Below are 138668 nucleotides of genomic sequence, written 5' to 3'. Positions count from 1 at the left end.
AGATTCGGTTTCGTATCTGGAAGAAGAAGAAGAAGAAGAACAACAAGTGAAAGCAAAGGGTTTTAAATGTTCTTTCTTCTTCTTCTTCAATAAGTTTTTTGGATTGTTTCTCAAGTAGGACTGGTAGGTCCTCTTGCTTAACCATATTGACTTTGATATTTACCCAAAATTTAAATAAATAAATTAAGACGTGGACGCTTTTTTCATGTTTGTTGAAATTAGATAAGTTGTGAATTTGAAACTTCTAATTGTGAGTGTTGATGTAATTAAGCAGGAGACATTAGTTTTGCAATAAAAAGTCTGTATTTTTAAGGAAAAAGATTAGAGATTATACTTGATCGGTTATTGCTTTCTGAGAAATTTAATGTTTTTTTTTGTATATACATAAGCCTTGTGGATAAACATTCATAATCTTTGTTTGTTGAAATGTTTCAGCACTTGAAGAAGACTGTTTCATGTGCCAATGTTCTGACTTTGGCTTACCAAAGCCTTGGAGTGATCTATGGTGATCTAAGCACATCGCCTCTCTATGTCTACAAAACCACTTTCTCCGGGAAACTAAGTCTCCATGAAGACGATGAAGAGATCTTTGGAGTGTTCTCTTTCATCTTCTGGACCTTCACACTCATTGCTCTTTTCAAATACGTTTTCATTGTCCTATCAGCAGATGACAATGGAGAAGGTGGGACATTTGCGTTGTACTCGCTTCTCTGCAGGTATGCGAAGCTAAGAGTGTTACCAAACCATCAAGAAATGGATGAGAAGCTGTCAACATATGCAACGGGAAGCCCTGGAGAGACAAGGCAGAGCGCAGCGGTTAAGTCATTCTTTGAGAAGCACCCTAAGTCTCAAAAGGGTCTGTTGATATTTGTGCTTTTAGGGACGTGTATGGCCATTGGTGATAGTGTCCTCACTCCAACAATCTCATGTTCATTCATTTAACCCTTAACTCAAGATTCTTCTTCTTTAGATTCAGTTTATCAAATTCTAAACACAGTTTGTTTGTTGCAGTTCTTTCAGCTGTTTCTGGAGTCAAGCTCAAGATTCCACAACTTCACGAGAGTATGTCTGAATCTGTTTGCTTACTTTCACTACATACATATATATATCAAAAGCTTATCTCTTCTTTTAAATTGCAGATTATGTTGTGATCATCTCTTGTATCATCTTGGTGGCGATATTCTCAGTGCAGCGTTTTGGTACTCATAGAGTGGCTTTCATTTTTGCTCCAATCTCCACTGCTTGGCTTCTCTCAATCAGCAGCATTGGAGTCTACAACACTATCAAATGGAACCCTCATATAGTCTCTGCGCTTTCGCCGGTTTACATGTATAAGTTCCTCAGAAACACCGGTGTAGAAGGGTGGGTTTCACTTGGAGGTGTTGTTCTCTCAATCACTGGTAAAGTTACTGAAACCAAATATCATTTAATCATTATCAATAACATCATCAAAGATTATGTTCTTGATTCTTCTACTGTGTTTATTCTCCTTAGGTGTTGAGACTATGTTTGCTGACTTAGGCCACTTCTCTTCCCTATCCATCAAGGTAAAAGCATTTTAACTCTATAAGATAGGCTTTCAAATGAAAAGAGTCCTCTTCTGAGCGTAAAACTGAAAGCAGGTGGCTTTCTCGTTCTTTGTATACCCTTGTTTGATTCTTGCATACATGGGTGAAGCTGCGTTTCTATCTAAACACCATGAAGACATTCAGAGAAGCTTCTACAAGGCAATACCAGGTACACAACTTCTTCAACGGTTTTAGCAAGTGTGGGATCTTTTATTCATAACTACAAGTTTATGTTTTGCAGAGCCAGTGTTCTGGCCAGTGTTCATCATAGCTACATTTGCAGCTGTGATTGGAAGCCAAGCTGTCATCTCCGCAACGTTCTCAATCATAAGCCAATGCTGTGCTCTTGACTGCTTCCCTCGCGTCAAGATCATTCACACTTCAAGCAAAATCCACGGACAGATCTACATTCCTGAAGTTAACTGGATGTTAATGTGTCTTTGCTTGGCTGTCACGGTAGGGTTAAGAGACACTAACATGATCGGCCACGCATACGGTAAATAAAAACCATCATCATTAACATAAACATAAACGTTTTAGATTATAATAATCTCTTTTTGCTTTCCCCTGCAGGACTTGCTGTGACGTCTGTGATGCTTGTGACCACATGTCTGATGAGCTTAGTGATGACTATCGTCTGGAAGCAGAGAACCATCACAGTTCTCGCTTTCTTGATCTCTTTCGGCTCCGTAGAGCTTCTCTACTTCTCCTCATGCGTCTACAAGATACCCGAAGGCGGCTGGATCCCTATCCTCCTCTCCTTGACATTCATGTCCGTCATGTACATCTGGAACTACGGAACTACAAAGAAACACGAGTTCGACGTTGAGAACAAGGTGTCAATAGACCGGATCGTCGCGTTAGGACCTAGTATAGGGATGGTGAGAGTGCCCGGGATAGGACTTGTCTACACCAATTTAGTGACCGGAGTCCCAGCTGTCTTCGGACATTTCGTCACCAACTTGCCCGCCTTTCACCGGGTGCTTGTCTTTGTATGCGTTAAGTCAGTTCAGGTTCCATACGTTGGAGAAGAAGAGAGGTTTGTGATAAGCAGAGTTGGTCCTAAAGAGTATGGGATGTTTAGGAGCGTGGTTAGGTATGGGTACAGAGATGTTCCGAGGGAGATGTATGACTTCGAAAGCCGGTAGTCTCTGCTATTGTGGAGTTTGTTGAAACCGAACCGGGAACCGAAGGAGAAGAAGGGTGTGATAGCTTGAGGATGAGGAAGGAAGAGACTTTAGAGATAATGGAGGCGAAAGAGGCAGGAGTAGCGTATATACTGGGACAGTCTTACGCGAAGGCGAAGCAGTCTTCTTCCGTGTTGAAGAAGTTAGCGGTTGATGTTGTGTTTGCGTTCATGAGCACCAACTGCAGAGGAACAGATGTTGTGCTTAATGTTCCTCATACTTCTCTGCTTGAAGTTGGAATGGTTTATTACGTCTAAATGATGTTAAAATAAGATCAGTACAGTACATAGTAAGTAGTATAGTAGAAAGATCTAACTTTGTTTAACATAGAAGTTTAAATGTGTAAATATACATAAAGATGTGGAATAGATTATATTATAAAGTTTTAAACATATTTTATAGAGTCATAACATTTTGGTATGGTCACTTTTGGTATATATAACACGTTTAGTTTTTGCCTCTAAGCCCAGAGAGCAAGAAGTGACATAGAAGCAGAACCCAAGACCAAGGCCACAAAACAAAGCTTCTTCAGCGTGGAACCTGATTCATCGGCCGTAGTCAACATCTTGTTATGGAAGAAATCTAGCGCAATTAGGTCAACTAAAGCCATGTATATTAGAATCCCTGAGGAAAGTGATCCTAATAAACCCTCCATTATCAATGCGTTTGGGTTCTGGTCATCGTAACCGGTCGCTGCGAAAATCATCATCCCAAGTACTATCCCGAGAGGAGTTGTTACTGCGAACATCAAGCACATATAGACCACTGTCCCTGCCTTAAACCCGGCCTGAATAATAATAAAGAAAATAATCAAAACCAACCCATAACATTTGTTTTCTTGGCATAAAAAGAACCATAACTATAGACTGCAGTGGTAAACTATACACTGACTATGTAACTTCTTTTTATTCATTCTAAGATGTCATGAAAAAACAACTATAGTGGGAACGACACATGAGACACACGAATGTTGTGATATTGCAGGGTCACCAAAGGTTCGATACAGAAACCAAAGTGACACATGAATTTCATTCGGTTTGGTTTTATAAAGGTTTGTTTGGGTTCATATATAGTTGTTATGCATGATCGTATATGTTTATATTCTTAGAATCACCTTATTATTTGTCACTATGCCATATAGTACATGATTATGAAGAAATAAAATTTTAAAATATATTTAGAGGTCACATATTCAAAGCTCCTTGAATATACAAGCCTACTACTAACCCATCATATTTTATTCGTTAAATAAACGGGAATGAATACCTCTAGTTTAGAATGTTGACATTATATGAAATGCAATATCTCTAGTTTAGAATGTTGACATCATATGAAATGCTAAAATGTCAACATCTATATATATCTAACAATATACTTCTTCAAGGTTTTTTATTTATTTTTAATTAGTTTAGTACTTATATTTTAGAAGTCAGCAGACTCAGCACTAGCACACATCCGTTCTTCTCTGTATCATTAAATGTTCTCCTAATAATTTCAACTCTAATACAGTATTAGAATTTTGCATTAATTAGTTTAAGAAAGAAAACAAAATGAAGAAAGAAACTGACCTGAGCGATGCAACCACCAAGGCCCAAGCCTTCGAAAATCTGATGAAACGAAAGAGCAGCGATTAAAGGTCTAATGGTACACTGATTCTGCGACATTCCCATGGTCACGCCAATTATAACTGAATGAAATATAATCCCTATCTCAAGCACTTGCGACACTAATCTCTGTTTCATCTTCACAATTTCCTCCTCGTTTCTTTCTTGTATTTCCAAATCAGCCCCAAACTTTCCTTCCTTCATTTCCAAACCCCCAACCGCCTCACCACCAACTGGTATGTACTCCATCCCTCCACCGCCGTGTCCCATATGTTCACTCGCCGTTAAATCAACTAACAACGCCGTGATCACTCCGATCAACGTCACCAGACCGGCGAACGGAAAATCTTTCCACGGATGTCGAGACGACACCTGGCAATCGGCGAGAGACTCGAACGCCTCCGGCAAGACGTGGACTAGCGACGTCGAGAGAATCACGCCGGCGGCGAAACATTTTATGACGAGGACGGCTTTGTCGTAGAGAGGCTTCCCTTGGAAGTAACGAGCGAGAAGAACAGGTCCAGAGATTCCGAGAACGCTTGTGAGGAAGATGACGAGGACGGAGACCAGCTTTAGATGAGCCGCCGCGTCTCCGTCTCTACATGCCGCTGCTCTGATCGCCGCCTCTGTTCCGGTAGCGCAAGAGGCCATGATTATGGAAGTAGACGAAGGCGAGGGAGAGAGAAGGGTTGGAAGTTAGAAGAGGCTAGTGCTCGGACCACGATTGTAATGGTAAGAAGTCTTTTTGTAGGACCCACTTACCACGTCAAAACTGTTATTAAAGAAGGTGCGTTGTTGTGTAAGACTTCCATTTTCCAAATTGGAAAAAACTAAAAAGGAAATAAAATTATCTTTCTTTCTTTCTTTCTTGTTTTTTTTATTGTATATTTTGTATTGCCTTTTGTTTCCATCGTGTTTTCTCTTTTGCTTTCTGGGTAGAAGAAAACGAACTTGGAAACAAAGACGAAGAGGAAAATGACGATGACATTTGAGATTACTTGTAATCTGCACTAAGTTCTAGTTTTGTCATGGGCCTTTAAAAGCTCATTGCGCCTGAGCCTATCGTTTCTGCTTTGGGAAGTTTGATTACGATGTGTTCTTTTTCGTTTCCAGCTCCTATGGGTCTCATCTTCCCAATCAATTAGTTTTAACTTAAAGCCCAATGGGGATCATCAAGTTGTGTGCCCAAAAAAACTATTTGTCAACGCTTTTGGCCCATTACTGGCAGGCAAGTAAAAAACTAAAGTGTGAAAAACTATATATACCCCCTATATATAAATAGAATTTTTTGTTATAGCTCGTAATTTGTATTAATTAAAAAAGTGTTAATACTGAGTTGTCACGTAATTGCTAATTTTGCTTATGTGGAGACTTGAGAATCAATTGATAATTTTGTTAGTCCAAAATTAAATTGCTAAGGAATGTTATATTATATAGTATGTCTACTAGCTTAAGATCCGCGCAATTGTGCGGGATGAATGTTATATATAAAATTAATTTTTTATCTATTATTATTTATTTGTATTCATTTACGTAACATTTATATTATTAAATAAGAGTAAATACATAAATAAAAAAATGCATCGTGTTTATTTATGATACTTTTTGGTATATAAATCAAAATAATCATTTTATTTATTTTATATCGTATATAACTAAATTTCAATGACATAGACATAGAAATATAGTATATTTTTATATAAATATTTATTATTGAGAATTCATACTCATATGATAAACAAAAAAATTCTAATGTGTGATTTTTTGAATGCAAATTTTTAAATTAAAATATTAAGGTTTCAATATTTTCTCAATACAAATTTAGAAATTATCATATTTAAGTATTTTTCTATGTTATATAGTTTAATTTTAAATATATCAATATATAATATGAATGTCTAGTAAATGAGACTCATATTCATGCGATTTATGATCATTTGTATCTTGTTATTACCAAAAAGTTTAAACTATTGATCACAAAATTTTAGTGTGAGACATTTAACGTTTTTAGTAATTTATAGTCATTTTAAAAATTCAAAACGTAACATATAAATTTTTTATTATTATTATTATATGATTAATGTGGTTGTTTAATATCTTTTAATAATAGAAAATTAAACAAAAAATAGCTAAGATACAAAACTTATTATCAAATATTTATATTCATAATCATTGATTGTCATATATACGTTAATCATATTAAGAAATTCCGTACCTTTAATTTAAGGAATGTGCCAGAATATTCTTTTGTATACTATTTATAAATTTAATAGTTCGTTTAATAAAAAGTATAATATAAGTTAAGATGGACCAATCTATTTTCTAAAAATTCTGAATTTCATTCTCATGGTGACATGTGGCTACAAAACAATATTGTAATGTTTTAAATTAATATATACGGGATTATAAGCCATTCATTTAACAATATTGTGATTAATATATATATGACAATTAATAATTTTAACTAATAAAGATTTGCTAACAATATGTATATTTTCTATCATTTTTTAATTATTTATTATTATAATAAATTACACAATTACATTAATCATATAATAAAATATTAGATTTTTTTTTTGTATATGTTGTATTTTGAATTTTTCAAAACGAGTATAAATTACTAAAACTGTTAAAAGTGTCACATAAACTTTTGTGATCAAGGTTTAATTTTTTTTCTATAATAAGGTATAATGATTATAAAATCATATGAATAAATAATTTTATTTTAATAGGTGCGTATGTTAATATATATATTTCATATCGTTTAATTAAACTATATATACATCATATGAAAATACATACTTATATTTTGATATCTACGTTAAACATATATTGAAAAGTTGATATTTTAATTTTGAAATTTTCATTGTTTTTTTAATTATTATAAATTATTGAAGCCACTAAACATTCCACATTAAAAAAAATCATTGGTGTAAAATTTTGTTACATAAATATGCAAATAATCATAAAATCATATGAGTAGAAACCTCATTTAATAAATATCCATATTAAAAGTATACTATATATCTATGTTAATATCATTTAATTTTAATTATATATCATATACGATAGATAAGAGATTGTTTTGATTTATTTATCCTAAAATGATTGCGAATAAACAAGAGCGGTACTTTAATTTATATGTGCACGCCAATTTATTAAATAATATTAACTGATTTCTTAGTTATTTAATATATAATTAATATTTTATTCTCGTAATATACAGAAAAATATATAATAAGTAATAAATATAAAATATATATTCTTCTCAAGGCGCGGATCTTAACCTAAGTATGTATCTCTTTAATAATTTTAAAATTTTAAAATATTTGCTAAATCTCAGGACAAAACAAAATAAAAAAATGAGAATAAACTCAAAATAAATATTTATATCGAGCAATAACCAAAATGAAAAAATGGATAAAAAAATGAAAAACATATTTAGGATTGGTACGTGAACGTAAACTTTTCATAACCATAACTAAATTTTAAATGGCTAAATCATAATATAAAACTGAGCTCTCATAGTTTCATTGTAACCATATAATAGGCCTTAAATTCTTCAGTCCAAATGTTAGGTTCTTATGCGATAAATAATTTTTTGACCTAAAATATTTTTAAAATGAGATGAGCTCATTAGTAAATAAATTATATAATTAACAAAAAAAGTTTTTAAAAAATTATTTAAGGGCCAAAAATATTTATTCGATCAAGAATATAAATTTAATTTTTTCATACGAAATTTCTTAAATAGTTTTCATATAAATTTGCCATGCGCAAGGCGCATATCTTATCCTAGTTAGTTCTTATTGTGAAAAAGGATATTATTGTCTTAAAAACATCCTTATTTACTAAATGCACTTTTCAAATCTTAAGAACATCCCTAGTGGGAAGCTCTCCCCTTAGAGTTCTAAAAATACCGATATGTGTGTGTACATTACATATATGTATTTTTAAAACTCCAAAGAGAAAACTCTCTGTTGGACATGCTCTAAAACATATCATGCATCCCTACATGTCGATCTTGATTACAGAGTTATTCTTTCTAACGACGATGACCACAATTGGTGGGATTCGTTCAATACAACGAATGTGACCTTTTACTAGTTAGCTGAAATTTAAATCACTTCCAAATTCAAGCATATCAAGATAACTTAAGGTTTCATACATGTATTTTTTCAGGCGATCTCATGACCGATGCAGTCACTAAGGTTCAATCCCTTGAAAATCTGAAGAAATGACATAGGAGGATCAAAAGCCTAAAGATATACGAGGTTGATTATGGACCAAAGCTTTGGCAAATCCAGATGTATGTTTAAAGCTGGGTATGTTACTATATGATGTAAAATGGTACGATGGTTAAAAGGGACCACAGCAGTTTTCGCAAATGGTGAAACTTGTTGATGCATGGTCAAAACCACACGGCAGGTACTCCACCCATTTTACTAGACATTACATGTTCTTCGTTGGTGATTGATATATTCACATATATCATCATAGACCATGAAGTTCTTACAATGTAAACACAAGATTGTGCGACTTCTAATACATGATTGACACTGTAAAAACGTGCCCAACCTAATATGTCAAAATATTGTGTAGCATATGTGAATTTTGGTACTTTCGCAGTCCATTCTCGTAATACCTATGTTTTCATCATATATACTTAGTAATGTAAAGATTACACTTTTTATTTGTTCAAGTCCAAAACAGTTTTGATAAATAATTTGATAAATTATGACCCAATTAATTGGTTCGGCTTGCGCAGAAAAATGGGCATGTAAAGTACACTCAGCTTCCTTGTTCGGCAAGATGACATCAACACCTAACTGCTGTCTGTTTTATCCTTCTAGGGTAATCAGATTATGACGATTGATTTGAAGCCTCCCACACCACACAAAAGTGAGCGTGATTAGGTGACTAATATTTCCTCGCCATATAAATATTGATTAATGTCTAGTGGTTGATCGGAATCTCCTTATATTAATGTTATCAAAACCGAAACATTGTATCAGATGGCTAGGTAATAAAATTGACACGTTCCTAACATGTAAAGTACATGATTAAATAAAATGGACTATAAAGTTAGAACTAATTTATAACATAAAAACAAATCGAGATTTCTCCTATGGAAAGATGAAGGAAACTGGTTTGATGTATTTAGGTTAGAAGAGCCAATTATTCAATTACGTCCACAAGTATAGTTGGATAATGATCTGAATGCTTTAAAGAACAGATCAGTGACTCTCAACTCTCAAGTCTTAACACAGTAGCTTAGGTTAAAAAAAACTTTGAACTGACAGGACCTTCTAGCTGTATTAAGCTCGAGTGGTAAAGCACCTGCACGTTTTGTCAAGTCTGCAATTCCGAAAGAGAATAAACCTACTGAGTTTCCATCAGATCGACGTTTAATTGAGGGACATCAGGACATGTAATTCAATATCAATCTCATTGAAATAAATTCTGTTTCAACTACTCTTTTATTTTGTTTTAGCCCCAATAAATTCATAATTTCATTATAAAATATTGATATTTTTGTAGCACTACTTATATTTGTCGTTGTCGTCATGCATATATTTGGATCACTAGAAAATGAAAATTGAAGTGAGTAATTATACTATACTATGAATTAAACACATAGTCCAAATAATAAATTATTGAGTACCCACCGTATCATCAGTGAATTTATACTATGTGAAGTCATAAATGATAATAATGAAGAAAGTAAATAAACTATGAAAAAGTTTACATATAAATTAGAAAAATTTATGTGGAAACAATCTTAAATATCGGGCTACAACAAATTTGAGATAGTGTATAATTGGTTTAGTGGGTTACAACATAACCAAATGAATCATTGACAAAAATTTAAACAATTGATCACAAAATTTACAGTGTGAAACTCTTAACAGTTTTAATAATTTATAATCATTTTTTAAAATTAAAATATAATATATATGAAATATCTATATTTTTATTATCTAGTTAAATGATTTAAATTTTTGAATAATTTAGAGTTTATAAAGTTTATAAATGATATACAAATTGTTATGGTTAGTTTAATGAGAAGTATAGTGTATGTTTAGATGAAGCAATTTATTTCTCTAAAACTCTAATAAATAATTATAGTGATTACACACAACATATGTCACATGTTATAGAATTTCTCAGTTAATATATAATGAGTTCATCATATTCCGATCCAGCCAGTAAGAGTAAATACATAAAAAGGTAAACGTCAATAAAATTGTGGGAGCCATATGAATGTATCACATGGAGTAATTCGACTTATCAGGGAATGAGTTATATCTATCTTTAAATTAAAGGACGGCCCATCAATAAAAATTTGGTTCTAAACCTAATGAAAAGGGAACATAAAGGACCACATAACCGGCACGACCAATCTCCTTCGTATTAATTTCATTTAATATTGAGATATCTACATTACAAAATTTTATGATTACAATCTGATTCAAAACAAAATGTATTCATTAAATAAAATACATATGGAAAATGACTATTCTTTAACTACTTTACAGCTCTCAAACTAGATAATAAGAATGCCAAGGACAACAAATGGTGGCACCTACTTGAGGAAATCTTTTTCAGATTTTATATGGAGAACGATGATTACCTAAACTATCACACCTTTGTTCTCGAATCAAGACAAAAATAATAATTAACTAGGGTCCATTTCTCCCGCGATGTCATGCGCCAAACAAAATGCAGAGAAGAACTCGAACCCCACAAGACGTCTTGGATTCATAGATTAAAGATCTTAACGTTTTGTGAGTTGATGGGGTTTGATTGTGTTTTGTTGATTGATGAGTGTTAATTTTGTATGCTTTCGGCAGTTGGGCATTTGGCGGTTGCCATTCAAGCGCGTTTAGCATCTGATTAAAGACCATAATGTCATGGAGTAGCATCATTAATATTATGTCATTAGTATAATTTACGAGATAGCGAAATAATTTCATATATTTTTCTATTCTGTAAGTTATCAGCCAAACATGCAGCCAATTTTCCTAGCTAGCTTAACTACACATCTCTTGGATCCACAAAGAGACAGCGCGACTTTGAATTCAGGAACATATTGGTAAAGTCATTCAAACTAGTCGTATTCTCTTCACGTTTCAACGGTTTGATGCACCATGTGTCATCATCACACGAAAGCATTTTCCAATGAGGAACACATCTCCTCAGAGAATAATCACTGCCGTTGCTTTCTCCGTCGACCTCTACCACCACGACCTTACACTCCCCACCGTCATCTAAAGCAGCCATGTTACTAACGTGCTCACACAATGCCCTAACGAGTTTCCCACGTAACGGACCTTCCGCGTGCACACCGTAAAGGAAATAGAACCCAAACGGCGTAAACAGATCTGGCAACGCCGTTAAGCCTAAAAACGGCAAGAATCTACCGACAAAGTTGCAAACTTTGGTGAGAATCACAAAGCTCAAAGGAGCTTTGCCAATCCTAAGTTTGAATACTTTGCTACTGTTCCATACACTAAGAATAGCCCAACTTATGATCTTGTCGTTGTTCTTGTAATAAGCTACCCATGTCCCTATACTTAACTTGTTCCGCAAGATTTTGACTATGTCGTCCGGGAAAAAATCTGTCTTTGATACTACGTGTTTCCGGTACCATGACGCAGCTTCTTTCACCTGTCACTTACAGATACAGAATTGATATTAAATGTCCATGGGAGCCTACTCTAGTTTAGTTAACTTTATGCTATACAATTATGTCTGGTGACTGCTTAAGCTCACATTTGAGTGATAATTTTTTTACTATCTTTCCTAAATCTAGAAAATATAAATGTAAACGAGACCATAAACTAATTTTCATGAAGACTATTCCTACAAAAAGGAACCCAATATACAATATAAAACGTTCTAAGTTTTATATGAATGTGGGCTGTAGTTTGAAATATTTCACGTTTCAAAGATTTTATAAACTAATCAATGTGTAGTAAAATCACCTTTAGCTTCCTTATTCCAATATCAGAAGGTAGTTTCAAACCTCTGGGGTTTACCGGATTGACCAGAATTGCCGGGTTTCTGAAGATTACATAGCCAAGTTTTCCGACGAAGAGACCGAGAGAGGCCTCATTGTCCTTTTGGGTGGCCATGTAAGCGTAGTCAGCATTGTGAGACATGAACCATTCCTCAAGCTTTCTCACGAGAATCGAACCAATGCCATGGCGTCGATACGGCGGCATGACTCTGAGAGCAAGAACGTAACCCACATTCACTGACTTATCTTGCAACTTAACTGGCTTTACTGACCCTTGTATGGAACCAACCAGCTTGTTCCTAACTTCTGCCACCTATAAATAATATACATAAATTTGATAAAGTTATATCAATCCAATACTTCACTTATCGTTTTTACTTTTTGTTAACATATATATTGTTGGCACAAATTTTGTTTTAGCATTACTAAAAATTTTTATAAGATATATATTCTCGTTTAAGTTTATATAAAACAAGGAATAACAAAGAGAAGAAGAAGAAAATAAGAGCGATGCAAAGAGAAATTCACCAGCATAATGAAGCGAGGAGTGTTCCGGATTCTGCAAATGGGATCGCCTAATGTGTCTGTGAAGAGAAAAGTTTGGTCGTTACCAATCTCACAACTTTTTTCCACACAATCCATTTCAGTTCTGTCCCTACGATCATTGTAGCATCTGATCACCACCTTTTCATCATCTTCTTTCCACCATTGCCCCACCATTTTCACACTCTCTCCCTCTCTCTATATATATATCGAAAATGAAATGACAAGATCAGGTATACGCAGTTCAAACAAGGAGAAGACCCATCTGACAATCTGATGTTAAATTGCGGGATATTATAGAGGTTGAGAACTTCACATTCAACTTTTATTGGGGGCAACTTCACGTTTATCTAATTAATGTGTCCTTTATATAAGAACTGTGTGGCTATGACTTATCTTTGCTATTAATCGTTTAGTTACCACAAATTACATGCGACCAGAATTATAAGTTTACTAATTAATTCAAACCATATTAAATATCTTGCATAGAAATGGTCATATATTGTTTGACAAGTGGTTAAATGTATTATGCTTGACCAATTCTCTGTAATTGACTAATTGTTTTAAATCTTGGCTTGATAGAAAAAGGAATTAATTTCTTTATATATATACATACCCGTACCATGAAAATTGACGAAGTACATGACTAAAGACATAATATATCTCTGTACAAAATAAGGTTTATTTTTATAAATAGGAAAATATGGAATACGGAATACCTTCTGTAAAACCTACTCTCCGTAGTTCTGTATTTACAAAACTCTTAGCTTATATGATTATATCCTAAACAAAATGGTTTCATGTGCTATGGCGTAGAAATAATAACTCTTCAAATATATAATATATATATTTTTAACTCATTCTTGATTGTTTGTTGTTTTTAAATTAGTTTTTGGTTTTTGTTTTTTGAAAATCCATTTTACACCCAATCAAGATTTTCAAAGAATGGATTTCCTATTCAAATAACTGTTTTTTTAACACAAAAACCAAAAACAAGTTTTCATGGGTTTTTGACTATTTACGTTGGCTTTTGAGTTTTTATTTATTTTTATTATTTTTCCATATTAACCCATAATATAGGAGTTTTCAAAAAAAGTGTTAAAAAAACCCCCATTAATATAGGAAAAGAATAATTTTACTGTTAATGATCAATTATATATCTACGCTAATTGAAACTAATATTGAATATAATAAAATTAGTATATTGTGAACGATATTTTACCTAATAAAAATTGATATTACTTTGTAGATATTAAATAATACGTAAATATTACTGTTAATTAATTTTTGTATTATTTAGAAAAAATAATTTTCATCATTTTACTATTTTATGTTTATAAACTATAAGACTTTATGACCAAAATAATACTTTGTAGATAAAATTTTTAAAAAACTTGTCAATAAAATAAAACTAATAATTTAAACTAGTTTTATGTAAAGTCAAGTCAAGTTTTTAAAAATAATAGACAACTTCTAAAATTAAATAAATTACTAATCAAAACTTAAAAAAAGGAATAAATATACAGAAAATTCAAAATTAAAAAAAAACTCAAAAACCAAAAACCAGAATCTAAAATCACCATTCATGATTTTGAAAAAACTAAAATCTACTGCAAATACAAAAACCAAAAACTAAAAATCAAAATCTAAAAACTAAAATCTAAAAACCAAAAAACAAAAACCAAAATCTAAAAACTAGCAAAAAAATCATCACCCTAGGTATAAAGTAATCATTTGTAACTTTAATATATTTTAATTTTCTAATTTAGTTGTATTTAAATTAGTTTAATTTAGTAAACTAATTTTCATTATATGAAATAATAAATTTTATAATATTTTATATCTTTTTAAGAATAAAATCTAATATATTTTATTTTATTTTATTGGTCTTAGTTAAAAATATTTAACTTATAAAATCAATACTATTAAAACAGAAGGCCCTTTTTTGAGATGCCCTTTAAATTTAAAAGTATTTACAGCCTCATGCCATTGACTATATTTAAACATATGCTTTTAATTAAATTATATATTTACACGATATTCTTTTTCTTCCAACAAACATGCCTCATTTCTCTTTTGTCGTTCAACCGAATCATTTTAGCTGATCGTAACGTCACCAATCCATATTATTTCGCTGTACATAAAAAAAATTGTTATAGTTTCGATTAACGTAACCAATCAATAACCATTTGTTTTTCATTGCTTATAAAGTAGATGGTTGTACGTAGGTTTTATGTATCGAAACTTACACTATCATGGTCTAATAACATATGAGATTCAACGTCTCGAGGTTTTCACATTGACAGGTATTTTATATACCTAAAGCCTGCTATAAATTTTGTCAGTATTCATAATTATGAAACCCTAACGTATATGATCATAACTCATTAAGCCCTAATTCACAAACCCTATACTCCAAATATTAATGTTTTTATTTTATTTTTTACTCCTCATCTATTGAAAAAACAACAAAACTGCAATTATAGATAACTATTAATTAACTTAAAGCTGGGCGTTTAAAAAAAAAAATTATATATTCAAATTTGCTATTATCCAAATTTGTTATAACAATTCAAAATACTGTTCCAGTTATTATTATAGTTGCAAATCTTTTTCAAATCAATAACAAACAATATAAACTAGAAAATTAAAAGTCGTTAACATTAAAATCTAATATACTAGAACAGAAAACTAGGAGCCAATCATTATATATACCAATCTTCCACAAATAATTTTTTGTCAAATAGATAGGAAGTTTCTAAAAAACTGTCGAATATGCTGATTTAGAAAATCTTATTTTCCATAACTTAAACTAACTTGATACTCAAGATATGTAATATTGACAAAATATTAGCTAACTGTATTGAATGAGAATATGCTAAACTATCGTCCTTGACCAATCTTATATATACTGCATTCTAAACCTCAAAGCAATCACGTTGTTTTCAACGAATAATAGCTATAATGTCTTCCAAGCAAAAGATATCATACCTTGATGAGGTTACGCCATGGAAATGGACATGGTTGATCCAAGTCTACACACCTGGAAACCATCCAATGCCGGGTTTGGTGAGAGTTTGGAAATTATATTTGCAGATAAAAAGGTAAATATTATTCATCATCTTGAAAGAGTACGTTTTGTTATTGTAGCAAAAGTATGTTCAGTCAAATCTTATATGGTTTTGTTAATCAATTAAAGTAAAACATATATGCTTTGATATCGATCTGTTTTTTGTGTGTGTATGTTTTGTTTTCATGAAATCATGTAAGTTAACATCTATGTTATTCTTATAATTTCTCTGGTTTTGTTTTTGTTCTTCGTAAACGTTATACAGAACTAGCTATATATGGATCAAGAGAAAGACAAAGATGTTAAATTTGATTTACCTTTACGGATCTGTTGAAGTGCTTTTATGGTAGATCTCCATCTTTTTTTTTTTTTTTTTTTTGATAACTCTGGTATCTGGGCAGCCACATTCCCAACTATCCCTCCGAAAGGGGTCCAGCGCCCCAACGGAAGGGATGTTAAATCCGTTGTGGCCAAGACTCGAACCCGGGTGGCGGGCAGTACAGCTGTACCTCCTTTACCACTAAGCTACGAGCGCTTGGTTGATTTCATCTTTATGCAGGTAAGCCATCAAATCGGACGATTTCACAAGGATATACCTTTGATTGTTTCAGATCGGCTTTGATTTTTCGGATCCATAACATCCAAGCCATCTGACATGGAATTCAAAACAAATCAATAAATTGTTTCAGAAAAATGTGTAGCTTCAACTATCTATGAAGGATGAAGAATGAAGATCAAAAGATTTACCAGGGAAGAGGTTCGCTGAAGAGAATCGAGATTAACAAAAGCGCTATTTTCGAGATTTTTTTTGTTTTTTAAGACAGAAACGTTGTCTGAAACATGTTAGAAAAAAAAAGGTATGTGTTTTACTTTGTTTCTAACGTTTGGGCTTGGACCAACTATGTAATTAGATTTCTTACTACCTTTGCAAAAAAAATTTGATTAAAATTAAAGTCCATTTTTATATTTTTATTGACCATGAAAATCAACACATTAAAATATGACCCATTAAATTTGACCCACTTACAATTACATAGCAAATTAAAAAAAATTGAAATTTTAAACTATCAACATCATGAATGATTTATAATAGAATTGATTACAAATTTTATTTTTGAAACGAAAACATTTATCTGGATCATAATAGTGAATATTTTATTTAATATTAAAAAATTACAGACAATTTAAATTAATAATATAGATCGATCATAATAATTAATATGTAGTTAAAAAAACAAATACATTTTTACTTACAATAGTAATTACCATTAATCTAATAAGATAAAAAATATCATACAATTTTTTTTGTATTGTATTGGTCTACAAATAGTAATTACCATTAATCTAATAAGATAAAAAATATCAAAAATGTCAATATATTAAAAACCTTAAATAATTTAAAATTGAACAATATTTTGAATATTGTATTGTATTGGTCTACAAATTAGCTACATGAGCATTTGGTTCCATTTCCACCTGTCCAAAATTTAGTAATAACAATCTTTATTTTGTTATTTGTGAAAATGTTAGATATACCCCTCCATATTGATTATATACTATTTTATAATGTATTATGTCTTACGGGTCAGTAAATTTCATATAATAAATTCCACGTAGTTTTAATCTAATTCATAGTTATTAAATATATGTATTCATTAGAATATGTTTATTTGGTATATTTGTTGAAATAAATATATTTATCATTTTATCACCCACCTATATCTTACCTAAATACAATAAATTTCATTTTAATTAAATTAATGAAACTTAATAAATCAATAACAACATTTTGAATAAATACCCTCAAGGGTCCCCTCTCTGATAAAAAAATATTCTGATATTGCGTTTTGGTACGGGTTAAAATGATATTCTTAAAATATTATGATCTTGCATTTTGGAACATATTATAAAATTATCTAATAAAATAATCTATTAAATATATGAAATCAGGTGTAACTAATCCCTTTCAATATTGAATTTTGTTGAAATAAAAATCTAACATTTTGGCACAAATTTTAGTTTAAAATTATGATTCTGTGTTTTCACATGTGTTAGAACCCAAAAAATAAATAAGTAAGAACTTAGAAACTAAATATCTATCATCGTTAAACAAAGTTTCAGATTTTCACAAACTTATGGTTGAATATTTCAAATTTTATGGTTATAATAGAATTAGGATATAAAAAATTAAAAAAAAATATTTTGCTTCTAAATTTTTAATATTTAATGTATGGTGCAGGCAAAAGAGCATTCACTACCTAAAATTTAATACACTGCAAAACTATAATTCAAAATAGATATACAAACGTGTGTAAAATATAAGAGTGTATGTTTATTTAGTAAATATATGTGCTTAAAACTATAATTTTACATAAATTTTAATTATTTATAAATCAATATTTAAAAATTTAAAATAAAGTTGACTTTCCAAAATCAATATACAATTAATATTTACAGGTTAATCCATTAAATCTGTAAAATATGTATCAAGTACAAATGTGTTTAACATATACATTTTTCATTTCTATTATGATCTAACAAACGGGTTAATAATTTTATAAAAAAATAATTCCGCGCTTTCAAAGCGCGGGTCAAAATCTAGTATAATTATTAAACCTAAAGACTCCAATTTTAATCACTCAACTAAATTATTTTATCCAATTAAATTTTAAATACATTTCAATAGTTTAGGGGAAATTGCAACAAATACCACATTCATAGTATCACTTTTCATGTTTACACTAATCACTTTTATTCTCACTTTTAATGAAGGTTAAAAGATACTTATACCTTTAAGGTTAACTAATCTAGAGTTAGGGTTTAAAGTTGAGGGTGAGGTAGGCTTTTTGGAATGTGAAATTTAGGATTATTATAAATATATAGATAAATACTTAAAAAATATTTTTAAAAAAATTAAAATAGTTTCAAACATAATTTTTGATTTTCAAAAAGAAATTTGAAAGTAAAATTAAAAATAATTAATAATAATTCAATTTTTTTTTATAAAAAGTGCGAATTTGAAAAAGTAAATTCGAAAACATAAAAAAAAAAATCATTTTCTTTATTTATTTAAACAATGATTTATTATATTTATAGAAAACAAGATTATAATAGTCTTTTGCCGCTTAATAAAAAATATATTTTTGAAAATGTTCCTTTAGTGGTGATAAAGATGAAAAATGATAACATGAAAGTGGTAAACATAAAATTGCCACAAATACCAAATTCATAGTACCAAAATTTCATGTTTCCACTAATCACTTTTATCCTCATTTTTAATGAATGATACCCCTAAGGTTAACTAATCTAGTTTTAGAGTTTAGAGTTGAGGGGTTGGGTAGGGTTTTTGTAATGAAAAATTTAAAATTCTAATAAATATATAAAAAATACTTAAAAATATATATATTATATATTTTTAAATAGTTTCAATCATAACTTTCGATTTTGAAAAAAAAATATAAAAAAAATCAAAAAAAAAAAATTCAATTTTTTTATTTTTTATTTACTATTTATTTAAATAATAATTTATTATATATATAGATAACAAATGTATAAGAGTTTTTTTGCCACATAATGAAGAATGTATTTTTTGAAAATGTTCATCTAGTAGTGGTAAATATGAAAAGTGGTAACATGAAAATGGTAAACATAAATTTTCTCCATAATATAGGAACTTGATTAGGTTTATCCTTATATTGAGTAATAAACTTAAATATAGCTTTATTTATTTAACTATATATTAAAAGTATAAATATTTATATTTGATATGATATAAATATTATTAAAATATCTAAAAATCAAGTCAAAATGTAAATATCTATACTAAATTGATCATATTACAATAATCTTAATATCATGTAATAAATTTTGAAAACAATCTCTTATATATTAAAAGAGAAACATTATAACCTTTTATCTATGACACGTGTCATCACTATAATGACTTTTAGTATAAATAGAGAATTAAGTTGGTCTATCTAAACATATAATATACTTTTTATTAAGCTAAACATAAATTAGTTATTAATGTACAAAAGGATATTTTCATTCTTTCTTTAAATAAAAACTACAGAGTCACATAATATGTTTAAAATTTGTATTGCAATTAATACTTTTGAATAATAAAGATTTGGTAACAATTTTTATATCGTTCACCATTTTTTAATATTATATTATTAAAATAAATTACGCCGTCATATTCACCATATAATAAAAATATAATTTATTTCGTATATGTTAAATTTCGAATTTTAAATTATTCAAAATTACTAATATTTTTATGAGTCTCACATTAAAAATTTGTGATCAATGGTTTAAATTTGTATTATAAAGAGATATAAATGATGATAAAATATGAATAGAAATTCTCATTTAAAATTTATTTATATTAAAAGTATATATATTTTAATATTTTTTAAAGTAAATTATATACCAAATACATAAATATTTTAGTTCTTAAATTTGCATTGAACAAGTATGAAGAACTTAATATTTTAATTTTGAAATATTCTTTAAATTTTTTAATACGAGTTTAAATTACGAAAATTATGAAAAGTCCACATTGAATTTTTTTTCCAGTAGTTTAGGAGTTTGTTATAAAAAATACAAATGATCATATTAAAAGTGTACTATATATATGTGTTATTATCATTTAAATTTAACTATATACCATAGAAAATTAGGTTAATATAATTGTTTTGGTTTATTTATTATAAAAATTTGTAAATAAAAAGAGTCATTATTTTGATTTATATGTTTGGGCCAATTAACTATATATGTAATAGTTATTTTCTTCTCAAATATAAAATATGTATTTATTATTTTATAATATGTAAAATGTAAAATAAATAATAGTTCACGTATAAAGATTTGTATACCGGATGCTCATTCCGCGCATGGCGCAAATCTTAACCTAGTATTATATTATTTATAAAAATGTGGTATTGATACAATATCTTACTGCAATTTTACCATATATAGATGTTTGTCATTAGAAACATTAAAAATATATTAAATACTAATAACATAAATGAATATTTTTTTTATTAGTGTGTTTACTGTATAAGTTTATGATAAATTACCATATATGTATTGTTTTAGTTTGAATTTCTATAATCGAATTTTATGTCATAATTGTGCTAAGCCATGTCATAATTATATATGATCCATGTCATCATTTTTAAAAGAACATATCATCATTTCTTTGTTAGAATGACATGTGGTGAAGAAAACTATGGAATAACTTTGTTTACGTGCCAGAGGAAAATAAATGGGAAACAGACGAGGTGCTTAAATCAAAGCAGTGGAATGAAGGTTTGTGCGTCCTCGATGACGTTCTGTACTACTATGATAGTTTTGAGAACTGTTTAAACAGGTATGATCCAAAGGAGAGGCGCTGGGGAGTGGTTAAAGGTTTGGATGAGTTGTTGGCTGAGATAAGACTCCGATTTTGGACAGATATTGTGCGTTTCGGTCGGAATCTGGCTTTGTATTTTTCTAAAAGAGAAGAAGAACCGAGTAGTGAAACAACACAGAAGATTTGGTGTGCGGAGATTTCGCTTGGAAGACGTCAAGGAGGTGACATTTGGGGTAAAGTTGAGTGGTGCAATCATGTTTTGACTGTTGGGCAGGTTTCCTCTGTGAAATCTATGTGTGTTATGGTTTAATGCATGAACTCTCTCCTTCAGGCTTCAACTTGTGTTTTGTTTTTCTTTTTGTTTTTTTCATATGTTTTCAGCTTGGCGCCAAATGTCTCGATGAGTTTACTTTCCATTAACCAAGTCGTTTCTTGTTCTTCCTTTATGGTTTCTAAAATTTTCTTTCATTGCTATTCAGGAACAATATATTTAAGAAAACTTATATCTTTGCCATGATGTTTAGAGCATCCTGAAGAAACTCAAATTAGGCATCTCAAGTACAAAATATTAATACCCCCATGAAGCTGAATGCGTTCAGCGATAAACGAAAACTCAGGTTTTGACAAGACACATGTTCAGATGATGGGTGACGTGTGGATTTTACCCACACCAGCAATAGTACATGAAAACAAAGAAAAACATTTTAAAGAAACAGAACCGCACACATTTGTCTCTTTCAAAAGAGTTTCATCATCTTCTCCTCCTCTGTTTTTGGTTTATTTGATAAATACTCACCTGAAATAGATGGAGACGAGAGGAATATCGACATCATTGTCATCTTCATCCTCGCAAGCCACCACTACATCAAGATGGCGACGGTAAGGCGGCAGCTCCACTTTAGCGATATCCCGAGCTAGATCCACCACTTTCTTGTCCATCCTCTCCTTGTGCCTCGGGAACATACTGTTGAACAGGAGGCAGCTTCCACAAGAGATGCTGTACGCGTTAAGACCTTTGTCCTCCAGCCACTGCAACACCTCACGCAGTGTCGGGTTTCCTTTTAGAACCCATCTGTCCCAAACGGTCCAAGCCATGTCGCGGTGCTTCACCACCTTTGGCGGAACCGGTTCAGCCATGGAGAAGAGTGGAAGCGCCAGGTTGGCAAATGTGTTTCTGTAGGCTTCCACTTTGTGTCCTCCATCGAGGACCTTGTAGAGCTCGAGGCAGACCAGACCAGTGGCCATGGCTGTTGAGGTCGCAATGGCTGGGATGATTCTCCCTGCAATGAACTTTGCTTTCAGCTTGTCGACTTCAGGTATGCTGTAGTTCCTCGCCCTCATGTTGGCTAGACCCGCTATCACATCCATGTGATAGTTTGTATCATCATCCTACAAACACACATCATGATTCAAAATAACAACACTCCTTGGTTAAGATTCAACCTTTGTTATCAATTAGATTTCATTCAGTGAGAATAGCATCAGAGAATGTTTACCTTTTCGAATTGAATTGGTTTCATCCTGAAATCTGGAGACAAGTAATGCCTACACTTCTCGAGCTTAGCAATGAGGTCGTTGATGACTGCAGCGTCGTCCACCGAAGCAGTGGTTAAAGTGGTGGCTTTCTCATCTGTCACAATCTTTGCATCTTTTCTTGGCTCAAAGTCTGGGACTATCACATTGTCAATAGCTTCAGCTGCTGCCTTTGGGTCTTTAGTCCACTCAGGCACAGGGATCCCAAATGTCTCTGCTCTTAAAATAGCAGTGGCCGTGATGAAATTGAGGAGACTTGGATCAGAAGAGGAGTACTGGAGCGGACGTGGGAATCTTTTAGGAGCAGACCAGAATGGAGCTCCAGTGCTTGTCGCAGCATCTTCAGGAAATGTGTATATCAATTGCTTTACGCGGTTAACAAAGTAATCCTCAAACCTGGTCACGTGAAATAGAAACACATTAATGAGACTCCACAAAGGTCTTCTTACCTCCTGACAACGTTTTTTAAAACTTTTTAATGGTTTCCTACTTATTTTCCGATTAAACAATTCTGAATCCTGAAATGCTGCACGTAAAAGAACTAAATAACCATAGAAGCACAGGTTAAAATCTTTCGTTCTATCATTACCACTATGCTATTCTGAACCTACGTACGACTTGTACTAATTAAGAGTGTGTCAGTACCTGAGTCGAGCCCAGGTTAAACAGTCTTGGAAGTTCTCACACTTCTCCTTGTCAAGGCACTCAACAATCCTCTCCAATGTGTCCCTTGCCTGAGCATCGCCAGCACTCATCATTGAGTTAGTATACTCAACAGGGCTGGAAAGATATGCATTCACTTCAGCGGGAGTCTTCTCAAGCAGACCCTCAAACTCAGAGCGAGCCCAAGTTAAACAGTGATCAATGTTATGTGGAAACGAGTGCACTGTACACATGGGGGCCTGTTTCTCTGGTGGATCCCTTGACGCCCCGTAATTTTCAGTTAGATGTGGAATAACCATCTGCGTGTTACACTTTGCACCAAGAGTCCCAGACTCAAGGAGCGGCTTCTGGAAATACAAGCACCTAGAATCAACATAGAGCCTCGCATTGACATTATCCAGTGCATTGACGACAACAGTTAAGTTCTCCCAGAAGGCATCGTCAAATACATTCTCTGTCTCAGCGCCAACACGGTTTTGTAGCGCCTCAATGTTGAACTTGGGGTTTATAGCTGCAGCAGCGGAAGCAGCAACCGTTGATTTAGCTTGTCCAATGTTCCAGTCACGGAACAGAAATTGACGGCTGAGGTTACTCTTCTCGATTATATCATCATCAGTCACTGTCAGCTTCCCTTGGTCTCCACATGAAACTCCCATCAGAGCCATATTTTTCAAGAACTCGCAGCCAAGAGCACCTGACCCTACTGTGAAAACTTTAGCATCTTCGAGTTTCTGCTGGAACTTGGCCCCAAATACAGATATTTGGGCATCGTACCGGCTATTCCTTGGTGCAACGTCGCTAGAATCCAGAGGTTCAGAGGGGAGTGACTCCACTGAATCGAAGTAGAAAAACTGATAAAGAAAATAAGAAGTTCAACATCAGGTGCCATTAGGAAACTAGAAACAATATGTGGCAAAAAAAGAGCAATGATGCGTATCAGTTAATGTTCCTTTATCATTGGATTTCTATCTCTAGCTTTAAGAAACTACAAGATTCCTAACTATTTTTACACTTTAAACTACTTTTAACATTTTAACATATTATATATGGATGAACGCTTGGATGTAAAACTCATCCAAGCAAGAGAGTGCTTTGATGCTTTTTCGGGTTAGGCAAGGAGAGGAACATAGCTCTCTTGAGATTTGTTTAATTTCTGTTCTTGTAAGGTTTTAATTAAAGAGCTTTGAGTTTTATTTGTCGTACATGAAAAAAGAAATATCACCTGAAAGAGGGGATGGAATTTCCCAGAGCAAGCTTTGACAACCTCCTGTCCAACAATACCGCCAAACATTGCAGCCATCGGATTCAGGACAGCCTTGGCTCCAAAGGCAAAGTGTCTTAGAAGCTTATGGTCGACATTATCCACCTTCAAATCACCCTGCCCCGTATTGATGGATGTGGCAATAGATATAAGCTGCTGAGCGTCCTCTTCCGAGCCAGCAACAGGAAATCTACCAGCTTCAGATGTAAACCGATCAAGCGCCTGGAATGCTAAGTGAAGGAGTGGAGGCCGATCAAACTTAGAGAAATCACTAAACAGAAAATCCCCTGGATCACTAAGAGCTTCCCTCAACGGCTTGAAATTCAGCAACTTTGGCTGTTTCACCTGAGTGACAATACCACCCTTCATATATGTTCCATAGCCTGTAGTGTCCTCTTCAAGGGTGAATGAATATGGCCGTGCACTTTTTATCTTCCTTGGTTTCCCATCATTCAGTTCGGTCATACCCTCAACTTCAGAGAAAACGACAAGATCACCATCTTGAAATTCAAGTCTCTCATCGTCGACACAGGAGATAAACGCCTGGTTCTCATTAGAGATGGAGGCAATGATGCCTGTGTGTGGTTCCTCTCCATCAACATCGAGAACTGCAAATTCAGGCCCAAAATCACAAAAGACGGAGCCAAAAAGACCCCTGACATCAGCCTTGACAAAGGCGATAGGAGGCTGATGGCTGTGGCAATAGTCATTAAACTCAATTGCTTTTTCCAAGCTTATGTCAGAGAAAACAACAACCTGTTTCACAGGAAAGTAGATAAATCAGCGTAAACCAACCAACAAGAACCACCCACACAAAGGTACATACCTATAAGCATAAACAATAGAACCAGACAAAGTCTAAGAAGACAGTAACCATTTCTTTATGTCTTATCAATACAGTTCCAAAATTATCATTACTCAAAATATATCTATCTAGCAACAATCCAGTACACAAAACGATTCAGACCAAATAGAACCAATAGAAAGCAAGTCTACATACCTGGAAACCAGAAAGATACTCTTTGGTTAAGCTTGTGGTCAAGCTAGAGACGACCACAGCATTGTTAAGATCCTGCAACTTGTGAACAGAAGCATCCGCCCTATTCTTGCCAACATCATCCTCAGAGAAAACAAAGTTGCTAGATAAGTCCCATAGCTCTACCACTCTTTCATCATGTAGTGTCACAGACTTCACACCAGCAAGAATTAGATTCTTGGCTGAAACAACCCAAATAATAATATAATTATACAAGAAGTTCCAAGACCACCATCTCAATGATACAATCAAAAGAAAAGCATACCAATCTCAGCGCCAAGGCCGTGCATCCCGGAGATGAGAACGTTTGAAGCAAAGAGACGCCTCATCGTCTCACGCCCGTACACAGCGAGCTGCCTGCTGTGCAAATCTTCATCAATCTCCTGACGGTTCGAATTACCAAAAGCCATGTCGCGCTGCTGCTGTACGACGCTACCGCCGCTGCTACTGCTACCAGAAGCTGCTACGATCGAGGAGTTCTCAGACGCGGAATCAGTGATCTCGATGCGGCGTCTCTTAATCGGCGAAGAGGACGATGCTAAATCGGAACTGGCGATCTCGTTAGCAACAGATGAGGCTTCACTAGCTCGCTTGTGAAGCATAAAGTGGTGGAGGAACCTGAGGAAAACGTAAGAGAACGCCATAGAGATCAAAACGAGAGGAGGTTCAAGCATAGAGAAAAAGAGATTCGTAAGCGATGATGAAAAGTGAAATACCTAAACCCTAATTTCGGAATCGATACTTCGGAGACGGAGAGAAGCGATTCGAAAACGTACCTTTGAGAAAGACAGTGGAGAGAAGATTGGAATCGAAGAGAGAGTGATGAGATCTGATCTTTTTTATTTTTATTGACGAAGGAAAAGGGGTTCGGTTGGATTTGGAATATGGAAATGCCTAAGCGGTGTCGTTTTACGACTAACCTTTGATTTTTCCTTCTTAATTGCGTACTTGTGACGGCAATTTTCTGACCGGGTACGCGGGGTGTTCATTATTTTAATAACCGATCCGGTTCAGGTTGGTCAACTCTTCTGGACCGGTCTAATGAATCCACCCGCAAACGAACCCGAGACGTGGAAATATTAAAAAAGTTATAATAGAAATTCCCTAGAATAATCTTATCACAAAAATAACCCTCAATAAAAAAAAAACCAAAATAAATTTTATTAAAAAATAAAAATAGATTTTTAAGGGTTGCCTTCTTTACACCCCCCCAAACTACCTAAACCCACACCAAACCCCCCTAAACTTATAGGCTCATTAAGAAACCCCCTAAACTAATCTGCTTCATTAGTTTTCTCCCTAAAGTATTTTTCCTGAATTAATTCCACATATCGTATGATTTCAACGTGATTGCGTTTAATTTCATAAAAACGCGATCAGACAAATCACGTTGACCCTAAGACTACCCGATAATCTCCCCACCCAACCATAAGACCCGACTTAAGTTAAAACCCGAATATGAAACTCTCGACATAATTTCGCCCTCAATTCCTCTGAAACTAGGGTTCATACTTCATCTCTATGAAAGAAGCTTAAGGAAGCTTCATAGAGATTGTTTTTTAGTTTAAGATTTGAATCTTTCTTACAACGTAAAAGAGAGCAACGATCTACAATATTTTTTTTTTTATGAACACGATCTAAGGTATTCTATGTAAGTTTTCTCATATGTTTTTTTGCTTTGGATTATTTGTGGTTTGGTGGATGTTTCAGTTCCCTTTTGTTCCAGGACTTATGTCTAAAGCTATAGATTACCGAAGAACTTTAGTTACAAGCTCCAAGAAATTTTTATTCAATGCAAGTGGCAGATGAACCTGGGATGGTCTTGCAGGCTAAAGTTAGAGCGTTACAAGCTGCAACCATGTCAAGAAAAATTCTTCTTCTTTTGTGGCTTTTACTATTGAATTTTTGAGATTGCACATTATTCTGTCCAGAGTTCTATAATCTCAATCGGGCTGTGTTCTGTGTGTTAAAATTTTTTTGTTTCTTACTTATTGCCCATAAAACAAGAGAAAAGAGACAAATGGATCATCTTGTTCTCGTTTGTAAGGAACCACTTTGTTGTAGTGACATAGTTTGTTTTATAAACGTACATTTGTAAACTTGATTATGTTAAACGTAAGCCATCACAGTCATCACAATAACTTGAAGATTATTAGTCTATGTTCGTCTGAGAACAACAAAAGTGTCAAACAACATGTTCACATGTCATCCTCTGGATTCATCGTAGACAACGTCTAATATAATTTTTCGTATAAAGGAAAATATTCAAAGTCAACACAAGGAAAAATGGTTTACTAAAAATTCTCAGAAAACATCATTTATAGGATCACAAAGTTATTAAAATAATCATAAGACACAAAACTAAACAAGAATTATTAAAACTCCCAAAAGTCATCATTCATAGATTTGGTTTGTTATAAGAACACTCATAAGTCACCATCCTTCCTTAGTTTATGCGTGCCTGTGATGGCTGCGCTAAAGCAACGAACTCTGGTTCTGTAACAGTTCCAACATCCTGAAAAATATAACATATGACATAACACAGTAGCATAAGTTATTAAATATTCACTTGACAATATCCAAATCTAGACACTTAAAACATTCACCTGCTCGATTGTTTCTCCTGTCTTCTTTATTTTCTTCTTTGGGTGTATTTTGCAGCCGGCTGCGTTGTGTCCAGCTTCCCCGCATTTAGAACAGTGGATGGTTCGCCCCCCCCCCCCCTTCCTAGTGTTTCTGTTTGCTTCTTCTTCTTTGGCGATTCATGCTTTCCTTTGAATCTTGGAAATTTTTTTTGATGCTTCTTTTTTTTTCGTCTAGGGAGTATAGGCTCCGGAGCTTCGACTATTAACCTGTATGTACCATTCATCCAAAAGCGTGGTCCTCTAACGGTGTTGATAGAGTCATTGTATGTCATCCGCCAGATAGAAGTGGAAAAGAATTCAGAAACATAATTTTCAACATCTAACCCAGCATCTATCATCGCTCCATAAGCATGTTCACATGGAATTCCTGTAATCTGCCACTTCCCACATGTGCAGGTCATCCTTGTCGTGTTTACGTCATATGAACAGCGATAAAGACTAACCTCAAAAACTCCATGAGTACAAGGAGTCGTTATACACTTTTCAGCGTCTTCCTTCTCCGATTCAAGCATCTTAACCACATATTTTGTGAATTTCTCTGCGCGCCTCTCAGATTTCTTATTTCTTTTAGCTATTCTAACCATTGCTTGCCTTCTAATAGTTTCCAACATAGGCACAATTGCCTTGGCTCTTGCTGCAAGAATGGTGGCATTAAATGACTCAGTTGCATTGTTGTCGACATCCTCAGATAAGCTTCCAAGCCTATAATATGCCAACGACCAAGTTTTTGGTTCCTTCTTCATCACGTCGTCATACAAAGACATGTTGTAGTCTTTCAGATTCTGGAGTTCTGCCTTGTACTGTGTCTTATTGTAGGCCCATGCTAGATTCCAAACCATTGGTTTCAGAAAATCCTTGTTCTTATGCTTTTTCTTTAAATTGTCCACAATATGTTTAACACATCGTCTGTGCTCTGCATTAGGTAATTCAGCCTTCACTGCACTGATCAGACCCTGAATCAAATAATAATGGTGGTGTATTAGAGATATTAGCAGATGTAAAATGAGAAAGTCCAGTAATGAGATGCTTACCTTTGAGCCATCAGAAATAAGAACAAATCTGCTCCCATCACCGAGAACTAAATCAGCCTTCAGCCGTTGAACAAACCACAACCAGTTATCCGAGTTTTCTGTTTGTACTACAGCCCAAGCAACCGGATAAATCTGATTATTTGCATCACGACCAACAGCAGTAAGCAATATCCCTTTTACCTCAGATTTTAAAAAAGTTCCATCTAACCCTATGATTGGCCGACAATACCCTCTCCATGAACTTCTAAGTTTCTCAAAACATACGTAAAAGCGATCAAAAACATCCTTACCCGCAGCATTGCGAGACGTATCGAGCACAACAATACTACCTGGGTTTGTCTTCTCGATCTCTCTCACATAACCTCGGAGATGAGCAAATTGGTCTGCATACTCTTTTTCCAGCCATTTCAAAGCAAGCAGTCTTCCTCTCTGGCACTGATTTCTTGATGCAACTAGTTTCCAAATATCCTTAATCTGCTCTTGGATTTTTTCTGGCATCAGACCACTGTCTTCTCTCAGTTTATCCAGAAAAATCCTTGCTATTACAGGACTTTTCAAAAGCTTGCACTTCCCGTTAGGAGTACAACTATGGTACTTGTATCTTGTTTTCACCAACCAACACTGTCGCGGCTTATCATATGAGCAGTAAACCCTCCATTTACATTTACCTCCAATACCACACTTAAAACTAAGCTTTGTCTTATCCCATCTGTTTTGCACAATGTTTCTCGCCTTACTCAAAGCATACTCTAATACAGCCTCTTTGAACTCGAAACCTGAGTAGAAAGTTGTTCCAATAGACAATCTGTCAAAAGACTTGTTTTTCATCCTTCTATCTCTTGCAACAAACTCGTCCTCTTCTTCATCTGAGCTTTCTGGAATTGTCATGCGACCAATGAACTCCTCATCAACAAAATCAGCAACTGATTGCTCAATCTCATGTTCATATCGATCAACAACCTCGTCTTCATCTTCACCATTAACCTCTTTAGCATAGATGTCGTTCGCCACTTTGTCATCTCTGTTTACATCTCCTATTTCCCCATCATGTCTTAGATCATTCTCAGTGTCCCTATACATAAGCAATAAAGAATCATATAATAGAAACAAATAATGGTCTGGTGAGTCAAAGAACGTGATCAATCAAAATAACAATAAATAATCACCTTGCAAGTTGTGAGGCCTCATTCTCCATCTTTAATAAATAGAACCTTCACCTAGTAGCTTTGTCTTTCTCCAATTCGTGACATGTGCTTTACGAGAGTGGCGTAAGGTTGTTTAAGGTGTAAGTGTAAGGTAGGGTTTGTTAGCGTAGGTTTTTTCTATTAACGTATCGGGTCTTTTTGTGTGGATCATGGATCAAAAAAATTATTGGATCGGATAAAGGGTAATCGTTATTTTTTAAACGCTTTTTTAATTTCTAAACGTATGTACTCTTATATAAGAAAAAATGTGTAATTAACTTGAAATAAATAGTTTAGGTGGATATTTGATGAATCATTAAATTTTGTGGGGTTAGGAGAAGAGCTTAAAAGTCTAGGGGGGATTGACTGTGGGTTTAAGTAGTTTGGGGGCGTAGAGAAGTCAACCCGATTTTTAATCATAGATTTAACTAATCTAAATTTAGAGTTTATAGTTTTCTTTTTGAACGATAAAGTTTATAGTCAAGGAATGAGTTTTTAGAAGTAGGGTTTCAAATTTTTAAAAATAAAAAAAATAAATATTGAATTTTTCAAAATAAAAAAGAACTATTTTGATATTTTTTAGAGATATTTTGTAACAAAAACTTAAAAAATGCTATTTGAAAGAATTGCTCATCAATTTTTCTTTTTGGCACCAATAACATTGTGAATGTAACCGCTGACTAGCTCAATTACCGGATTTTCTTACGGGTGTAAAGCCAATATTAAAACCGATATTTGTAACTTAGTTAATATAGGTTAGTGTTATTATTGTGACAAATGTTATCAAGGTACAGAAACAGTAACGTGCATGTCTAGGCTAAGAAAAATATCATATGCTCTACTTTAAATTATATATATAATGATATTGTGAATTCAGTTGTTATTTTGTAAAAATAATGGGTCACAAACACTACTTCCGGTCAAAATGTATCTGCTGGCATTTGTGATACTTTTCATTACGAAACCAATATATCATTTATGTACCGTACCATGATAAGCATAAATATTTCTCTAATTTTATACTCTTTCCGTTTAACTTTATATCTTTCTGTTTCACAAAGATAGACTTTTTAGCGTTTTCATACATATTAAGAAAACACATTGCATCAATATAATAAATGTATCGTTTTCTGTAATTTTCAATTTTCAATATCTTCTAACCAATAATAATTTAATAAAATCAATTAATTTTTTTAAAGTTTATAATTTTTTCATAGAAAACACAAAATATATATCTTTGTTGAACAAAATTATTTTCTAAAACAGCTTTATTTTCGAAACGGAAGGAGTATTTAGTTATTTACATAGTTAAGTTTCTTAGAACAGTTTACTACTTTTGGAGAATAAATGACCAAATTGTGTGCTTGATGTATATATGGATTAGTTGAGACGTTCAGTTGTTTCTTTCATTTCCCATATAAGGGTGGTGGAGTCTAATCAGTTCGTAATGATAAGACAAGTTGGATTCCATTTCAGATGTAAACTAATTATTAAAAAGAAATCTACGGTTCAACAAAACTAGTCAGGTGAACTTTAGGTAGGGACATTAGCCACGTGAATTCAACGTTCCTAAATTTCTACTCTTCTGTCTCTTCTCTTACATAACTCTCTTTCCCACCATCTAGATTCTAAACAAAAAAAAAACTCCACACTCTTTCTCTCTTTCTTTTAAAAACATCTCTAAATAAAAACACTCACAAGAACGTACTAAATAAGTAGTAAAACTCCATGGAACCAGTCACTTATGGGTCATGCAGACCCGACCCAAAACCCTCAACCGCGTCAGCACCACCACCAAGCCGTTACGAGTCACAGAAACGCCGCGACTGGAACACGTTTCTACAATACCTAAGAAACCACAAACCCCCTCTAACGCTAACGCTGTGCAGCGGGGCTCACGTGCTCGAGTTCCTCAAGTACCTAGACCAATTCGGAAAAACCAAAGTCCACGTGACAACATGTTTTTTCTTTGGCCACTCGGACCCAACATCTCCTTGCGCTTGTCCGCACAAACAAGCTTGGGGATCTCTCGACTCTTTGATCGGACGACTTAGAGCCGCTTACGAGGAAAACGGTGGACGGCCGGAAACGAACCCGTTTGCTGCACGCGCTGTTAGGATTTACCTTAGGGAAGTCAAAGGGAGTCAAGCTAAGGCTCGTGGAATTACTTATCAGAAAAAGAGACGGCAGCCTACCGTTACCACTGTCAGACTGGATGTGGTTTAAACGAGTGGAATCGTCTTCGAAGACGGGAGTAATGGAGATTATCCGGCTGCCTCCGGAGCCTTACTTCCATAGGTTTATATAATAATCATACATATTTTGCTTATTTTTCCCCATATACATATGTTGTATAAAATCATCTCTCTTTATTAAGGAAACCTATACTATTTTCACTGTATTAGCAAGAGTTTTTCTTTTTTTTTAGTGTATTTATGAGTCTCTCAAAAATTGAAAAACCTATCTATTTTTGCTAACTAACTAATACTTTTCTATAATTGTTTTATTTATCTTAAAAATAAATGAATCACTGCATAAGTGACATCTAAAAGATGAATTTCTCATATATATATGGGAATCTCTCAAATGTGAACCACTCTACCATTTTTTCTTATTTTTCACTATTTTATTTATTTTAATTGTGAGAAACTATGTGAAAGATCTCTAATGGCCATGCTCTTGTTGATCGTGAAAAGACAATTGTACGGAAATTATTCAGTTGCCTCATTCTAGTATTTTGAAGTTTGTTCCTAATTTATATGGGTCAATTTTGTTATATGAAAAATTACTTACGTCACCGAAGATGAATGAAGGAGATATATCAGTATATGTACAAAAGTTGATGTCTATTTTGGATTTATTTGATTGTTATTTGGTTGAAGAGCAGCTTTCATTGATCACATAACATTTTGATTTTCATCTAACATATTTTGTCTCTATCCCCAAATTAGGTCCCATCATAAATTCTTAAATTAATTTCGTGATAAACTACATATCCTACTATACAAAGTAATTAATTATGATATGGACGATGTTAATATGTCATCATTATATTTTGGGAAAATTGGATTTTTAGAGCAAAAAGATGATAACTAGATCTTTTTAGACTAATATTTATTTTGTGTCGTTTTTGCCTATAATAGCCTTAATATTTTTGAAAATAAATTTAATAAATAGTTTTACAAACAAAAAAAAAATTGAAAAAATAGTAACTATTGATAAAATACATATATGAACTTAGTGGTATTTTTTCAGTTCTAAAAATGTTTAAATCATAATTTTCAGATTCAATTCTAAATAAAGGAGAAATGACATTCTACGAAATAGAAAACAAAATTCACTTTTTTCATTGAATCTACAATGTTTGAAATACGTGATCTACGTAAATAAGAGTATTCTAAAACTATTAAGAATACACATTATGCGCTTAACCTACCGATCAAAAATCTTTAGATATTAAAATCTATACATTAATATAAATCTAAAACAAGTAGAAACCGACTTCTACAAATTTACTGTAAATCTAAAACATGTAGAAATCAAAATCTACACATTACTATAATTCTAAAAACATGTAGAAACTGATTTCTACAAATTAGATGTATTCTACGGATAAGAAACCAGTTTCTAAAATGTAGAAACAAAATATTTGGGAATATTCACTTTCATATTTAAAAAAAAATCGATTAAAAAAACAAAAAAAAACGTGGTAACCTTCTTCTCACGCCGTCTTCTATATTTGATTGATTGTTCACAAAATTTTCACATTATTTCTACCAAATCAGTGTGAAATTGAGTGAGTTAGGGTTTATGAACTTGAGACTTTGATTTCTTCCCCCTTTGTTCGTGAAAGAGATGATAAATTATGGGTTTCATCCCAAAGAAATCAAGTTTAAAGAGTTGAAATCGTGTGTGGTCGGTTCAAATCAAGTGAGAATCAAACCAGATATAACCGAAGAAAACCAGAAAATCAATTTGGAATACATACCTGGGCAGGGGATCGATCGGTCTATAATTTGAGATTGGTCGATCTGTATGAAATCGACTTTTGTCGATCAAGTGAAGTAGACCAGGTCGATCAATATATGCTCCGCGTTTTTTTTCTTCTGCATAATGATCATGATCGATCGATCCGTTCGACCTTGTAATTTTGGATCAATCGATTCCGCTTGATCTAAAAATTATAATTTTAAGGGCATTATTGTCATTTTAAAAATAATTAACCTAATGGAATATAAAGTATATGAGATTAGTCTAAAAAGACATAATTATCATTTTTTTTGCTCTAAAAAACAATTTTCCCTATTTTCATTTACTTTTCTTAGCAACATTTTCGTGTACTTTTTATATGTCTTTTTGTAAGTAATTTTCGAGTGAATTGGTCAAAGTTATGACCACCATTATAACTTAGCTCGAGGTGCTTTGGGATATATCAAAATGCATTTCCAAGTGCTTTCAGAATGAATATATCAAATGCTTTGAAATGGTAGCATTTGATATGATCTAGTGAGATTTTATTCAGATACATATTGTCATCTTCATCGATCCCTTTCTAATTTTGTTAATATATAGGCTTCTATGCATTGCCTATATTTTAAATGTAGTGAATGCTGAGTTATCCAACTGCTCTACATGGTCATATATATGGCATTTGACAATAATGTGAACTAGATTCCGAGCCGCAAATGGTTGTAATACACTCCGAGTCTCGGATGGTGGTTTCTAAGTGCCATCAGGTGTACACGCCCATCGCGTCCAGCCATATCCAACATAGACCGCTGCTTGTGTCTCTCATCTTGGAAGAGTTATCGATAAGACAAATATTGGTTGGACGTGGAGGAACATGTCGACGGAGAACTGATAGTGTGCTTTCTCGCATTGTATCACGCCTTGTACCAGTAGCACTCCACCAAAACATGTTTCAAGATGTCCATTGGTGATCAATTTATACACTGAAAGAGACTTTCATACCTTGCTTTCTAAACTAATGGTCGAGTTTAACAATGTCTTGATCATTTGGAGGACCAGAAAGTAACAGTGTCTTCGAATAACTCGGCCTAGCAGAAAAGCCTATTTCTTGAGTAATCTATGTAACTGGTTAGCTTAAAGGGATAAACTAATATATTCGTGAATGTCATGGAGACAATTCATCCATGGATTTGGAAGACTAACATCAATAACGAGCTATACTTAGCATATTCAAGATCTTTTTCTTACTTATGCACAACTCTAAAAGCAGAGGTTGTCTTGAGATTTTGGAGCTATAAACAATTTATTAAGTTCTACAACCCTTTTTTTTACAAATTTAGAAGCTTATTTCTGTGTTAATTGTTTTCTTTTAATTGTGGGAGATATAGCCTATAGGCCAATATTTCACTTGGCTATGATCAGAACAAACAATAGATTAATCGACAGTAACAATGCATGCGAGTTCGAGGATAAACGTGCAAGTATAACTTAACAATGACAGTGCATGTGCTTGTGCTTGCAGACAAAAAAAAGACTGCCTTCAATACAAACCTAATTCTCAATGGTTAACGAAAGAGTATTTTTTAACATGAATGTCCTAGAAGATCTTAGGTGTGTTGATGAGCACACACTTTATATCTGGTCGGATACAAACTAACAATCTTACCTGATTTCCCTGCAAAAACATATTTGGATCCGTCAAGGATAAACATTACCACACACTACTTTGTATCATTAAGCTTTAACATTAACTAAGACACCAAAAGGGGAACAAGCCTATAGAGTCAACGCCCGTAAGTTTTACCAAAAATGAAACAGGTTTTTTAATACAGAAAACTAATGAAACTCATCAAAGAATTAGAAGAAATAAAAACTGACAAAACCTAGCTAGCCAGATCAATGGAAAAGGCAAAGACCCGTATTAACATAGTAGAAATTAAGTATGTAACCGAAGCTCAACTGAGATGGTATTCAAGAAAATTAGAAGATACAAAAAGCTTTACTGACTAACCTTCTAGCCCCCAAAAAAGTGATAGACCTGACTTGTTCCCCTTTTGCTCACTCTCAGCCATAGAAATCGTCTTGCTATGAGGAAAGAGAGACGAGACTCCATCTTATATCACCCGTCCTTCACATTCAAAAGGGCAAATTTTCCCAATACTTGTTGAGATTATCATATGGCCACAGTTTAAATCACTTTTCCTCTGAACAATGTTGATACATTTTGGTTTAACAATTGGTCTGTAGATGGAGTCTCATGAATTCTATATTATACTTTTTGAAAAAGAATGTTTTAATACTGATCCTACAGAACTTTGAAAAAAAGATCACATGCTATTGAAAGAACAACCTAAGACCTGCTTAATTATTGTACAACACAAATCCGCCAGCTAGCTCTATCACGGTACACTAGAGTGTTGTGTATTGTTAGCCGGTTGTTGAGGAAGACAGTCCAGGGATCCATGTACCTGAATAGTGTGTTTTGAGCGATGTTAACCCGCTAGCAGAACAGAGAAGTGTTGCAGAAAAGATTTTTAAAAAGGCATTGTATTTAGTCCATTATGAATTTGCAACAACTCTCACGAACCTATGTATATAATTATTCCAACTCTTCCTAAGAACTAGCTTGTTGGTAGTGACACATCTCTAGGACAATCAGGGCTTTGGTAACGTCAATCATTACAGACGATTAGACCAATCTCTTTGTTTTCCATTAACTCTAAGAATTCTTATCAGATGATTATGTAAAGCTAATATTTAACAAGAAAGATCTTATAAGTGTACCTGGTGAGAACCATTCGCCTCAGGGTACTGGTGACCTTGGCTTCCATAAATATCATCTGAGTTTCCATAACTTGCCACCAATCCAGGGCCTTACAACAACAAATTCCACAAAGTTAGAAGCTAGCTCTGCAGGTAAAGGTTTCAATCTAAAGGTTCAAACACAAAGATTACTTGGGGTTTGAGCAGCTTCAGCAGCTGCTTTAGCTTTGGTCTCCAAGTCAGCCAACTCTTCCTCAAGTTTCACAATTTCACGGTTCAAGTGATCAATAGTCTTCTCCATACCACGCTCATGGTGAAGATTACCCGCTCGCGTCTTCTTCTCCAGATCAAGAGCAGCTCTGCATCAACCCCCAAACTCATCACTAAGTCCAAAAACAACAAGACGCGATTCAATTCAATTCAATTAAAGTATTCACCTTCCTTTACTAACTTCCTCTCTAAGACTCTCAATCTCCGCCTTAACCTCCACGGCTCGATCCGAATTAGGTTTAGCCTTAGCGATCTCCCCGTTAAGCATCGCCAGCTCCGCCGTTAGCTTCTGCCTATCTTCAGCTAGCCTCTGCACGTCCGACCTAACCTGATCAAGCTCAGCTCCGATTCCGTTAACCACACGAGCCTCCGCCTCCATCCTCAGCGAGTTCTGGTAAACCTCGCGAACCTTCGCTTCGGTATCGGACTTGACGGCCGCGGCGGCTTCGAGCAGCCGAGCGAGCTCACGCTTGGCTAAATTGAGCTGATCCTTGACTCCGAGGTGCGCTAATGCGAGCTTCTGGTTGTCCGTCAGGATGGATTGGATCTCGCGGTGCTGAGCTGCGATTTTCTCCTCGAGGAGGGCGGATCGAGTGCGGTTCATATCGGATTCGGTGAGCTGAGATTCCGATACTCTCAAGGAGGAGGAGGACGGGAGATAACGGTCTCTTCCGGCCATTCTCAACGGCTAGTCTCCGATCTCCGATTGCGGTTGTGCCCTTCTCGCTGGCTAATCGTCTTATCGTTCTACGCTCGTTGCTAAGATAAGCGCTATAATAAACACCTAAAATGCGCACTAAGAATAGCCACGTGTTTGTTTATACAGTTATGTTTATATATGAGAGTCATTTTTTTTCTGGGCTATTGACTTAGCGTTGACTTAAGAGCTGCTTGGCCCATCTTAAGCCAAATTAGAACCGGTAAGGCCCATTTATATAGCGTGAGAGTGAAAGAACACTTGGCAGTGGCACTGGATATCGAGAAAGTAAAAGCATGCTAATCGGTGGAATATTGAAGACTATCTCACGTCTCAACAATAAAATAATGAATTAAAATGAAAATTAATAAAGAGGAGGATAATAGAAATTTTTCGTTTGAAAAACTTTAAACAAAGTTTGAGAAACTCTCAATATCGATTATACCATTAATAAATAAAATATATAAATTAATTAAAATATATTTTATCATTATATTTTTTATCATTATAGTTTTTAATAATAATTGGTTAAAAAATAATAAATAATAATTTATCATTATAGTTTTAAATTAATAATGACTGTATTAATAAGTAATTATAATATGTTTATGTCCGTAAGCGCGGATAAAATACCTAATTATATTAAGATGATACGTCGAAATAGTTTTGTAAAACACTATTCAATGCTAATGTTTTAAGAAAACTGTGGATTTCTCTCTCTTAAATATTCAAATGATATGATGACATAAAAAATTCAAATTATATAACTTGTGTTCATTAAAATTTGTTGCCAAGCGAGAAACGATTGATCATGCTTACATAAGCTTACTGCAATTGACATACTTTGGAACATAGCAGCATGCCCTAATCTTTATGTTTCAGAGTCAGAGCTCTTTTTGGGTTAAAGTTGTAGACACCCAAAGTAATATAGAGATTTACGAAAAAAGAAAATGTGTTCATGTTTTAAGGTACCAAGTCCATAAAAGCAGACTTGGTTCTCAGAGGTATAACATTATAGTATTATACCCTTTAGTTGCTAGTTTACTTTTATTTTCATTGTACTGTTTTCGTTTATAGTACTGATGTTATAATACTTTGATAATATATAGAAATTGTTCTGTTGTATGTTATTGTTTGGTCACCATTATTGTTTTGTATTTAATACTTAACTAGATTATAACCCGCGCGTCCGCGCAGATATTTTCTTTCGTTTTCATATTTTTGAACTTTTTTTTTATATTTTTGAATGTATATACTTTACACACTTACGAACTGAAACTATTTGTTTAGTATGTTTTTAAAACCAACACGATTTTATAGCAGAAATCTATAGTAGTTTTATATATTCTAGTAGTTTATATAAATATTTGTATTGTTAGATTTCATTTGAATAAAAACTATATCAAATATTTATCAATAAACAAATTTGCAAATAAATTTTGTTTTCATAACAATGTGTTATTAATTCTTTTTTCATCCAACGTGATATTAATTTATTATTTACATCATTCGTATTTTACATTTTTAGTTCTTAGTACATATTTGTGCTAATCAAAAGTGGTTAATAATGTATAATTCAAACAAGTGGGCCAAGCTCCAGATAATATAAAACGACTAAGCCTAAATTTGGTACTAAACAGATTAATCCGGGAAAAGAAGAAAATAAACATACATAATGTTTTCCTTTTGAGTTTAATGTATTTTTTCAGTGAATCAAAATTTAGCTTCTTACGTGGTATTAATTTTGCTATAAAGAGATTTTTGAGTTAAGTTACGTAGTATTAATTTTGAGATACACTATAAAGCAAATATTAATTTTGTGTTAGGAAGTTCAACTATTGCTTTCCTTGTGAGTTTTATTGTTTTATTACGACTACTTGAATTTCTCTGTTAGCACTACTTGATTGAATTTCCAAAGTGAAAACCATTTACATATGTGTTTAGTATGCAACAATAAAATCTGATATCTCTTCTTCTTTTTGATCTATGAAGATTTCTATGACCCAGTTGAGGAAGATGAATTTGAACAGGATGTTAAGGTCCATATATTGTTCCCAACTGAATCTCTTCTGGTAAGTTCCCAGCTGTACCTCATATACATTTGAGTTCTTTTGCATGATGCATGAATTTTTTACACCCTAAAAAAACAAAGTAGTATAAGATTCGGCATTACTTGACATACGATATATATATATAATGAAAACATATTTACCTTGGATGAATTTTTACACCCTTGAAAAAAACAAAGAAGCATAAAATTCAGTTTTATTTTTCATACGATTTATGTAATGAAATCATATTTACCTTACAGTTTCGTCTGCAGTGATGAACTCAAGAGAGTAAAAAAAAGTCTAGAACTGAGACCCAGTATATATATAGATGGGTGAAGAGTCTAGGTTAAGAGGGTAGATATGGTGAGTTTAGATACAGCTCGGATATCCTCTGCCTTCAATTTTTTAAAGTTAATAGTATGATGGGAGATGGCGATAGAATAGGCGATCTAGGGTTTCACGCTCTTGATGCCTTCTCACCGATGGGATCCAGGAATTGACGGCGGGGTTGTGTTAGGAAAGAGGAATCATAAAGGGCGGAGTAAAAGAATTTCATTCAGGGGATTTTCTTCAAATCTCCGATGTTGTGGATCGGGTACAGGAAATTGGTTTAAACGGATTTTTTGGAAATCAAGGACATCTGCGAAATGGATCTCGATATTGGCAATTATACCGGTGAATTCGCATGATTACTCAGGTATTATTTTTGATTACTCAAGTATAAGGAATCTAATCTATTATAAAGAAAATGGAGGATTCAATAATGGATTTGATTTGATGGAGATATGGAGATTGGTGATTTGCGGTGGCTTAACAGGGACTGGGGGCTTGGAGTGGTTAACAGGGAAATGGGTTCTCTGGTTGGTCTCATTAAACCAACCACAGAAAACAGAGTTAATCATAGAAACGGACCTTAAGGGGAATCACATTTTGGCTGGAGCTGATGTAAGGAGGCTTATCTGGCACGTCGAGGAGTTCGGCGTTTTTTCTAGAATTGCATCACTGCTGCTCGTTTATCTTAAAAATACAAATTCAAGGAGCCAAGGATCTTTGGAAGGGATATGTGGCGTGGAAAGGAGAGAGAGCTCACGTTTTTTTATTCTAGTTTTGTTAGCAAATGATCGTTGGTGATATTGGGTTGAGTATGTTTATGTTTTCGGGGTATTGGAGTTATAAAGGAGACGCTTTCATTTTTCTTGTGTGTATGTTACCGTTTTATATAGATTGGGGCAAGGAGATGGATGTATTTTTCAGGGTCTTTGTTGGGATATGGGAATCTTTGGATTGGAGGGTACGTAACATATACGTAAGGAATGAAATCTTCTCACCCATGTTGATAGCTCAGAGGGAGGAGTTTTCTTTTCTATTACAAGTAGTTATATTTTCTGCATTCTACGTGAAAAAAGAAAATGGCAAATATGGGTGTTTAAGGCCTCAAACAAAGAACAATAGGAGGTTCATGGAAATAGGGTATCTTTACACCCGTCAATTTGGCTTTTCGTAGCATAGTAAAAAACAATATTTTAAATGAGAGTATTAAGTTGGAATTGTCGAGGAATGGGAAGTAAGTGGACCATAAGCTATTTGAAGGAGAAACGAAGCAAAATTCAGAGTTTGTTCAAAATTTTCAAGCACATATTGGTTATGATAATCTGGTCACAGTGGATCCAGTGGGGAAAAGTAGAGGATTAGCGCTTTTTTATAATAATGATTATCAGGTCAAGGTATTATATTCTAGTAACCGTATGATTGATGTGGAAGCGGAGATCCTTGGCAAAATGGTTTATCTTACTTTTGTATATGGAGATCCAGTTCAAAAGATGCGAGAACAAGTGTGGGAGCGATTAACTAGATATGGACTATCGCGATCCGAGCCCTGGTTCATTATAGGTGACCTTAATGAAATCACTGGTAATCATGAGAAAGATGGAGGATCTATACGGAGCGCGGATTCGTTTATTCCTTTTAATAACATGATAAGAAATAGTGGTTTACTAGAATTTCCTGCTCGGGGAAATAAAATGTCTTGGCAAGGAAGAAGAGGAAAAGGGAAAGGGGCAGTGCTGGTTAAATGTCGATTAGATCGTGCTTTAGCAAATGAAGAGTGGCATACTTTATTCCCATGTTCTTTTACAGAGTATTTACGGATGGTGGCTTCGGATCATCGACCGGTGGTGGCTTATCTAGAAGATAAAATTCCCAGGAGGAAGGGACAATTTCGGTTTGATAAGAGGTGGATTGGACAAGAAGGACTTATGGAATCAATTATAATGGGTTGGCTAGACCATAGCGAAGGAGGTGTAGAAGGGGGAACGGAGAGTATAGTGGCACGCATTAGCAATTGTCGTCATGAAATTGCTAAATGGAGGAAAAATAATCCACTCTATGGAAATGAAAAAATAAATGATTTACAACAAGCACTTGAGGAGGTACAAACAGATAATACTAGGTCTCAGGAGGATATTCTCGAGGTGTCAAGGAAGTTACAAGATGCATATAAGGATGAAGAAGAGTATTGGCACCAGAAAAGTAGGAATATGTGGTATTCCTCTGGGGATCTTAACACGAAGTTTTATCATGCTTTAACCAAGCAACGAAGGGTTCGTAATAGAATTGTTGGGTTACATGATGAGGATGGGACTTGGATTACAGGGGATAAAGGTGTGGAAAAGGTAGCTATTGACTATTTTGACAAATTGTTTACTACCACTTCTCCATCGGATTTCAATATTTTTCTGGCAGAGGTTACACCGGGTATTACTCCCCAGATGAATCAACGGTTGTTGAGATTAGCGACGGAAGAGGAAGTCAAAGAGGCTTTGTTTATGATGCATCCAGAGAAGGCGCCCGGGCCGGATGGCATGACTGCTCTTTTTTTCCAACACTCCTGGCATATTATTAAGAATGATTTGGTAGAGATGGTGAATAATTTTTTGGTTACGGGAAAAATGGATACACGATTAAATATTACTAATATTTGTATGATTCCAAAAACGGAAAGACCCACAAGGATGACGGAATTGCGGCCAATTAGTCTTTGTAATGTAGGATATAAGATTATTTCCAAGGTTTTGTGTCAGCGACTAAAAATCTATCTTCCCTTACTTATATCTGAAACCCAATCGGCTTTCGTGGCAGGAAGGCTGATTTCCGATAATATTCTTATAGCCCAGGAAATGTTCCATGGACTACGAACAAACAAGGCATGTCAGGGAAAGTTTATGGCAATTAAAACGGATATGAGCAAAGCATATGATAGAGTAGAATGGGACTTCATCAAGGCCCTACTACAAAAACTGGGTTTTGACATCCATTGGATTAAATTGATGATGGAATGTATATCGTCGGTTCAATATAGGGTACTTCTTAATGGTCAACCATGTGGACTCATTATTCCACATAGGGGTTTACGTCAAGGGGATCCTTTATCGCCTTATTTATTCATTCTTTGCACTGAGGCCTTAATTGCAAATATAAAAAGGGCAGAGAGGGGGAAACAACTGACGGGAATGAAGGTGGCAAGAGCTTGTCCATCGATATCCCATTTGCTTTTTGCGGACGACAGCCTCTTTTTTTGTAAAGCCAAAAAAGAAGAGTGTCAAACTATTCTTCGGATTTTAAAGGAATATGAGGCAGTTTCGGGGCAGTTAATAAATTTGGAAAAGTCTTCAATTCAATTTGGACATAAGATTGAAGAATCAGTACGACAGGATTTAAGGGATATTTTGAGTATTTAGAATCTTGGAGGAATGGGATCTTATCTTGGTTTGCCAGAAAATATGGGGGGTTCAAAGATCCAAGTGTTTAGCTTTGTTCAGGATCGATTAAATAATAGAGTCAATGGATGGACTTTCAAGTTCTTCACAAAAGGAGGAAAGGAAGTGATCATTAAATCAGTGATTACGGCATTACCAAATCATACGATGTCATGCTATCGTTTACCTAATGCAACTGTGAAAAAACTGACGAGTGCGGTATCACAATTTTGGTGGAGTTCAGGGGGAACCATAAGAGGCATGCATTGGAAATCATGGGACAAAATATGTTTAGATAAGGATGAAGGTGCTCTAGGGTTTAAGGACATCACTGATTTCAACACAGCGATGCTTGGTAAACAGTTATGGCGTCTAATAGAGAAGCCAAACACATTATTCTCTCGAGTTTTCAAAGGTCGGTATTACAGGAATGCTTCACCTCTGGAACCGATTCGTTCATATTCTCCGTCATATGGCTGGCGGAGTATCGTCTCTGCTAGATCTCTGGTAAGCAAAGGACTAATCAAAAGGGTGGGATCAGGTTCTTCCATATCTGTATGGAATGATCCATGGCTCCCAACCACTCGCCCGAGACCAGCAAATAAAAATCAACAGTGGAGTCTTACAGTGGAGTCTCTCATTGACTCTACCTCACGTACTTGGAACTCACAGGCAATTCAGTTATTGGTGGATCCACAGGATGCGAAACTTATAGAAAGTTTACCACTGAGCAGGATTCAGAGGGTAGACAGAGATGGGTGGCACTTCACAAAAAATGGAAAATACACGGTCAAATCGGGTTATCAGGTAGAACGGATTTATCCAGATAGGAAGAGACCACCATTGCTGATTGGCCCCACAGTGAATGTTCTGAAGGCGTTCTGTTGGAAGATAAGGTGTCCACCAAAGTTAAAACATTTTCTATGGCAATTGGTGACAGGATGTATATCAGTAAGGAAGAATTTACAGGCAAGGGGGATTCAAGGGGATCTTTGTTGTGCAAGATGTGGAGCCCATGAGGAATCAATAAATCATGTGTTTTTTGAATGTCCTCCGGTACTCCAGGTCTGGACTCTCTCGAAGATACCATCAAATCCAGATATTTTCCCAACAAGTTCTCTCTTCACAAACATGGATCATCTATTTTGGAGAGTTTTTCCGCAGCTGGAAGATCATCAGTTTGCATGGATACTATGGTACATCTGGAAAGCTAGGAATAATAAAGTCTTCAGTAATTTGGATATGGATCCCATGGATACACTTAAATTAGCGGAAACAGAATCAACAATGTGGGCTGAAGCACAAATATTGAATGAACAGAGGATAATACCACAACAAGTGGATACGACATTGCCGTCAATTCCAGGAAGATGGTGTTTCACAGATGGTTCATGGAAAGAGGGGGACATTTTTTCAGGACAAGGTTGGCTCAGCACCTTAGAAGGATTTGAGGGATTGTTGGGGGCAAGGAATGTGAGGGCTAGTATCTCTCCCCTTCATGCGGAGATGGAAGCGCTTCTTTGGGCAATGGAATGTATGAGGAATTTACGTCAGTTTCAGGTTACGTTTGCAACGGATTGTTCTCAATTGGTGAAGATGGTTTCGGAACCAGATGAATGGCCAGCTTTTGCAAATTACTTGGAGGATGTCAAGACCCTAAAAGAGAGCTTCACCAGATCAGAGATCATCTATGTACCAAGGACGCAAAATACAATGGCGGATAGACTAGCACACAGTGCTAAGAAGCAACCGTCTTTTGTCGTTCACATGGATGCAGATCACCCGGTTTGGTTTACAGAGTCAGTATGAGTCTGTAATAGTTGACGATAAAAAAAAAAAAAAAAAAAAAAAAAGAAGTTAATAGTATGATTGTATCTTTTGAAAATCTCTATAATCAATTTTAGAAATTGTTCAAATTTCTTGCGCAAAATATGGAAACTAATTACAAAAGGCATCATTAATTGATTAACGCTTTTCAAGGAAGATCTTGGGAGGTAATATATTAGAGAATAATAAGATACATGATCTAGCTTGTAGTGTTTACACGTGAGAATAAATTTTAAAACCAGTGGCATGAGATTGTAATTCTTTAGGAAAATTCAGGGCTATTTTAAATTTGTACTTATGTTTTAATAGATTAGATAGTATATCATAAAAAGTATAGAACAACTGAAATGAAATGGTAACTTTTAAAATTGAAAACTATAGTTAAAATTATAAAATAACTAAGATAAGACAAAAATGCTATAGCAAGTTGCTTGTAAAAACCTCTCTCTCTTTCCTCCGTTCTCCATCTAAAATCTTTTACGGCGGTGATGACGAGAGAGGTTCATGATTTTGCCAGTTTCTTCTTCAGTCTAATTCCTGATGATCAGGTTTTGACTCTGGCAAGTGACGGCTTTTTCAGCAACGATTTGGCGGCTTCTTTTTCAGCAAGTGATGGCTCCTTAAGTGTTGCTTTGCTGGTTTTATTTCAAGCATGTGATGGTTTCCACAACACCTCTTCTAACTTTCATCGCTAATCTCCAATGTTTGTTAGTGTTTAGTTATGGTTTTCAGTTTTAATTTTTTAGTCGTCAGTTTATCTCTTGAGCGTTTAAAAGATATGTTCCTATTGACGTTTGTTCTAATCTCGAGCTTCCTATTTCAGTGTGTTCCGGTGGAGTGCTCGATTAGACATCCGACGGTGACCTCCGAGCAGGTTATGTCAACAGCATCTCTGTTCTGAGCTATCTAGTTTTCCTTTGTTTACGGCAAGGTACATGGCTATTTGATGTTACGTGAAGATGAATTTTTCGTCATTTGGGTTTCTTAAATTGGGCTTTATAATGTGTTTTTTTTTATATTTCTATATGGGCCTTATCTGGGTAAGTCTTTTTTTTTTACTTTTTGCTTTTGTATTTTATTGACTGTTTAGTTTTATTAATAAAAAACGAGATGACAACAAAAAAAACTAAGATGAGGCGGTAACTTCTAGAGTCCAAATCTACGGATTAGCACGAAGCCTGGTGTTTCAGATTGCTTCTTTTTTTTTTCTAACAGAATCTCACAACGGACTTTTTAAAGTTAGATAAAAAGGTCATAATTTGGAATTCGACAAAAGCATACTCATTTTCGCTTATTCAACTACTCCATGCTCTCTCCTTTCTTAAAAAAAAAGTGTCTATTTAGCATTTTTTGTTACACGAAAATATTATTTTACATTTCAATCTAACTTATTTATTTTTAGTTCCTTATAATTACAAAATGCATTAATTTTATAGATAAAGTTTATTTAACATATGATTACTTGCCTACATTCTCAGCATCAAGAACTTGGGATCAAGTGCGGGTTAAAAGAGATAAAGTTCTTTGGAGCAAAGTGGTTTGGTTGCCACAAGGCGTTCCAAGGTACGCCTTCATCCTTTGGTTAGCTATCAAGAACAGATTGTCTACAGGGGATAGAATGAGACAGTGGGGGATGGTGCAGGGATGTGTGTTCTGTGGAGAAAGAGACGAGACTAGAGATCATCTTTATTTTTCCTGTCCATATTCATACACAGTTTGGGAAGTGCTTGCACGCCGGCTTGTTGGAAATGGAATCAATCCAGATTGGCAGTGGACCATTACTCGACTGCAGCGTATGACCGATAAGAGATTGGATACCATACTTGCAAGAATGTTATTCCAGAGTACAGTCTATCATGTATGGAGGGAGAGGAATGCTAGGCGCCACCAACAGCCTGGTATGAGTACTGATCAGATGAGAAGAAGGATTGACAAAGCCATGAGAAATAGGATTGTCTCCCTTCGATATAAACCGGACCACAAATACGGAGGACTATTAACGCGATGGTTCGAGGCCACTCTCTAGATCAGATCATTCTTTATTTATCATACCATAGCATAGAGGAAACTTAGTTCAATATTTGTACCTTGTACATAACATTATTTCCCGATGGATCAATAAATTTTAAATTTCATCAAAAAAAAAAAGTTTATTTAACATATTATTGGTTAGACAGATAAAATTTATAAAAATATAAATTCATTTCAATCCTTTTTTTAATATATATATAAAATGTCTGATTAACATCTATATTTGTATTTGCGAAGTAAACTTTCGTAATAGAGCTCTCACATTAAAAGTTAAAATGGTTAAATTCGTACCCTTAATGAAGTTATTATATAACTAAAAAGAATTTAACATTAATAATATTAGATTTCAAAAAAAAAGAAAAATTTATATATTTTTTTTGTTTATATCATAACGTTTATAAAAAATATTATCTTATTATATAAAGCTTGGTTCTTCAAAGTTGCTAATTAACAGGATCACGACACATAGCAATTATATATTTAAGATTGTGACATATGTTAATTTATCTCATAATTAAAAATATATATACTAAGATATTACCCAAAACAAATTTTATTAAAAATATTATTATATAACTTATTTAATAGTAATTTTCCTTTTTTAAATACTAATCAAAAGATAATTGCAAAAGATTATTTGATTATAATTTTCTTTCTAATATTGTGACATGTGTTTAAATATATAATGATTAAAAATATATATATAATAAGATAATACGAACGAATTTTGAAAAAAACTACTTTTAAAAATTATTTAATAGTAAAAAAGATTTTAAAAAATATTTCATCGTAATTTTTTTAGAAATTTTCCTTTTTCAAAATCCTAAAAAATAGATTTGAAAATAATTTATTTAATATAAATTTTCTTTTCTAAACTTTTACTGAAAATATAATTATAAAAGATTATATTGAGCTTGGTTCTTCAAAATTCCTAATTAACATGATTGTGACACCTGGTAGTTACATATTTATACATGTGATATTTGTTAAACTATATCATAATCAAAATATATATACTAAAATAATAAGAACATTTTTTTAAAAATTATTATAAATATTATTTAATAGTCTTATTATTATTAATTTTACTATTATTATTATTATTATTATTATTATTATTATTACAGTTGTTATTACTATATTTTATTATAATGTTTGTTTTAAAAGATACTAAAGATAGAGAATTATAAAATATAAACATTAACTTTTAAGAAAAAAATGTTAAACAAAAACGAATTGTAATATGATTGTGATATGTGCCAATTAAAAAATTAAATTGTGTATGTGTCAATAAAAACTTTCATTATGTGAAAATAACTTATTTTTTTGCTAAAATATTAAATAAAGAGATTTCTAAAAGAATTTTTTTTTCTAATCCAACCAATTAAGATTTTTTTTTCCTTTTCTTTTAAATTGTGACTAGAGATAATTGTAAAATTTTATTTAATAGTAATTTTTACTTCAAACATTTAATGATAAACATGATATTAACAATTATTCAATTAACAAGAAAAATTGTAAAAACGAATTTTGAAAATTGCAACTTTTAAAAATAGTTAATATTAACTGAAAATAGTTATTTGATAGAAATTTGTTCTTTAAATCCTGGACAAAATATAATTGTAAAACATTATGTAATATTAATTTCTTTTTCTAAAAACCTACAAAGTGTAAAAGAATATTTGATAGTTGTTTTCCTTTTTTTTATTAAAAAAATCCTAAACAGAAGAAGTATAGTATTTTTAAGTCCTAACCAAAAGAGAATTGTAATAATGTATTTGATATTATTTTTAAGAGAGTGTTTGATGATGAACATGCTAAAAATTATATAATTAACAAAAGAAGTGTAAAATTAGTATTGATACGATTTGTAAAAATAGAAATTTTGAAAATATTTATTTATAAATAAAAATAATTATTTGATAGCAATATTTTTTCTAAAATTTTTAAAGAGAAGAAAATTGTAATAAGTTATATGACAATAAGTTACCTTTTCTAAAATCTTAAACAAAATTGTAAAAAAGTATTTAATATTATTTTTATTTTTTAATTGAAAATAAAATGAAGATTTATAAAATAGAATGTTTTCCTTTTTTAAAAAATCATAGCAAAATAAAAATTTAAAAACTTATTTAATAAAACATTAAATTACTACATAAGAACATGTATAATATTATCATTAATTCGATTGGTGTATTTAATTTTCATTTCTTTTTACTTTTCATTTATTATTTCTGATTATGTTCAGTTTAAATGTCTATATATAGTATTTTCTCTAATCCTTTGTATAAAGTTTATAGCAACTCATCTATGCACCATAACTATAAAAAAAAAATATTAACGTGAACTTATGTGTAAAATGAGTTTGAGTTATAAAATAAATCTCAAACAACATATGCAAAAAACAATCATAATATTATAATAAAATAATTTTTTTATTTTATACTTTTTATTAAATTAAACATCAAACAAAACCCGTTGCGTTGCAACGGGCTCATATTTTGTTTTAAGATAAAACACAATATATAAGAATTGTATATTAATTAATAAATAAATATTAATTAAGCAAAAATATTTGTATAATAGTATATTCTAAAATATTTCTAATATTTGAGTGTTTTGAAAAATTCAATACAACAATAAGTATATATAGTTTAATGAATTTTTATATCATATATAAATAATTTGATGTTTGATCTTAAACTTTTTGAAAAAATATAATAACTTATCATACTGATTTTTAAATTAATAAAATATAAATTAATAAATATTCGTAATAATATTATGCATGTATATATGGTCAAAACATCTAATTTTTTTATAACAGAAAGAGTATATCAATAAAAAAACCATCATGTATTTTTTATTTCTTTTCCACCTTTTTAAAACATAGACTTTAATAGTTTTACTGAACTCGTCAAACATTGCTTCTTGTCTCCCCATCATTTCCAATGAGATTTCAATTTTTCCTTTAAGAAAAGAGAAATTAAGAAAAACAAAATAGCAAATACCGATGTGGAATCTTCCATGTCATTCGTAAAGCATTTAATGATTATTTTTCTCCGAGGTCCTAAAGATGTCTGTTTTTTCTTTTTTTTTTGTACTCTTTCAAATTTCAATAGGTTTTCTTATGAATGAATATAAAATTACATTAACAAGAACCACTTCCCAATGCGACAGTTCTAATTCTAAAATGTATGCATCCATTAGCACCTAAACTATTTGTTCATCCTCTAGGATAGTACTTATACAGTATAAACTGAGTCCTTTGATTTTGCTAGTATATAAAAGAGATCTCTTTTTAGAATGCAATAAAGCAAGAAAAGGTTATTTAAAAAAAAAATATTGCAAGAAAAGGGGACAAACTCTTCCATTAGTATTGAAGGATTTATGTTCCATAAATTTTGATTAGAAAGAGCTTTTGTAATTTCATGCTGTAAAAATATACTAGAAAAGATTGTTTACCCAATTAGGCTTCTTAGTTTTCCTTTAAATTTCTTCATGTTTACTATATTTAATAAATGTTCAACAGCTATTATATGGCGTTTCTACTGTAAGAACTAAGACTAGTAGTCAAAAACCAAACACTGAAAATTCAAAGAATAAAATAACCCATGGACAACTAATGTTGGCAATCAGATCAAAATTGTGTTATTCAAACTAATTGGAAACTCAATAGAAAAGATCTGTTCAGAGGTTTTGTAGCCTACGTTATGGGCTGGTTGTGTTTTGTTCACTTAATTTGAACTACTTCTAGATTAATTAAATATGTTAGGCAAATCTGTAGGTGCATTCTATTTTGAATAGAAGTTGATATGAGTTTGGAGGGGCAAAGAGACAATTTTTGATAAGTCTGATGGATACATTGACTGTGGGTGTCTAACACATCCAAGTTGATAGATTTTCGTGAATAAATAATACTCATTAATTAACACATACATAAAATATATGAAATCGTAAAATATATATACATATATGAAATCGTTGCTATCAAGCGAATAACTGTGTGGAGATTATTGTTGGCGATGATCACAAACTAGTCAAATGGTTTTTCATGCATGTCCCCGGCATTTTGGGGTTAAAAAACATTCCTTGGATGCACCACAACTGATATTTTATTAAGAATCATAACCACGTTCTAGCATTATGGTTTCTAGGGTTATGGCATGGAGCATGTTTTCTTGGTAGATTATATTTTATTTTAAAACTAAGAATTTTCTTAAATTTTTGGATTAAGTTCACGTACCAGATCAATTTTTGTTGGATATATATATATTTTTGTTAGACATATATATACTTTACCCTTTTGAGGATTTTCTATATGTAACAACTGGAATATTTGGAACTTAGTTCAGGCTGATCATCTTTCTCTTCTTATATATGAAAAAGATAATAAGGCCTGTAAATGAGATAAATGAGATATAGTAAATCTATGAGATTAAAGAGAAGAGTTTCACTTCGAAGACAAGGATTAGAAGCTTGAACTCACGTGGTTTTCACTTAATGTGATGGTCCTAGTTGAAACTTCTCTTGAGGATTTTTTTCAAAAACCCATTTATTTTAATAATCTCTTCAGACATTAATTAGGATTATCTCGTTTTGTGGGTCTTGCATTAATTTCCTTTGGAGTCATGTACTACTCCGTAGTTAGCTTTCAAGATCAATAGTTCGAAAGTCATGGTCGGTCTACAAAGTACAAAGTAATAGACCCAAACGATATTTAAAAGAGGCATTTTTCGCTTACATTTATTATACTAAGAATTGTTTTTTTTTAAGAGGCGTTTTCGTTTAAATTTATCGTATTAAGAATTGTTGTTAGTATTAGGGCCTGACTGGTTCAAACGCAGCGGTTGCGGTTGCGGTTGCGGGCGTTTGCGGATGCGGGTGGTTGCGGTTTTTAGCGGTTTTAAAAGATTTGTACGACTCGTTCTGCGGTTAAAAATTGGTGCGTTTGCGGGATACTTATGACTGGTTAACTACTAGATACAGCAGCGGTTAAATAATAAATTAACAATATTTACATTTTATATAATTATAAAAATATCAAAAATCATAATATTATAATAAATATATAAATTATATTTTCAAAGTTATAGTTTTAAATTTTTAAAAATTATAGAAAATATTTTTATTTTAAAATTTTATAATATTAATTAAAATATCATAGATATATTTTAGTATTTTTATAATTTCATTTTTAAAAATTTATTGAATATTTTTATTTTTTGTATTTATATGGTTTTTAAAAAAAAGAAAAAAAAATTATCCTCCCGCAACCGTCCGCAACCGCAAACGCTAGCTCGAACCAGCTTTTGAATTTAAGAGGTTCGGAGCGGTTTGAAGCGATTTATAGCGGTTTGTATGATTGTTTCGAAACGCTGTCAACCGCTACCAACCGCAAAAGCTGCGTTTGCGGGTGGTAGCGGGGAAACCAATCAAGCTCTTAATATGTAAATAACATTTATAACTTTTGATAAGAGTAGTATTTTAAAGATACTTTAGCAATATTTATGGAACTTTCACTAATAAATTTATGGAGTAAGTGTATAGTAAAACAATAAGAATTTTAAAATAAAAAATTTTGTATTAACAAATTATTTTACTAAATTATGATTGACTGTATCAGATAGTTATAATAAAATTTAATAATATTGCTTTACAATTAAGTTAATGAAATCTTCACCAATTACTAATAAGATAGAATTAGTTTATAAAATTTTAGTAAAATTTTTATTATAAATATATATAATATTATCTAAAAGCATAAAATATATTTTAATTTTTTGTTTAGGACATTCAAAAACATTAGATCGAAACTGTTGACCAAAATATATTTTATTAAAGTAGTGAATAATAATTATACTGTTCTCTAAATATATATTAAATAAATATTTAATTAATAATACGAAGACAAATTAAAAAAAAAATCAAACTTTTTTCAATTTTTTTTTCAAATATATTCTTTTTTAAACTGTTTTTCTTTTAAAAATATGGGAATATCTTCTTAAACAAATTCAGGAAGATGACTTTCCCAAATATAAATACAAATTATATTCAAAAATTCTAATTAAATGTTTATGAATGCAATTCTAAATTTTAGAATTTTGTTTTACAAATTCGTGAACATATCATACATACATATTCAAAAAGGTTTTCTTAAACTGTTTATAAGAAAAAATGTTTCCCAAAAAATCAGGGTTATTTTTGAAAATATATTTTTGATTTTATCGTTTTTGGATTTTTTTTCTATTTATATTTTTATATATTTACTAAATTATTAAATAAATTATAAATGAGGATATAATTGTTATTTATCACTTTCATGAAACCTAATTTGATCATTTTGACTTTTGAGGTTATTTGGAAAAAACAAAACAAAAGCTAAAAGTAAAAAGTATTATTTAGAAGATTTGTCCCTGTTTTTATGTATCGCTTTTAATTTTATCAGATAATTATAATTAGATAAGTGAACCGATATATTTAAAATGAATTAAGGAGCATTTAACAAAAAAAAAATGTGAAATAGATATCAACATTCAACTCTGTCTTATTAGACATTCTTATTGACAAAGATCTTTGTGTTTTTGGTACGTGGATAGGTACTAGTCATATAGCTAGCAAATCGAAGAAAAAGTGCACAAATACTTGTTCTTCTTGGATTCAAAAAAGGTTAGGTCTTTGAATACTGTGTAAAGAAACTACATCTACAATTTTTGGACGTTAATAGGTTATTAATTAGATTGTTCAAAACGATGCTGAAGGTCTGTCTTGTTGCGAGTTCGTATAGATTAAATATTATCCCCATCTCCCATAAAATTAATCACACCTCCAAACTTCACATCCATATTATTAACGATGTCATTTAACTATTTAAGCCCTGTGTGGTGATAGAGTCAAATAATTGCATTTATAATGTCTAAAACAGAACTTTAATTACTTATGGAGTATTGTTTTTATCTTTTAACTTTCCAGTAGTTAAATCAATCTTTATTAACAAGTCGTTAAGGACTTTCAATGTATTTATGTGCAAAAAGTTAGTCTTGATTTCGTGCCAATGGTAAAAGCAAGACCACTTTTTGACTACCATCGTGCAACCACACGCATTCGTTAATGCTATATAGACATTGATCTCCTTTGTCTTGCCAAGAAAAAACATTGGGCATCATTATCTATTATAAACTCTTACTTAAAATACGTTTCGGGATTTAAAAATATTAGCCATTCTAAAAGGACTAACGTATTAAAGTTTATAATGAATTTGCTGGTAACCATTTATAATAAGAAAAATATCATATGATAAAATACTTTTTGTTCCAAAATTACATACAGAGAATTTTATTTTTTTTCAAAATATCATTAACTAAAAATAAAAAATTATTTATATTCGGATTTGAATTTAGTCATTAAGATTTAAAATTTAGTATTACAAACAGGGTGGTGTTAGGTTAAAGTCTTAAAGACCTAGAGTTTGGAGAAATTGTCATTTAAATATTTAGTTAATACTATTTTGAATATCATTCTTTGTATGTTATCGTTATCATATTTTTGTGCTATCTAAGAGATTTGCCTTTTTTGAATATATTATAATTTATTATAAATTTGTTAAAGCCTTTAAATCTTATATACTAAAGAGTGATTCTATTTTCTATCTTCCTCTTCTTGTTTCCAAGATTCAACAAAAAAAATATCTCCAACAATACTGATGGCTTAAATCTGGTGTATAATTTAATTTTTCTTCTGTAAGGAATTTTAATGAATAAAACAGTTGAGGCGTTTAGCATGGTTTTTTGTCTTACTTTGGCTATAGTTAAATAAGACAAAGGTTTATCACCAAAGATGGAGTTTATGAAATTTTATATTTGGTTCTCCGTAATCCGATAAAAACAAATGTTGCTTTTCACGCATCGAAGGCTGTCCTAAGATGCTTCGCAGAGATTCTGTCTTCATGTATTTCTATCTAATCTATTAAAAAAGGAGTACAAAATTAGATTATCCCTTAGTTTTTCACTATATTTACAATAGCATGCCACTGAAGTTATTAATTAACCTATCTTTTAGGATTTTTGTCTTTTCTCTTCAATTAATGTATTTCCAAAATCAAATTCTAACTAAAAAATCATGGTAACAATAATTAATAAACCTAAATTTTAATATTAATTGTCTTTTCTTTTTTTATTATACATATGTGTGTTTGAAAATAATTAATTCCATATATACATTTCATAATTACATACATTATACGGTAATTATTTTACTAATTCCACATATACATAGTAAATAGTATACAAAAATTTTATTATACATAATCATAAAATTGTGATCCATAAAAATAGTTTATACAACAATTTTATTATATATAATCATAAAATTTTGATCCATAAAAATAAAAATACATTTGTGTGACTTTACAGGTCATATTCTAAATAAATAGATGATATAACTAAGGGTTTACATGATAAAATAAAACTACTCAATATAAACTATAGAATTATTGTGTTTAGAAATGTCATATTAAAAATAAATTAAACGGGTAACTTTTAAAATATATATTATCACTTATACAAATAAATATTTATTTATAAAAAAAACTAACACCTGCGCAGGTGCGCGGGTCAAGCTCTAGTATCTTTTGTACAAGGAGAAATAATTATAATTATCCCAAGTTCTTAATTTAATCAGTGTCTTCCCATGAAAAGTCGGGCCTCCCCAACATTACTATTCTCATAATCACTTCACAAAGTTTAATATAGTGCGAGATGAATAATTAATAGTATAAAGAGGAAGTGTTGTGTGAAGGAGAGATTGGTTGAAGTTTTGATGTGAATGTCTTTCAAGCCAACAAACATTCACATTGGAGGCCATTTCTTAAGGAGTCTCGGTCCTCGTTAGGGTTTCACGTCATTCTCACTTAGATAGTGTATTATCCTAACATTAACCACTTCCTCTCTCTTGATTTATTCCATTCTTATATTTATTAATTAATTTCCTAACTAACTTTTCTGTTCGTGTTAGAAAAAGTCAAATATAGGATTTTTTTTTTCAAACCATGAAACACTATATATGGATTATATATATTGTTAATTGTTTTGGTTATGTAGAAGGTGAAGTTTATTTCTTTTCTTTTTTGACTAAAAAGTTTATTTCATTTTAATATTACAAAAATAAATTGTTTTAAAATCGTATCTATGTAAGGATTGTGTTGTATTGGTTCTTTTCATTTTTGATCTAAAATCTCTAACATGTTTTCGTCAGTTGACAAAACATTAGTATTTGTTTCGTTTCAGATCAGTTATACTTATACCTATTTGGACTATGATAGGATATAATTTAAGGTATTGACAATTTTTACTTATGAAATGTACTTCGACATAATACATAGTTTTTTTTTATAAAACAGGAGGATACAGGGTTGCTTGAATAAAAGCCCTTATATTATTACACAATATAGTATATATTTTCTTATAACCCATGGGTTATTGAGACATCTCACCTTCCTCGACTTCTTTTTTAAAAGAGAGAAAATTGAGACATCGAGAAACTATTAAAATATTGACATATTTTTGTAAACGTTACTGAATAAAGAAAGATAGGTTGGTAGTCTACGACTGTCGTGTGTTAAAGAAAAGAAAAGAGTCAAATGACAACGTGGGGATACTTCTCAAACTGCATTGGACGCCAACCTATCACGCGCCTTTGCGGTGCTCACTCCTTTTTCCTATTCACCGTATTGTTCTCACTCAGTACCTATCACTCAGGGTCAAAACGTCATTAAACACGTTTTTTAACGCCATCGGCTATTAACGTGTAATGTGTATGTATTCCTCTTTTACAAAAAAATGTGTATGTATTCCCATCCCGTAGTCCAAATTATGGATGTCGTGAGGAAAAAAAAATACAAAGAATATACAAATTTAAACTCTGCATAAATCAGCATTTAGAATTACAACTAATTGTAGAATGAAATATCACTAGGTTGTAAACCCCAGTTATATCATCAAAGTTACAAGCTAGTTTGAATAAAATTAATATTTACCATAAAACATTATTGCTCTCATCTCGCAATAACTATATATCATCAAAGAGGATGAAAGCTGAAAAATAAAATATCCGTAAAATATGTATGAAGGAGATGAAAATCATTAAAAAGAAAATTCACAGGAATAATGTAAGAAATAACCACAGGGTGGTGGGCTAGTGGTCTTGAGGTAGTTTTCCCGCCAATACGGACCCGACTTCGAAACCCCTGTGGTCACCCGAGCCCTCCCTGCTAATTCCTGGGGTGGAAATTACGTGGCTGATGCGGGTCTTGTGGGATTAGTCGATTGACCTCGGTCGCCGGATTCCCACGGATATCAAAAAAAAAAATGTAAGAAATTGATAATTAATCAAGATACAAAATTTTAAAACATATTTTCTCTCTTTGTTCCCGAAAGTAAGTTTTTCTAAAGTGTTCACGCTTATTAAGAATTCAATAAATGTTTATAATTTAATTTTTTTTTACTTTATTATACACTTTCCAATAAATTTTCACCAATGAAATTTAACCAATTCAAAATATTTTCATTTAATGTTTCTTAAAAGTATAAAAAAATACCTTAAACATATAGAAAATCTATCTTTGTGGAACAAATAAAAAATCTAAAACATCTTAATTTTGGGAACGGAAAAAAATATTATTTATAATACAAGTTAAAAAGGTCATTCCGCGACAACTAGAAAAAATATTGGAGCAATTTTATGGCCACATCCTAAATGGATCCAGCAAAAGATTATATAACAAAGAAACGAAAAAAAAAAGATAAATGAAAAAACAAAAGCAGTATAAATTTGTCGCAAAAGAAAAAAAAAAACTACGGATATAGTTGTTTTCATAATTAAATTTAATAATTGTAACTTCTTATTTAGACACTATTATAAGCTAATATCTTATATATTAAAACAGAAGTCACAACCTTGATTCATGTGTGATTTTTTAAAAAATGGACCTAATGGACCTATTCATAGAAATTCATACTATATTTTAATTCAGACTAATAATAAATATAATTTTTAAAATATTTTAATCATAGTATCTTTTGATATCTTTTCATTTTAAATATAAATATATTTATTTTAAAATTCTAACAAATCTGTTTAAAAAGATTTTTACAAGATCTTCATTTTTGAAATTATATTTAAATATTTTCACTAATTTCAAAATTAGTTTAAAATATTAGTATACATTAATATATTAAGTTATATAAAATGAAAAATAAAAAAAAATCTATAATATTTTAGTTATTATATAATCATAATCAATCATATTAAATGAAAATTATTATATTGAGCTAAATATAATAAAATTGTATTAAAATTATATATTTATATATTTTATTTTCGTAATTATAAAATATTTATGTTCAAAAATAAAATCTAATATGTTGGTAAGATGAGTTAACATTATCAAACTATATAATACATGTATAAAAATTAACATGTATTTCTTTAAAGTTAATAATATAAAATCTTTGTAACTATTTTAATCATAATATATTTTTATTTTAAATATAATATATATTTATATATTATATTTAAAAAATTCTAATAAATCTGTGTAATATTTAAACAATAACTTAAAGTATTTTAAGTTATCGTTTAGAAATGAAAATAAATAAATTATATCCTATTTTATCTACTTTTATAGTCATGATCATGTTAAAATATAATTATTATACTAAAATAAATATGATAAAATTATATTCAATTGATAAATTTATAAATTTTATTTTCATAAATATAAACTATTTATTTAAAATATAATATGATGATAGAACGACTTAAAATTAACAAACTATATAATACATGTCTAAAAATTAACATATCTTACACTTTTATATATACAATAATAAATTATCTAAAATGAATAAGCATAAAAATATTGGTAAAAAGAAATCCAGTTTTGAAATACGGGTCAGAATTTAGCATAAATTAAATACAATTTTTTTTTAAATATATTTTCTCATGAATATATTAATTTGTTTAATAACTAAATGCAAATACAATAAGATAAATATATAATAAGAAGTGGCAAATACATAAGGTTTAAACAATTAATTAATTATAACATGAAAATTATAAAATTATTGTATTTGAAATAGTTATATAAAATTATTGTATTTGAAATAGCTATATAAATATTTAAGTATATGATTAACATTAAAAATATATACCACTTATGTTCTAAAACAATAATTGATGTATAAAAAAGGTGAAAACAAACATCCGTGCGGTTGCACGGGTCAAAATCTAGTCTTATATATTAAAATAGAAGTCATGACTTCTTTTCATGTGTGATTTTTTAAGTTTGGATCATTCCTAGAAAATATTATATTTTACATAAGTTCATTATTATATTATTTAATATCTTTATCTTTTTATTTGAAATACAAATGAATATATTTAAAATGTTCTAACAAAATCTTTTAAAAATCTTCTTAGAATCTTTTTAAATTTACTTTCAAAAATTAGTTAGTTTTAATTTAAATTATCAAAAAATATAATTAGAAATTAAAATTGAATATAGTTTTAGTTTATAAACAAAAATTTAAATAAAATGAAATTAATTAATTTCACAAATACATTTACTAATAATTTTTAAAGATTTTGTTAGAAATAAATATTTATTTTTATTTTTATTTTTTCAAATTTGTTTTCTAATAAAATAAAAATCATGATTTATTTATGAGTGATATTTTTATTTGGACCATCATTTAAATTTTATATTAAATGTATATCACTAATGCTAATATACATAATATTTTTAACTACTTTAATCATAATATCTTTTATTTAAAAAAAAAATTAAAATTCTAACAAATCTCTTGAAAAAGAATATAATAAGATCTTAATTGTCATAAATTGAATATAAATATTTTCAACTAATTTTGTAATTAGTAATGAAATGTTACTAAAAGAATAAAATTATATCCTATTTTATCAATTTTATAATAATATCTATCATTTTAAAATAAAAATGTTATATTGAACAAAATATGATAAAATTATTTTAAATTGATAAGTTAACATATTTTATTTCATAAATATAAAATATTTATGCTAAAAATATAATATGTTGGTAGAACGGATTAATATTAGTAAACTATATAATACATGTATAAAAATTTAACTTATCTTAAACTTTTTAATATACAGTAATTTATTATATAAAGTTGATAAACATTAAAAAATTACTAAAAAAATCTAGCGATTTGAATTACAGATCATGATTAAATAAATTAAATACAAAATTGTTTTCATATATGTTGTTTCATGCATTAAAAAATTTAGTTTAGTAATCAAACGTAAATTCAATAAGACAAATATATAATAAGCAACATATATATATGTGATGATTTTAATTTACAGCATGAAAACTATAAAATTATTATATTTGGCATAATTATACAAACATTTAAATATATGAGTAACATTAAAAATATATAATAATTATGTAAAACAAATATCTATATATATAAATGTGAAAATATATACCCGCACGGTTGTGCGGGTGAAAATCTAGTTTAAAGTTAAAATTAAATGAACACATGTGAACAACCTAGCTCGCTCCCTACAAACCCCTGAAAAACTATTATAAATACACGCCTCTTGGACTATCTCCTTTTAACTCTAAGCTTTCATTTCTTCCTTCTATATTCACAAACTTCAAGAGAACTCGATCCTTAAGCTGTAACGATTCGACTTAATTACTTTGTTAACTAAGACCGGCGTGACCGTGATAAAAGTAGAGATGGGCGGTCCTGGATCATCACCATGTGCTTCGTGTAAGCTTCTTCGACGACGCTGTGCAAAAGATTGCATATTTGCACCTTATTTCCCTCCTGACGATCCTCACAAATTTGCCATTGTTCATAAGGTCTTCGGCGCAAGCAACGTCAGCAAAATGTTGCAGGTTCCATTCGTTCCTATTTGCCAGTAACTATATTATATTTATTATTTTTTCTTCCATGAAAGATTATTCCGTTAGGTTCAAAAAAAAAAAAATTATTCCGTTGAAAGCTTTCAACATTCTTTGCATATGCTTCTTTAATAGTATAGATTTACGTTGAACTGTTTCACGAATTATGCTTAAAAACTATATGAACACATAAGAATTAATAATGGCAATTATATACAAAAATGGTTACATGGTTGGTACAAATTGTTACAGGAGCTACCGGTTCATCAAAGAGCTGACGCGGTGAATAGTCTGGTTTTCGAAGCAAACGCACGAGTTAGAGATCCAGTATATGGCTGCGTAGGAGCAATCTCCTACTTGCAAAATCAAGTCTCACAGCTTCAAATGCAACTAGCAGTAGCTCAGGCCGAGATTCTCTGCATCCAGATGCAACAGGAGCCAAATTTACAGTCTCATCATCAAATACTTGAACTAGACCAAGACGATAAAATTCTCTTGCTACACAACAACATCGATAACTGCAACAACAACAGTAATAACAACTTGGGTTATGCTATGTCTTCCGGGCAGTTCAACTCTAACTTTGCTTCTCCAAGCAGTATAATGCAAATGCAGATGCAAATGCAAGACCCTCTGAAGCAAGAATCTCTTTGGACTTGACTTAAGCTATTATTGTAATATAATCTTGTTGTTTGGATAACTCATAAGTGAAGTCTCGACAAGTTTGCTTCTTTGCTATGTTGAAAAAGAGAAGATGGGAACAAGTTTCGTGTAAGGAAAGAAATAGTACAAGTCAAAAACTTAAATGCATGCATGTGATGGTGATAAGATGTAGTTAGAATAGAAGCTTTGGAATTAGAGATCTGTTTTTATTTTTCCCTCTTAATTTAGTTCACCATTTCTATTTTTCATCCTCACATCGTTTGAACAGTGAAAATTAGATCTATTCCCAAACCCAGTCTAATTTTCTTCACGTCTTCAAGATTTTTTATGATTTGTCATTTTAAGTCTTCAATAAACCAACTACACTACTTTCCCCCCAAAAATGACTCAAAACGTTATAGCGTTCAAATTACGAAAATTTATATGATTTAATAGAGAAGGATATATTTGATGTTTATTTAATAAAATTATTGTGTTAAAAAAAAAATTAATAAAATTATCCTAAAATACAAGCAAATAACTTTTTACTATATATATAGATACTAAATGTAGATTTTCTTTCTACTTGCGACAAAGTGAAGTTGAAATTGAAATCAACATCTTATTCAAAATCAAATCTACATGATTCAACCTTTACAATTTGTTTTGACTTATAGATTTATTCATTCGACCGACCGATTTGATTAATCATAAGCAACACGTCAGAACGTAAAGTCGCCTGTGCTGTTGCTTTTGTACTTAATCATTTTTTAAGCATATGAATTATAATTCATAAATTCGATTAGAAAAGAGGAGGTGGTGGGTTGAATTTGATTATGTTATCTCCATTGCTAGTGTTCATGTGATCAGTAGATGAAGATTTATAATATTGCCTGTCAACACGAAAAAGAGAATCTTATGACTCAAAAAGATTGATCAGTTCCTTCAGAAATTATTATTTATATAATTGTTTTTTTTGGTGAAATATTTATATAATTGTTCTAATGCTCTTAACTTGTTTTTTATGATACCAAGCCAAATAACCACAGGGTGGTGTGCTAGTGGTCTTGAGGTAGTTAACACATCAATATGGATCCGGGTTCGAATACCCCTGTGACCACGGAATGCTTTACGCCCTCCCTAAGTTTAAAGTTATCGCGGCGTTGGTGTCGGGTCCTTGGATAATGGGTATTAGTGCCGGCTGGTTCCGGACCAGGGAGATTAGATGGTTGGCAATCGGAAACAACGTGCAGATTACGGGCCTTTGGGCAAAACGGAAACCACGTGCGGATAACGGGTTCACCTTTGAACCTCCTGTAAAAAAAAAAAAAAAAAAAAAAAAAAGAAGATACCAAGCCAGATAACTTAAAAAGTTTAACAAAAAAAAAAGCCAGATAACTTAGAAGTTTTTTTTTTAACGATGATTTATTATGATCTTACAATTATGATATAGGAAATATTACATAGACGATTCGACAATCGACAATACTACCTGCCTTATGAAGACCTACGCCTAACTGCATCACCTGAGCCGTCCTATGAAGATCCACGCCTGGCCAGATTTACTTGCACCATGTTGAAGATCCATTGCAAGTCTTTCCTCTATAGTCTGCATAATTGTTTAATAAACCGCTTTCTCCGGGATTTGAAACCTGGATTTCCTGTAATCTGCAATAAATTGCATAGTCTGGGATTTGAACCCCAGACCTGGATGTAGAAGCCTTTAAACCTTAACCAATAGGCTACGGTGCTTCCACAATAACTTAGAAGTTAGAACTGTCTTATTCGCATCATCTTATTCGCATCATACATGAATAATAAATACTAGGTAATAACCCGCGCCTTGCGCGGGATGTGATTATTAGTTTCGTTATTTTTAATAAAAAAGACAATAAATCTGTTTAATCTAGATATTAGTTAGGTTTTACGTTTTTTTGTTTTTAATCTTCTAAAATATAACTATTATTTTAAATTAATATTCATTTTAGTTTATTCGGTTAAAACATTTGATTTTTAGGTTTTTTCGGATAAAAACCTAAAATTAATATTATATGTTTATTTTTATATTATGAAGTTTAGATAGTCGTCATGTCGAACCAATAGTTTCATATTATAGTTTTTAAAAAGATAATAGTTTAAGAAAAAGAAAAAAAAAATTATTAAGACAAATCATTTCACTACAATTTGGTCAATAGTGAAAGAAACATTAAGAAAAAATATTTCAACTTTCAAAAAAATTAGATACTTCAGCTGTGGTGAATACTTAGTTATAAGATGCTCACATCAAGGTGCACATGTATATTTATGTAAAAAGTATATAAAAATAGTTGAAAAATATATAAAGATATTGTTAATTAATATTAAATGACATTTTTGTTTAGAATAATACATGAAAGATAAAATTGAAATTTATTTAAAATAAAAAAGACCTTGACATTGGTCATTTTTTCATCAAAAGAAAATAAAATTACATTCGTAAATAGGGGTGGACACATATCAAGTATCTGGATATTTGGAAGCATTTTTGTCGATTCGATTTTAGCCACCTAGATATTCGGTGACTCGGATATCCGAAATGTTTTAGAATTTTAAAGAATATTCCATTTGATTCGTAAATAAAATAAAATTTTAAAAATAATTTAATAATAACATTTTATTACAAAAATAAAACATTATATAACCTTTTAATTCTAGTACCTAATATAATAAATTTATATTGTAAAACTGATATAAAGTATAATATATATAACATATATATATACTACATATATAAATAAAATTACATTCGTAAATAGGGGTGGACACATATCAAGTATCTGGATATTTGGAAGCATTTTTGTCGATTCGATTTTTAGCCACCTAGATATTCGGTGACTCGGATATCCGAAATGTTTTAGAATTTTAAAGAATATTCCATTTGATTCGTAAATAAAATAAAATTTTAAAAATAATTTAATAATAACATTTTATTACAAAAATAAAACATTATATAACCTTTTAATTCTAGTACCTAATATAATAAATTTATATTGTAAAACTGATATAAAGTATAATATATATAACATATATATATAATTCTTTTCATATATGTATATATATGCATATAACATATCGAATTAGATATATGTTCCTAAAAATATTGGTATTAGTGATTTGCTTCTTTTTTGGATATTGTATTTTAGTATTTGATTTGTTTCGTAGAGTTTCAAATATCAAGATTTTTTGGTTCAAATCAAAACGGATAACAAATCGAATCAAAATTTATGAATATTTTGCTCAATTTTATCCGTAAACAATAAAAATAATATATATATAGTTTAGCTTTTGATTCGTTATCTATTTTTATTCGAACCGAAAAATCCAGAGTTTTATTGGAACTATGTATGTGAGTTTTATATTAAAAAAATCACAAAGTACATAGTGTGAACACATTTATGATTATAGTGTGAACGTGTTAGCATATTTATTATCAAATCATTGTGAAACTGCCACGTGTCTATTATAATGTGAATGCATTTATTACAATGCTTTTCTTTTAATATATAAGAGATTTTAATTATTGAGATGATATATATCTTGACATTTTACTCGTAACACCTTTCTTTTTTTCCTATAAGGGAACAAAACTCTTTTTAGTGCGTTTGCCCGTAACCCTTTCTTAGAACGGGGAAAACCCATTTGAGATTTTTAATGTATGATTTGATATTTTTAATGTATGATTTGATATTTTTCTACTAAAAGAAGTTTTTTATAATTTTTATTTATGAGACATTTTTACTGTTTCTTAGTTAAAAGTTAAGAGACATATCTTATATTATACTAAGAATTTCACCCTAAAAACATGCATTAATGTTAATGCTTTTAGAATGCAAATTTATACATTACTCATTACTATTCTCTTAGAACTGCAAATGTATACATTACTCATTAGTACGTTAGATCTAACATCTACTTAATTACACGTAGACGTGCATTTGCTCCATGCACGTGCTAAAACTATAAAAGCAAAAAAAACATTTTACGTGAACTTGTATTTGTTTTGGTAAAACGTAACCTTTTATATTGACCATGTGTTCTCTAATGTTTTCTTAATCTGTCAGAGCTAAGGTACTTAAAAACGAGAAATACTCCAGATGAATGGTTTGATTACAGTGGCAGAAAAAATGTAAGCTTTACATAAATCAAAATTAATTTATGCAGATTTCAACAAACTTTCGGTTGGAGGACTAACTAATTCTGGTTATGTAATTAACTGAAGATATAGTAGTAGAAACCATATTTTATACTTTGCATATGCGATCTTTAAATTTTACATATATATAAGGATGTATAATAAAATAGTGTATTGGACTAATTAATGAGAAATATATTAATTGAAACGAGCTAACGAATGTAGTCGATCGAAGAATTAGATATTGTTGTGAAAAATCTGATTTTGGATCGATCAAATAGATTCCGAAAATAGTTTTTCTCGACACCTGAAAACACACAAAAGCCTCGGCGTTGTTTGTATAATCATGTTTCCTTGGACAAACCACATTAGGAGAAGGATAATATCAACTTTAACTAAAAAGTCTAAAAAGAAAATTAAGAAAATCTAAACCACTTAAAATAAGAAAACCAATTGAAGTAAATGTTAAAAGAAGGATTGAAGTTGCTGTTATGTTGGCGCCGATGACATACATAAGAAAAAATTGATCTGTATGTGTATACACGCGACAAAAAAACATGTTCGACCTTTTTAATCAAGAATTCGGTTGAAAAATAATCGACCGACTTTCCGCAGTCGCGTTTTGTAAATTCATGAGAAAATAGTCAGAAATTTTTCCAAAAATTTCTAAAACATATCTTTATTTATAAATATCTAAAACATACTTTTTTTATACCAAAAAATCATGAGAAAAATAATCAAAAATATTGGTTGAAGGTGGTGAAAATTTTCCAAACATAGCTATACCATATATTATGTTACAAAAAAAAGTGATCACAAGAATAATACAGAAATTTCCTATAAAAATTATTGGTTGATAATTAGATATGTTTTAGAATTTAATCATATAAAATGTGCTAGTGTGTTTTTTTATAAGCAAATGATACCATCTTCCAAATTCTAAATAAAGAACTTGAAAACCAAAAATACTGCAGCAAGTAAAGTATATGACACCATCCGACGAAGATATAATATTTAGGAAGGCCCATTAGTATAGTATTGGGCCTCAAAATATTAAATCAGATATTGCTAGTTTTTATAATTTTTCCAAATCTGTAGACTCTCTTACTTTTTGGGGCCTTCCCTTGTCTGCACTGTATATGTAATAATGACATTCAAAAAAGATCAATCATTGTCACGTTGCCAAAAACTGGCCCACACAAAAAGATCTGTTTGTCTTATCGAAAGAAGCAAATTCCAAGTTTGCAATGACTTCAAAGTGCTCATGTCCAATGACTTAACGAAAACTCTGCTCCCACACGGTCGCATATAAAACTATCATTACCTCCTCGGTGACAGTGACCATAACCTCTCACTTCTCAATTTTCACCCTATGGATCATGCTGAACTTCAACAAGTCGGAGGATCCCGACACCTGGTGGCCATGCCCTGGCCCGGAAGAGGCCACATCAACCCCATGATGAACCTTTGCAAACGCCTCGTCCTCCGAGACCTTAACCTCATCGTCACATTCGTCGTCACCGAAGAATGGCTCGGCTTCATCGGATCAGACCCGAAACCCGACCGGATCCGTTTCTCTACTCTCCCTAATCTCATCCATTCCGAGCTCGTCCGTGCCAACAACTTCAACGGCTTCGTCGACGCCGTCCACACCTTATTAGAGGAGCCATTCGAGCGGCTTCTTGACGGCCTCAACTCTCCTCCTCCGACGGTAATAATCTCCGACACTTACGTTGTATGGGCCGTGCGTGTCGGGGAACAGAGGAATATTCCGGTGGTTTCTTTCTGGACTATGTCGGCCACGATTCTCTCCCTCTTCCTTCACTCCGATCTTCTCATTAGTCACGACCATGCTCTGTTCGAACCATCAGGTAGCAAAGACCTCCTTTTACTCCCGTTCAGATATTTATAAATTTTGGTTCGGATAATCTTTTAAAATTATTTTAAATTTTATTTTTAATTCATATATACTTGAAATTGCTTGATATGGTGGAAACTCAAAAAGATTGATGTTCTAACTGTTATTGAATATAGAAGCAAAAGAAGAGGAGATTGTAGATTACATACCCGGTCTATCTCCGACCAAACTCCGAGATCTTCCGCCACTGTTCAACAGTAACATCCTCCAAGTCTTCAAGAAAAGCAAGTTATGTTTCAATGAGCTTCCCACAGCTAAGTGCCTTCTACCGGTCCTTTGATACCATTCCAAGAACTCTCCGTTGAAAACAAACGTAGCAAACCTGATTACATCAGGTGGCTTGATGGGCAAGCGAAAAGTTCTGTGCTCTACATATCTCAAGGGAGTTTCCTTTCAGTCTCGGAGGCCCAGATGGAGGAGATAGTGGCAGGAGTGAGAGAGAGTGGAGTTCCGTTTCTCTGGGTGGCTCGTGGGGGAGAGTCGAAGATGAAGGAGGCTCTTGAAGGTAGCTCGGGGTTTGTGGTGAGCTGGTGTGATCAGCTGCGTGTGCTGTGCCATGCAGCTCTGGGTGGGTTTTGGACGCATTGCGGGTTTAACTCGACTTTGGAAGGGATGTATTCAGGTGTGCCAATGCTGGCGTTTCCGTTGCATTGGGATCAGATTCTGAATGGGAAGATGATTGTTGAGGAGTGGAGGGTGGGAATGAAGATTGAGAGGAGGAAGAAGACGGAGTTGTTGATAGACAGAGAAGAGATCAAAGAAGTAGTGAAGAGGTTAATGGATAGAGAGAGTGAAGAAGGGAAGGAGATGAGAAGAAGGGCTTGTGACGTCAGTGAGATATGTCGAGGAGCTGTTGCGGAAAAGGGGTCGTCTGATGCTAACATTGACGCTTTCATAAGGGATATTAACAATAGGGGTTTTTGCCAAAACTAACCCACAACTTGATTTTAATTCTAAACATATACCCAAACTTGAATCAAATGCAAAACTAACCTAAAAGCCTAGTGAAATTACAGTTCAGCCCCTTGTGACAAAAAAAAAACAGAAGCCATTTTTACGAATATAGCCCCAGTAAATCGTCTGAGTCGTCTGAGATGTTGGAAGTCGTCTGGACGACTGAAGTGTAAGTCGTCTGGTACCAGTTTATTTTAAAAATAATTTATAAATCTTGTAAAAAAATATTTTGATGCGAAAAAATAAAAATCAAGTAATTATAAACAGTTTTAACTGATATAAATTAAGATATGATAAAATTGATTTGTTTTGAAGATAGATGAGTGGAAGTAGTGAATCATGAAATACTTTGGTTTAGGAGTTTGGCAAACATATGTTGTAGTATTGTATGTATTGTTAGGGTTAGATTTTGGAAAACTAAAATGTTTTTTTCAAAAATTAGTTTTCACCTATATGTGTTTATTTATGTGTATAGTAAACACTTTTCAAGTTTGATTTGGTTTTATGAAGTGTTTAATTAGATAATTAAGTTTAGGGGTTATGTTTAGGGTGTGGACGACTTATATTTCAGTCGTCTGTTGAATAATTTACCATGACGACGTATAATTCAGTCGTCCAGACGACTTACTTGTAAGTCGTCTGGAAAGTCTTCTATTTTAGTTTCCCGCTAAAAATATTTAATTTCCTGCTAAAAATATTAAACTCTTCTGGACGACTTACATGTAAGTCGTCTGTTTTAATTTCTTCACCAGACGACTGAAATGTAAGTCGTCCAGGAAGTCGTCTGAGTCAAAAATATTTAATCTAATTGGATTTTTTGTCTCCCTATATAAAGAAAAATTTACACATTCTCTCTCCTCCTCTCAAATGGCTGCAACAAAAATGTAATGTTCATCATTCTAAAACTCTCCAACCTCTCTCTAATCTCTTTGACTTGAAAACACCAAACTTTATATGAATTTTTCAGTTTTGTCTCATGTATTTCTTATTAATCTATCTCTTTTGCAGGTTTTTAATCAAATGGTACTCATCTTCCACTAATTTAGAGGTAGATCTATTAATTTTAGATATGTATTTTTGTGTGTTCTATAAATGTAGATTTATCTAATCTTCCACTCATTTTCTCTATTTTTAAGTCATTTGAACGTGTTTGAATATGCAGGTTTTTCAGATCTGGATTTGATGTGCAGGTTTTTCAGATCTGGAAGACATCTGGGACGACTTACCTGTTAGTCGTCTGGAAGTCGTCTGGACTTCTTGGAAGTCTTCTGACAAAGTCGTCTGGACTTCCAGGAAGTCGTCTGGACTTCAAGGAAGTCGTCTGGACTTCTAGGAAGTCGTCTGGACTTCTAGAAAGTCGTCTGGACTTCTAGGAAGTCGTCTGGATTTTTCTGAGCGTTTTGGTAAGTTCTTATGTCTGATTTTTCTTCATTTGGTAACTTCTTGTTGTATAAAGTTCTTACTTTTTTCCCAAACTAAAACTCTCCAAACCCACTCTAATCTCTTTGACTTGAAAACACCAAACTTTATATGAATTTTTCAATTTTGTCTCATGTCTTTGTTACTAATCTATTTTTTTTTTGCAGGTTTTTAATTATTTGGTACTCATCTTCCACTAATTTAAAGGTAGATCTATTATTTTTAGATATGTATTTTGTGTGTTCTGTAAAGGTAGATTTATCTTATCTTCCACTCATTTTTTCTGTTTTTAAGCCATTTGAACGTTTTTGAATATGCAGGTTTTTCAGATCTGGATTTAATATGCAGGTTTTTCAGATCTGGAAGACTTCTGGGACGACTTACTTGTTAGTCGTCTGGAAGTCGTCTGGAAGTCGTCTGGAAGTCGTCTGGAAGTCGTCTGGAAGTCGTCTGGAAGTCGTCTGGAAGTCGTCTGGACTTCCTAAAAGTCGTCTGGACTTCCTGTAAAGTCGTCTGGAAGTCGTCTGAACTTCCTAAAAGTCTTCTGGCAAAGTCGTCTGAACTTCCTGGAAGTCGTCTGGACTTCTTAAAAGTTGTCTGGTCTTGTCTACTCAAGTGGAATCCAAGCTTGTCTTTGTAGATGAATGATCTATAATAGTTTTGTTTGTGGTCTGTTTTATGAATTGCATGTATACTCTTTTAGTTGTGAATTTTTTGTAAAATCAGTAATAATGTTTTCCAAGATGTATTAAATGTGCTAACAATGTGTTTACACATTTACAAATCAATGAAATAATAGACTTCAGTAGCCTTTTTCTTATCTTTGGATCTCTCATATGCAATAATAAACTCCAATGGCCTTTTTCTCATCTTAATAAACAAGAATGTTGGTAAGAGATGGAAACAAACAATAGTAACTAGTCAAAGCATATCATATTTTTTATAAGTTTGCATTGAAAAACTTAGTCAAATTTAGTAAAACTAAGGGAGAGAACATATTTTGTAAATATGAGTTTTACATATCTTGAAGTTACTTATCACTCTTAAAAATACAAGTTATTCCAAAACTAACGTAGAAGACTTAAAAACTAGTGGAGAAGACGCGGACGACTTCAATCTAAGTTGTCTAGACGACTAAACTATATGTCGTCTGGTCAACGCAGAGGTTATTTTTGCAATTGACTTTGAAATCTGTTATTTCGGACGACTAAAAGTTAAGTCGTCTACTATTGTTTGGTTAAAAAAAAACTCCAAAAAGCTAGACGACTTACATTTCAGTCGTCAGAGGTTAGTTTTGCATTTGACTGGATTATTTCAGAAGTTTGACTTTTTGGACGACTTACATTTCAGTCGTCTAGTGAAAATTAAAATAATAATATTTTTTAAAAGTAGACGACTTACAGTTAAGTCGTCATAGGTTAGTTTTGCAATTGAAAAAAAAACTTCAAGATTTAATTATATACAGACGACTTATAATTCAGTCGTCCACGAGACGACTGAAATGTAAGTCGTCCAGGATTTACGAGGTTTGACCAGAATCTCGGAAAAAAATCCTGGACGACTTACAATTAAGTCGTCTGGTGGACGACTGAATTATAAGTCGTCTGTGTATAATTAAATCTTGAAGTTTTTTTTTTCAATTGCAAAACTAACCTATGACTACTTAATTGTAAGTCGTTTACTTTTAAAAAAATATTATTATTTTAATTTTCGCCAGACGACTGAAATGTAAGTCGTCTGGGGAAGTCAAACTTCTGAAATTATCCAGTCAAATGCAAAACTAACCTATGACGACTGAAATGTAAGTCGTCTAGGTTCTTTGGAATTTTTTTTGAAACCAAACAATAGTAGACGACTTAACTTTCAGTCGTCTCAGGTTACAGATTTCAAAGTCAATTGCAAAAATAACCTCTGCGTTGACCAGACGACTTCCAGGTAAGTCGTCTACAACCAGATTAAGTCGTCTACAGCCAGACGACTTCCCAAGTAAGTCGTCTGACGAACAGATCTGGAAAAAAACTCGATGTCATACCTTAAATTGGTGAGATAAGTTCCTTAGCATACATAAGGCTTCTCCAAGCACACAGAATCACAAACGGAAGTCACCCACCCATAATCGTTAGCTTCTATGACTCTATGAACCATAAAAATTTTAGAATCAAAATTTGGGTTTTTTTAGCTCATTGTGGAGAGAAAGTGAGAGATATGTTGTGTTTAGTTCACAAGAATGGAAAAAGAAGAAGGGTAAATCGATTTTGGGAGCATTAAGAGCTTCAAATTGGTTGTTCATGGTGGTTGTGGTATTGATGACAATGGCAATCTTGTAATTACTTGAAGATGATGAGGGTGAGAGAGTAAAAATGTCATTTTCGAAAAAAAAGAAAAAAATTGATGGCATTTTCGTAAATTATATGAACTTGTGGGGTGAATTGGACAAAACCAATTTTCAAAAAAAAAGGAGTTTAGTTTTGTGTTTGACTTTAAGTTGTAGGTCAATTTTGCAAAAATCCCTTAACAATACAACTTAAGTCTCAGTGAGATTATCTTCACAAATGGTTAATCAAAATGAATTAAACTAAAGAAAAGAAAAGATGAGTTGTTAAAATTTGTTTAGCAAAAATGTTGGATCTGACTATCTGAGTCTACTACTATATAAAATTTTAAAGTTTGTAAAAGATACGTAAGTTTACTAGATTTTAAATAAGTCATTCCAGAAGATTTTGAAGTCTACCGAATAGAATTTGAAATCTGACAAATAGTATTGGAAATTGGTGTTTTGAAAATCTTGGTATAATATTTCAGTTATTGATATTTTGGATTTATAGCCAATCTCCTCAACTTTTTTTTGTTAATGGTGTTTTGCTTATTTAATTCTTTTTCAGACAATTCAACAACTATTTCAATTGATCAACCTAGAATAAAGAAACTATGTGATCAACCTAGAATCAACGTTAGAAAAATGAAAGGCTGTGTAAAAACTACTATTTGATATAAATCTCTTACATAACAATTCATGAATCCGTCGAATCTACCACAACATGTCAACATTGTTACAAAAAATGCAAACATATATCAAATTATTATCACCGGTGTTCTAAAATACGGTCTAGGCATCCGCCTAGGCGACGTTTAAGCGCTATACGATAACCAACCGTACTGTTTTTATGTTATACAGTGTTTTATGAGGATTTATATAATTCGGGCGAATAATAGCGTTTAGGCAGACATAATGTGGTCTATACAGACGCCAGTCGGATTTTAAGTATTAATATTCAAAAAATAAACTATTAATATTATTATAGTTTATTAATGTTATTATTTATATTACCCTTATATGATTGTAGATAATTAGTATAATTGTTGCAAAAATCATTTTAAATTTATCATCTTCATATATTTAAAATGGCTTTAATTTTTATAATTTAAAAGTATTTATATATGTTAAACTATATACTTATACATAAAAGTGGATTTAAAATATATTTATGTTCAGTTTTTTCAAAAATAATGTATATATGTTAATCTTATACTATATTTCGTGTAAAAGTATATATCCGTATATATCCGGTTAGGCGTCCGTTACGGCTAGGCTAACGCGTAATGCCTACCCCGTTGTAGAACATTGATTATCACAAACACAAGACCGTTAAAATCATATGACAATTATTTATTGATATACTTTGCTGCGTTTTTGTAAACGTTTCTCACACAAATGATTAGCTATACCACTATAGCTACTTACAAGCTCACTAACGTGTTGTCTTCTTGCTCTGTGCCCACCCATTAGTCTCTCAGTAAGCAGAACCACTCACTTCCCGCCCTATGGATCCTATCATACCACAACCGTTCGGAGTCTGCCACGTGGTAGCCATGCCTTGGCCCGGAAGAGGCCACATCAACCCCATGATGAACTTCTGCAAACGCCTCCTCCTCCGAGACCCAACCCTCATCGTCACGTTCGTCGTCACCGAAGAATGGCTCGGCTTCATCGGGTCCGACCCGAAGCCCTACCGTATCCACTTCGCCACTCTCCCAAACCTCATCCCCTCCGAGCTAGTCCGTGCCAACAACTTCACCGGCTTCATCGACGCCATCTACACCAACTTGGAGGAACCCTTCGAGCACTTACTCGACAGCCTCAGCTCCCCGCCTCCCACCGTAATCATCTCCGACACTTTCGTCCTCTGGGCAGTGAGTGTCGGCACACGGAGGAATATTCCGGTAGCTTCTTTCTGGACCGAGTCAGCCGCGATCCTCTCCCTCTTCGTCCACTCCGATCTTCTCGCAGCTCACGGCCATTTTCCGACCGAACCATCAGGTAAAGTTTCAAACACTTTTTTTAAAAATTATATATTTTTAAACTTTATTACTGTTTGAAAAATATATAAAGTTTCAAACTTTATTACTGTTTTATCGATGATTCTTGATTCTTGATTCTTGATCTTGAATATGGATTTTGTTTCTAGAGACGAAAGAAGACGAAGTTGTTGATTACATTCCCGGTTTATCTCCGACGCGACTCCGTGACTTGCCGGAGATCTACCACGGCTTCAGCCACCAAGTGTTCAACAAGTTTAAGCCTTGTTTCGACGAGCTCTCCAAAGCTAAGTATCTTCTCTTCCCTTCTCCTTACGAGCTGGAACCAAAAGCTGTAGACTTTTTCACTTCCAAGTTTGATTTCCCGGTTTACACCACCGGTCCGTTGATACCATTCGAAGAACTCTCTGCTGGAAATGACGTCATCAAACCTGAGTACATTCAATGGCTTGACGGGCAACCAGAAAGCTCTGTGCTTTACATATCTCAGGGGAGTTTTCTTTCGGTTTCGGAAGCTGAGATGGAGGAGACAGTGGGAGGAGTGAGAGAGAGTGGAATCTCTTTCCTTTGGGTGGCACGTGGGGGCGAGTCCAAGCTTAAGGAGGCTCTTGAAGGTAGCCCGGGTGTTGTGGTAAGCTGGTGCGATCAGCTGCGAGTGCTGTCCCACAAAGCTGTAGGCGGGTTTTGGACGCATTGCGGGTTTAACTCGACGTTGGAAGGGATATATTCTGGAGTACCGATGCTGACGTTTCCGTTGTTTTGGGATCAGTTTTTGAATGCTAAGATGATTGTTGAGGATTGGAGGGTGGGGATGGGGATCAAGAGCGATAAGAAGACGGAGTTGGTAAGGAGAGACGACATAAAGGAGTTGGTGAAGAGGTTTATGGATGGAGAGAGTGAAGAAGTGAGAGAGATGAGAAGAAGGGCTTGTGATCTTAGTGAGATATGTCGAGGAGCTGTTGCGGAAAGAGGTTCTTCTGATGTTAATATTGACGCTTTCTTGAAAGATATTACCAAGATCGTGTGAGCTTTATGTTGCATGTTTTAAAATTGTGATCTATGAGTATGTATGAGTTCGTAACGACTCGAACTTTGTCGAGATATGTATTAAATTTGTATGTATCATTTTTTTGGGAAAGACGGTACAGATGACTCTAAAATTTATATCAGTGCCAAGGACTAATTACAGAAACTCTTAAGCTAATCTCAGACCAAACTGAAAACACAACATAGCATATAGCTGACTAGTTGATCTGAATGCTTAGTGGTGATGGGGTTTGAAAGTGTGCAACCAGGGGTGAACATAAAACAAATCCAAAATCGAACCAAGCCTGACCCAAAAGATCCCCCCCCCATCTTGATCGGATTTGGTTCTAGAAATATACTCGAATGGGGTTACAGAAGTAGGTATTTCAGGTATCAGATAATATCTGATTTTAACTGAAATATGAATTAGACCAAAGATTTCAAAGTAAACTAAACTCTTCTTTTTTGTTTTCTGAAACTAGACTCATTAACCATTTTTATGTAACTTTGGTGTTGGATATTTTTGAGTATTTTGGAAAAATTTAAGTAATTTATTACTACATATTTTTGGTTAGTTCGGATATTTTTGGATACTCGTTCTATTTTTTTGGATTACTTTGGATATTAGGTAAACCATTATCTAAGCTGAATCCATAAAAAAAACATAATTGAATTTGATCCAAAAGTTAAAACACACATTAATAGAGCTTACGAGCTTATTACTACCAAAAATTCGGAAACCTCAATCCGAATTTAAATGGTCACCATAGTATTCTTCTGGGAAACTCATCAAGAATAATCAAGCTGAATATAGAGTAAATTAGTCATAACCAAACTCGATCCTATTCAGCTTTTTTTTCTGGTTCGTTCTAGTTTGTGTTTTCAGGTTTGGATAAAATCCCTAACGTACATAACCGACAGAACATGTGCATATCCTTAAAAACACATATAAAAGTGACAAATACAATGTCATAAACTTATAATAAATAATTACAAGAAACCCAAAAAATCTAAAAAGCATGAAGAATTGTATAGCTCTATTAACACCAGACTGAATTTTAGGCCGGATACACCCAGTTTATATTAAAAACACATATAAAAGTGACAAATACAATGTCATAAACTTATAATAAATAATTACAAGAAACCCAAAAAATCTAAAAAGCATGAAGAATTGTATAGCTCTATTAACACCAGACTGAATTTTAGGCCGGATACACCCAGTTTATATCCCTAAAAAAATAATATAATAAACTTCTCAAATAAAAGACAAAATTAATAACCATGTCATTATTTGGTATATTTAGAAAAATCGAAATGATAAAAAATTTAAGAATAAAATAAAAATTCTTCCAGAAATTCTTCAAATGGCAGATATTGAAGGGATTTTATAGTCGGAAGCGCAAATAAATGTCTCCACAACAGTGAAAAAATTACCATATATCAAAAGATAATTTAGATTAATGACAGGACGTAATGCTTTATCGACGGATCCTAGAAAGAAGAGTCGAACTATACAAAACAAGGATGTGCAGAAAAGAAGAAGCAACTGAATCTACGATGAGAACCATGGATATCCATAAAAGTCTATCACATTTACATGCAGAATGTAACATGTTGATTTGGACAATTGAATGCATGAAGATTCTACTACATATTTCGGAAGTGGTGTTTGCAATAGACTGATCTCAATTGATAAAGATGGTGTCTAGAATGACCGGTTTTCACAACGTATATGGAAGAATTCCTATGATGTAAGCGTTTCTTCCTCACCTTTGCAATCCGACATGTTCTAATAGCAAAGAAAACAATAGCTGACAAATTAGCAGGCAGTATTAGAAGTCTGTCATCAGCTATGGTTTATGTCGATTCAATTTCACCGTTTTGGCTATCGAGTTTAAGTTCTTCTTAATTTAGAATAGCTTCTTGTTAAAAAAAATCATATTCTTCAATAAAAATTTATACTTCAAATGAAACTTAACATACAATAATATCAAATATAATATCTCCTATGTTTTCTAAGTACTTTTACTAGTTAATAATAATAAATTACAAAATTGAAAAATTAATCGTATTTATTAGAGTATTATAGATATAAAATTATTGAAAATTGGCAAATATAGAAAATAATACATTAATTATCAAAATTAATATGTTTTTTTAATATATAAAAAATATAAAAATATATCTTTTAGGAAGTTTTTTCTAACCAACTTTTTTTTTAATGGTCGTACAATGTAATAATCTATATATAATAGCAAACTGAATTTTAGGATCTGCTCACATTATAAAAAAAAGGAAGATTTTCTAATAAAACAAATTAAACAAATTAAGACAATATATATACTTTAGGGGAAAAGATGTAAAGCCCAAGTAGAGTTAAACCGCCGCTCTCTTGTCGGAGATTCCAGAGTGAATTGGGAATAATAGCTCTCTCCAACTATCTTGGAACCCTAATTTAACAACCTCTCCCTCCCAAAGAAACATTTCTCTCGCTTCCCACACAATGGCGACAGAAGCCGCCGCCACAACCGCATCTAAATTCCCAAAACCCGACCTCCTTCCCATCCCACAACCACCCGACTTTCATCCAACCGTTCTCATCCCCTCTCAAAACGACAAGCTCCGGTTCTGGCACCTCATGGTCGCCGGTTCGATAGCCGGCTCCGTCGAACACATGGCCATGTTCCCAGTCGACACCATCAAGACCCACATGCAAACCATCCGCTCGTGCCCCATCAAACCCGTCGGCATCACCCAAGCTTTCCGTTCGATCATCAAAACAGAGGGCCCGTCTGCTCTCTACCGAGGCATATGGGCCATGGGGCTCGGCGCGGGCCCGGCCCACGCCGTCTACTTCTCATTCTACGAAGTCTCCAAGAAGTATCTATCCGGCGGGAACCCTAACAACTCTTTAGCTCACGCGGTCTCGGGCGTGTTCGCCACCGTGGCGAGCGACGCCGTGTTTACTCCGATGGATATGGTTAAGCAGAGGCTGCAGATAGGGAAGGGGATGTATGGAGGGGTTTGGGATTGTGTGAAGAGGGTGATGAGGGAGGAAGGGTTTGGTGCTTTTTATGCTTCTTATAGGACGACTGTGCTTATGAATGCTCCGTTTACTGCTGTTCATTTCGCCACGTATGAGGCGGTTAAGAGGGGTTTGAGGGAGATTTCGCCCGAGTTTGTTGGTCGCGGAGAGGAGGAGGAAGGTTTGTTGGTTTATGCTACTGCTGGAGCTGCAGGTGGTGGCTTGGCTGCTGTTTTGACCACGCCGCTTGATGTTGTCAAGACGCAGTTGCAATGTCAGGTAAGATTTGGAATCTAAACAACTGTAACTCTAGTGTAAAAATCGGTCTAGATGCACGCCTAGTCCGCAGATAATTTTTTCAAACGGTCTAGGTGTTTGAAAAGTCGCCTAGATGTCCGCCTAAACAATAATCTTCTATAAGACAACTAACCACCGCCTAACGCTTTTTAGGACATTGCCGAGAAACCAAGGTATAGTTATGCTAGATGATGTGTGCAGTTATGTAGAGGATGTAGCAAGCTTTGTGATTATGAAACTTAATTACTGAGGTAGAAGAAAGATGAAACTATCGGTGACTATAGGATTAAAGAGTATTAGGCTTTGATCATTTGTGGAATAGAATAGTTCTATAAGCGATGTCTATGGTGATGTTTCAGGGGGTGTGCGGTTGTGACCGTTTCAAGAGCAGTTCTATAGGCGAAGTGTTTCGCACGATAATAAAGAAAGACGGGTATAGAGGACTTGCTAGAGGATGGCTACCAAGAATGCTCTTCCATGCTCCAGCTGCTGCCATCTGCTGGTCCACTTATGAAACTGTCAAATCATTCTTTCATGATGTCAATGGCGCAGCAGCTTGAAGACCATACACAAACATGCATCTGGCTTGTATCTGCTTTGCCTAATTCAGGTATACTGATTCTTCATAGCGCTGCTGGTTCTTAGTGTTGACACACTAGCTCGTTAGAGAGATCTCTGTCTGTATACTAGTTTGTTTCCATGCAATAATGTTGTCTGTTTGCTTTGTCGTTAGAAAATTTTGTATTTTTTTATGAGATATACTAAGGGGAATAGATGAGCTATAAAGAGTTTGATTCACAAGGATAAATATTTAATTTCTTTGATAAGATCATCCAACACAATGACAAGTGTCTTTGTACAAAGACTTGTTCAAATCAATAATGAGAAAAGATCAATCACATAAGACTCAAGAGTCCACCACTTGGGCAACGATAACAGTAACATCATCAAGCTTCCCTCCTGCAGAACCAAACATCAACTCAGAAACTGCTCTTTCTGTAATAAATTAATAATGGAACTGTTAAATTTTTATACCTGTAAGCTTCATTCCCAATGCCTTCTTCCAGAGAGGAACATCAAACCCCTGTGTACATGGGAGTCAGAAGGCAAACTGAAAAAATCCATTATTGGGTTTGATTAAAAAACCTACCTTGGCTCTTGCTTCCAATGCATATGGAGACTCAAAGCCTGGATCTCTTGAATGGCTACTCGCCACTTCAGCTAGTAATCTCGCTGTAATAGTTGTACCAAAAACAAATGTCACTTCTAAACTATAGACTATATACCAAGGCAGATAGTTAATTTATATAGAGTGCATACATGATTCTGCCACATCTGTATGTTTGGTCACTATATTAACAATCTCATGATCAAATACGTTATCGAAAAGCCCGTCTGAACCCATCACAATCACGTCTCCTTTCTTTACTTCCATTATGTTAAACTGCTTGAAAGTAAGAAGAAGAGTGTTACAGAGGGACAGTACTAGAACAAATCATGAAGATTGGTACAATTTTGTTTACCGATGCATCCATATAAGTTTGAGCAGAGCCTTCAGAGCTTAGTTGGAAGGGACAGTCAAAATAATGCTCTTGTGGAGTAGTCGAAAATATGATCTGACCTGCAGAATGAATGAGAATGAAATCAAAGTCTATTCCTCCAAGGTTGACCACTGAAACAATCTATAGTGTCTCAGGTTACAGAAGGATAAGAAGAAAAAGAACCTTCTCGGAGAAGCTTAAGTCCACAGTCTCCAACATTGCCTATTTTCAGAACACCAACTTCCTCAAGCATCGCTACAATACTGCTTCACCAATAACCCCCACATCAAGCTATCAAAACATGGCTAAACAACCTTAGAAGAGAATAGCTTGTAATTCAAATCTCACATTGTAGCAGAACCTCTGGAAGTAGTTGCGGTGTGAGCTTTGTCAATGAGGAAACCAGGATCATATCTCACCTGTGTCCAAAGCGTAATCAGAAAACCACAAAACACTCAAAAGATAGATTTAAGACTTTGACAAAACTAACCTCTTCGTCATCAACTAGACGAGAAGCATTAGCCATGAGCTCTTTGGAGAACAAGGAAGGATCAACATCTTGTTCAGCCCAGCTGAGATTAAAAGAGATAAACTTTATCAAAAATCAAGATAAACCCATAAGAACTAAAATCAAATTTTAGCATAAAAGCAAAGAAGTTACCTGGAAACACCATCAGCAACAGCTATGACACCACCTCTGTAGCTACTTACAAAGAGAGCATCTTCCCCACCTTTCTCTATCTATAAAAGGTCGACCACTAAAAGGTCTATTTTCAATCTCTCATAACTCCCTACTAAACACCCAATCTCTTTTCTTTATTACACAACCAAAGAAGAAACACAAGTACCTTATCTGGATGCGGGATGGCGTGAGCTCCTGCCGACAGAGAGAGTCCAGACCTAAAGGAAATTTTCAACATATTGACAAATGGGTTCTCAGTGTTCAGACAAAGTAAGTTCACCTTAACAAGGTTGAGGGAAAGAGAGCAGACCGAAGTGGTTGGAGTTGTGATGGAGCACAGCGACAGAGCAAAGGAACGCGAGTGGAGTTTGATAGATTCGGATGCGAGAGACGAAGCGAAGAGCTTACCTGAGGAGGAACCATCATTCTTGTCATCGGAATCGCCATTTCCTGCAACAAACGTCTTCTTCTTCTCTCTACTCTGTTTCCATCATGTGGCTGTTACTTTGTTAGTTTTGTATAGATTAAATGAACAAATAAAGGATTGTTTTAGAGAAGACAACAAGCACCAGTGGTCTAGTGGTAGAATAGTACCCTGCCACGGTACAGATCCGGGTTCGATTCCCGGCTGGTGCATTAAAAGAGCTGTGATGATATTAGGCTTTAGCGATGGTTGGGTCCATCGCATTCCTCTGATTATTCCAGATGTAATGCCATTTGACTGAGCTCTTGATTTTTTTCTTTTTAAACCTTTTTTGTGATTATATAAAATCAGACTTATTCTCCATGAATTTAGACAATTTTGGTAAAAGAGAGTTTTTGTATTTCACTTTTCCGTGTTGTCAGCTCTCATCACAACTCGGATAGGACATAAAACCCAGTCAGTGTTGTAAACTTGTAATATATTGACATTTTAGTGCTAAAGTAAACTGTGACATGAGCAAATGAGATCTGATCCTTAAAAGCTAAGAATCAATCTTGAAGATTCATTTAGGGGGGTTATTGGAACATGAATTTCTGTGGAATTTGATGATTTTAATAGTTGACAGGATTTTACAAGTTAACTAGATTTAACAAATTTTATCAAATACTTTTATATAGATTTTCATTACTTGTGTATAGAATTCTATTGGTTATTATTAACTTTTAAAGTAAGAAATTAATGGTGATAGAAAAAAAAAAGAAAATGATTTCAATTAAGGCAATTCTTAAACAAATTTTAGAAAAGTTTTTGTCACAAAAAAGTTCTCAAGAAATAAAATGACCAAAAATTTTAATTTCTACTTCTTACATTATAGATATATAAATAATAAAAAATAATAAAAATATTTTTTTATATAATTTCGAAATATATGTTTTAAATTTGAATTTTGTAAAAACAATTTGAATTATAATTTTTGAAATGTTTTTTTTTTAATTCGAAAGTGCTTTTTAAAACAATTTTTACAATTTTTATTTTAAGTTTTTAATATTTGTTTTCTATTTTTTAAGTTATGAATTGTATTATGTTAAAGTTGTGATTTGTATATTATTTCATTCTTCAATTTGAGTTTTTGTATGTGAATGTATTTTATTACATTAATTACAAAAATCTTATGGGTATAGATGATATTCTCAAAATTGAGTACTATGAGTAAAAACAAAGAAAATTTACATCCCAATAACAATAGATTTTAATATAATCTTAAAATCAATGAAAACTAAACTTTTCCAATAACAAAGGATTTTGAGTGAAATTTAAAAATCATCACCCCAATAACAATGGATTCTATTTAGATTTTAACAATTCACGAACCAATAACAATAAGAATCTCAAAATTTAATGATTCCTCTAGAATTTTTTGCCCAATAACAAGTGTCCTTGATCGTCTTTAGAAAGACTTGCCTTCATTAACTGTAGTGTCCTTGCAAAGAATCGAGCGAACCTCCACAATCGATCTCGGAGGCTTCAAGTCTTGCTCTCTCAACGAATCTCCTAGTAGCTTTTGCATCTCTGCTGCAAATGTATCGTCTAGTATCTGCATGTATGCACCATTTATATAGTACAAAAAAAAAGGTAAAGTCTTAAAGTCATGCAATCAAAAGTAGAGGGGGCCTTACAGAGACAGCAACTCTAGAACCCTTGTACCAAGCTCTCTTCTCTTTTTTGTTCTCCAAAAAGCTTAGAACAATCTGTCATGGGCAAGAGAAGAAGAGTCAGCTCTCCCCCAGACAAACAAAACTAAGGAGACAATATTGAAATAGTTACCCATCCCATATGATCCCAGTATCCTCGGGACAATGCGATGAACACATCCGTTGAACAAACGAAATGTAGATGATTCACTGTGTTGGTGAGCTGCTCCTTCAGCTTTTGCATTTTTCTTCTCATGTCCGATTCTCCAACACTTTCTTTAGAGTACTGAAGAATCTTCTTCAACATTGTCTCCTTTTTTAGTTTGCTCTAAAAAAAAAAGAATAGCCAATTACAACATAGACATTTTAATTATGGGACTAGGATCTCAAAATATTCAACAAGATTACACAAAAACATGGAACTCACATTTTTTACGAGTTTTTCGACTATAGCTTGAACGTAACTTCGAAACTTGGCTCTGAGCATCACTGTCACCTCAGAAAGACGATCCCCAGCAGCTGCGTTCCTAGATCCATCAGGAACGCATGAAGACCATGCTTGAAATTGAGCCTCTATATCAGGCCCTAGAACATCAAGCATTCTCTTCACAGAGTTTAGTAGAATGCCGAGCTGCACCACCAGATAAATAAACTTTTCAGCAAAACAAACAAATCTTTCTTAATTTAAGGAAAAAAAATGTTGGAAACTCTCACCTCATCCGGAACTACATATGAAACCGCAGATCTTTTGGTTAGGTATTTGACATACTTGAAGCTTAGCTTTTTTGGAGCTGAGTTTTCTTTCAGAGGTGATAAGACATCTGCATACCGCTTCTCCAGAGCTTCCACAATTGCTATTTCAACATCAGCTATGGCCTATAAAAAACACAATTTATGTTGTAGCTTATAAACATGCAATGGAAAATCTTTTCACAGTTGCCTAAGGCCTCAAAGAACCGCTAAACTTACACTCTCCAGAACGTAAATATATTCCGGCCATCTAGAAATGATAGCTTGATAGTCTTGAATGGTTTCGTTCAGCCTGGTGTACATTTCATCAACAAATGGGGTTGCTGAATGTTGTGTCCCCACTCCGCACCATTTTACCTGATTGAATTGACAAGTTTTGTTAATGGACACAAAGGAGTGAGTCAGTTTCTCAATGATGTGCCATAAGCTGATAACACCAAGAGTATGGAGCAAAAATATATATTTTTTTACTTCTCCACAGTTTGGTTTAGAATTGAAGAAAGGCACACAGAGAAGCCATATGTATACCTTATCAAGTTTGCATGATTCAAGTAAGTAAAGGCGTCTATTTTGAATCCAAGTCATAATATATAGGTGGAACAATTCTTTTGCATCAACACCAGCTTGGATAGGACTGTAAAATAAAAACATCATACCAGTCAAAAACTATGACAACAATTTAAACAAAAAAAAAAATCAAATACTCTATATGACTTACCGGATGTTCCAGCTGGAAAGGTCACGTTGAAAGTCTTCAGTTGCAATCACAAGCTGTTGAACTGCTGGTGAAGGACCAGACGGTGGACAAGCAACAAGGAAGGTTCGAAGTCTGTTGCAGAGATCAGTGCTATATATGGATGCTGACAGGTTTGAAAGGTCAATAAAGCTGCATAAAACAATATAACAAGCATTGGGCAATCAACACCTGCAGGAAGATGCTACAAGACCCTTTCATATCAATTATTTGGAAATAGTTGAACAGAAGACTAGCTGAACATAACTTTTTCACTTGCATACTAACCTGGGAAGTATATTTTGATTGTGGATCTCAATATCAGTATAAATCTCATTCTTTACATTCTTGCAGACCATAATCATTTTATGGTAAGCAGCCCTTGAAGAAGGATCCCAAAAATTGGGATCATTGTTTTTTCTAACAAATTCATCTATCTCACCGATGTGCATTCTAGATCTCTTCTTTGCTGCTACCTATAAAAAGCATTGATGCAAAACAGATGAAGAAAATTTAACCAAGAGTAAAGTAAGGCAATAGAGAGGGTGTACGCTTTACTTGGAAGTAATGACAAAGATTAGTCTTATCCTCTGGAGACAAGACATCATGCAGAAGCATGTACAATTTAACAGCGGGAGCGAGTGCTGGCGCTGGAACTCCTGTTGCAGAACTGACTACATCTTTTATTCCAGAGAAAGAAGACTCCTCAAGAGATTTGTAGTTCTCGAAGACCAGCTTCAGGATCTGCTCGGTTTGGTCCTTGATTCCATTTAGGATCCGATTCTGTTGAAAAAAAAACGGAGATTGATAAGCGGTTGAGAAGAAGAAAAAGCATTTGTATGACGAGACTACTATGCTTCCACACACAAAAAAATCAAGAAAAAATATATCAACAGCAAACAGAAATAACTTGATATTTGATGTTTAAATTTTCAATGTGAACTACAAGAAGTCCACCTCTGTCATTCATCATTGCATGCACAACTATGAATACAATGGTGAATAACATAGAATTATTGCTACTGTGATGCTCAGACTCAGGTATTTATGATCAAAGTATATAAGCTAACTTTGGAGTTAAATCTTATTCTTGGCTTAACTTGAGACAAGATTCACACAAAACCAGAAAAGGGCAAAGAGAAAATAATATATATGATACCTCTTGATGACTCAAGGTGGCCTTGTCATTTCCTTTCATGATGACAGGTGTTAGCAAGTCATGCACCAAATGGAGACAGTCTGAGGTCGGTGTAGCGACATCCATCACATAGGTCAAGTATCTTAAAACAACAAAACAAGATAGAGAAAACGGAGTTATAGTATATCTCTCAAATGATAAAAAAATGAAAGAAGAATAATAGAAAGTGAATACGTGTATACCTGAGCTTGGTGTAGACATCTGAAATCCCATAGTAGGAGGAAAATTCTTCCAAAAGCCATTTCCATGAACCATATAACAACAAGTTTCTTTGCTGGAACCACTGCATTTTCAAGGCCACTTCCAAGACTAGGTCATATGCGTCTGTTTCCGCAACAGAACCACCCTACAGGAAGGTGAGACAAGAAAATCAATTCACCGAAATCTTCTGAGCACTATACAATGAGTTTTATATATATATATGTGTGTTCAGACACATAATCTGAAGAGGATACGCATACTTCAAACAGAGGATATATTTTCAATGAATTTGAGGAACGTTTCATTTAATGAACTTAGAGAGGAGCTGAATGTACGTGTGCATAAGCTCTTACACAACCATAAGCTCCCATCTTGTAATAAATTAATAACCATTATAAAAAAAAAAAATTCTGATTAAAGTTATCTAGTTACTATCAACAAGAGAAGAGGTAGTTGTTGTTACTATCAACAAGCTAAAAGTTGCTTAAAGAAATGGACTGCTGGAGTGTCTCTCAGTCTCCTACAGAGAGATGCCAATTCACTTAGAGGAAGCAAAGAAAAAGAGAGATCATCACAGATACCAAATATAATTAGAGAGAGAGAGGTAGCTAACACACCTTCAAATGGCTATTATCATCAGAACTTGCTGAATAGTCAATATAGAGCTGGAGTTTTCCCACAAGTTGATGTCCTGGCTCACGAAATACAGACCACCAGAGAAGTTTCTCATCCTGTATGCATTCTTCATTTAGAAGCATTAATTTGATAGGTACTAACAAATGAAAAAGGCAAGTAAAAATGACTCACGGAATCTTCAGAAAACTTGGCTAGCTGGACAAGCGCACGCCCAAATTCCTTCCCGTTTGGTTCAAGTATTTCAACAATCAGATCATCTCCATGACTATCAGGAAAGCTGTTGAAATTACATGTACTTTGTGAGACACAGCATATATGGCAAGTTACCCGTAGTGGATTTGGGAGAGGGGAAAGAAAGTCAGATATATACATATATATATATATATAATAAGTACATACAAGACATGCCCTTCATCGGATCCAGGTTGCATGATAATGGGGTCATCTTCAGTTAAGCTTTTCAATCTTAACCTACACGTGTATGTCTCTGAATGACAGAATTAAACGGATTAACCAATATTTATAAAAATTATCACACAAAAAAACATAAAGCAGTGAAATGGCGAAACATGGAACTAATATCTTCCTCACCTCGCCCACACATACTGATATATATAAATATATATATATATATATATGACATATGCTAAGTAAAGTCATACCTTGAGCATCATCATAAGACGTTGAACTATTACGTGGACTTGTGACACCAACTTTCAGGGGACAAGAAACTTGCTTTAAGCACTCTGGTCTGGCATGTACATGTCCCGGGCTTTGACGTGAAACAGAAGAACCATTTGCAGGTACACGAAGATAGTTCTTCCTTAGAGCCCGCCATCCAGAAGATATACGTGTTGAGATATTGGAAAAGTAACCCCGGGATTTCTCAAACTTTTTCAGCGATGGCTTTAAACTTGTTGGAGCATCCAAAACTGTTTCAACACGTCGTACTGCAGAAGAAGATAAAGTTCATTTATGCTTATTGGTTATAGGAGGGCAGCCAAATAAGAGCAGCAGATGGAACGTGGAATAAAAAAATTTACCTTGAACCATCATTTTGCCAGTGTTTTTGTTGGGTTTTGGTGCAACTCCCTCGTGCGGAGCTTGTGAAGATTGATTCACCCGCATTTCCTCCTCCGATCGCAAAAGGAGTTGCGTCAACCTGTATTCAGTTTCAACCCCAAAAAAAAATCTGTTAATAATTACTTTTGAGGCATGTGGATGAAAACATATCATTCGACTTCAGGTTGTATAAAGAAATATAAAATATCTACACGTCAATGATAAACTCACCCGAATGCTTCTCGTAGAAGAGCACATTCGTTTTCCAGAAACATGGGAGCCTCCATGCAACCCTTTGCCCACGCATGAAGGCAAAGTCGCACACATGCATCATAGGAAACCACTGCAAGCCATGTGCCACGAGCACTGTATCAAGGTACATAAAAAATAGGCGGCTCAATCCAACTTTGTTTACAAAACTGATTGAAGATAACGGTGGGGTTTTCTATGTTACCTTGCATGAAAAGTTGGCATCCGAACGAGATCTTGATCAGATGGCCCAAATGACTCAGAAACAGCACTAAGTCTACGGGAATACAAACAAAAACGTTAAAAAATGGTTTAGTAGAATCAGACAGAACTCATTTCACATGAAGAGCTAAAGTAAAAAAGAGAATACCTAGTAGAATGTCCAGTCTTTTTACTTTCTACACAATCGTCTGTCTTGCCTTGTGAAACTTGAACACCTGACCTTGCTGGTTTAATTTCTCCAGATTCCTCTGCTGCCCCGGAAAATGGAGGGATAACTCTTGTGTAAAATTTGTCAGCATCAAACTCCTGCAATATCAACTTAGATCATGATAAGATCAATAAAGAAAACAAAATCACATCATTGTTGTTCCACCATTATACAAGTTAAACAGAACCAACACATGCAGTTCTTCTCTGATGTGACAGACAAGCTCTAAAATATCATATCCACCACCCTGTCCACCACTATATTTTCTTCTAAAATTAAAGGAAGCCTCTACAATAGAAAAATGCCTCAGAATCTCTTTTTTTTTTTTGAGGAGTCATTTTTATTATTACTGCGGAAAAAAATCATCAAATCGTACGAAACCATAGTGGATCCAGAGTCTCCCTAGAGGACCTCACCTCGGAGCAGGTACAATAAGACAAGTTTCTTCCGTGCCTACGACCGACGTTAGTAGACACTCTACTGTTCGCAAGAGAGAAGTCGTCTGAATTTGTATACATGTCATCTTCGGAAGCAGAACCAGTGGCGTCAGCATTGGTCACTATGGCTCTGGTGACCGGTACAGGAGCTGAGGATGGTCCGTTGCCGCCACGGACCTTGGGAGCAGGCGAATTTAATACTCTGCTGGAGATCATGGTGTGAGCTTTGCTCTAAATTGAACAAACGAAGTCTTGCTCTAGAGGAGATCTCTCAGGGAGTCCACAGTTCGCGCAGTGGAGGAGACGAAGGTAGCTTTCATGGAGGAGCGAGGGAGAGAAACGATTGAAATCTGTGCAGTTCAAATTAAACTTTTGTTTGCTTTTTAGTCAAGTCTAACAGCTTCTTTTTAGTTTTATTCTCTAAATATAGAAGTCAAAGTAACCATATTTGATTTCATAAAAATGGAAACTAATAGTTTTATTCTCATTATAATTTTAATTAATTGACTTATTTATATATACTAATATTAAAATTCGAAAATAAAGACTCGAAGGATTGTTTTGCAAAAAATTTCAATTTCTTGTTAAAATCGTTAAAAAAAATTTGAACATGTATTATATCTTCCTGGATTTATAATTTTTCCTAAATTAATGATTGTCTTCATAAACGTTAACTAGATTTATTAAATATGACTTGTATGTATATTTAAAAATTATTCTTAAATATGTCTGACATCTTGTTAAATTTAATTTACATGCATATCTTTATAAATATTTTTTAATATATACATCTTTCAAAAATTTACGAAGATATTTTAAATATGCAGAGTGCTTTTATTAAATGAAGGTATCAAATTTAAGAATGTCTTTCAAAATTTTTAGAAAGATGTTATATATTTCTTGAAATATCATTGTTAATATATGTAATTCTAATTTAGTAAGATATTCGTAAATCTACATTCAAGAATGTCCTCGTAGATACATATTTATGAACAATTTCCCAAATTTTACGAAGATACGATATATATATATATACACATGTATCAAATGTCTTCCTTTTTCGAATTACTTTTTTCAATTTTTGTTTTCCAAAACGAATTTTCTTTTAAAAGAGTTTAAGAATATATTCTTGGATATATATGATATCTTTCTTAATTAAGTTTAGGAAGATTTTTCTAAATATAATATACTTCTAAATTATAAGAAGATATTATACTTATTTATGAAGGTATTTCTAAATCTAAATTAAAAAGATATTATATACATATTCAAAAATATATTCATAAACTCTTTTAAAAGAAAATTCGTTTTCATAAACAGAAACTCAAAGTAATTCAAATTAAAAAAAAAAGTTTTCAAAAAAACATTTCCCAATCTTTAAAAAATGTTTAATTATTTTTAAATATCTGTAGAAAAGGTCTAATTGTTATTTAGTGAGAATTAATTTGGTCACTTTGATTAGTTTGGGAACAATGGTTATCTGAGATTCTGAAGCCACTTCTCTTCTCTACTTTTTAGTTCTTTAATTTACAAAAGTTAGAGAATTCGAATATGGGAAAGGGGTAGAGAAGAAAGGGAATCCAGTTGGTAAGACAACTGAACCGGTGTCGTTTGTGTGCACAAGAAGCTTGGTGGGAGCATAACGGGTAGTGGTGACGTAGGTGGAGAAGCCCTTTTTTTTTTAATTGGCAGTGGAAGTTACAAAAAAATCAACTCTCTTTCACTACCATTAAGAGTTTAAGACTACCAAAACTTTGGTGAAAGCCATTATTTTAAAACGAAAAATGATTGCTCAGCAGTATCTTTATACAAAAAGTGGTTTTCAAAAATGGGAAAAGGAAAAGTAACGTTATATTTTGATGTATGTTGTTATGTTGGCTGCAATCTAGATGGTGGTGGGGACAAATCGACTTGTGTCTTGTTTTTCTACGGAAGATGCTACAAACATGTAAAGTTTCTATATATCACAACTCGAAATGTTACGCTTTTGTTTAGTTTGTTTATGGAGAGAAGCAACGGAAGAACATCTAGAAACGTGTTGAGATCTAAACAAGTGCAGTTCATTTGTTGCCTGATTGATTGATGAACACTCCAATGGTTTCAGTACACATGTGTTTCCTGCTCTTATTGCAATCTTTTTTCTTACACATGTGCTTCCTGCTCTTATGGCAATCTTTTTAAGCTCTGTCTTGTGGCTGTTGACTGATATCACAACTTCGCTCCCCCGAATTTTATCCTCTGTGTTTTTGTACTAGCCGGTGGTGGACCCGGTGGTTCAGCTTAATAGTATTTCAATCGTTGCTGTTACATAGACTAATTTAACAGGCGTGAAATACAACACATTTACTCGTTTAGTCATCCAAGCACCAGTGGTCTAGTGGTAGAATAGTACCCTGCCACGGTACAGACCCGGGTTCGATTACCGGATGGTGCATTTATAGGATGAGCGATGATGAAAATATCTTGAGCTGTGGTGATGAATCTTCGGATGTGTTATAAACCTCGCTTTAACCTGAGCTCATCCTTTCCAGTTATTTTTTTTCAATAATTTTTATATGTTGAAAATACACAATACATTTTTATTTAGTAAAAAAAAACAAATAAAAAGTTTACTAATCTCCATCCGAGTTAATGTGAAGCCAACCCAAAACCCACTGGATACACAATCTTTTTGTTGTCTATGAAGTGAACTTTGCCCTTTCATCAACTGAAACTTAAATAAAGATATCTCAACAGTGCTAAGTGTTACATAAATATTTTGATACAAAACTTTAAATTCCGAAGCAGCAGAGGGATTCTCAACTCAAGCACTTATGTTTTCGACACTGGCGCTTTTGTCTACTCTCTTGAATATCCCTGCAATCACCTGAGTGTTTGAAACACATAAAACACACAAAACTTAGACGATAACGAAGAAGAAACCTCAAGCTATAACTTTAATCACGAAGCTAGAGAAAGAAGAAAACTACCTTCCCAGGTCCCAGTTCATAGCTGCTTTTAAGCCCTTTGGATAAGAGAGTCTTCACCGTTGTCTCCCATTGCACTGGAGATGTCACCTGCGGTTTCAACACCCTTTTAAAGTCTTTTGTTTTTATCACATCAACCTCTACTGAGGATTGATTTTATTTTACCTGGCGTGCAAGTATCTTCTTGATAGTGTCTGGATCCGCATGAGGCTGTGCGTCGACGTTGGAGATCACTGGGATCCTCGGACTTCTGATCTCCGTTGATGCCAATGCAGCTTCTAATCTCGACACTGCTGGCTCCATGAAACTAGTGTGGAAAGCACCTGCAACAGCTAGACGAACCTACACCAGCCAACCACCATGTTTTATTGTAGCCTCATAACATAAGATAATGGAATTAGAGAGACTATACCGTCATGCGGGCCTTGAACGACTTAGCTTTTGCTTCAACAGCCTCGATTCCCTTAAGACCTCCAGATACTGCGTAGTTACCCTGTAAACAGAAAGTGTAATGGAATGTGAAAATGGTTTTATACAAGTGCATAATACAAAAGAATCATGAAGGAGGTATAATTTACCGGACATAAGAAATTAGCGATCTGAACTTTGTCAGCTTCTTCTACTTCTTGATTTGCTGCATCACACAACTGCTGAACTTTTTCAGAGTCCAACCCTATGATACTAACCATGGCACTCTTAGCAGCATCTGCAGCAGCCTGAAAAATGCATTTAAAAATAAAATCAAAACAGCTGTTTGAAGTTCAAATTGTAAAAAATAAGGTTCAACCTAAACTTTGACATAATCAAAGAAGGATATACAAAATGAAGTTTGTAAGATCGTACCTGCATGGCTTCTCCTCTGAGTTTTACAAGCTTTAGCCCATCCTCAAAGCTTGAGATTCAAAAGCAGTAACAGAGAAAAGACGAAAATTGAGTGAATTGTGAAAGTAACATGTTTTTTTTTTATATGCCGCCGTACATTGTCCTGATTTGGGTATCTTAAAGATATGAGGCAGTGTTGTGGGATGAACTAACCTGAAGGCTCCAGCAAATGCGAGAGCAGTGTACTCTCCCAAGCTGAGACCACAAGTGACATCGACGGAGTTAATTATCTGCTCGCCGCCTTCACGGACACGAAGCAACTCAACTGCTGCTAGACTTGTGACATAAATAGCAGGCTGAGAAAAACAATTAAGAGCAGACCATACACATTACATGAACATCATAAATAAAAAAAAGCTACATAAAAGGAGTCAAAAGAAATTTAGGAGAAGATGAACCTGGCTAATGACAGTGGAATCAAGCTTCTCTTTTGGTCCATTAACACAAATGTCAAGAAGATCATACCTGAAAGCCCCCCACCCAAATATTGTTTTATTCAATCATTACTAAATGAACAAAAGGTATCTAAGCAAGCAAAGGGGACATACAGACATACCCTAAGATGTTGTTAGCTTTGGTATACAAGTCTGCAGCTGCGGCAACACTCTGAGCCTCTTTGCCCATCCCTATTGCTTGAGCTCCCTAATATATATTTATTTATTTATTTCAAAAATTCATTCTTTGGTCAGGACTTTGCATTACAATTAGAAACCAGATAAATCTGTAAAGGTGGAGCCTTTCAATGTAGAATAATACATTACCTGACCGGGAAAGAGAAAAGCAGAGGAGGGTTTGTAATCGGCGAAGAGAGAGTCGTTGAGAGTGGTCTGAGATCCAGCGGAGACGTTCGTGGAAACCCTAGATCGGTTGACGGAGAATCCGAGGGAGGAGCCGTTTCGGGACTTGTTGAGAGATACGGAAGGAGGGAGGAGCAAGGAAGAAGAGTAGGAGGTGGCCATCGTGGTGGTGCGCAGGATAAGACAATGAGCTTTCAAACGAGGTGTACGGTGAAGCAGTGAGCGCATTCAGACAGACAAGTTTTGTAGTATCCTTTTTATAAAACAAAAGCCTAAGCGGAGTTAACGAAGATGGGTTAGATGGAGTAAGTTGAGACTTGAGAGAACCCCACCCCACCCAACTGTTTTTCTTTTCTTACATCCGATTTAAAAAAAATGAACAAATAAAAATAATTTTCGTTTTTTTTTTGTTCTGCTGGGGTGATGTTAAATATCCAAGTCATGGAAAGTGATTCCAGGGTATGACACAGATTGCGATGTAAAACTAATGATTGTATCTAATGTTCAATAAGAATATACAAAAGTGTTTGATCATGAAAGATAAGATCGATCATATCAAATCAAGAACATAAAACTCAGCGGCAGGATTGGCTTTGAGCTTTACCGGAGGTTGATAGGAGATGCTTATATCTTAAAGTCAAGCAATTGCATTTGTGATTTCGCCTCTATTAGCAATGATGGAACATGCATTTGTGACTTTTTGATATATGAGAGACATTGTCTCTCACACACTTCATGCTATTGAGCATCAGCTTCGGGGCAAAGATCGATATACTAATTTTTAGCTGAATCGATAAGATCAGATTGTACTATCAGAGTCTGATATAATGTTCTTAGATGTATTTTTAATCTAAAATCAATTAGTGATAAATAAACTGACCAATCTCTATTGTATAATAATACTTAAAATCTCTTCCACCTTTGTATGTGAAAGATTTTATCTCTATTACTGGTGCACATAAAAAAGTAATCATTCTATCTTAAATATGTGTTATTATTTTCCTTCATGTTCTTCTTAAAATTGTGTGTTGTTGCAATCTACAGAGAATTTCATATGAGATTTGGGAAAGTAAGCTAGAAGAGGATGATTATATCAAATTGCAACATAAGCTTTTCATTGATAATCTTTAAATCAGATTATATCATGACACTATATTACGAGGAAAATAACAAGAAAGAGTAGATGGAAACCAAAAGATGAACAAGTTTCAACCACAACACAGATTCAAAGACCCCAAAAGCCTTTCTGATTAAAATAAAAAAAATAAAACTAAATCCCACAAATCCTTATCCAACGGTGGAAGACTTTATTAGCATCTTGGAAGATCCAACGGTGGAGCCTGCACAGATTGCAATTGTCCTCGTCCGTTCTCAACCAAGAAAACCATAGCCAAACCCCATCCCAAATGCGAATCAATGTGACAATGCATAAACCATGCTCCTGCATTATTATAACAAAACTATGTCAAAATTCGTTTTTAATATGGACTAACTCCTTAATTCAAGATTAATAAATTTAATCACCTGGATTGTCAGCAACGAACCGGATTGCAACCCAGCCACCTGGAGGCGTACCAATGGTGTTCCTCTCCGGTGGGTCAAACAGGTTAAACCGAGCCGGGTCAGTTCTTGGGTTAAAATTTCCGAAACCGGACCCAACAACATAGAATTGGTACCCGTGTAAATGCATAGGATGATTCTCAGGCGTGACAATGCTCGTGTCTTGTAACACAATCTGAACATTTGCTTTGTACTTAAGCTTGTACGCTTTAGTTCCCTTCACGGGCTGCCATAGCCCACGGCTAACATTACCGGTGTAATCGAATTGCACCGGTGGAACGGGCGGGAAATCGGTCGTGAAGATACCGGGCATGCCTTGGTAATAAGCCTGCATGATGGAGTTTCTTCGTGGTAGCACGAATGACTGGTTGTTTATGCTGGCTGCGAAGCGAGTCCCGTTAGGACCTTGGCAACGCGGACTGTTGGGGTTGGAGCAGTTGATTAGTCCCAAACCGACGGTGAAAAAGAGGTTCTCGTCGACCTGAAGCGGTACTGGAGCTCGTTTCCAGTATCGCAGACGGTTCGTGAACGCGGTTGCGGTTGCAGTGTCGTTGAACCCAGGAAGAACCGGGAAAACCGGAGCGATCTGACCGCGGCCGCGACCACGTCGAGTTGGAGCGTTGACGTACTCCAAGATAGCGGTTGTGGTTGTGTTGTCGAATGGTGCGTTTGCGCTGTTGTAGGCACGAGCTGCCATGTAGTATCGGCCAGGTCGCTGGTTCGCGGTGAGAAGGACGTTAGTGGTTTGGCCCGGACCGATCATGATGACACTTGTGGTGAATGGTTTTGTATATGCGGAGTCGGTTTCAACCACTGTGAGCTGGTGGTTGGCGACTGAGAAGAAGAGCTCTTGGTTCAATCCAGCGTTGATGACACGGAGCTGGACGGTCTCACCGGGGAAGATCGGGAAACGAACTGTTTCGGACCGAGAACAGCGGTAGAGATCACCTGGTTGGCCGTTGATTGTGTAAGCGTCAGAGACATTAGCTGCTGCTCCTGTAAACTGTGCTTGCCTCAGAACGTCCATTGGGTTTCTATCCCACCATTCCCCTGTTCCCATGATTTACATTTTTAGTTTTGACAAAAGAAAATACAATTTGAAGTGATCCGAAAGTTGTAAGCTCTTACCGAGAAGAATTGGGATGTCGCGTTTGGGCATATGGAATGGATAAGGAGAACCGAGACGAGGGTAAATGATGAGAGCGCCGTAGACGGTGGCTCTTAGCCAGCGGCTATGAGCGTGCCACCAAAGTGTACCTTCTTGGTCTTCGATTGTGAACCTGTAAGTGTAGCTTTGTCCTGGACGGATCGGACATTGTGTTATGTACTCGGGACCATCAGCCCACGGATTACGCAGCTGTCTGATTCCGTGCCTGTCCCAAAAAACAGACCAAAATAGAGTATAAAAACAGAGCAAGAAGAGAACATATGTTTGTTGATATGATCAATTTAACTACCAGTGAATGCTAATGTTGTAACGGGCTTTGTTGATGACGGTGATTGCGAGAGAGTCACCGTTCCTGACCTCGAGCGTTGGACCAGGGAACTGGCCATTCACGGTGATGCTTTCGTGAGTTCTGCACAGCCTCTTCACTGGTTTTGGTTGGATCTAAAGTCATCCACAAAGAGAGAACAGACACGAGATTAAACTTAAATCAAGAACATTAGTTAATGCAAAAAAAAAAAATACAAAGAAGCGAGCCTACCACAAATTCACGGACGTGAAGTTCAGCTGAAGCGAGAAAAGCGAAGTAGGCAAGAAGTGCGATGAAGGCTAGAGAGGAGAACCGTTGGGAAGACTCCATTAAGGCTGTATTGTGAAGCTCTCTGTTGTGTGAGTTTAGAGGAAGGAGAGGAGTAGTATATATACACACTAAGCGGGAAAGATTAGAGCTGAAACAACAGAGTTTTATGTGAATTCGTTAGCATTTTGACAAAATTTTATTATATTTAAACTAAAATTGTACTACTATTAGGTTTAGAGTCAGCAGGAGGGAGAAAATGATATGAAAATTCGCAACGGGTTTAGTTGATTTGGTGCACCCACTGGACTGATTTGTTACTAGGATCATCTAATTCAAAGATTCATTTTAATATGTTTTTTCTTTTATTATATATGACAATGGATTAAGTTGAGAATCGCCATGCAATGTGCAGTTGTCGCTTCGACTCGGTAACAATTTGGGACTACGTAAATGCAAACGAAATATCTATGTTGTCACATATACTACTCCAGTAAGTTTTAGAGTTATTGTTGACTTACATAGCTACTTTATAAACACGGAAATTAATATTGTGGCGGGGGCTAATTAACGACTAATCACTAATCACTAATCAATGTAAATTGGTTCGTCCAAAACCAAAAGAAGTAATTAAGGAAGATATGTAGGTAACGTTCTTCTCACTCTCGTATGTGTCAAACTTTAAATTAAAACACACACAAATATACCGAACTGTGGAGTTGTTTTCATACGTTTGAATGTTCGTTGCAAATTCCATATTTACATCGCAATATTTGTTGCTAGTAATGGTGGGCATTTTTTGCCTATGGAAAATGGATGCAGCACAAATCAAATAGCAAAATAACCAAATTTGCAATTTAATCAACACAACTATATCTTGCCACTTAACTGGCTTGCAAGTCTGTCGTTTTGAATTTGTAAATGATGTGTGTAAAGGAACCAAACCTGGTTTACAATTCCCATATAATAGCTATTCTTTAGTAATCTGTATTGTTAAATTCCATGTAATAAAAAAAAAAAAATTACATGTAATATTTCTGTACATATCATAAAGCTTTTTGACTAACCCTATAAACTGATCCGTGTTTAGTATGAAACTTACCGGCGACTATAGAATAAACCTAATAATTAAGTGACAGATGGAAGATTTGGACGCAAAAGAAAATACCTATTAATAGCACCTAAAATTGACAATAATCAACCAGTGAAACTAATAATGTGAAGATCAAACTAAGAAAGAAGTAGTTCGATGGGAGTTGAAATTTATGGTATGGATTTGGTATACAAAACCATAACTAAATAACTAACCTTCAACGATTTTATTAATTTTAAACAAAACTGTTAGTTGACCTTTTTCAGTCGTTTAACATTCATGATACACCTATGCTTACAGCAGGGCCGTCTAACAGCACGCGCAAATGGAACGGTTGAACAGGGCTCCAAAATATAAAAATAAAAAATTTAAAGATTTTTCAAAATATATAGATAAATTATGGTAAGAAACTTTAAAATTTTAGATATAATGCTAAATTTAGAACTTATAATTTAAAACAAATCCGACAAAATTATTAAATTTTAAAATTACGTGATAAAATGTACGATTAATATTTTTTTTTGAACAGGGTCTAAAATTAATTTGAGACGGCTCCTCGCAGTAAATCGCACCTCTTCTATATTTTATTTATGTTTATAAATAAAAATAAACTAGATGGTTGATCAATGCTTTATGTCTTCCGTTATTGTTTAAAGAAACATAAGATTATGTAGAGTTTTAAAAGACAGCTCAGACATTTAGATGTCATGCTTCATGTTAAAGGACAAGCGTACATATCCAATTGGTTAATTGTTCAACGTTGACTATAATAGTGAGGAGTAACGACAATCAAGCTACTTCATATACTAACTAAAATTAGTTATGTACATTACTTAAAATTAAGAAACTATATAATTATCATTATCGATATTTAAGTAAATCTGCATGTGTATTAGGACAACTTGAAAAATCACTAGCTTAATTAAGGGTGTTATTGGTTCAATAATTTTAATGGATTTGACAATCCAAGCAAAATCTAGTGTTATTGGTTCTATAATTTTAAAATCTGTATTCAAATTCATTGTTATTGGTTTTATGATTTTAAAATAGATTTCAAAATTAGGTGTTATTCAATAGTAATGATTTGATTAAGCATTTGATTTGAATTTGGATTTGAATAGATTTAAAAATGTTTTAGAGAGTAAAATACAAAGAAACAAATATTGTGTTATAGCTTGTTATTTTGAATGGATTTGTCTTATAAATTTTTCTCTAACAAAAAATGTCCAATATCTCACGTATACAACAAAAATTTCAAATAAGCCATAGCACTTTCATCATATCTCACGTATGCAATATTCTATTATAACACCAACTTCCACATTTTTCATTAGAATATGTCATTGTTTCTTTTTTGGTAGGAGTTTATCGTTTCTTTTGAACAAAAAGTTATATTTCCGGATTTTTTTTTATTTTCTATTATTTCTATATTGATTTTCCGTTTTTCATAATACATGTATCATGATTTCTATATAATCTTCATTATACACACAAAATTTTATAAACACACAAACACATAAAACCTAAAACCAAAAGCATCAATGGGAGAATCACATCAAGAAACACAAGACCCATCGCAAGAACAAAAAAAAGGTTCATATATTCAATGGAGTCCTGAAAAAAATAAAACTTTGATCAATTTACTTTTAGATGCTGTTGCTTCGGGTTTGCGTGGCAGTAATTGTACATTCAGCAAATTTACGGTGGAGAGACGAATTCTACCTACTCTCAATCGAATGCATAGATGCAATAAAACCTATCAACACTACTCAAACAGAACGAAGATCATGAAAACAAAATATCTTAACGCGGCTGAACTTCTTCGTTTTAGTTCTGGATTTGGATGGGATCCAACCACAAAAAGGTTTACAGCTTCAAAAGATGTATGGGCTGAATATCTAAAGGTAAAAAAACATAAGGCTGTATTATTATTATTTTTTCATTATGTTAATTTTTTTTTAAATTTTTTTTAGGCACATCCAAAGTTCAAAAAGTTTCGTGATGAAACATTTGATGAATTTGATGATCTCAAACTTATATTTGCAAATCCATTTGATTGATTTTAATAATCCATTATTTTGATTCTGAATTCCGTATGTTTGATTTTGAAATCTATATGTCTGATTTAAGAATCAACGGATTTCTTAAATCCTAGAAGAATTTTCAAATCCATTAAAATCATAGAACCAATAACCCCTACTAACTCACACCCAAATCAGGTAGACCTCTTAACAAATTAGGTTAACAATAAATTGACATATTTGGTAATAATGCGACTATGGGAGTATGGACCAAGGAAGTATGTTTTATCAAGATTATGGGAGTTTTGGGTCTTCACCTTATAATCTGAGTATAAGAATTTATTATTATTATTATTTTTTTGCTATAAGATTTCTGTTAAAATGCATACGGAACTGATCTTTTAGAAATCTTATTTAGAAATAATATTCTGTATAAAAGAGAGTGAATTAAAAAAAAAAGATTGATCCTATTGCATTACCACTAGGTCATCATACATGAACTTTGCTAGCTCTAAGATCGAAACAACGTGTACCGTTAGATCATTTTCGATTATAAGTTTGTTTTACGGACAGTCCATAAAAGATTTTGCACACGAGCTTAAGGGCGTGACTGGTTCAAACGCAGCAGTTGCGGTTGTGGTTGCGGGAATTTGTGGATGCGGACGGTTGCGGTTTCTAGCGGTTTTAAGAGATTTGTACGACTGGTACTGCGGTTAAAAATTGGTGCGTTTGCGGATAACTTATGACTGGTTAACTACCAAATGCGGTAACAGTCAAATAATAAATTAATAATATTTGCATTTAATATAATTATAAAAATATCAAAAATCATCAAATTATAATAAATATAAAATTTATATTTAGAAAGTTATAATTTTAATTTTTGAAAATTTATTGAAATTGTTTTTATTATAAAATTTTATAATATTAATTAAAATATAATGGATATATTTTAATATTTTCATAATTTCAATTTTAAATTTTCTATTAAATATTTTTACTTTTGTATATATATTGTTTTAAATAAAAGAAAAAAGTTCTTACCTTCCCGCAACCGCCCGCAACCGCAAACGCTAGCTGGAGCCAGCTTTTAAATTTATGAGATTCAGAGCGGTTTGAAGCGGTTTAGAACGATTTGAGTGATTGTTGCAAACCGCCGACAACCGCTATCAACCGCAAAAGCTGCGTTTGCGGGTGGTAGTGGCAAAACCAGTCGTCCCCTAAATCTACAGCGACGTGCATTATGGACTGGAGATAATATCTCCAATATCTAAGCTAAAGTCTTTATGTTATCCTGTTAATTTTTTTTTTTTATCCTGTTAATTTGTAGTTATACTATCAGGTTCATTCCCCTTAAACACTATCCTGCCTCGTATTTTGCTTGTAACTACGAAATCTAGTAATCTATAAGTTAATCTTTCCAGAATCTCAATTTCTTTTTTAGTAGTAGAATTCAAAGTAATTCCAGTTCAGATCAGCTTTGATGTTTTTTCTTTTACGAATAATTAAATAATAATTAGCGAACACATGTCGTCGTTATCCTGTATACTCATATTTTCACAAGGAATATAGAATTTATTTCAATAAGAAATTTACAATAGATGTGTTTTGTTTTTAAGTTCAAATATAAAATGTCATGCATGTTCTATCCCTAGTTCCTGTATAGTTAATTTTAACCCCTTATTTATCTCTAGTTCCTGTATAGTTAATTTTAACCCCTTATTTTTTTTTGGATAAAATTGTATTAATCAGTAAATTAATGGAAACCTTTTTTACATAAAAAAAAGAAAGATAAGCAACAATATAATTAGACATTTAGACTAATCGGTTCTCTTGTTAGGATTCATCTAATGACCAATAAGTACAATTATAGTTACCCCAACATGCGGAAGACTTGGTCTAAACAATACCAATGCAGTATATAGTACATGGTTGTGAGTGTTGTCTAATTGAGAGAAAAGACAGACTTGACTCACGCTCCTAAATTAGTTAAGCTTCAATCATAAGTTAGCACCCAAAAAATCTTGTGGCGCATACGAGGCTTATTCATTCATAATTTTATACTAATACTCTAAAATAATTAAACATTACTTTCGTAATTAATCAATTTCAGCGCCGCTCGTACGTAGTCGGTGCCCGTAACCTCCGTGCTACGAAGCTTCCTCATATACCTCCTTACTCCATGAGCGTTAATTATTCTTCGAATGAGTTTATCAAAGTTCGATTTATTCATTTTTTTTTTGTTAAGTTAACGCCTCGAGAATTGTAATTAATATGTAATACTGAAAATGAGAGAATCATGAAATCAGTAGCAAGATTCCTACTCGTACATTTTGGTACATGCATGACTTTTCTACTATTATAAAGTGTGATTCAAATCTTGAATTTTTTTTTGTCTTTCGAGATGAGACATGTGATAAAAGGCTTTCTAATTATACTCCCATTAGAAAACGAGGACAAAGCACTATTTTCCGTAGACTCTTCAAATAATTCGACTTTAATATAGTACTTTTTGAACATTAATGTTATAGTAGTAGCCTAGTAGGTGACAAATAACAACTATAGCTTAATAGTGTTGAATAGAATATTGATTCCGTTCCCGTTCGGATATACATATATATCAAACGGACACTTTTAAGCTTTTAGATTTACTTAGCTCAAACCGTCAAAAGTACTTTGACCTTTAGATTGATAAATTTCATTTGATTCAGAGCTTATCTATAACATCTCTATTATACTAATCTAATATTGTGGACGTAACAATATATCACATAAAAACTCCAAACTTACGATCTAGTTATGATAAAAAAAAAGAAAAGGAAAATCAGTTAATTCTTTACTTTTTTTTTTTGAATTGAATGTTAACTTTAATTCAAAAGAAAAATACTATTCTTTACAACATTGTGTAACATATAATAGAACTTTTCCAATGAACTAAACTCTTAATCTTGCAAAACTTCAAAAAATCTTAAAAATCTTCTCTAGTACTGAACCAGAACCTCATTCCCTCTTCCAATACCTTGTCGCCTTTCCTTTGCAAGATTGTAAATTTGTTCCTCATAGTTTTATCCATTCTTTTAATCAAAACCACAGCTGGACAAGACTCTTCCCCATGTCTTCTCTTGTTCCTCTCACACCAGATTGTATGCACCGCCAGCTGAAACATGTATTTGATAGTGAAAAATTTCACTCTACTCCAGCTTGAATCTCGAATCATTAGCCTTAGCAACCTTCTCCAGTCAGCCGTGTATTGATCTTCCATTACTCCTCTCATTAACACATTCCAGATTAGTTCTGAATATGAACATTCAAAGAATAGGTGCCTCAAAGTCTCCACCGGCTCTTGACATAGTACGCATGCTGCATTAATATTTCCATTCCATTTTTGCATTCTTTCTCCCGTTGAGAGTCCCTCCTTCATTGCAACCCAAGTTATAAACGAATGTCTTGGAGTTGCATGCTTGAACCACACTGCCTTGTACCAATGACACACCGGAGCACTGTCTCTTATGCATAACCAAGTTATTCGAGTTGAAAATCTTCTCTTATACTTCCCCTTTTCATTTCTCCATAAAGAAACATCTTCCTCCTGAACAAAATTCTCTTTATACTTGTCAATTTCATCTTCTAGTCTATTCAACAGAGGAACCAGATGATGCTTTCGTCTGTGACTTCAAATATCAGCCACCACTGCACTTTGGGAAATCCCTAAGTCGATACTTCCTCCCTCTCTTAGTACTTCCTGCAAACAACCTAATGATGACCACCTTTCATACCAGAAGGAAGTCTTTTCTCCATTTTTCACTTCAACTCCATAGAATCTCTTAGCTACTTCTCTGTATTCTAGGACCTTTCTCCGCATCCAAAAACCAGATTGAGTATTTTCTTTCACTAGCCATAAAGAACCCTTCATGATAAGATACGTCTTGACTCAGTTCACCCATAGAGATTGCGAAGATAATATTATCCAGATCAACTTCAAACAGCTCACCAAATTTACCTCTTTCAACGGTCTAACTCCCAAACCTCCTTCACTCTTTAATCTACATACGTCTGTCCAAGCAATTTTTGCTTTCTTTCCATTGAGGTCAGAGAAATCAGTTAATTCACCTTATATTGGAGCATTATATTTTATTTGCAAGTGAGCTATATAGTTTTCCTTTCGATATTGTAACCAGTAGGCGTAACAGATCTTTTAACTAAATTTTCTTCGTTTTCTTTTTCAAGAATGGGTCCGTTCACCATGGTGTATAGTAATGAATTCACTGATGCATTTGTTCAGAGAAAAAATATGAACTCACTGATGCAAGGGTGTTAGTGGATCTAAATACAAATAACATACAACATAATAATTTTAAAAACAAATAGACCAAGAGGAATTGGTCTAGTGGATAATTTTTTTAGATTATCTAATAGGTATTTAAGAAGGTCGCATGGATTCAATTCTCAAACAGAAGGGTCTACTCTTCTAAAGAGAGTTAATTTAAAATTAGTATGAGTCTCGTCTTAAAGGATATACAAATTTTTGGGTCCAAAACCTTTAAACATTCAAAAAACAAAAACAAATTAACATTAATTTATTATGTTATGTTATTATAAATTACTAGAAATATATTTTAAACGACTCTATATAATCAAGCACCCAAATATATTAATACTACCCACATATTAGAATAATGTTTCATTTCGAGAGGTATAATTAAACTGGACTCACTAACTACATATGGTAGCTGCTTTTGAGCCTTTGGCTTATGTGGAATACTCATGATACATCAAGGAATATCGGCGTATAATGTTGTACTAGTCATCTAGATATCAATAGATTTAAAATCCTTATTCTGCAGTTTAGGACAGCCCTTCTTCCTATTTTTAATGATATTTTTCTCACGAAATGCTCGGCTTTAAATTGTTTATTATTCGAAATCATTGACCAAGACGGAAACAAAACCTTAACTGTATTATACACACACAAAAATTCGAAAACAATATTGTCCAAAAATTGATCGTAAATATCGCCGTATGTCAGTTTTCTCATCGCAATGTCACACTGCTAGCTGGACTTGTCCATTGTCTGTCGAAATTTTTCATGAATTACAACAAGAATGTTCAAATCTTTTTTTATGAAAATTTTAATTCTTCTATAGATATGAGAAAGAAGGTACACTCATAATGCAACACTTGGTAATATGTATATATGGCTTCGAACATATTGAGTTGTTTCTACGCGTGGTAAAACTTGGTTGGTAAAGTGTGTATGGTGCAAATTTCGAATCCAACTTGTTTGGAGGGTCAAAAAAAAGTTGCTTTTAGCTTTAGGGAGAAGCTGGGACGGTAAGTAGAATCAGAGCACCGAAGAGATACACAGCCACGGGTTGCTCTGAGGATCTTTCCCTTCTTCTGCTCGTTGCTCGGAGCTATTAATCTTCTCTTCCACCTTCATTTCTGACATTGGAGAGAGAGTGCGTCAAAAATATTGACGGCAGGGAAGAAACAAAATGAATTAGGTTTAAAGTTAATATAGTTTGAGAGTTTACTTCTTTTATTTTCTATTTTTATTTTATATATAAATAATAATGTATTTAGATTTTATATAGATTTAAATCAAGTGGTTTAATTGGATTTTCAATTGGCCTGCCGACCTCTGTTACCTTCTCAGACACCATCCTATTTGAGTTGATGCCCTCAAGCTCAGGTTATATACCAATACGCTTTCCCATCTAATTCAATCATTAAACTATAACTCAAAAGTATGTATATTGTCTCTATTAGTTTAAGGAGCTTTTTCTATATCTAAAATCCTTTTTTTTAACTTCCCAAAAAAATATAACTCAACAGATATTGTTGTACCCAAACAATTCACAAAACCCAATATGAAAAAGAAACATCAAATTAACCTTCCTTTGCTTTAGGATAAACAGGTCTTAAGTTCATTTACATTCTCTTTAGATCCCCTCCTAAATCACCAGAAAGTTCATATTATACGGTAATATTAAAGTTCATATTATATATTCTCTTTTTCTTTTCTTTTTTTTTTAAAGAGAAAAAAATTGAAAAACCAATGTTTTTAAAAATCGGACTGGTAAGTGAACCGAAAATGTTTTGGGTTACGAATTAAAATGGTTTAACCGGGTTCAATTGGGTTCAACCGAATTCAATTGAGTTCAGTCATAAAATAAAAATAGTTATCTTCGGTAACTTATAGAAATATAATTAAGTTTAGTTATTAAAGTTTTTAATAAAAATAATTATGAAGAAATTAAGTATAAACCAAATGAAAATTAAATACAAATTTAATATTTTGACTTTAAATATAACATTAATATTTTGATTTTAAATCTAAATCACCATGAGTTTTGATTTTGAAAAAGATACTAAAAAAGAAGAAGCTTTTGTTTGTATGATTTAAAAAACAAAAATAATTAACTGAATTAATTTCTTATAACAAATATAAAAAAACTGATGACACTGGCAAAAACTAATGGATGTTATACATAGGTTTACATAGGTATACATGTTTTTCTTTTTCCATAAGCCATGTTCGTTTCATTATCGTTGGTTCCAGCGACATCGTTCAAAAATATACAGCAATAAAGACAAAAAACAGAAGCGAAGGTAAAAACAATCGCCGATTGACTGCCGGAGACATAAAAAAACGAGACGCCGTGACGCTGAAATTTTTCGTGTTTGTTTAGTTTGTTGTTAGCTGCCGCAGCGGCTCGAAAACAAGTCATTGATGCGTCACCGGTGTTGTATGTTGCCGTAATTAAAGACTTAATTATCGGACGCTGCCGCTGCGTCCAGCGTTGGTAAAACGAACATGGCATATGAATGAATGAGGGTCCGCAGTTATCTGTTAAGAATTTTTTTTTGTTCAAATCTGTTACGAATTCATTATTGGATAAGCATATGTTGTAACACTTAGTAGTTTGGTGCAAGTCTTTTTGCCAAAGTCTAAATGTCATTTCTGTATGATTAAGTTCCGGAAATAATCATATTACTTAATCAATTAATATTTTCAGTCATTTGTCAAACGATAAAAATTTCGATTAGTTGAGTGGAATAAAAGATATAAAAGTGAACACTAATAGGTGGGCTGCTTAAGTTAATCACCGTTGGGATAAGCTCGAAAGAAAAGGAAACTTGTGTTAGAAGTTATCCACCTAATCCTACCGAGTTATGGAATATAGGAATACTAGTATGTTTAGGAGTTATCAAGATATACTACCTATTAGGATTAGAAATTATAAATCTCTATATAAAGAAGATGCAAGTGTGTTGCATAGCTTATGAGTTTAGAGATTGAACTTAAGTTTTGAGTGAGTTTCTTGAGCATTAATAAAGAGAGTTATTCTTTATACAATCTTTGAATTCTATATTTGGTATCAGAGCTTAGGAAGAGATGAGTAGTGATATCGTTACCACAACCGTGAAACCTAAAGATGGAGCATCATCCTCTATCAAGTGTCCCATGCTGAATGCAACAAACTATACAGTGTGGGCCATTCGAATGAAGATGGCGCTTAAGGTACACAAAGTGTGGGAGGCGATTGATGAAGAAACAACTACAGGAGAGAAAAACGATCTAGCCATTGCGTTATTATTCCAGTCAATTCCGGAGACACTTATCTTACAAGTTGGAGAACTCGATACAGCAAAGAAGGTTTGGGAAGCAATCAGAGCAAGGTACGTTGGTGCGGAAAGAGTAAGAGAATCCCGTCTCCAAACATTGATGAATGAGTTTGATCGTCTCAAGATGAAAGAGACAGAGACAATAGATGACTTTAGCGGCAAACTAGCAGAGATTTCTTCAAAATCAGCGGCTCTAGGAGTAAGCATGGAAGAACCAAAACTTGTTAAAAAGTTTCTGAGTTGTCTTCCACGAAAAAAATATATCCATATTGTAGCTTCACTAGAACAGGTACTGGACCTCAACGACACCAGTTTTGAAGACATTATAGGCCGACTTAAAGTCTATGAAGAGAGGGTACTTGAAGATGAAGAACCGCAAGAAGATACAAGCAAGCTGATGTATTCAAGTTCTGAAACACAACCAACACAACAAAATCGTGATTACAATCAAGGATTTCGGAACAGAGGACGTGGAGGAAGATCGTATTACAGAGGACGTGGTCGAGGACGATATTATGGACCTAGAGATCCATCGCGTGTCACATGTTATCGTTGTGACAAGATAGGTCACTATGCTAGTGATTGCCCTGATCGTTTACTTAAACTACAGGAAACTCAAGAGAACGAAGGAAGTGACACACAAGATGCAGACGAGTTGATGATGCATGAGGTCGTCTACTTAAACGATAAGAACTGTCTCCCGGAGAAATATCATAATAACGGGGATAACAAAGACATGTGGTACCTTGATAATGGAGCCAGCAACCATATGACAGGTGATAGAAGGTATTTCTCGGAGCTTGATACAACTATCACTGGGAAAGTTAAATTTGGAGATGATTCGCGGATTGACATTAAAGGAAAAGGCACCATATCATTCATAGACATGAAAGGAGAAGCAAGAAAGATGACAGACGTATACTTCATACCTAACCTGAAGAGCAATATCATTAGCCTAGGGCAAGCAACCGAGGCTGGCTGTGATATACGGTTAAGAGATGAATACCTAACTATGCATGACCGTGATGGGAAACTTCTTGTTGAAGCAAATAGAGCTAAGAATCGCTTGTACAAAGTACGAATGGGTCTTAAGACGTCCACCAAACTACACCTAACAGAGACAAGTGAATCAACTCGTTGGCATGCTAGACTGGGGCACGTGAATCACACAACAATGAAAGCTATGGTAAGAAGAGAACTCGTTACAGGTATACCAAGCATTCATGTTTTAAAGGAAATCTGTTCATCGTGCTTACTTGGAAAGCAAGCAAGACATGCGTTCCCACAAGCAACGAGTTATAGAGCAACAAGAAGGCTCGAACTCTTGCACGGCGACTTATGTGGACCAATAACACCAAACACATTCAGTGGGAACCGGTATGTCTTTGTTGTCATCGACGATCATTCTAGATACATGTGGACTATGTTGCTTAAAAACAAAAATGATGCATTCGAGAAGTTCAAAAAGCTAAAAGGTGTAGTAGAGCAAGAAACAGAGGAGAAGATCATAACTTTCAGGACAGATAGAGGTGGAGAATTTGTGTCATCAGAGTTCAGGTATTTCTGTGAAACCTCAGGTATTAAAAGACACCTCACAGCCCCATATACTCCACAGCAAAATGGAGTTGTGGAACGTAGGAACAGAACTTTAATGGAGATGGCACGAAGCATATTAAAACACATGCACATGCCGAATTGCTTCTGGGGTGAGGCTGTGCGACATGCAACATACCTGATCAATAGAATAGCTACACGCTCCCTAGATAACAAGACACCATATGAGGTTTATCGTGGAAGGAAACCAAAATTTTCCCACTTACGGATCTTTGGGTGTATTGGCTATGCAAAAACAGAGAAAGCTGGACTTAAGAAGTTGGATGATCGCTCTCGCATGTTAGTTCACTTGGGTACTGAACCAGGCTCCAAAGCTTACCGTATGCTAAACCCTGAGACACGAAAGATAATAGTAAGCAGGGATGTTATTTTTTAATGAATCCAAAGGGTGGAACTGGAATGAAATCAGTACAGAAGGCGGTGAAGAGTTTGTAGTTTCACTTGGAGATTTTGGCAACCATGGAATCAGCAGAGACGTGCAGAGAGATACAGGAGGTAGTGAGAAAGATAATGTTGAAGATGTTATAACAGAGGAGGAAGAAACGCAAGAAGAAGAAGATACGTCCGAGGTAATAGCGTTAAGAAGAAGTGATAGACAGAGCGTAAAACCCAAGTATCTCGATGACTATGTTAACCTAGAAGATTATGTGTTACTTGCGGAGGAAGAAGGAGAGATGTTACTTCTAAGTCTTAATAGCGAACCAAGAACTTTTGCAGAGGCGTGTGAGCTAAAGGAATGGATCACAGCGTGTGAGGATGAACTCCGTTCTATTGTCAAGAACGAAGTATGGAGCTTAGTACACCTTCCGAGTGGTGTAAAGCCGATTGGATTGAGATGGATATTCAAGATCAAGAGAAATTCTGACGGCTCTATCAACAAGTACAAAGCTCGTCTGGTTGCTAAAGGGTATGTACAACAACACGGAATTGACTTCGAGAAAGTATTTGCACCAGTCGCAAGATTAAAAACTATACGTCTACTCATTAGTGTGGCAGCAACAAATGGATGGGAAGTTCATCATTTGGATGTAAAAACAGCGTTCTTACACGGAGAACTAAACGAGATTGTTTATGTGACACAACCTGAGGGCTTTGAAGTAAAGGGAAGTGAAGGAAAAGTTTACAAACTTCATAAGGCCTTATATGGATTACGGCAAGCACCAAGGGCCTGGAACAACAAATTGAATCAAATTCTTCAAGGTCTAAAGTTCAAAAAGTGTTCTAAAGAGCCAACGGTGTATAGAAGAACCGTAAACAATGAACTCTTAGTGGTTGCAGTGTATGTGGATGACTTATTGTCACAGGAGTGAACGCAAGGATCATAGGAGAGTTCAAGAAGGAGATGGCTTCAAAATTCGACATGAGTGATCTTGGTCGGTTAACATGCTACCTCGGGATTGAAGTTGAGCAGTATGAAGGAAGAATTACTTTAAACCAACGACGCTATGCGCTTAAAATACTTGAGGATAGTGGCATGAAGAACTGCAACATATCACACATTCCAATGGAGCCAGGAATGAAACTCTCGAGAGCTGATGATGAACTAGACATCGATGCTACAACTTATAGAAGGAACGTTGGATGTCTCAGATATCTTCTACACACGTGACCAGATCTGTCCTTTGCGGTAGGAGTCTTGTCGAGATACATGCACCAACCAAAGGAGTCACACGGTGCTGCGATGAAACATTGTTTGAGATATCTCCAAGGCTCAACATCGTATGGTTTAGTTTTCACCCGTGCAGCACCAGAAATACCGAGACTAGTTGGATATTAAATAATTAATGCTCTCTGTGTGTCCGATTGATGCTCTCTGTAGAAGGATCTTAGTTGGTGAAGGTTTGTGCTGCGCTGAGCTCCAATGTGGCGCCGTGTTGATTCAGCGCGTCCGTCGGATGGCGTTTCGGGCTTTGGGCTTTGGTCGGTCTTGATGGTGATGGTATGGGCCTTAGGCCAGTATTGTATTTGTTTCGGTTTTTTCGGTATGGGCCTTCGAACCTTTGTGAGGCTAACGGGCTTTGGCCCTTTTAATATAATTCAATTTGGGAAAAAAAAAAAAAACCAACCCAATCATTTACTTTACACTTTTACGCATGCACTTTGCACTTTCTAGTGTTTGCGTTTGCATGGAGGTCATATATGGTAGGTATATTTCCCAAATGAACTAATCGTCAAAGGCAAACAAACTCCTATAGTTTACTTTTGGATGGCACATAAGTCAATCATGAATTATTGGACCCTGCCCTACGCCTCAATGTGATGAGTTCGTCTCTTCTCTGCCTAAATCTATGATTTTTTTCTTATCCATATGAACAAGAAAGTGAGTAGAGAGAGTACGCTTAGGGTTAAACTATTAAGTTATATTTTCATTTTGAGGAGAAAATGTAATGGAGAATGCATTAAGAATGAGAGTGCAATGTGAATGTTATAAAGATGGAGAAGAAGACAGAGGACTCTGTTATTACTTGGGGTGATAAAGGATGACTAAAAGGTTGGTTCCAAGACTTCGGTGAAGTCAGTGGCGGAGCCAGAAATATTTTGTACTGGATCAGAAAAAAATCAAAAGCATAATGTATAAACGACCAAAAAACTACAAATGTATTACTCAAAAAAAACTACAAATGTACTGGACACTCATAGCTTAAAACTTTTTTTTAAGTTTGTTTATTTTTAATGTTTTTATATTAAACTAACATTAACAATGTTTAAAATTACAAAATATATTTAGTGGTTTACTAATTTTTTGTAATTATAGAAAATAAGATTAAAACTAATATAAATCCAAAGGTTTAAAAATAAAAATATATTAGTTGTAATTAAATTTTGTCTTTAATATTTTGTAATTATTTTCGTGGGGTCAAATTTATTTTTTTAATGGAATCAATACAAAAATGATACAAATTTTATTTTAAAATTTATTTTTTACAAAAAATAAATGGGGTCAGCTGACCCCCCACCCACTAAGCTGCCTCGGCCCCTGGGTGAGGTCAACTAAAGAAGACACAGAGAAATAGTGAGGTATATGAGCGAAGAGAAGAAAGATGAGCCTATATATTTTTTATTGTTTCTATTTATTGTTTGTTTCTATTTATTTATTGTTTCTATTATTTTTTTTTGTAAATGGTTATTGATTACACTACTTGTAAACTTTAACTAGTCTTTGATCCGGATGTCTTTGCGGATAACTTATAATTGTATAAATATATTAATTTTTATATTATCGTAAATATTTTAAAAATATAATTTACATTTTAGTGCTATAAAACTCTGTAATCTTTAAAATATTTTATTTTATTAACTTTATGGAATTTAGTAGCTCAGATATTTGGAATATATTGGATTTAAATAAAGAAAATGTGTGCATTTTTATCAGTATCTTACGATCAAAATTAGGAGTACCTTTAATTACAACATAAAAATAATAACTAAAATATAAATTTATCTAAAATCGATTGCGTAGAGTATCAAAATATGGTAAATTTTTGTTGGTTAGCTTGATTATAGGAAGAAATAATTTTATTTTAATTAAATTAGGAAAATACAATAAATGCTTAAAATTGAAAGGTATAAGATTATAAATAAGTTGTAAGTTTAAGGAATAATTTTTATTTGTTTTTTTTATTTTAATAGTATAGATAATATATTACGGATTTATAATTTTTGTAGAAAAATATTAAAGAGTGGGGTGTCACAATGCACAATGTGACGATATCATGAAAAAGTGATTACATTCCACTATTATTGCTTATCAATCTTGAATGTGTAACGTACACAAAAAAAATCAAGAAAAAGACAAAACACAAGAAACTAAAGGAGATTATTAGTTACTGAATTCTAATGAATTTTAAAATTTTTGAGATTCAATTGTTATTGGTTCTTAGATTTTAAAAATCTTAATAGAATTCATTGTTATTGGTTTAAGAATTTTCAAAATCCATTCAAATCTCTTATTATTCAAAAGTTTAGCTATTATTGATTCTCTAATTCTAACTAAATCTAGTGTTATTGAGAGATGAATTTTATTCATTTTTATTCATAAAACTCAACTTTCAAAATATCATATGTATCCATGTCATTTTCAAAATCCATGTGATAAAAAACTTGAAAAAAAATAGTTATTCTTACAAAATATCTTTTGCACTTTAAATCCAAATTATATGTCCAATACTATAATTTATTACAATTTTATATACTTTTACAGTTTAATAAATAATTATATATATATATATATATATACATTTTTATCATTTTTGAATATATAATTATGTTTATAAATATTAAAATTTTAGCAATAAAATTTTTAAAATAGTTTCAGAAAGCAATTTTGAATTTCAATTTTTTTTAAATCGATTTTTTTTAAAAAATGTTCGAGTTTGAAAAAAAATAATTCTAAACTAACAAAAATATAAAAACAAAATTCGAAAAATATTAAAAATTTATAAAAAGTTTGAATTTATAAACATATAATTCCAAATTAAGAAATTTTTTTTTTTTTTTATTGTTTATATATTTATAAAACAATGGGTGAAATAGTTTTTTTCTTTTTTAATGAAACCTCTTTTGATCATTTTCCTCTTTGAGAGCTTTTTTGTGACAAAAAAAACAATTTAAGAGAATTGTCCAATTTTGTATGTGTCACTATTACTATTATTTTTTAACTAGATGTTTTGTCCGCACATGAGGGCATAATCATCTTACAAATAGTTATTATTTTATGTCTTACTAATCCAAAAATTGGCATAATAAAACTCTAATTGGTGAACATGTCAAAAGAAAAAAATTATGGTAAATTCTTTGTTCCTCAAAATTTATACGAGTTATGTTAAAATTTAGTCAAATTATTGAAAGATAGATCTCATTTTTTTCTTCTAAATTCCCCATGGAGGAATGAATTTATAAGAAACAATTTTCCTATGCAATTTTGATAAGGAACAAATTGAACAAAAATTCATATTTTTTTTTCTCATTTTCTCAAATGAAATTTTATTTTGTATTTTGTTCACTTTTTTTTATTCTTCTAGTGGTCTTAAGTTATAGTGTTTCACAGATTAAACTGGTTTAAAGTAAAAGCAAGAAAATTTGTTTTGAATTCAGTCACAAGTTAAATTTTTATTTATGATTTTAAATAGTTAAATCAAACATCAAATTATTTATATATGTCAAAAAAACGTACTATGTACTTATTATTGTCTTAAGAAAATATCTTTATATAAATATTTTTGTTTGACTAATATTTAATTATAAATTGTTTTATATCTTAATTTTTAACTTTATAATAAAAATTATTGTTTTCAGATAGCAACACAATATATATAAGAATTCTCTTAGTTTTTAAATATATTTTCACAATTTTATTATATTAGTTTATAATTAATTATTTAATATAACATATAAATTTAATATTATTAAAATAAAATTCGTGTTTTATTATATACAAAATTCATTACGGATTTTGTGAAAATTAATAAATACTCAGTTAAAAACTAATAATAAATCAATGAACTATATAAAAGCTTAAAACTTAATAAAATATGACAAATAAGAAAATAAGAATTTTAATATAACATATAGATTTAAATATTATTAAATCAAAATTCATTTTTAATTATATACAAAATTCATTACAAAATTTTTTTAAGAAATTAATAAATTAGCGATTCAGCTAAAAATTATTAATAAATCAATGACTAAGCTAAAACCTAATAAAACATGACAAATAAGCAAAATTGACTAAAATTATGGAAAACATGACAAATAAGCAAAATCAAAATAATTATATATCTAATTACATATTTTATAGTTATAGTATTTAAATTAATAAATTATGGACTCAACTAAAAACTATTAATAAATTAATGACTCAGCTTAAATCTAATTAAAACACATATAAGAAAAATTACCTAAAATCATGGAAATCATGACAAATAAGCTAAATCATTTCATCAATAATAGTATAGATTTGAAAAAAAAAATAAAGAATCATGCTATATGATTTAGGAAAAAAAAGTTATATATTTACTTGACAAAAAGAATGATAGAAAAAGGTAATACAAATTCATGAAAATCTATATTAATCTAAAAAAATATGATCAAATTTCATAAGTCAATCTATATAAATTTCACAATCCACATAATTTGTTTTAAATCAATCAATTCTTAAAATTCACAAATTCTATACAAATTCATGTCTCAATAACATCTCCAAAGTGTTTGAAGTTACACAAGTGAATAGTGAGGTTCTCCGTGGCTAAGAAGATAAAAAATAAATACTAACCACCACTCTGTACAACACAATGTACTCCTTACTTGCTGTGTTACAAATAAACAACTGTAATGAGCACAAAAGATGGCCATAGTAGGTGTTTTACTTTCACCAAATCCTAAAATGTTATTACTAGAGACTTTAAGTCCCAGGAATGTATTGTTTTCATGACCGACGCAGCGAGGTTGGGACGTCGTGATTGTGTCTTCCTTCATAGGTAGTGAGAACCGCTCTCTCATCTTCGGCGGATCTTTCTACTTGCTTCCTCACTCCACAACCTTGGTATGTGCACTTGTAGTAGCTCCTGTCATATATATAAGTTAGAACAAAGACGATTAGTATAACATGAAAACAACTTCTTAAAAGCCAAGAAACTAGTTAAACGATTTATAACCTTGGATTAGTATTTCCCTTGACAACTTTCTGACCATACTTCCTCCATCTAAAGCCATCTAGAAGAACATCAATTTCACTTATTGTTTGAACAACAACTCTTGGTTCTTTCACTCCTCTGCTTACTTCTACAGACATTCCTTCATCTTCACCTTCTCTTTTCCTGTTAACCAAAAAACTCAAATGTCAAAAAAATTTCTCTCTTAAAAACCTTTTGCTTCCACTAACTAAAAAAACTACTTACAGTCTCTTAATCTCAGGTTGTTCCTCCTCTTCTTCTACCTCACCATACTCAGATCTAAAGCTCTTCTGCTCAAGATCACTGTACTCAAACGAAATCGACGAGTTCTCTGACTGATCATGAGTTTCACTAACAACAGAAGAAGGATTAAACATTCTTCTTGATCCTGATGGTCTCTTGGTGAACTCAGGCTTAGGATGGTTGTGACCTCCTTTGTAGATGATCTCAGTGACCTGTCCATCAGAAGCAGTCTCAACAATCTTCTTGGAAACACAATTGGGATACGTACACTTGAAGTAACTCCTAGGGTTCTCGCTCTTCTTCACTTGTTTCTGACCGTATTTTCTCCAACCATAACCATCATTAGAGTTCCTACCCACCACCATGTATGATGGTACCTTAACCTGGTGATCTGATCCAAACTCACGATGAACCGGATCCTCCTGCTTCTTCTGGATAGCTTGAACAACGTATGTTTCTTGTAAAGCCTGTATAAAGAAAGGGTAAAGGAAACAAGTTTTGGTTTCAGTACAAGGCAAGTGTCTGTAGATGGCGTCAGAAACATTAAGGGAAAACACATACAGAAGTGGCGTTTGGTGGTTGCGGTTGCGTTTGTAGCTGCCAGGGAAAATCTAAGTGATTGTTTGTTCCATTGATGCCTTGATATGGAAACGCTCCAGTCGTCGGCGATACCAAACTCTGCAAGTTAACACAAGCCAAAGAACAGAACATCACAAGTGAATCAATGTTTACCGATTGTCATGGATTTCAAAATGGAAAATTGATATACAGATGAAAAGCGATAAGAAAGTTGGAAGCTTTACATGAGAGGAGCTGAGAAGAAGAGGAGAGTCAAGTAACTCTGAAAAGGAGAAACCATGAGAAGCTTGTGATATCGGAAGAGGAGGAGGCTGAGCCGTCTTGAACTTGGGTAAACCCGACCCGGTTCTCTCCGGGTAAAACCCACCAAGAAAGTCTTCGTCTTGTTCGTAGCAGTCAACGCCGGAGGAAGCAAGGAGGTCGGAGAAAGAAGTGGACGACATGGTCTTAACAAAGGGAGACAACTTTCAAACTCACAGGAACAAAAACAAAGTGGGTTTGCTAAAAAAAAAAGAAACTTTCCTCAGAGAAATGATCTATGAGAAGAGGATAAAGAAGACAACGGTTGCGTATCGAGCAAGATTCTCTATCTTGTCTTTTTCTGCCTTGTCTAAAACATCATTTTTAATTTAATATTTCTATAAACGGTTGACTTAATGCCAAAGAGATATTCCTCAAATGTGAAACCGCGTAGTAAGGGTCTCTGATTAAACCAAACCGGAGTCAATGGAACCAAGACATTAAACCGTCGGTTATACACATTAAGTCTCGTTGTCATCATCTTAAAAGACAAACAAAAACACAAGCATTTCTCTTCATTTCTTGGCGAAAGAGATGAGCATTGGAAACTGGGGAGTGATTTTGAAGTCCTGAAGACCTTGCATAGCCATGGAAGATTTAACATCGTCTTCGAACTCCGCAAACGCAATCCCTGGTTTAGCGGCGACCATTCTTATCTCTTTGAATCCCGGATACTGACGGAAGAGGAACTCAAGCATAGCGGTTGTTGTATCGTGCGGAAGATTCTGAATGAAGAGTATGTTGTTTGGTGGCATCGCATCTTGTCCGCTCGGCTTGAACGATGATTGCTTTTTAAGATTTAAAGATAAGACAAAGATCAATATCATCTCCAAATACAATACTGCTGTTAAAGATTGTTCTGAAGAAGGCACTTACCGGAGGGGCTCCGTTCTGTGGAGTTGGGCCATTAGCTGTGTTTGGTCGTTGGGTTTCTTCACGCTTTCTTTCAGCTGCAAGTGAAAGTTTTTTTTTTAAGTTTACCATTGTATCCAACATCTCAAAGAACAAATGCAGAAAGTAAAATCAAAGTTACTGATATGAATCTACTTTTGCTTAAGAAAAGCTAAGCTTCTTATTAACCATAAACTCTCTTGGAGATTAAGGTTAACTCTTGGTTAATTTCTTATAATAAGTCAATAAAAACCCTTATATATAGGTCTTGCTACAACTAAACCAAAATACTTAACATATAGAGTAAATTATGAAAAACCCCTAATAAATAAAATAAACACCAAAACTAAACCATAATCTTAATCAAAGCATAAGTCTGGGATCAGTTACCTTTCTCTTCTTTCTTCCTCTTCTTATCTTTGGGAACGAAAGTTCCCTCCTCTTTAGCAATACAATCTGACTTCTCTTTTGCGAATTGTATGCGCTGCACTCAAAAAAAGACCACACATTAGTTTCATACACATGACTGGAAGCAAATAAATAGCCCATACACCCGAAAGAGGCAATCTTTAGTTGTACAAAGAAACAGCTGAAAACACATATAACTAACACAGAGAAGATTTACTGACCATAGGCTTATCGTAGAAAGGGAAGTTCTGCATCTGGCGAACGGCATTAGTAGCAGCAGTGACGTCACTAAAGGCAACCCAAGCTTGGCCACGGAGCTTAGGAGTCTTCAAAGCAACCACATCGAGAATCCTCCCAAACTGTGAGAACAAACAGTAAAGAGATCTCTTCAATTCTGGCAAAACAAAAACCACGTTAGATCTAAACAACACGAGACTGATACTGCCCCCCTCGAGCCAACATATCTTTCTCATAAACTTCGCCGCTAGATTCAATACGATTCTTGAAAACCCTAGGAAGCTAGCAGCTCAAGGCAAACTAAGATACTACACTAAACAATCTCGCCGCTAGATTCAACGAGTATTGAAATCGATTGACGAAATCAGATGGAGAGAAGAGAGTGTACCTTCTTTCTTGATTCTTTCATTGAGATTTTTGATGTAGATTGACTGGTTCGGTGGTATATCGGCCGTTAACATCTTCCACTGAGCTTCACGGCGGCGAAGACGATGACGATACGAGAAACTCTAATGTGATTTTGAAAGAGAGACGCGGAAGCCCTAAGATTTCGCAGAGTTCAAGACCTTTAAACGACGTCGTCTCGCTTGTTGTCTGATTAACTAGTTACATTTGGACCGGTCGAACCGGGAATCGAATAGCCGACTGAAATTTTTATAACATATTTATTTAATAAAATAATAAAGATGATTACATTAAGATTTAAACATTTGTTTTTTTTTATGAATAGCGAGCTCACAGCAACAAAATTAAATATTTTAAGCACTATATGAAGGTCACTTGTTCTTTCTCTTGGTATAAGCACTGTATACGAATGCGAAGAACATGAAAGAAACTCTTTGATCGCTTATACCAAACTCTGGTTAGATTTGTTTTAACAGAAGGTGAACAATTTTGATTCACAGCCTTACACTAATAGTCTTTTATTAGCATCTTCATTTGCTACACGAATCTCACCGGTAAGACCACTTAGCGTCCTCAAACTCCTCATCATCGCTATCCCCATAAACATTCACATCCTCTTCTGCATAACCATCAAAGACCTCCTCATTCTCATCAAGGACCATTCTCACATGTCTTTCTAAACTCCCCTCGTCTTTTGATTCATCAGAGGCTTCACTCTTCTCTTCTTCATCTTCATCTTCCTCATCATCATCTTCTTCTTTTTCTTCTTCTTCAGAGTCCTCTTCAGAGATCTCGTCTGGGTAATCATTCCTTGGATGATCTTCAGCTGAGTCATACAAAGATTTATATAGTTTAGTAGTACTTCTTTCTTGACTTTCGTATCTAGGACACAGAGCACAACCATGGATCAACTATACAAACCACACTGGTCTAAGAAGTTCAACAAGAATGGTAAAAATGTACCGTTTGAATCATCAGAGTCATAGTCTGATTCATCATCAGGTCCATCGTAGAACTCTTCTTCCTCCTCAACTATGACACTAAAATAACCCCAGAACCGAAATTAGCAGCAGGTGACACAAGAGGCAAAAGACAAATAAATGAAAGGAGTTCAGTATGAAAAACTACGCACAGAGGAAACTGGTGCTTAGAACTGTCTTCACTGATATCCATCTCTTCGTTTACAGCGTAGAAATCATAAACATACGCTTCGGTATGGCTGGAATGGATACCAGCTTCAATCTCTTCAGCTGCTGTTGGAATGCATTCTCTAAGGAGAGGCAAGAAACTAGCCAGCATTTTCTGGTCCTCCAAGGATTCAACCCTAGAGCAATAGATATAAAATACTTCAGCCAAAGCTAAACTACAAATGCATATTACAAGAGAACTTACTCTGGTGGTGCATCGCCTGGTCCCATTTCTTCAGCATCAACACGAATAACATCGTAGAAACTACACCTCTCATGAAGTTCTTTATCATGGATGTCTTCCTTGTTTCCCTTCCTGCTCCGCCATATTTGCTCAAACCGAGCATTCTGTGCAGCGGTCTAAACAGAATAGTTGAACTTTTGATTAAATTGATTACACAAGTCTTGAATTAGATACCTCTAAAAAAGAGTACCGAGATCTCCTCCTAAAATGTTAATCTCAAAAAAACATGTTACCTGTTGCTGCTGTACAGCTTTGGTCAAGAGCTGTTCCTTTCTCTGCAGACCCAAAAAAACAAAACGAACTTAAAGCTAGCACTCGAGTAGCAGTAAAGAGACATGACCCCTAAAACAATACATACGTTGTCTTTCTTCAAGGCAATTTTTCGATCCTCAAACTTTCCTTTACTGCAACTCTGCTCATCAAGATCAGACTCCTGCAGAACACCCAATAACAACAGTCAGAACATACAAAAAACAACAACAACGTGCAAAGGTATATACTTTCAACCAGAAAAAAAAAACAAAGTTCACTCACAAATAAAGAGTGGATGATATCAACAGTGGTTTCAGAGTCCGTGACAGTCTCCAAATGCCGCACTAGCACCTTCTTGGGCTTCACATCCTCTGCCACATGAACAAAATTCAAGATTCCACCGAGTCCAAACCACCTGAGAAGAGGACAAAAGTACCTTTCGTTTCGGAATTGGATAAAGATAGCTTTGAGAAGTCGAGTAAGGGTCGTTTGAAAGGTCTTTCATTTATCTCCAGCCCTAATTGCCACAACATATTCAATTTAGGAGATACATAGATAGCATATGCGTAAAGATCCAAAGAGAGATTCTACTGAAACTTACAGAAAGCATCGAGCGGAGATTGTCCTACTTTACGCTTAACCCTAACAACCACAGGCTTCTCTCCTACCGAAGAGCTTTCCCCCACACCATCCATTGTCAAACCTTCAGGATTCCTCAGCACACTCTGAGTTTTTTGTTTCATTCGCTTCTCAAATCAAGAGCAATTGAGAGAGAGAGAGAAGTCGATTACCTTCGAACCGAGGCCTGCTGAGTTTCCAGAGCCGGAGTCCAAGTCGCCGGGGTCAGGGTTCTGTTCGCCGGAGACGAAGCTGCTGCTTCGAAATCAAGAAAGACTCGCACAGACTAAACCCTAAAATCTAATTAAACCGATAAGTAATATTCGCTTAAGCATTCCGGACCCACCCGATTGGGTTATTTTGGATACCCGAACCGAATGGCGAGTGTCTGGTTGTTCACTTGTTCTGTTCGCTTCGGGTTTTTTTCTCTTCAATTTTTGCTTTTGGAAAAGCTAAAAGGTTTGTGATATTGGGCTGAATTAGCCAATAACACTAATATACAATGTGGCTTTTGAAATGATCTTCGGGCTTTCTATTTTAGTTTTGGGCTTTGGTGTTTTTGATTTTTGTAGATGAAATGCTGATTTGTCTCTCGACAAATAAACGAAGATGAGTGTGTTTACAGCCAAATTATTTTGATTGAAGATAGGTGATATTCTTAAGAATAACATGATTGTTAATATATTGCCGAGTAATGTTTTGCACATGTCAGAACATGAGAACAGTTTGACTACTTATATTTAGAAAGCACAAGAAACCTGCACCCTGGTTAAGATATATACATAAACTAGTTTCAAATGGACCATATTCATTCTGAAATGTTTGTTCCAAGCAACGACCTATTATGTGTGGCGGGAGAGAATTCTAGGTGACAATCAGCTGGGTTATTTTTCGGTTAAACATCTAATTCGTCTTAGAGACAAGGCGGACTTTAACATAATATTTTTGATTGTCTATCATACTCCACACAAGTTTAGATTCTCTCCTAAAAAGATGGTTTGAATTATGATGCTTCTGTTGATCAAAAGAAAAAAAGTATGATGCTTCTAAATGTGGATCGGATGCAGTGGTTTTGAGTCTATCTTACTCTTTAGTTTCTGTGTACGGTTGTTTGTTTCCATTCTTTATTCTTTATCATACTCACAGACTCACAGTATTCTGTATGTGAATATTTTTCACTATTGTTCTATAAATTTGAAGTTTTATTTATAAAAAAGGTAAATTAATAGAGATGTTAAAAAGAAAAAGCCTCCTGACCAATTTTTTTAAAAAGAATCTCTAATGTTCTAAATGTTTAATTTGAATAAAATAAATGTGTTAGAAGTCTTTAAAAAGATTGAAGGTAAGCCGAATTGGCAACTGGAGTACCACTGGAGTTGGTGTCGGTATGAAATTATTGGAGATTGTCTGATGAAGAACACACAGCTGGATATCAACCAACGAGCTACGACTTCTTTCTTTTGCTGTCTTTTTAAACATCATTTCTTCCTATTTTATACGTTTAAAAAAAAAAAGAATTATCTTAGGCAAGATAGTAAGAAGAAAATAGGTCAATTACGGACGAGTCGGTTTCGATCCTAAACGAGCTACCATTCTCACGTCGTCCAAAACACCAAAACATAGGACAATATGACAATAGGCAAGAAAATATTTCAATGACGGACGAGTCGGTTTTGATCCTAACCAATCTACAGTTTCTACGTCGAAATCAAAGAACAAATTGCACAATACGCAAGAAAGTAGGTCAATGACGGGAGAGTCAGTTTCTATCCTAAACCTGTGTCATGGTGCGTGTTTCCTAGAAACAAGGACATTAATTAACGCTTCTTCTTTTATCATGAAACGTGAAAGAGAATGAAAGTATCAATCACGATTTTTAATTTAGTTGTGAACATTATATTGTTTTAGTACATATTTATATGCCAATTGTGAATTAGTGAGTTTTATTATATATCAGGAATTCGAATTATTGTGCGACCGTACTCATTAATTGGTTAGACTTTATTTAAATAGTAGTTGAATGTAACTTATCATTGTGAAAAATAGAAAATTTAGCGTTTAATTAGAACGTCATATTTATTCCCTACGAATAAACATATATGTTTGTCACAATACGTGTTTTATTGTAAGTGTTTCCAATAATGTTGATTTTGAAATTCAAATGGTGCATTTATGTATTGATATGTTATTCTAATATAATAATATATAGTTTAAGGTACAACTTTATATGAAAACGAAAAATAAGTACCAGACGTTGCAGTTTATAAGTTTTTCTAGTATCATCATGTCATTATCCATATTGAATTTAGATATAGTGTCTGTATGAATCATATATGTTAGTATTTTAGATATGCTGAATTTTTGAGATATCAAAGAGTGAATACTTGGTTTGGATATTGTTTGATGTTATCAAATTATTGGATGAGACAAGTTTACGTGCAAGTCTCCTCTATCCTTGTAGAATCCAGTCTGAAATGTAGAAAAATGTTGGAGACCTTCTCATTGACCTTTATCTGACGACTATGGCTCAGCCAGCTCTCATGAATCTCATCAGTTCATCGAATCCACTATATCAAGCAGCCTTAAAGGTGTTACAATATGTGAAAAGTAGCGTCTAAAATACATTTTGTAGATTTTTCTCTAGCTAGAACTCAAAGGTACGGTTTTACATACGCGGATTATGAGTATCTTGTTTAGATGCTAGAAGGTACTACTTATGAGGTTGTTGGTGCGCTTGGCGTTAGGGGTTGGGGTCGATGTCCTGCATGTCCAGTTTGGGGCCATGGGGCGGGTAGTTTCCACGGAACGGGTTGGATCACAGTCTGTTTCTCTCGGATATTCATTGATTTCCTGGAAATCTTGCTAATATATCATGTTATGTCAAGGCTTCTGCAAAGGTTGAATACATCGTTTTGTATTTGATGTTTGCGAGATTGTTTGGTTCGTTGCATTCTCAAAGAAGGGGTTCAAAATTTCTTCATGTTCGGACAGAGTTAAAAATGTTGGTGTGCTACACTTCAGAAATTTAAAAACAATATGTGAGTTTTTAATATTTTCTTGACATCGATAATGTTAATGTACATATTGACTTGATCATGTACTAACATCTTTCCCGAATGTATATTTCCTCTCTTCTTAAACTAGGTTAGCAAACTGTGGTATGATCTAATTCTCACACAAAAGTATATGTTTTTCCTCATGGGATGATATAAAAAAAGACATGAAGAGTTGGTTGCCGGTATGGTAGAAACGTTCTATGTAAACATTTTACTTTGATGAAAACACATAATTCTGATACGTCAGGAAACACATAATTCTATCACTAGTTATATTTATACGAAGTTTCTTATACGTACTTCTGTTGTCAACAACTTAGTTATATACTTATATATCCTTATATACCGGTGTACGTAAGTAACGTAACTTAAGAATGTCATAAAAGATTAGTGGTCTTTGTGAGTTTGTGAAATTTATTACTATCGTAGTTATTTAATTTTATTTTCACCATCTAACAACTTTACTAAATCATAATTAATTGTTAGACTGTAAGAATAAAAGTTTTTTGTGGAAATCATTTTAGTCCGGTGGTTTTTACTAACTGTTCATCAACGTTTCTAAATTAGGAGGTTTAGGCTTCAAGTCATAGAAAAGATTAATTACATACATATTAATAAAAATATATAAATCTCCAACATAGTTCAAAGAATACTGTTAGACGTAAATTTTCATAAGACAGAAAGAATTATGGATTGTGAAATCATTATTTAATATTTTTCGTAATATGTAATATTATAATTAATCATTAATAAAAAAGTTTAAATAAAATAGAAGTCTAATTCATTTATAAATAGAAAATGTACTTAAAACGCTTGTAAATACTGAAACAAAACGTTAAAAGAAAACAGGCAACATCAGCATTTAATTTATGCATTAATTTAGCTCTTTCCTTTTTCTTGATTACGAAACTAACCACACCTTCCTTCTCATTACCACAACACTAAATCCCTTTAGGAATATAAAATCGACTTCGAATCCACTCAACGAATCATCTCCATATTTTCTAATTTTCCAACCGAGTTAATTAAGCACTCTCTCTTAATAAAACATGTCTCCAAACGTTCTCCGGTGGTTTAGCCTCGTCGCAATCCTCTGGCTTCAGTCTATCAATGGCACCAACCTGAGCTTCCCTGCTTACTCTTCACAGCTCAAAGAGTTTCTCTCAATCTCTCAGTTTAAACTCAACTACCTCTCTTTCGCCTCCGACGCCGGAAAAGTCCTCGGTTTTATCTCCGGGATCGCCGCCGTTTATCTTCCTCTGCCACTGGTCCTTCTCGCCGGTGGTTCTTTAGGTTTCGCTGGCTACGGTCTCCAGTATCTCTGCATCGTCAAAAAGATGTTCACGTTGTCGTTTTACCAGATCTGGGGCTTGAGTTTCTTGGCGGGGAACAGCATCTGCTGGATCAACACGGCTTGTTACATCGTCGCCATCAACAGTTTTCCGAACCGTCAAGTTGCCGTGGGGATCACGGCGAGTTATCAAGGTTTGAGTGGGAAAATCTACACCGACATGGTTCAAACGTTCTTCTACTCGTCTCAACGCGAAGCTGCCTCTGGCTATCTTTTGCTCAACTCTCTCGTCCCATTGGTCGGTTGTCTCGTGACGGCTCCTATGCTGATGCGAGAAGCAAAAGCGACGTCGTCTTCGTCATGGGATATTAACGTGGGGTTTATTGTTTTGTTTGTTGTGACTATAGCCACGGGGATTTACGCTGTGGCTACGAGTCTTCTCACTGCTCCTGCGGTTTTAGTGCTCGTTGGCATTGTTTTGTTTCTTCTTGCTCCTCTCGCTATACCAGTTGGAGTTGGAGTCAAAGAGCTTGCTTCCTCTAGAAGAAGCCAAAAAAAGGTACACGACTTGGAAGCTCCTAGTGAAGAAGATCAAAATAAAGAAGAGGAAGAAGAGTTTGATGAGAAGGTGATAGTTGGAGTTAAAGAAGAGGTTGAGTGGACAAAACTATGTAAGAAACTCGATTTTTGGATTTACTTCGGTCTGTATTTGTTCGGTCCAACGGTGGGGCTAGTGTTTATGAACAACCTTGGTCAAATAGCTGAATCTCGTGGTTGTGCCGCGACCACTTCTTTGGTCGCTCTCTCGTCGTCGTTCGGGTTTTTTGGCCGCTTGCTTCCTTCGTTACTTGATTACTTCCTCTCTAGGTAAAATCACTTTTGACCTTTTATCCGTTGCCCTTTTTATTAATCAAAAAGATAGTACTAATTAAAAACCTAATCAGTTATCCCATTAATAATACAACTACGTTGACCTAGCACGTACAGTTATAACATATGTTGTATTCCTTGCATGTCACCTACGTGGTTGGTCTAGTTCATTGAACAACCTTCGACAAATCGATCACCATTTTTATAATATTTTTCCTTACTTCTCGGAATGTATTCTAAGTCTAACTCTATTATTTTATATTCATTACAGGAACAAGTACATGCCATCAAGCCCGGTTTCTATGGCGGTTTCATTGGTAGCAATGGTTGCTTCGTTTCTAGTCCTCCTCATTGACTCCGACATCGCTCTCTACACTAGCACGGCGATTATCGGTGTCTTCTTAGGAGCTTTGACTTCTCTCTCGGTCACAATGACTGCCGAGCTTTTTGGGACAAAACACTTTGGAGTTAACCACAACATCGTTGTAGGAAGCATTCCGATTGGTTCTTTCGGTTTCGGTTTATTCGCCGCCAAAGTTTACCGTGATGGAGCTGCCTTCGACGGACGTTTTGACGGAAAGTGTTATGGGATGTATTGCTTTCAAACCACTTTCATATTTTGGGGAACGCTCTGCTCGATCGCTGCCGTTCTCGCCGCCGTTTTATATCTACGCAACCGCAAGTTCTTCTCGTCTACGCGGTAGGAAAAAGAACAACATATTTTGAAGAAGAAAAACAGCGTTTTTCGCGGGTTATTATCCACGCAAGCTTTCACTTCATCAAAGGGCAAAAGTTTTTTAGTACCAAACTAATTTTTTGTATACTTATGCCGTTTGTTAAACCGATGGTGAGTAAGTAAAAAATTTTGTATAGTATAGACGTGCAGTAAAAAGTAGATAGAGATAAAAAGAAGCATGCAAGTCTAACGATCCACTTTTCAATCTAAAATCAGTTTTTTTTTTCTTATACGCTGGATAATAGCAAATTCAATAGTATATTTTTTCTTGATTAGTGTAAGATCATTTATGAATGCTGAAGAATTTAAAACGACTTTGTTTGAATATAAGTGGGAAGAATGACTTCATGAATTTTCGTGTGAGTCCCATTAATATACGGGCTTTTTTCAAAATCAACCTAAAATTTGGAGTCAATTCCAAAACCAACCTCTTTTTTTTTGTCATTACTATTCATCCTTGAAAGTTCCAAATCCTCCTTATGTTTTTCAATTATTTACCAAAGTGCCATTATTAAATAATTATTTAATAATTTTGAAAATGAGAAAAAACCTATTACACCCTAAACATTTCTTCTTATTTACAACAATACCATTATCATCAATTTTCCAACCACCATAAACCACCATTTTTGAGCTCTTAAAACCTCAAGAATTCAATTTGTAACCACTTTTTTCTCTTTCTAAACTAACAAATCTTCATTTTCTCTCATTTCCTCTTCATTTTCATCTGAAAATCTTTCATAACTTCCATTTTTGTAATCTAAACTTTCATATTTTCGAGTTTATTCAGTGGTTAGTCGAAAAAGGTGGTTCTTTTTGGTCATATTTGGAGCTTGGACGGTGGTAAATGGTGGAAACGAGCTTTACACAAAAAAAAAGATAACTATTTACTGGGTTTTTGTCATTTTTCATATCTGTGTCGCGATAGTAGACTGTTTTGTATGTCTACTCTTATGTGTAGACGTACGATGCGATCTATTGTTCAACGCACAGGTTACTTTTGCAATTGACCAAAATAATTTTTTTTGTATAGTAGACTTCCTTAGAAGTCTGCATCTTAACCTTTGAAAACAAAAACAAAAAAGTAGGTAGACTTACTAAGAAGTTTACGTAAAGAGGTTAGTTTTTGCATTTGGCCAAACTCTATGCAACTTTTGACTTTTCATAGTAGACTTCACGAGAAGTCTACATTATGTAGACTGCTATGAAAGTCTACAAAAAGTCAATTTTGCATTTGACCAAAACTTTAACTCCGTTGAATAGGTTAGTTTTGTATTTGACTAAAAGATTATATAGTTGACCGAATCAAAAAATAGTGTAGACTTCATATTCAGTCTACTATTCTCAGGAAAAAAAAACGTAGATTGCATATGAAGTCTACTTTTTTATTTTGGTCAAATGCAAAACTAACCTTTCGAATTTGGGGTAGACTTCAGTTGAAGTCTACACATGTGTAGACGTTCATATCAATCTATTTGTACAAAGTCAAATTTGGTCAATTGCAAAAACTAACCTGTTTTAAAAAATTAAAAAATGTAGACTGTAAATGAAGTCTCCTTTGGAAAATCAAATTCTGGTTGAATTCTGGTCAATTGCAAAAACTAACCTTTTCAAAATGTAGACTGAAAATAAAGTCTACTCATATAAAATCATAACTTTTTTTTTAAATACAAATGATAACCCATGGATTTTTCAATTGCAAAAACTAACCCTAATTATAGACTAACTTGACAGTCTACAAACGTAAACTGAAAAAACAGTCTATTATTATGTAGACGGATTATAAAGTCTACATAGAAAAATCTATAAAAGATGGATTTGTGTATTATTCGTAATGTATTTTCAAGATTTTTTAGTTTGACAGTGTGCGTTAGTTAATCCTAATGGTCTTGAGGTATTTTGAAAATATAATCTTTTATAATTATTAAATTACCAACATTTTGATTTTACTATCTAGTTAGCTAATAAGTGTAGATGTCTTTATAAGTCTACTTTATAATTTCAAAAGTGAAAAGAGAATACTTGTTGTGGTTGAAGAATGTTAGTTTATGGAAGAGTGATATGTAAGATCATTTCTACGTACCTTGAGAAAAAAATCAGAAATATTAGAATGGGACTCTCTTATGTTGATTATTAGTATTTATGTGTTTTTATTTACTCCTTACCGCACATAATTTTACAATAGAGATAGACAAGTGTGAAACTTATAAACTTATATTGAATTTGTGGTCTTGAGTCAGTATTATGTGCCATGTTTTATTGCTTTTAAGTTGTGTTACGTGATGACATTTTGTTGAACTGTGAGTCTTAACTTTGATGTATTCATTTGGAGTTGTATTAAACAAGTCTACTTTCGGTCGAGTACACTTCAGTACAGAATATCCAAGAAAATTACATAATACAGCAGTGATACAAAAGCACAATACAATATAGCTAGTACAAAGGCATATAATACAAACACCTATTACCAAAAACTTCATATCCTCCAATTCTAGCCAAAAAATGGTTGCACAATCAGGGCAGTTGAAGCGGCCACAAAGAGTGCAATCAACGATAGAACATAGACTTGGCCAATGAATGTGGCCATGGCTTAAAATACAAGAACTCCATAGACATACTGATGCTGCAAAATTAAACAGAGGAGAGTTGACTTTTAATACACACTCATGGATCTATAAAAGCTATGTCTATCTAGAAAACATAAGTTCGGTAATCTAAAAATCAATTTGCATTAATAAAAGACAAAAATTAGAAACCTGCAATGTCCGTAACAGTTGGTTGTGATACAGTATTGACAGTGGATACAAAGCTTCCGCCTTCTTGCAATTTTCTCGTCTCAGAGAGTTTCAAGATCGCTATTGAAGTCTACAACCGGTGGAGAATCTCTCTTAAACGCCTGTTAAACAAACAAATAAACAAAGTAAGACTCAAATCTTTTTTTGCTCTTATGATTAACAGAATTAAAAGTGGGACCAACCTAGACCGAGCCATGCCAGGACTGTAGGTCAGTCCTCTAAAGTGAAAGTCCCAGCCTGATAACCGATAGGCACCTCACTTGCCAGCAAGCTGTCAATGCCGGTTATGGCAGAAGAATCATCACTACTCTAGCTAGATTGCTTATAGCCTACTCATGATTTCTCTTGAAAAGAGTAGAGAAGTTGAACCTGCAAGGAAAAATCAGACTAGAAATGTCAAGGGAAAACTCCAAGGATTAACTATCAAGTTCAGTGAATATTACGAGCTGAAGTTACAATATTGTTGTGATTAGTTGTTTTGAGGTGGCCCTCTTCTTTCTCAAGCCCTTCAAAAGCTGCAAAAAAACAACCACTCGAACTTAAACCAGGCCCTTACGGGTAAAACAAAACTGAACTCTGAGATTTATCGAATCAGTTTGTACATTCACACAAGACATGAACCAGATAAAGAGAAAATTACCTCAACAGTTGGATAGAGAGACATACATACACAATGTTCCTTCGCCGGCTCAGATCTGAAAAAAAAAGCAAAAAGTTACTTAACAACGGCACGACTACGACACGACTCTGACAACGACGACGAGACACGACATCGACAAAGACTTCAACAAAGACCAAAATCTGTGAATCAACATGAAACAGAACAAATCGAAGACTACTACCTTACAGAGGGAAGATATAGCAGCAGCAGCGGGACGGCAACCAGTGTAAGCGGCAGAAACGGGTTGACTTCACCGGAAATCGCCCGAGAGAGAGAGAGAGAGAGAGAGTAACGGCCGCTAGGGTTTGTCTTTTTTTACCAAATGAAGACTAAAAATTGTATTTATATGTCGGGAAAGTTATCCGGTTAGGTTAAAACTTTTCTGGTTTAATACTTGTTAGATTATATTATTTTGGTTAAATTAAATTGTTTCCGGTTCCGTAGACACACAAGTAGGTCTACAATCGGTATGTCTATTACAATTTTTTATATATATATTTATATATTTATATAAATTATTTTTTGTTCTTTATTTATATATATAATTTATTTATTTTTTCTTTATTTTTATAATAAGTTTAATATATGATATCATTTCCGTTTCCATAAAAACAAAATTTAATCAATCTTTTTTGTAATTTCAGGTCTTATTAAACTAAAAAAGACGTCTACTATACCCTAAATTAATCAATTGTATCCTAGTAGACCAAAAAGACGTCTACTATACCCTAAATTTAATTTAAAATTTAAGATTTTTTGTAAATACCAATAAAATAGACTGAAAAGGACGTCTACAGATAAATAGACTTTATTGTAGGTCTACGAAACCCTAAACCCTAAACCACAAATCTCAAACGCTAAATGTTTTGCTTGATAATCAAAAAGTCTCAATTGTACAAAATATAAACTACTAAACATTACTATGCAGATTTAAGATAACAAAACAATAAAAAAAACAAAATCTAAAATCCAACCCTATGAAATCAACTACTAAAAGACATAACATGTAAGAACATTTTGTTTCTAAACTATGAACATTGTCTAACACATGATAACCAAATTAGTATATATTCTTCAAAATTGTTCAATTATATGAAATTTTAATTTATTTAGTTCATATTATCCATTATATTGATGATTAGTTAAAAATATCACAATAATTATTTTTATACATTTTCAAAATTAAATTATTAGATCAAATTAGAGTGTAGACTACAAAATAAGTCTATAAGGTAGACATCGTAGGAAATCTATATATATGTAGACTTCTTTTATTACGTGTAGACTTCCGAAGGATAGAAACGTAAAATACATTTCTGTTTTTTTGTTTGGTCATAAGGGTTAACTAGTATTTTCACTACCCTTTTAGGTTTGTTTTGCATTTGACTGAAAGTGGGGTACACTTTTAGATTTGACTTGAATATTTGGGTTGTTTTTAGCAAATGACCCTTAATATACCCAACATAACATTCTGTTGGTGCGTAGTTGATGATTTGTTGGTTCGAACGTGGGTCCAAGAATCTTTGATCATGTGGCTGTTATTTAAGTGAGTAACAATGTTTTTATGAGATTTCAACACTAACCAACATATTCTCAGACGTCAGTTTAAACATTTTGTGAGACTGAGACGGCGTGAACGTATTCAACAGCAAGAATGCCACCTAAACCACATGACTTTCGCAGAATTTAAGATTAGAGCTCTTACCTACATATGCCTAAAGTATATTTGTTCACAGTTATTCAAATGTATTGGAATTTTTTTATTAACTAGGGTAAACCCGCCCTATGGGCGGGGCAGTAAATTAAAAATAATATAGAAACATCTTATATTTCAATGAACATTTGTAAATATAAATGTTTGGATTGATATTTGCTTTTAACTTCAACGGGGGTTGGTTATATCATTTGTGAACCATTATTTCTATGCCATGTTTAGTTAGTTATGTAGGATGTTAGAATATTGAGCGTGAGAACCGTCATTGACCACATAATACATCTTGTAATATATTGTCCTTAATTCATGCTTTATTTGGCGTTGGACATCAGAGCCGTATTAGTTTATTTAATACCAGTCATGCTCTACCAAAAAAAAAGCATTCATGTTTGTTATTTTGTTTGGTATGTCATTCATGTTTGTTATTATAATTCGTATAAATGGAAATGTTTTTTATTTATATGAATGTTGTTGTAAGATCAACCTAATTAAAACGTAAATTAAAATATTAAACATAAATTTTCAGTTCGTAATAATTAATTGTTTGGATTACATATTGCTGGTCGAAATCAAGTGGTGATTCCAAGTTGCCACACGGCCCACACCCACCTTTTTTACAATCTTTGTGAAATTCCACATTGTATACCAAACTCGGTTAGATGTATGGAATTCCAAAAATGATATAAATCGGATTTACGCATGAGCAGGAGAAGAGATGGTTAAACATAGAAACCAAAGAATACTCTCAGTGTTTATACTCGGTTGAAACATGCCCTCACATCAATCCTTTCACTAAGACCACCTCGTGAATAACTCAATCTCTGTAGAAAGCTGATTTGGAGAAAATTCTTAATCTTAACGCCTTCTTCAAAGAAATCTCCTACCAAATTTTGCTTTCGATCTCTTCTTCTGTTTAGGACTACCGCCTAACCATTCTCCCAATACAACGAAGTTTTCATTAAAACCAGACATTACAAACCATGATTCAGCTTCAACTTTGGGCTCAACCTGAAATGTGATTACGACATACCTCAAAACCAGCAGGAAGCTCATAACTTGGAGAGAGATCAACAACTACTCGTAATAAACCTGGTTAAAGACAACATAATAACTCTTGAGAAAAATATACAACAACGGAGGTGACAGAGGGATTATATAAATATGGTTACCATTTACCTGATTTATTACAGGGTTGGTTTATTGCCGCTAAATACTGTAACCCTGTAAGAGAGAATGAAAGAAGAGAGTAACTTTGGGCTCCTTCGGTAAAAATGTTATTTCTCACTTTATTGATTGTGGCTGACCATGAACACAATGAAGATATATATCTGCAAAAAAAAAAACTAAAAGACATAACAAAGCTTGGTTTAATAAGTTTTATCCTTTAACTTTCTCACAATTCTAACAGAAGTTCATATTTTATGTATATGTATTTCATTCAAATTAATTTAAACAGCTAAAGTCATCATAATGCTTGCGTTTTACACGATTGACTTGACATAGAATTTCTAAATCATATTTGTCATATTGATTGTTGTTACCTCTGATATTTTGATTTCTCAGCAGAGAAGTCACTAAATACAATTACTTCCCCACCCTAGAATAAAATCAGACGGTGCAGTTTGAGGTGCTCGTTTTATGGACCTGTTTCTCAAATTAACATTATAAATTAGCCAAAGAGCTTTGAAATTGTAGCTTTAGAAAATCTTTGTTTCTCCAACTGATTTTTCTACAGGTGGAACAATGGTCATTTGTAAGGTAAGGACATAAACTTCCCAACAATAACAGAACTCAGGAATAGATAAAAACAAAGAATGGATGCTGCACCGAGATTCAAGTTCCTTAGTCTCTAGTTAGTCAGTGAGCCAACATCAAATGATCAACCTTATCCTCATCTTTTAGATTTGCAATCTCTCCGTCTTTCACCCCAGTAGCCTATTCCACTACAAGAAAACAGCGGTATTCTGACGGACGTTCCGACGGAAAATGAATTCCTCGGAATATACCGAGGCATTTCCGAGGCAATTCCGAGGAAACACAAAATTTTGCTTCCTCGGAATTCCGTCGGAATATTCCGACGGAATTCCGAGGAAAATTCATTTCGTCGGAATATTCCGACGGAATACCGAGGAAACTAGTATTCCTCGGAAAAAACCGATGAATTCCGAGGAAATATTATAGACGTTAGAGAGCCGTTGGAGAGAAGTTGGGGGGATTTTAAAAATTCCGAGGAAATTCCGACGAACTAGCCGTTTGCATCGGAATTCCGTCGGAATTTCCTCGGACCGTCGGCAGGATTTCAACTATAAATACAAGCACCCCTCTTCCTCTTCATTCACACCATATCTTCATCCTCCCTCTCACTTTCTTTACACACGAATTTGATTCATAAAAAACATGTCTTCTTCAAATTATTTTCGTTCTTGGATCGATCGACCTCATTTGGATCCGAACACGAGATTGCTTACGGAAGAATACCAACAAGGTATAACCGAATTCATGGGGTTAGTTCACCGACAACCGGAAGCAAAAACAGGTATGTTAAGATGTCCTTGCTCTAATTGTAAAAATAAAAAAGTTATTAAAGAATGGGATGTTTGGACTCATTTATATTTGAGTGGGTTTACACGAAGTTACAAAATTTGGTATCATCATGGAGAAACTGATTATGAACTTGGTAGTACTAGCGAACCTCAGCCAGCGGTTAGATTAGAAGATCCAATTAGAACGGATGTAGATTACGGTGTAGGTACTGAGCAGATGGTAAATGATCATTTTAGAGGGGAAGATTTACCCAATGCCGAAGCTAGGAGATTTTATGATATGTTGGATGCTGGAAAGCAACCATTGTACGAAGGTTGCAGAGATGGTCATTCAGCTTTATCATCTGCTACAAGATTGATGGGCATTAAGACGGATTATAATTTGGCTGAAGACTGTGTGGATGCGATTGCTGATTATGTAAAAGGTATTCTACCCGAAGATAATGTAGCTCCTGGCTCATACTACGAGGTTCAGAAACTCGTAGCTGGTCTTGGTTTATCGTATCAGGTAATAGATGTATGCAGAGACAACTGCATGATTTATTGGAGGGCGGATGAACAGCGGGTTTCATGCAAATTTTGTGGGAAGCCTCGTTATAAAGATACGAGTGGAAGAGTTCCAGTACCATATAAAAGGATGTGGTATTTGCCTTTGACGGAAAGGTTGCAGAGGCTGTATCTGTCTGAACGCACAGCGCAACCAATGAGATGGCATGCGGAGCACTCAACAGATGGTGAGATCAGACATCCTTCAGATGCAAAAGCGTGGAAGCATTTCCAATCAAAGTATCCCGACTTTGCGTATGAGAGAAGAAATGTCTACCTTGGATTATGTACTGATGGTTTCAGCCCGTTTGGCAAGAGTGGAAGACAGTATTCTCTATGGCCAGTCATTCTTACACCATACAACCTACCCCCAAACTTGTGCTTGCGACGAGAGTTTTTGTTTCTCTCGATTCTCGTTCCCGGACCAGAGCATCCTAAGAGATCACTTGATGTGTTTCTTCAGCCACTAATATATGAGTTGCAACAACTATGGACTCAAGGTGCTGAAACATACGATGTTTCGTATAAAGAAAACTTTCAAATGCGGGCAGTACTAATGTGGACAATAAGTGATTTTCCAGCATATGGTATGTTATCTGGATGGACAACGCATGGAAGGCTATCATGTCCATATTGTCAAGATAACACTGATGCTTTCCAACTAAAACACGGAAGGAAAACGTGTTGGTTTGACTGTCACAGGAGATTTCTACCACCAGATCATCCATATCGTAGAAGTAGGAATTTGTTTACGAAGAACAAGAGGGTGTTTGACAGTCCACCTCCGGAAATTCGTGGGAAAGATTTGAAGACACAACTTAGAGATTTTGGTGCAGAAAGGACGCCAGACGTCGGTGGACATGAGCATTTTCCGGTAGATGGTGTTGGAAACCTACATAACTGGCACAAAAAAAGTATTTTTTGGGATCTGCCATACTGGGAGGATCATCTACTAAGGCATAATTTAGATGTCATGCATATCGAGAAGAACTTTTTTGACAATCTCATGAACACGATCCTTAATGTTCAAGGTAAAACAAAGGATAATTTGAAGTCAAGACTGGATTTAGTCGATATATGTGCTCGTTCAGAACTTCATGTTGATGAGAGTGGTAGGGCTCCTTTTCCCATATACCGACTTGATGCAGCGGGAAAGGATGCGTTCTTTGATTGGATTTCAAACGATGTGGAATTTCCAGACGGTTACGCATCTAATTTGCGTAACTGTATCGACAGAAAGGAAGGAAAGTTTACTGGCTTGAAAAGCCATGATTGCCATGTAATGATGCAGCGTCTCCTTCCGTTTGCCTTCAAGGAACTATTACCACGAAATGTTCATGAAGCAATTGCAGGGATAAGTGGTTTCTTCCGCGATTTATGCACAAGATCAGTGACTCTTGAAGGTATTGAAAATTTGAAGACTAACATAGCTGTGATTCAGTGCAACCTTGAGAAGATATTTCCTCCCTCATTTTTTGATGTTATGGAGCATCTTGTTATTCACCTGGTAAGAGAATTGGAACTTGGTGGTCCTGTGCAGTATAGATGGATGTATCTGTATGAGCGGTATATGTTCCATTTGAAGAAGATGGTGAAAAATTTAAGTAGGGTGGAAGGGTCTATAGTCGCACAGATGATCAATGAAGAAACTTCAAACTTTGCCGAGTACTACTTTCCAGCAGAAGTTCAGACCAAAAACAGAAGACCTGCTCGGCATGATGATAGAGGCGAACGGGCAACATATCATTGGAAGGTTCCAGACATTTTCACAGACGTTGGACGACTTAGCGGAAAACCAAAGGACCGTCGACTTACTGATCAGGAGCGCAGTCATTTGCAAACATATTTACTCACCAACTGCGAAGATGTTCTTCAATATGAAAGGATTTTCATGGCAGAAAAGCGGTTAGAATATAGATACGCCACAGAGGACGAACTAGAAGAAATGAAGCAGAGAGAATTTGGTGGATGGATGTTTACTTATGTGAGTGATGGTTTGGCCAGAGGTGAAACATTTGACGATTGGATACGCGAGATGGTCGTTGGACCAAACTTTGTTGTGAAGTCATATCCGAGATTTTGTACTCGAGGATATGCATTCACAACTCAGAAGAGGAGACGTTCGAGTACGACTTACGATGCTGGTGTTTGTTCTGCATCAGGAGATGATGTATACTACGGACACATAAATGAGATTTTGGAAATCAAGTATTTGGGCATGGTTGGATTGCGCTGTACTGTTTTCTATTGTGACTGGCACGACAACACTCCAGATCGAGGTGTGAGA

The 138668-nt window shown here is 33.7% G+C and overlaps 18 protein-coding genes, 2 long non-coding RNA genes, 2 other non-coding genes and 2 pseudogenes across 31 annotated transcripts; 11 read left to right on the top strand and 13 right to left on the bottom strand.

Annotated features, from left to right (window-relative positions):
* The window catches only part of LOC125609420, a 3445-nt pseudogene extending 385 nt beyond the window's left edge, over positions 1-3060 (top strand).
* A 54-nt stretch (positions 3061-3114) lies between these two features.
* On the bottom strand, positions 3115-5315 carry LOC125609421 (zinc transporter 6, chloroplastic-like). Its single transcript, XM_048780860.1, has 2 exons — positions 4324-5315; positions 3115-3542 (listed from the first exon to the last, which is right to left on the bottom strand). The coding sequence occupies exons 1-2, from the start codon at positions 5008-5010 to the stop codon at positions 3216-3218; spliced, it is 1014 nt and encodes a 337-aa protein (XP_048636817.1). The 5' UTR covers positions 5011-5315; the 3' UTR covers positions 3115-3215.
* Positions 5316-11238: 5923 nt separating this feature from the next.
* Positions 11239-13108, bottom strand: LOC111216015 (probable N-acetyltransferase HLS1). The gene is made up of 3 exons (XM_022720290.2): positions 12911-13108; positions 12348-12695; positions 11239-12030 (listed from the first exon to the last, which is right to left on the bottom strand). The coding sequence occupies exons 1-3, from the start codon at positions 13100-13102 to the stop codon at positions 11398-11400; spliced, it is 1173 nt and encodes a 390-aa protein (XP_022576011.2). The 5' UTR covers positions 13103-13108; the 3' UTR covers positions 11239-11397.
* Positions 13109-21206: 8098 nt separating this feature from the next.
* On the top strand, positions 21207-21771 carry LOC125608536 (F-box/kelch-repeat protein At4g38940-like). Its single transcript, XM_048778959.1, has 3 exons — positions 21207-21280; positions 21370-21625; positions 21733-21771. Exons 1-3 carry the CDS (start codon positions 21207-21209, stop codon positions 21769-21771), a joined length of 369 nt encoding a protein of 122 aa, XP_048634916.1.
* Positions 21772-21838: 67 nt separating this feature from the next.
* LOC125609418 (ubiquitin-activating enzyme E1 1-like) lies at positions 21839-26734 on the bottom strand. 2 transcript variants are annotated; one of them, XM_048780856.1, is made up of 7 exons: positions 26621-26734; positions 26110-26462; positions 25809-26026; positions 24770-25564; positions 23530-24398; positions 22848-23280; positions 21839-22740 (listed from the first exon to the last, which is right to left on the bottom strand). In XM_048780856.1, exons 2-7 carry the CDS (start codon positions 26444-26446, stop codon positions 22144-22146), a joined length of 3249 nt encoding a protein of 1082 aa, XP_048636813.1. In that variant the 5' UTR covers positions 26447-26462; positions 26621-26734; the 3' UTR covers positions 21839-22143. The 2 variants fall into 2 exon arrangements, with proteins under 2 accessions (XP_048636813.1, XP_048636812.1); XM_048780855.1 differs by lacking the exon at positions 26621-26734 and having other exon boundaries at positions 26110-26503.
* Positions 26735-28290: 1556 nt separating this feature from the next.
* LOC106453657 lies at positions 28291-30715 on the bottom strand. The gene is made up of 4 exons (XM_048778958.1): positions 30687-30715; positions 29521-30592; positions 28933-29442; positions 28291-28359 (listed from the first exon to the last, which is right to left on the bottom strand). The coding sequence occupies exons 1-4, from the start codon at positions 30713-30715 to the stop codon at positions 28291-28293; spliced, it is 1680 nt and encodes a 559-aa protein (XP_048634915.1).
* A 1528-nt stretch (positions 30716-32243) lies between these two features.
* Positions 32244-33105, top strand: LOC125609419 (protein LIGHT-DEPENDENT SHORT HYPOCOTYLS 6-like). Its single transcript, XM_048780859.1, has one exon. It carries the CDS (start codon positions 32433-32435, stop codon positions 32928-32930), a length of 498 nt encoding a protein of 165 aa, XP_048636816.1. The 5' UTR covers positions 32244-32432; the 3' UTR covers positions 32931-33105.
* Positions 33106-36088: 2983 nt separating this feature from the next.
* Positions 36089-38659, bottom strand: LOC106451443 (protein FLC EXPRESSOR). Of its 5 annotated transcripts, none has more exons than XR_002664495.2 (6): positions 37874-38659; positions 37629-37795; positions 37458-37546; positions 37024-37141; positions 36685-36877; positions 36089-36348 (listed from the first exon to the last, which is right to left on the bottom strand). XR_002664495.2 is itself a non-coding variant. In XM_048780857.1 (5 exons), the coding sequence occupies exons 1-4, from the start codon at positions 38383-38385 to the stop codon at positions 37073-37075; spliced, it is 837 nt and encodes a 278-aa protein (XP_048636814.1). In that variant the 5' UTR covers positions 38386-38659; the 3' UTR covers positions 36089-36877; positions 37024-37072. The 5 variants fall into 5 exon arrangements, 3 of the variants coding, with proteins under 3 accessions (XP_048636814.1, XP_048636815.1, XP_022575059.2); XR_007339722.1 differs by having other exon boundaries at positions 37031-37141; XM_048780857.1 differs by having other exon boundaries at positions 36089-36877.
* Positions 38660-40824: 2165 nt separating this feature from the next.
* Positions 40825-41718, top strand: LOC111208789. The gene is made up of 2 exons (XR_002660686.2): positions 40825-41151; positions 41238-41718. It is a non-coding gene; the product is annotated as an uncharacterized LOC111208789 (long non-coding RNA).
* Positions 41719-61807: 20089 nt separating this feature from the next.
* LOC106454896 (LOB domain-containing protein 12) lies at positions 61808-63196 on the top strand. The gene is made up of 2 exons (XM_013896976.3): positions 61808-62015; positions 62274-63196. The coding sequence occupies exons 1-2, from the start codon at positions 61854-61856 to the stop codon at positions 62679-62681; spliced, it is 570 nt and encodes a 189-aa protein (XP_013752430.1). The 5' UTR covers positions 61808-61853; the 3' UTR covers positions 62682-63196.
* A 4970-nt stretch (positions 63197-68166) lies between these two features.
* Positions 68167-69789, top strand: LOC106453655 (annotated as a pseudogene).
* A 4755-nt stretch (positions 69790-74544) lies between these two features.
* Positions 74545-76602, top strand: LOC125609417 (UDP-glycosyltransferase 87A1-like). Its single transcript, XM_048780854.1, has 2 exons — positions 74545-75443; positions 75592-76602. Exons 1-2 carry the CDS (start codon positions 74948-74950, stop codon positions 76467-76469), a joined length of 1374 nt encoding a protein of 457 aa, XP_048636811.1. The 5' UTR covers positions 74545-74947; the 3' UTR covers positions 76470-76602.
* A 2238-nt stretch (positions 76603-78840) lies between these two features.
* LOC106453654 (mitoferrin-like) lies at positions 78841-80617 on the top strand. Its single transcript, XM_048780853.1, has 2 exons — positions 78841-79775; positions 80153-80617. Exons 1-2 carry the CDS (start codon positions 78975-78977, stop codon positions 80351-80353), a joined length of 1002 nt encoding a protein of 333 aa, XP_048636810.1. The 5' UTR covers positions 78841-78974; the 3' UTR covers positions 80354-80617.
* Positions 80569-82569, bottom strand: LOC106451438 (probable protein phosphatase 2C 26). Of its 2 annotated transcripts, none has more exons than XM_013893368.3 (11): positions 82327-82569; positions 82183-82234; positions 81996-82075; positions 81825-81906; positions 81683-81753; positions 81518-81597; positions 81317-81414; positions 81114-81237; positions 80944-81026; positions 80829-80877; positions 80569-80753 (listed from the first exon to the last, which is right to left on the bottom strand). In XM_013893368.3, exons 1-11 carry the CDS (start codon positions 82461-82463, stop codon positions 80701-80703), a joined length of 909 nt encoding a protein of 302 aa, XP_013748822.2. In that variant the 5' UTR covers positions 82464-82569; the 3' UTR covers positions 80569-80700. The 2 variants fall into 2 exon arrangements, with proteins under 2 accessions (XP_013748822.2, XP_022575058.2); XM_022719337.2 differs by having other exon boundaries at positions 81996-82092; positions 82327-82489.
* Positions 82570-82581: 12 nt separating this feature from the next.
* Positions 82582-82652, top strand: TRNAG-GCC. Its single transcript has one exon. It is a non-coding gene; the product is annotated as a tRNA-Gly (tRNA).
* A 6-nt stretch (positions 82653-82658) lies between these two features.
* On the top strand, positions 82659-82745 carry LOC125609715. Its single transcript, XR_007339864.1, has one exon. It is a non-coding gene; the product is annotated as a small nucleolar RNA snoR114 (small nucleolar RNA).
* An 890-nt stretch (positions 82746-83635) lies between these two features.
* LOC125609416 lies at positions 83636-90356 on the bottom strand. The gene is made up of 21 exons (XM_048780852.1): positions 89807-90356; positions 89331-89488; positions 89166-89237; positions 88943-89077; positions 88693-88811; positions 88312-88599; positions 88049-88136; positions 87821-87926; positions 87631-87744; positions 86995-87158; positions 86774-86894; positions 86173-86397; positions 85903-86090; positions 85600-85767; positions 85410-85515; positions 85101-85238; positions 84846-85007; positions 84559-84762; positions 84265-84459; positions 84117-84188; positions 83636-84034 (listed from the first exon to the last, which is right to left on the bottom strand). Exons 1-21 carry the CDS (start codon positions 90041-90043, stop codon positions 83888-83890), a joined length of 3207 nt encoding a protein of 1068 aa, XP_048636809.1. The 5' UTR covers positions 90044-90356; the 3' UTR covers positions 83636-83887.
* A 2169-nt stretch (positions 90357-92525) lies between these two features.
* Positions 92526-94758, bottom strand: LOC125609415 (malonyl CoA-acyl carrier protein transacylase-like). Its single transcript, XM_048780851.1, has 10 exons — positions 94437-94758; positions 94232-94317; positions 94074-94140; positions 93829-93971; positions 93637-93685; positions 93372-93509; positions 93206-93286; positions 92959-93135; positions 92797-92883; positions 92526-92693 (listed from the first exon to the last, which is right to left on the bottom strand). Exons 1-10 carry the CDS (start codon positions 94698-94700, stop codon positions 92631-92633), a joined length of 1155 nt encoding a protein of 384 aa, XP_048636808.1. The 5' UTR covers positions 94701-94758; the 3' UTR covers positions 92526-92630.
* Positions 94759-95560: 802 nt separating this feature from the next.
* On the bottom strand, positions 95561-97896 carry LOC106454895 (laccase-3). The gene is made up of 5 exons (XM_048780850.1): positions 97739-97896; positions 97490-97641; positions 97161-97405; positions 95997-97082; positions 95561-95913 (listed from the first exon to the last, which is right to left on the bottom strand). Exons 1-5 carry the CDS (start codon positions 97835-97837, stop codon positions 95783-95785), a joined length of 1713 nt encoding a protein of 570 aa, XP_048636807.1. The 5' UTR covers positions 97838-97896; the 3' UTR covers positions 95561-95782.
* Positions 97897-116276: 18380 nt separating this feature from the next.
* LOC106452319 (probable WRKY transcription factor 25) lies at positions 116277-118206 on the bottom strand. The gene is made up of 5 exons (XM_013894398.3): positions 117852-118206; positions 117610-117726; positions 117031-117515; positions 116788-116949; positions 116277-116697 (listed from the first exon to the last, which is right to left on the bottom strand). Exons 1-5 carry the CDS (start codon positions 118068-118070, stop codon positions 116559-116561), a joined length of 1122 nt encoding a protein of 373 aa, XP_013749852.2. The 5' UTR covers positions 118071-118206; the 3' UTR covers positions 116277-116558.
* A 91-nt stretch (positions 118207-118297) lies between these two features.
* Positions 118298-120028, bottom strand: LOC106452320 (U2 small nuclear ribonucleoprotein B''). Of its 3 annotated transcripts, none has more exons than XM_013894399.3 (5): positions 119852-120028; positions 119448-119620; positions 119209-119302; positions 118804-118877; positions 118298-118715 (listed from the first exon to the last, which is right to left on the bottom strand). In XM_013894399.3, the coding sequence occupies exons 1-5, from the start codon at positions 119922-119924 to the stop codon at positions 118443-118445; spliced, it is 687 nt and encodes a 228-aa protein (XP_013749853.1). In that variant the 5' UTR covers positions 119925-120028; the 3' UTR covers positions 118298-118442. The 3 variants fall into 3 exon arrangements, with proteins under 3 accessions (XP_013749853.1, XP_013749854.1, XP_048636806.1); XM_013894400.3 differs by having other exon boundaries at positions 119448-119585; positions 119852-120003; XM_048780849.1 differs by lacking the exon at positions 119852-120028 and having other exon boundaries at positions 119448-119714.
* A 257-nt stretch (positions 120029-120285) lies between these two features.
* LOC106451435 (RNA-directed DNA methylation 4) lies at positions 120286-122581 on the bottom strand. Its single transcript, XM_013893363.3, has 10 exons — positions 122343-122581; positions 122153-122254; positions 121988-122068; positions 121834-121922; positions 121658-121732; positions 121533-121574; positions 121261-121415; positions 121001-121192; positions 120832-120908; positions 120286-120694 (listed from the first exon to the last, which is right to left on the bottom strand). Exons 2-10 carry the CDS (start codon positions 122244-122246, stop codon positions 120417-120419), a joined length of 1083 nt encoding a protein of 360 aa, XP_013748817.2. The 5' UTR covers positions 122247-122254; positions 122343-122581; the 3' UTR covers positions 120286-120416.
* A 3670-nt stretch (positions 122582-126251) lies between these two features.
* On the top strand, positions 126252-128259 carry LOC106454891 (protein NUCLEAR FUSION DEFECTIVE 4). Its single transcript, XM_013896973.3, has 2 exons — positions 126252-127383; positions 127658-128259. Exons 1-2 carry the CDS (start codon positions 126275-126277, stop codon positions 128088-128090), a joined length of 1542 nt encoding a protein of 513 aa, XP_013752427.2. The 5' UTR covers positions 126252-126274; the 3' UTR covers positions 128091-128259.
* A 2175-nt stretch (positions 128260-130434) lies between these two features.
* Positions 130435-133016, bottom strand: LOC125609414. 2 transcript variants are annotated; one of them, XR_007339720.1, is made up of 6 exons: positions 131760-133016; positions 131558-131612; positions 131361-131432; positions 131100-131286; positions 130879-131018; positions 130435-130745 (listed from the first exon to the last, which is right to left on the bottom strand). It is a non-coding gene; the product is annotated as an uncharacterized LOC125609414 (long non-coding RNA). The 2 variants fall into 2 exon arrangements; XR_007339721.1 differs by having other exon boundaries at positions 131374-131432.
* Between the last annotated feature and the right edge of the window lie 5652 nt (positions 133017-138668).

This window comes from Brassica napus, chromosome A5 (assembly GCF_020379485.1).
Source record: "Brassica napus cultivar Da-Ae chromosome A5, Da-Ae, whole genome shotgun sequence".
Lineage (NCBI taxonomy): Eukaryota > Viridiplantae > Streptophyta > Magnoliopsida > Brassicales > Brassicaceae > Brassica > Brassica napus.
This window is presented reverse-complemented; position numbering and strand designations above follow the sequence as displayed.

What these genes read in the sequence shown, in the direction of transcription:
- LOC125609421 (XM_048780860.1), bottom strand. Translation starts at nt 5,010, where the DNA reads ATGGCCTCTTGCGCTACCGGAACAGAGGCGGCGATCAGAGCAGCGGCA. An exon ending in TTGGTGGTTGCATCGCTCAG is followed by an intron (nt 3,543 to 4,323) that starts GTCAGTTTCTTT and finishes ATTATTATTCAG; the next exon opens with GCCGGGTTTAAGGCAGGGAC.
- LOC111216015 (XM_022720290.2), bottom strand. Translation starts at nt 13,102, where the DNA reads ATGGTGGGGCAATGGTGGAAAGAAGATGATGAAAAGGTGGTGATCAGA. An exon ending in CTCCTCGCTTCATTATGCTG is followed by an intron (nt 12,696 to 12,910) that starts GTGAATTTCTCT and finishes TATTATTTATAG; the next exon opens with GTGGCAGAAGTTAGGAACAA. An exon ending in TTGGAATAAGGAAGCTAAAG is followed by an intron (nt 12,031 to 12,347) that starts GTGATTTTACTA and finishes TGTAAGTGACAG; the next exon opens with GTGAAAGAAGCTGCGTCATG.
- LOC125608536 (XM_048778959.1), top strand. Translation starts at nt 21,207, where the DNA reads ATGACATGTGGTGAAGAAAACTATGGAATAACTTTGTTTACGTGCCAG. An exon ending in ATAAATGGGAAACAGACGAG is followed by an intron (nt 21,281 to 21,369) that starts GTGCTTAAATCA and finishes CTGTTTAAACAG; the next exon opens with GTATGATCCAAAGGAGAGGC. An exon ending in ATGTTTTGACTGTTGGGCAG is followed by an intron (nt 21,626 to 21,732) that starts GTTTCCTCTGTG and finishes ATATGTTTTCAG; the next exon opens with CTTGGCGCCAAATGTCTCGA.
- LOC125609418 (XM_048780855.1), bottom strand. Translation starts at nt 26,488, where the DNA reads ATGGCGTTCTCTTACGTTTTCCTCAGGTTCCTCCACCACTTTATGCTT. An exon ending in AATTCCATCCCCTCTTTCAG is followed by an intron (nt 24,399 to 24,769) that starts GTGATATTTCTT and finishes TTTCTTTATCAG; the next exon opens with TTTTTCTACTTCGATTCAGT. An exon ending in TTAACCTGGGCTCGACTCAG is followed by an intron (nt 23,281 to 23,529) that starts GTACTGACACAC and finishes TCACGTGACCAG; the next exon opens with GTTTGAGGATTACTTTGTTA.
- LOC106453657 (XM_048778958.1), bottom strand. Translation starts at nt 30,715, where the DNA reads ATGGAGAATGAGGCCTCACAACTTGCAAG. An exon ending in GAGGCCTCACAACTTGCAAG is followed by an intron (nt 30,593 to 30,686) that starts GTGATTATTTAT and finishes GCTTATGTATAG; the next exon opens with GGACACTGAGAATGATCTAA. An exon ending in GTACTCATGGAGTTTTTGAG is followed by an intron (nt 28,360 to 28,932) that starts GTTAGTCTTTAT and finishes TATATTTTTCAG; the next exon opens with GATGTTGGAACTGTTACAGA.
- LOC125609419 (XM_048780859.1), top strand. Translation starts at nt 32,433, where the DNA reads ATGGAACCAGTCACTTATGGGTCATGCAGACCCGACCCAAAACCCTCA.
- LOC106451443 (XM_048780857.1), bottom strand. Translation starts at nt 38,385, where the DNA reads ATGGCCGGAAGAGACCGTTATCTCCCGTCCTCCTCCTCCTTGAGAGTA. An exon ending in GAGGAAGTTAGTAAAGGAAG is followed by an intron (nt 37,796 to 37,873) that starts GTGAATACTTTA and finishes GGGTTGATGCAG; the next exon opens with AGCTGCTCTTGATCTGGAGA. An exon ending in AGGCGAATGGTTCTCACCAG is followed by an intron (nt 37,142 to 37,457) that starts GTACACTTATAA and finishes CACACTATTCAG; the next exon opens with GTACATGGATCCCTGGACTG.
- LOC106454896 (XM_013896976.3), top strand. Translation starts at nt 61,854, where the DNA reads ATGGGCGGTCCTGGATCATCACCATGTGCTTCGTGTAAGCTTCTTCGA. An exon ending in ACGTCAGCAAAATGTTGCAG is followed by an intron (nt 62,016 to 62,273) that starts GTTCCATTCGTT and finishes AAATTGTTACAG; the next exon opens with GAGCTACCGGTTCATCAAAG.
- LOC125609417 (XM_048780854.1), top strand. Translation starts at nt 74,948, where the DNA reads ATGGATCCTATCATACCACAACCGTTCGGAGTCTGCCACGTGGTAGCC. An exon ending in TTTTCCGACCGAACCATCAG is followed by an intron (nt 75,444 to 75,591) that starts GTAAAGTTTCAA and finishes TTTTGTTTCTAG; the next exon opens with AGACGAAAGAAGACGAAGTT.
- LOC106453654 (XM_048780853.1), top strand. Translation starts at nt 78,975, where the DNA reads ATGGCGACAGAAGCCGCCGCCACAACCGCATCTAAATTCCCAAAACCC. An exon ending in AGACGCAGTTGCAATGTCAG is followed by an intron (nt 79,776 to 80,152) that starts GTAAGATTTGGA and finishes GTGATGTTTCAG; the next exon opens with GGGGTGTGCGGTTGTGACCG.
- LOC106451438 (XM_013893368.3), bottom strand. Translation starts at nt 82,463, where the DNA reads ATGGCGATTCCGATGACAAGAATGATGGTTCCTCCTCAGGTAAGCTCT. An exon ending in CCATCCCGCATCCAGATAAG is followed by an intron (nt 82,076 to 82,182) that starts GTACTTGTGTTT and finishes GACCTTTTATAG; the next exon opens with ATAGAGAAAGGTGGGGAAGA. An exon ending in ATTGGGAATGAAGCTTACAG is followed by an intron (nt 80,754 to 80,828) that starts GTATAAAAATTT and finishes TTGGTTCTGCAG; the next exon opens with GAGGGAAGCTTGATGATGTT.
- LOC125609416 (XM_048780852.1), bottom strand. Translation starts at nt 90,043, where the DNA reads ATGATCTCCAGCAGAGTATTAAATTCGCCTGCTCCCAAGGTCCGTGGC. An exon ending in GTCTTATGATGATGCTCAAG is followed by an intron (nt 88,137 to 88,311) that starts GTATGACTTTAC and finishes TCTGTCATTCAG; the next exon opens with AGACATACACGTGTAGGTTA. An exon ending in CCACCTTGAGTCATCAAGAG is followed by an intron (nt 86,398 to 86,773) that starts GTATCATATATA and finishes TTTTTTCAACAG; the next exon opens with AATCGGATCCTAAATGGAAT.
- LOC125609415 (XM_048780851.1), bottom strand. Translation starts at nt 94,700, where the DNA reads ATGCGCTCACTGCTTCACCGTACACCTCGTTTGAAAGCTCATTGTCTT. An exon ending in AAAGCTAACAACATCTTAGG is followed by an intron (nt 94,141 to 94,231) that starts GTATGTCTGTAT and finishes GGGGGCTTTCAG; the next exon opens with GTATGATCTTCTTGACATTT. An exon ending in CGTTCAAGGCCCGCATGACG is followed by an intron (nt 93,136 to 93,205) that starts GTATAGTCTCTC and finishes TGGCTGGTGTAG; the next exon opens with GTTCGTCTAGCTGTTGCAGG.
- LOC106454895 (XM_048780850.1), bottom strand. Translation starts at nt 97,837, where the DNA reads ATGGAGTCTTCCCAACGGTTCTCCTCTCTAGCCTTCATCGCACTTCTT. An exon ending in TTCACGTCCGTGAATTTGTG is followed by an intron (nt 97,642 to 97,738) that starts GTAGGCTCGCTT and finishes GGATGACTTTAG; the next exon opens with ATCCAACCAAAACCAGTGAA. An exon ending in TACAACATTAGCATTCACTG is followed by an intron (nt 97,406 to 97,489) that starts GTAGTTAAATTG and finishes TTTTTGGGACAG; the next exon opens with GCACGGAATCAGACAGCTGC.
- LOC106452319 (XM_013894398.3), bottom strand. Translation starts at nt 118,070, where the DNA reads ATGTCGTCCACTTCTTTCTCCGACCTCCTTGCTTCCTCCGGCGTTGAC. An exon ending in AACCACCAAACGCCACTTCT is followed by an intron (nt 117,516 to 117,609) that starts GTATGTGTTTTC and finishes TTCTTTATACAG; the next exon opens with GCTTTACAAGAAACATACGT. An exon ending in CAACCTGAGATTAAGAGACT is followed by an intron (nt 116,950 to 117,030) that starts GTAAGTAGTTTT and finishes TTTGGTTAACAG; the next exon opens with GAAAAGAGAAGGTGAAGATG.
- LOC106452320 (XM_048780849.1), bottom strand. Translation starts at nt 119,699, where the DNA reads ATGAGAAAGATATGTTGGCTCGAGGGGGGCAGTATCAGTCTCGTGTTG. An exon ending in GAGGAAGAAAGAAGAGAAAG is followed by an intron (nt 118,878 to 119,208) that starts GTAACTGATCCC and finishes TTTCACTTGCAG; the next exon opens with CTGAAAGAAAGCGTGAAGAA. An exon ending in CACAGAACGGAGCCCCTCCG is followed by an intron (nt 118,716 to 118,803) that starts GTAAGTGCCTTC and finishes AATCTTAAAAAG; the next exon opens with CAATCATCGTTCAAGCCGAG.
- LOC106451435 (XM_013893363.3), bottom strand. Translation starts at nt 122,246, where the DNA reads ATGGATGGTGTGGGGGAAAGCTCTTCGGTAGGAGAGAAGCCTGTGGTT. An exon ending in AAGCTGTACAGCAGCAACAG is followed by an intron (nt 121,416 to 121,532) that starts GTAACATGTTTT and finishes TATTCTGTTTAG; the next exon opens with ACCGCTGCACAGAATGCTCG. An exon ending in TGACTCTGATGATTCAAACG is followed by an intron (nt 120,695 to 120,831) that starts GTACATTTTTAC and finishes TGTATGACTCAG; the next exon opens with CTGAAGATCATCCAAGGAAT.
- LOC106454891 (XM_013896973.3), top strand. Translation starts at nt 126,275, where the DNA reads ATGTCTCCAAACGTTCTCCGGTGGTTTAGCCTCGTCGCAATCCTCTGG. An exon ending in CTTGATTACTTCCTCTCTAG is followed by an intron (nt 127,384 to 127,657) that starts GTAAAATCACTT and finishes TATTCATTACAG; the next exon opens with GAACAAGTACATGCCATCAA.